This window comes from Erinaceus europaeus, chromosome 7 (assembly GCF_950295315.1).
Source record: "Erinaceus europaeus chromosome 7, mEriEur2.1, whole genome shotgun sequence".
NCBI lineage: Eukaryota > Metazoa > Chordata > Mammalia > Eulipotyphla > Erinaceidae > Erinaceus > Erinaceus europaeus.
In genome coordinates this window covers 76563112-76707290 of record NC_080168.1, presented here as the reverse complement: position 1 = coordinate 76707290, position 144179 = coordinate 76563112, and the positions used below count along the sequence as shown (strand labels likewise).

The 144179-nt window shown below is 39.5% G+C and overlaps 1 protein-coding gene across 10 annotated transcripts; it reads left to right on the top strand.

Moving 5' to 3' along the window:
* Window positions 1-33285: 33285 nt before the first annotated feature.
* Window positions 33286-121436, top strand: TSC22D1 (TSC22 domain family member 1). 10 transcript variants are annotated; one of them, XM_060194800.1, is made up of 4 exons: window positions 33286-33734; window positions 34185-37238; window positions 118904-118955; window positions 120049-121436. In XM_060194800.1, the coding sequence occupies exons 2-4, from the start codon at window positions 34378-34380 to the stop codon at window positions 120304-120306; spliced, it is 3171 nt and encodes a 1056-aa protein (XP_060050783.1). In that variant the 5' UTR covers window positions 33286-33734; window positions 34185-34377; the 3' UTR covers window positions 120307-121436. The 10 variants fall into 10 exon arrangements, 7 of the variants coding, with proteins under 7 accessions (XP_060050783.1, XP_060050782.1, XP_060050785.1 ...); XR_009550747.1 differs by lacking the exons at window positions 33286-33734; window positions 118904-118955; window positions 120049-121436 and adding exons at window positions 33741-33939; window positions 65334-65503; window positions 66373-67503; XR_009550749.1 differs by lacking the exons at window positions 33286-33734; window positions 118904-118955; window positions 120049-121436 and adding exons at window positions 33741-33939; window positions 64057-64215; window positions 65347-65468.
* Window positions 121437-144179: the final 22743 nt, after the last annotated feature.

Genomic DNA, 144179 nt, shown 5'->3' with positions numbered 1-144179 from the left:
TTTTTATCCAGTCATCTGTCAAAGGGCATTTTGGTTGTTTCCAAGTATTTTCTATTGTGAATAAAGCCACTATGAACATGGGGGTGCATATATCTCTTCGAATCAGTGTTATGCCTTTTCTCATATGGCAAATAACTTCTGAAGAGTTTGGCTTCATATGAGCTGTATTAATTTTCCAGATACCAAGAGTAAACTCAGAGAAGAGAGCATTTAATGAAAAACAGGACATTTAAAACCATTAGGCTAGGCTCTGAAAGCTCCTCTCCCCTTGGCTTTAAGGAGGAATAAACAGAAAGATATTTAGATGAACAATGGTCCTCTAAAACTGAGACTCTTGTTTCAGTTTCTCTGTCCTGTGCTTATGCTTTCCCTATCAAGCCAAATGTTATTGCTTAGGAAACTACAAGACTAATAAAATCACAGTTTAAACTCTGTTTTTAAATAATTCTGTGGACAAAGTTGAGAAATAAGAATAGGAGGCTGTATTGGTGGTACACCTGATTGAGCAGATGTTACAATGAACAAGGACCCGGGTTCTGGTGCTGCAGGTGTCTCTTTCTCTTTCCCTCTCTATCTCCCCCTACCCTATCAATTTCTGGCTGTCTCTATCCAATAAATAAATACAATTTTAAAATACACAGAGAGAGAGAGAAATAAGAACAGAAATGAGAGACACGAAGTAGACTGGGTTTGGTGTATTGCACCAATGTAAAGGAGGAGCGGGTGGGCTTTCAGATCCTGGGGTGTTATGGTGGAAGAGAACCTAGCCTGGGGGTGAGAGTGTTTTTTGCAGAAAATTGAGAAATGTTACACATGTATCAACAACTGTATTTACTGTAAAACATTACTCCCAATGAAAAAATACTACTCAATATCAAAACTTTCATAATGCTAACATCTCCCTTGGATTTAATACTAGTGACTTCAAATACAATGAATGCCAGCTATTAAATTAATAGATTAACTAATGTATTGAAAAATTGGGCAGTTGTCAAGTAGTAATACCACTAAATGAATATCATACTTAATAAATTAATTCTAGGTCAGAAGGTAGATAGCATAATGGTTATGCAAACAGACTGTCATGCTTAAGGCTCCAAAGTCCCAGGTTCAATCCCCTGCACCAGCATCAGCCAGAGCTGAAAAGTGTTCTGGTAAAATAAATAATATAATGTAATTAATTAATTAATTAATTGAGGCTTAATTTCTATGCTGAGTGGGGAACAATTCAAAAATCAAAGAGAAAAATGAAAGGGCAATAGCCCACAATACACATTTCAGATGACTTATAGCCTAAACAAAAAGAAATAAACATTTCTAGAAGCATAGCATATAAGAGAAAATGATTGGTTTGCCTCAAGTGTCTGAGTGGCACAGAATGGAAGGATACATACATATGAAATAAATGCTCAGTGCTTGCATGATGACTCCACTACTCCAGGCAGCCACTCCCCCCCTTTTTTTCTTTCTTTATGATAGAGACAGTGGGAAATAGAGAGGAAGAGAGGGGGAAAGAGAGACACATACAGCACTGCTCCACCATTCCTAAGACTTCCCTTGTGCAGATGATGCTTTTACACTTGTCTGTACAGGATGTGCTTGATTATATGTGATAATCAAGGGCCTAAAGGTGGTTGAGTGCATATGTTATGATGCATAGGAACTTGGGTTCAAGTCCTCAGTCCCAGCCTATGGAGGGAAGCTTCACAAGTGGTGAAGCAATGCTATACCTCTCCCTTTCTCTCCCTCTCTCTCTCTCTCTCTCTCTCTCTCTCTCTCTCCCTCCCTCCCTCCCTCTCTCTCCCTCTCCCTCCCTCACTCTCCTTCTCCCTCTCTCTCTCCCTCCCCCCTCTCCCTATATCTCTCCCTTCCACCCTCCCCTCTCAATTTCTGTCTCTATAGAAAAAACCTTATATATGTATATATGATCACCATTTTCCCATAGCAGCACCTATAATGATGTTTGATCATGTAGCCTAGGAAGTGGCACAGTGGATAAGTATTGGACTCCAACCATGAGGTCCTGAGTTTGATCCCTGGCATCACATGTGCCAGAGTGCTGCTCACTCTCTCTTTTTCTCTGTCTCTCTGAAATCAATCAATAAATAAATCTTAAAAAATGTTTGATTCCTAAAATAGACTTCCTAGCTTCTCTTCATCCTAGGATTCCTGTTATCACCTGCTCTATTACTACTTTATGGTTCCTGTTTATTCAACATTTTGTCCTGCTTTATTTTTGTACTGCCTTTCAGCCACCAGTGGCAGATGCTATTATGATTCCATCCTGACTTCCCTAGGCAGATGACCTCATCATTGTGTCCTGGGATATCACCTCTCTAGAGCCTTACCCCACTAGGGAAAGATAGAAACAGGCTAGGGATATGGATCAACCTGCCAACATCCATGTCCAAAGAAGCAATTACAGAAGCTAGAACTCCACCTTCTGTATCTCGTAAAGAATTCTGATCCAGGGTCTGGGTGGTAGTGCACCTGGTTGAGCATAATTTACAGTGCACAAAGACCCAGGTTCAAGTTCCTGGTCCTCACCTGCAGGGGGAAAGCTTTGCAAGTGGTAAAGCAGTGCTACAGGTGTTTCTCTGTCTCTCTCCTTCTCAGTCTCCCCCTTCCCTCTAAATTTAGAATAATTTCTTTTTAAACGTATTTTGTTTATTTTTGGATAGAGACAGAGCAAAATTGAGAGGGAAGTGGGAGAGAGAAAGAGTGGTCCAGGAGGTGGTGCAGTGAATAAAGCACTGGACTCTCAAGTATGAGGTCCTGAGTTCAATAACCGGCAGCACATGTACCAGGGTGATGCCTGGTTCTTTCTCTTTCTCTCTCTCCTCCTATTTTTCTAATTAATAAATAAATAAAATCTTAAAAGAGAGAGAGAGAGACCTGAAGCACTGTTCTACAACACATGAAAGTCCCCCCTGCAGGTAGAGATCATAGGGTGTTTTTTTTCTTTTCTTTTTTTTTTCTTTTTTTACCAGAGCACTGCTCAGCTCTGGCTGATGATGGTGCAGGGGACTAAACCTAGGACTTCGGAAACTCAGGCATGAGAGTCTGTTTGCATAACCATTATGCTATCTATCTACCCCTGCCCGAGACCAGTACAGGGGCCAAGCAGTGACACACTTGGTTAAGTGTGCACATTACAGTGCGCAAGGATCTAGGTTCTGGTCCCCAACTACAGGGGGAAAGCTTCAGGAGTGGTGAAGCAGGGCTGCAGGTGTCTCTCTGTCTTTCTCCCTCTCTATCTTCCCCTCTCAATTTCTCTCTGTCTCTATACAATAATAAATAAGTAAATAAACATTAAAAAAAAAGAAGACAAATACACACAGACACACACACACACACATATAAAAGAGAGAGAACCTAGTGGTTATGCAAAAAGACTTTCAGACATGAGGCACCAAAAGACCCAGGTTAAGTCCCCATCACCACCATTAGCCAGAGCTGAACAGTGCTCTGGTAAAATTAATTAATTAACTTCACAAAGGTCACTCATACAGAAAGAGGTTGCTCCAAGGTCATGCCTACAACTTCTGCTTCCATAGAAATTGCTTGTTTTTCTCTGTCACATTTATATTGTCCACATATTGGTTCCCTGACTTCTTCTAACAGGTTGACCGATTTCATGATAAAATCAAAAGGCCAAATAATTGCTTAATATCTTTCAGTGGCAAATTTCTGAATTCTCATTGCTTTGATTAAAGAAGTGTGATATAACAATTAAATTCTAAGCATAATGGCAGCCAGGTGAGTACATTGGTAGTTTAGAAGGGATGAATTCAGGAACATCTCTTCAAAAATCATGCCATGGGGAGCCGGTGGTAGCGCAGCAGTTAAGCGCATGTGGCACAAAGCGCAAGGACCAGCGGAAGGATCCCAGTTCAAGCCCTTGGCTCTCCACCTGCAGGGGAGTCTCTTCACAGGCGGTGAAGCAGGTCTGAGGGTGTCTATCTTTCTCTTCCCCTCTCTGTCTTCCCCTCCTCTCTCCATTTATCTCTGTCCTATCCAACAATGATGACACTAATAACAACAACAATAAAAACAAGGGCAACAAAAGGGAAAAATAAAAATAAATATAATAAAATTTTTTTTTAAATCATACCATGTATGGGCCAGTGAGATAGTTCACCTGATAGGATGCATGCCTTGCCAAGTGCAAGACCTAGACTTGAGGCTCAGGGTTTTGCTGGGGCTTTGTGTCTATACAATTCCATTGCCCCTGGTGGAACTCCTTAGTTCATAGAGGGTGAAAAATAGAGGAGTGTGGTCCAGGAGGTGGCGCAGTGATAAGGCTTTGGAGTCTCAAGCATGAGGTCCTGAGTTCTGTCCCTGGCAGCACATCTGCCAGAGTGATGTCTAGTTCTTTCTCTCCTCCTATCTTTGTCATTAATAAATAAAATATTTCAAAAAAAAAGAGGGAGCTGGGCAGTAGCACAGCGGGTTAAGCACACGTGGCGTGAAGCATAAGGACCCCGGTTCAAGCCCCTGGCTCCCTACCTGCGGTGTGAGGGGGGTCCCATCACAAGCAGTGAAGCGGGTCTGCAGATGTCTATCTTTCTCTCCCCCTTTCTGTCTACCCCAACTCTCTCCATTTCTCTCTATCCTATCCAACAACAAGGCTGTCAATAATAATAACCACAACAATGATAAAACAAGGTCAACAAAAGGGAAAAAAATAGCCTCCAGGAGCAGTGGATTCATGGTGCAGGCACTAAGCCCCAGAAATAACCCTGGAGGCAGAAAAAAAAAAAAAGGAAGAAAGAGAGAAAGAAAAGAAAAGAAAAGAAAAGAAAAACAGAGGAGGAGAGAGACAGAGAGAGAGGAAGAGACAGCACAACACTGCTTCACAGCTCATGAGGCTTTCTCTCTGTATGGTGCTCCTATGTAGTAAACCCTAGAACCCAGGTCCTTGCTCATGGTAAGTTATACACTCATTTGGATGAGCTATATCTTCCAGCCCCCAATATGTCATTTTTTAAGGATAAGGGAAAAACAAAGAAAACAGAAAAGATTAAAGAGAGGAGGAGAAATAGTGGTGTTCATTGGAGTTTGTTGATGCTTTGGCTTACTTATTTGAGTAGCCCAACTTTCAGTCCATGCTGTTTCGGTTCTTCTTCTAGCGTTTGCCCTTCTTCCGTAGCCAGTCAACAGCGTCAGGTTGAGCCTAATGTAAAGTTTCGAGACCTCCTTTGAATCTGGAGAGGTGGCAGTCGTTGACTATGTGGGTCATAGTCTGTCTGTAGCCGCAGGGGCAGTTCGGGAAACAGCCCCATTGACTTTTTGGTAACTACTGAATTGTTGGGAAAGTCATGACATCTTTTTGCATAGAAAATATGCCATAACTTTTCCCACAACCCAATACAGCCTCTCATTGGAGGACTTAGGTAGGATCAAAGCACATGTGATGCCAGGGATCAAATTCAGGACCTCAAGCTAGAGAGTCCAAAGCTTTATCTGCTGTGCCACCTCCCAGACTTTACCTCTTTTATTGTGTAAGATCTTTGTGTCTTTGACAGTTTTATATCTTTAGTGTGACTAAAAGAATTGGAAATTCCCATTGAACTCCTTCAACTAGGCTAGTTCCTAACCTCTCTGCACTGTAATTTTCCTTGTGGAACTCCTTCTTCTCACTGCCAAGGACTAAATTCTCTGTGAAAACCTTGAGAAGCAGTGGACAACTGTACTTGGGAATGAGACATAAAAGTGTCCAAACAGAGAGAAGCAGTCCCAAAAATGAGTTGAGAAAACAATTAAAGGGGCCAGGTGGTGGTGCACGTGGTTGAGTGCACATGTTACAGTGCACAAGGACCCAGGTTCAAGCCCCTGCTCCTCACCTGCAGGGGGAAAGCTTTTCAAGTGGTGTAGCAGGTCTGCAGGTGTCTATCTGTCTCTCTCCCTCTCTATCTCCCCTCCTCCTCTCAATTTCTGGCTGTCTCTATCCAATAAATAAATGAAGATAATAAAAAAATTGAAAATGGAAAGAAGTTCAACCTTAAAAAGAAAAAGAAAACAATTAAACACTTACTCATATTAGAAAAAAGATTTGGGAGTAGATAGCATAGACTCTCATGCCTGAGACTCCAAAGTACCAGGTTCAATCCCCTGCACCACCATAATAAGCCTGAGCTGAGTAAAAAAGAAAGAAAGAAAATAAAGGAAATATGGAAGAAAAGAAAAGGGAAAATGAAAAAAGAAAATAAAAAAGATCTTGTGTCAAATTATTTAAAATAATTCTGGTTAATAGAGTCATATTTAATATATTTTAAGCACCCTTTATTTATTTTCCCTTTTGTTGCCCTTGTTGTTTTTCATTATTGTAGTTAGTTATTATTGATGTCATCATTGTTGGAAAGGACAAAGAGAAATGGACAGAGGGGAAGACAGAGAGGGGGAGAGAAAGATAGACACCTGCAGACTTGCTTCAACGCCTGTGAAGCGACTTCCCTGCAGGTGGAGAGCTGAGGGCTCGAACTGGGATCCTTACGCTGGTCCTTGCGCTTTGCACCATGTGTGTTTAACTGACTGTGCTACTGCCCGACTCCCTTAAGCACCCTTTTGCCACAATTTCCCCAATCTTTCTTTTTTTTTTTTTTTCTCCCTCTCTCTTTCCAAAACACTGCTTAGCTGGCTTGTGGTGATGCTGGGGACTGAATTTGGGAACTGAGGGCCTCAGGAATGAAAGACTTGGGCAGGGTTGTGGCACCCTACATGAGCCCACATGAATCCCCTGGTTCCCACTTGCAGGGGGGAAGCTTCCTGAGTGGTGAAGCAGTGCTGCAGGTGTCTCTGTCCTTTTACCTATCCCCTCATTCCCTCTTGATTCCTCTGCTTCTATCAAACAAATAAAGGTTTAATAAAAAAAATGGAATGACTTGCAGAACCACTATGCTATCTCCTTGGTCCCTTCTGGTCCCATTTATTCAAGGAAACTGCTTACATTTGAGTAATGCATCTTACTTTGGAGAAACTCAGGTTAAGAAGTATGAGCTAAGCTACCATCTATATTTCACATATAATATCTATTATTTGATATACATATTTTTTTCTTTTCCTTTTTTTTATCAGAGCACTTATCAGCTCTGGCTTATGGTGGTGCAGGGAATTGAACCTGGGACTTCAAGTTCTGTCTCTTTGCATAACCATTATGCTATCTACCCCTGACCATTTTTTAAATATTTCTTTCTAACATTTATTTACTTATGAGAGAGAATCACTGCAGCATATGCCTGGGCTTGAACTCAGAACCTTACACATGCAAGTCCTGCCCTCTATCACTAAGTCATTTCCCGGGCTGCTTTTCAGAAAATTCTTGATGACTATTTTGATAGTGGTGTTGGTTTGTGTTTCACTTGAATGACATCATTTATGTAGTAGGAAAATTATAGAAAATAAGCCTTGACCTGGGAAGGTAGCACAGTGACCAGAATGCTGGACTTATAAACATGTAATCCTGGGAGTCGGGCTGTAGCACAGCGGGTTAAGCGCAGGTGGCGCAAAGCACAAGGACCGGCATAAGGATCCTAGTTTGAACCCCGGCTCCCCACCTGCAGGGGAGTCGCTTCACAGGCGGTGAAGCAGGTCTGCAGGTGTCTTTCTCTCCTCCTCTCTGTCTTCCCCTCCTCGCTCCATTTCTCTCTGTCCTATCCAACAATGACAACAACAATAATAACTACAACAATAAAACAACAAGGGCAACAAAAGGGAATAAATAAATAAAATAAATATTAAAAAAAAGAAAAAAAGAAAGAAAATTTAAAAATAAATAAATAAATAAATAAAATAAACATGTAATCCTGAGTTTGATCCCTAGCATCATAGATGCTAAAGTTCTCTATTTCTATCATTAAAAAATTTTTAATAAGCTTCTACTGTTAAAGGAAATAAATCTATAATATACACTGGATGCAGAATCTTCCTATTTCCAACTATGTCAGTCATTCAAATTTCTCAATAGCATACCAGGGTCATTGTCATTAGGAAGTCAACTTTGACCTTAGGATAGGACAGGGGTGATATAAATTTATGTTGTAGGGTTCAGGTTCTGTATGTATGGGCTTCCTTTTTGTCTGAAGAAGGCATGCTTGCTCTGCAAAAAATATATAAATAGGGAGTCGGGAGGTAGCGCTGTGGGTTAAGCGCAGGTGGTGCAAAGCACAAGGACTGGCTCAAGGATCCTGGTTCGAGCCCCCGGCTCTCCACCTGCAGGGGGGTCGCTTCACAGGCGGTGAAGCAGGTCTGCAGGTGTCTGTCTTTCTCTCTCCCTCTCCATCTTCCCCTCCTCTCTCCATTTCTCTCTGTCCTATCCAACAAGGACATCACTAACAACAATAATAACTGCAACAATAAAACAACAAGGGCAGCAAAAGGAAATAAGTAAGTAAATAAATTTTTGAAAAATATATATAAATAAAAACCAGAGAGCCAAGTCTGAAACAAAGTGGATTATTGTCAGGTGAACAAATAATGATTTGATAATTATATACAGTCATATATTACTGGATACCTGAAATGCATTCTGAGAAATAGGTTATTTCATTATTATGCAAATTTCAGTTACTTAATCAAACCTAGCTGGTAGATTCTATTGAAGACCTAGGCTATACAGTGGGGCCCATGTCTTGGAAATATTCAGATAAACAGTATAATAACATTAACTGTAGTCACATGTTATTTACATCCATGTCTTGGTTATTTTGTAACTTGGCCACTCATTTTTTTTCTTCCCTCTACTCCTGCCTTTGGCAATCACAAATCTGTTCTCTGTATCTATGAGTTTAGGTTATTTACCTATTTATTTATGCACTTAAGAGAGGGAAAAAGAATCAGAGTGTCACTCTGGCATAAGTGATGCCAAGGATCAAACTCCAGACATTATGTATGCAAGTCCTGTATTCTACCCACTGTGTAGCCTTTGAGATTTCTTTTTGTTTGATAATTAGATTCCACATATAAGTGACAACATGTGACATTTTTCTTTTTTTTTTTTTTTGCCTGACTTACTTCATTTGTGTTAACATACTGGGTCCATCTATATTGTCACAAATGACAAGATTTCATTATTTTTAAAAGACTCAGTAATATTTTATTGTGTACATACACGTACACATACACACATGCATGCATGCACATGCACACCACATCCATTAATCCATTGATAAACACCAAAGTTATTTCTCTCTCTTGGTTGTTAAAAATGATGCTGCAATGGATGTGGGGTCCATATAGCTTCTTGAGTTACCTTTTTTTTCCCAGATAAATACATGGAAGTGGGACTGCTAGGTCATATGATAATTCTATTTTTCTTTTTTATTTGAAGAATGTCCATACTGTTTTCTTAATGGTTGAACCAATTTACATTTCTACCAGACAGGGTGCCCTTTTTCATGTCCTTAACAATAATTTTTATTTCTTATCCTTTTTTGTTATTAGTCATTTTAACAGGTAGAGGTGACATTTTGTTATATTTTACTTTATATTTATTTTTCTATTTGATAGGACAGAGAAATTGTGGTGGGGGGGATATATGGAGGGAGGAAGAGAGACATCTATAGCACTGTTTCATCACTCATGAAACTTGCTCCCTACAGGTGGAGATGAGGTGCTTGAACTCAGGACGTTGTGCCTGGTAGGTAGCATGTGCACTCACAAAGTACACCACTGCCTGGCCCCAAATTTTCATTATATTAAATTTGTATTTCCCAGTAACTAGTGATACTGAGCATCTTTTCAAGTACTTGTAGTACTCTACTAACGTTCTCTGTCCTCAATTTAATCAAGGTATTTGGTTTTTTGCTACTAATTGTTTATATACTTTGGACATTAACCCCTTATCAGATAGATAATTTTGAAGTACTTTCTCCCATTCTGTAGGTTCCTTCTTAGGTTTGTTGATGATTTATTTATAGGGCAGGGACTTCTTTTTCTCACACACTGTTGAGTGTCTGCTTTTTCATTCAGCTAGAGACAAAGGGAGACAGAATAAGGGAGAAACACCACAGCACTGGAGCATCTTCCAGTTTTATAGCATCTCTTGTATGTTGCTGGAGGTCAAATCTGTGCCAACTGAATAACAACGTGTATGTCCTACCCACTGAGTTAACTCTCCACTCCATGGGAAAAAAAATTTTTTTTTTGGTTAGAGACAGAGAGACAATGAGCATGAAACATACCATAGCACAGAAGCATCTTAGTGTGCTTAGTGTGTGTGTGTGTGTGTGTGTGTGTGTGTGTGTTTGAACCTGGGCCTCACACAAGGCAAAGCAACACATTATCCAAGTGAGCTATTTTACCAGCCTTCCACAGGAACTTTTTTTCTCTCCAGGGTTATGGCTGGGGCTCAGTGCCTGTCCTACCAATCCAACTGCTCCTGGAGGCCATCTTTTTTTCTTTTTCTTTTTCTTTTTTTTTTTTTTCCCATTGTTGTTGTTGTTGCTGCTGCTATTGCTGTTGTTGGATAGGACAGAGAGAAATTGAGAGAGGAGGGGAAGACAGAGAGGGGGAGAGAAAGATGGACACCTGCAGACCTGCTTCACTGCTTGTGAAGTGACTCCCCTACAGGTGGGGAACCGGGGGCTGCAACCGGGATCCTTATGCCAGTCTTTGTGCTTTGGTCCACCTGCACTTAACCTGCTGCACTACCATCTGACTCCCATTCGCAGAACTTTATAATCAGATGTATTACACGTGTCTATTTTCACTTTTGTTGTCTTTGTTTTTGGTGTCAGATTATTTTGTATTAGGCCTTTGCCAAAACCTATGTCAGGTATTGACTGCCTACATTTTCTTCCATTTCTACAGTTTCAAATCTTACATTCAACTTAAATCCAATTTGAGTTAATGTTTTTGTGTATTATATAAGATAGTAGTATAGTTTCATTCTTTTTCATATGGCTACTCAGTTTTCCCATCACCATGTATTAATGAGACTGTCATTTCCTCATTGTACATTCTTGGCTCCTTTGCCATAAATTAACTGATTATTCATGAGTAGGTTTATTTTGGGGCTTTTTGTTCTGCTTTATTGACTCATGTGTCAGGCTTTAAGCCAACAGCATATTGGCAAATGGTTATTGGGGGGGGGTTTGAACCTGTGACTTTAGATCCTCAAGCATGAGTTTCTTTGCATAACCATTTTGGTATTTCCTCCCACCCCCAACAGCATAATGTTTTGATTACTATAGCTTTGTGATGTAGTTTGAAGCCAAAGTATACGACCAGCTTTGTTCTTTGTCCGAATGCTTTGGTTGCTAAGGCTTCTTTTCTTGTCTTTTCCTTTTTTTTTTTTCTTTCCTTTTATTAGATGGGACAGAGAGAAATTGAGAGGGGAGGGGAGATAGAGAAGAGGAGAGAAAGAAAGACATCTGCAGATCTGCTTCACTACTTGTGAAGTGAACCTCCTGCAGGTGGTGAGCAGGGGCTCAAACCCAGATTCTTGAGCTTGGTAATATGTGTGCTTAATGAGGTGTGCCACTGCTCAGTCCCTGGTTATTCAGGTTTCTTTGTGGTTCCATAGATAATGTAAGATTATTGGTTCTGTTTTTGTGAAAAATGCCATTGTAATTTTGAGTAGGGTTGCCCTTTTTGTTATCACCAGGGATTTATTGTTCCAGGATGATCTCAATATTCCCACACACACACACCTAATAGAAACAGAGAGAAAGAGGCAAAGAAAGATAATGAAGAGTACAACACAGACGCTACATACAGTATAGTGGGGGCTGGATTCAAACCCGGGCCACTCACAGGGCAAAGTAGAGCACTATCCAAGTGAGCTATTTTGCTGGCCCTATGATTCCATTTTAATATGTAAATTGCCTTGAGCCATATGGACATTTTCACATTCCTATTGCTTCCAACCGATGAGTGTAGACTATTCATTTGTATCTTTGTCTGTTTCTTTCATAAGTGTCTTACAGCTTTCAGTGTACAGGTTTTTCACTTTCCTGATTAAATTTATTTCTAGGCATTTAATTCATTTTAATGCAATAGTAACTGTTGATTTTAAATTCTATCACCATGCAGCATTTGAAGAATTCTGAATATTATACTAGTGTATTTAACTAAGTACCTGCTCTGACTCTATTGTCCTGTCTTCAGTGTTTATTCATTGATGACTCTATTATTGCACATTTCTAGAGGTTATATAAATGTAATACGGTCTACTGAATGTATAATTACAGTCATTCTAGAAGAATGTGTAATGAGGGATGCATGCACAATATGAGTTTTCTAATTCACAGTAAAAATAAGCTATAATTTAGACAAGTCCTTAGTAAATGCTATAGGCAAGAAGACCTTATTGAAATAAGAGCAATCATTCATTCTTTCGTTATCTTCACTACTAGAAAAGAGCAGTGACAGAAGTCTTCCAAAATAGTGGGTAAAGTATAAATAAACTGAATTAAAGGTAACAGATTCTTCCCCCCACCTCCCCCATGGACTTCCCTGCTTGAATTTTTTTTTTCTTTTAGTCTAGACTAAATTAAAGTGACTTAATATCCCTTATATACACACTTGTAGTATGGGAACAGGGAACTTAACTGTTGTTAACTGTGAGGTTCAAGGGGGGGATCTGGGGATGCAAGCTGCCTTGGGAAATCCACATGCCAGTAAGGGGAAGTGGCTGTACCTGAACAATTAAGATGCAATTCAGTCTGTACAACAGACTTCAGGCTCTACTCTTCTGGTCTCAAGATCACTAAAGCCAAGTCAATATAATGAGAGCCTTTCTTGAAAAGGACATACACATTTATAAGTATTATAAATGGTTCCTATTAATATGTTCCTTATTGAACATGGAACTCAAGCTTATGTTTTATTTTTAAGTTTTTTAATTAAATATTTACTTATTTAGTAATGAAAAGAGATTGCGATAGAAAATTAGAACATTATTCTGGCATATGCAATGCTAGAGATGCAACATGGAAGAATCCTCATGCTTGAGAGAGTTCGATGCTTAAGTTACCATGCCATCACAAGTTTATGTTTTTAAAAGCTTCACTTTAGGAGGCCCAACGGTGGCTCACAGGATTGAATGCATATAGAATGAAGTATAAGGGCCTATACAAGGATGCTGGTTCAAACCCCTGGTACCCCACCTCAGGGAAGTCACTTCACAAGCAGTGAAGCAGGTCTACAGGTGTCTTTCTCTCTCCCTCTCTATCTACCCTCTCAGTTTCTCTCCTACCCTCTCCTATCCTCTCAGTTTCTCTCTTTCCTATCCAAAAATAAAAATTAAAATTAGAAAAGATGGCCACCAGGAGCAGTGGATTAATAGTGTAGGCACTGAGTCCCAGTGATAACCGTGGAGGCAGAAAAAAATAAAAATAAAACTCCATTTTAGTACTTTTTTTTTCCCCTTCAGGGTTATTGCTGGACTCGGTGCCTGCACCATGAATCCACCGCTCCTGGAGGCCATTTTTCCCCCTTTTGTTGTAGCCTCGTTGTGGTTATTATTATTGCCATTGCTGACGCTATTCGTTGTTGGATAGGACAGAGAGAAATGGAGAGAGGAGGGGAAGACAGAGAGGGGGAGAGAAAGACACCTGCAGACCTGCTTCACCGCCTGTGACGCGACTCCCCTGCAGGTGGGGAGCCGGGGGCTCCAAGCGGGATCCTTACACGGTCCTTGCGCTTAATCCACTGCGCCACCGCCGGACCCCCCATTTTAGTACTTCTAAGATGGAACTAGTAATATATTCCAGTTATTTGTATTTAACTGTATAACCTAAGTTTTAGTCTAGTCTTTCTCTTCATAGAATATTTTATCACTAGGGGAGTCGGGTGGTAGCGCAGCGGATTAAGCCTAGGTGACACGAAGCACAAGGACCTGCATAAGGATCCCTGTTCGAGCCCCCAGCTCCCAACCTGCAGGGGGGTTGCTTCACAAGCAGTGAAGCAGGTCTGCAGGTGTCTATCTTTCTCTCCCCCTCTCTGTCTTCCCCTTCTCTCTCTATTTCTCACTGTCCTTATCCAACAACAAACAACATCAACAACAACAATAATAACCACAACAAGGCTATAACAACAAGGGCAACAAAAGGGGGGAAATAGCCTCCAGGAACAGTGGATTCATGGTGCAGGCACTGAGCCCCAGCAATAACCCTGGAGGCAAAAAAATAAATAAATAAAAATAAAAAATAAGAAGAAAAGGGGAAACACATAGTAGAACTCGACTGCAGGGGGCTTTCCCCCCAATTAAAAAACAAAATAATATTCTGTCACTATAGGGAGATAATTCTTCCCCCCCCCACACACACACACCACCAGCATTGTCACTGAAGCACAGAACCTGCACAATTCCATCACCCCCAGTGTCCACTTTTTTCCCCCTCTTCTTTCCTCTAGATAGAGGTTAAGAGACAGAGAGAGATTCAGAGAGATGGAGAGGCACTATATCACAGGCCCCCTTGTGGAGTTTCCCCTTCATAGATGCTTTTATGTGGTGGCCTGGAGCTCAAATCTGAGTCCTTGCACTTGGTAATGTCTGTGTGCCAGCAGGTGAGCTATCTGCCACCTGCAATGCAATTCTGTTTTATAATGCTATCATAAAGTCTTTCAGTGAACAAGTAGCCTTAAAAAGTCATTTCATGGGGGCTGGGTGGTGATGCGCCTGGTTGAACACACACGTTACAATGTACAAGGACCTGGGTTTGAGGCCCCAGTCCCCACCTGTAGGAGGAAAACTTTTTGAGTGGTGAAGGAGGGCTGCAGGTGACTCTCCATCTCTCTCCTTATCACCCCCTTCCTTCTTGATTTCTGGCTGTCTCTACTAAATAAATAAATAAATAAATAAAATTTTTAAGAGTCATTTCATGTATTTTTATTGCCTCTCTCTACAAAGGTTGGTGTATTGTCCTGGTCTTTCTAGATTTTGTTTTACAAGGAACACAGGATTTTCTCCTTCCAAATGTCTGCTATTAAAAAACAAACAAACAAACAAACAAAAAAGGCTGGGAAGATAACATAATAGTTATGCAAAAATACTTTCATGCCTGAGGAACCAAAAGTTTTAAGTTCAACTCCTAGCAATGCCATAAACCAGAGCTAAGCAGTATGCTGATAAAAAATAAGTAATAAAGCAGAACCCTAAGAACAACATTAGGACAAGAACAAAACTCAAACATTTATCCAGGAACAATTATTTTAGTAAGGAGTCATAATCATAATTTTTGCATCTGTACCAGGCACTCCCATATGCTCATTGCAGCAGATGTTTGTATCAATGAGGCAGCAAGGTCTTTAATGACAATGTTAAACAACAAGGGCAACAAAAGGGAAAATAAATAAATAAATAAATAAATATAAAAATGGTAATGTTGCCATTGTTTCATATTTTAATTATCCTTACCTAATTTCTAAAGGTCTACATTGTGCCTATATGTAAATGGTAAATTAGGAAATGCTTGCAAAGATTTGCAAATCTCTGGTTGCATGTATGTATATATGTATGCATGTATTTGAGAGAACCAGAACACTACTCTGGCTTCAAAGTCCAGTGCTTTATCTACTGAGCCGCCTCCCAGGCCACTTTTGCTGCCTTTAACCATAAGGAAAAATGCCCTTGGTGAAACCTAAATCGAAGTGTTTCCTGTTGTTTTCCATTTGTCTTTTATTTATAGTAACTTAAATATATCTCTAAGCTAGGGATGAAGCTCCGAGAAGGTTATCTCCCGTTGTGCCTTTGCTGGTATATGAAATTCTACTGCATAGCCAATTGTCTCCTATAAATCAAGCAGTAAATAAACAGTCAGTAACATCAAAGGTGGATCAAACTTACTTTTTCTCTTTCTAGTTTTTCTAGGAAGAACAAAATCTTGCATTTTCAATTTTTTTTCTGTCTCCAGGGTTATTTCTGGGGCTCAGTGCCGACACTACGAATCCACTGTTCCTGCTGGCCTTTTTTTTTTTTTTTTTTCCATTTTACTGGATAGGACAGAGAGAAACTGAGAGGAAATGGGAAGATAGACAGACTCCTGCAGACCTGCTTCACTGCTTGTGAAGTGACCCCCTGCAGGTGGGGAGCTGGCGCTCAAACAGGGATCCTTGAGGGAGTCCTTACCCTTAGTACTATGTGTGCTTAACCTGGTGCATTACTGCCCGATCCCCCATTTTCCAATCTTTTTATCTTTACCAGTACAACAACCTGAAAATTATTATATACTTTTGGCTAACTCTGCTTAAAGTAACTTGTCTATTTAAATTAATGAGGTGAAATTATCTGCACTAAATTTAGATAAGATCAACTGTGACTTAATATTTATTTGTGAAATAGTTATGTTTTTAGATTTTAGTCAATGTCTTTTTATTTGTTTTCATACTGTTTTTGGAGCAGTACTATTTATTAAATACAGCTCACCATATACTTTGAATGATGGAATAGTAAATAATATTATTAGTTGACAGCTGCTGAACAATTATCACAAAAAAGAAAATAAAATAACATTACTTGGTGGTTTTAACAAAACGATGGTTACAATTTCCGGTTTTGAAGTAAAATGAAGGGAATGAGAATGGAGGGGGAGTAGGGGGCTCAGTGATGAATGGAAAGGGGAGTGAAAGAAGGGTGGGTAATGATGTCCATTATAAAGCCTATTTGACATTTTAAATAGGTTTTGACTTGTAAATCAAAGTCAACTAAAGTGTGATAAGGCCTGAGTCTTTTTTCATACCTTTTTGTTGTTGTTGTTGTTGTAATTATTGTTGCTGTTATTGATGTCGTTGTTGCATAGGACAGAGAGAAATGGAGAAAGCAGGGGAAGAGAGAGAGGGGGAGAGAAAAATAAACACCTGCTGACCTACTTCTCCCTTGCAGGTGAGGAGCCTGGGACTCGAATCGGGATCCTTAGGATAGTCCTTGCGCTTTGCACCACCTGTGCTTAACCTGCTGTGCTACCACCCAACTCCCAAGGCCTGAGTCTTATATGAGTGACTCATTCAGTACTACTACTGATAAGATGAGTGTTAAGTTGATGTCTTATAACAGAGTCATAAGAAACAGAGCCAAGGACTATTCTTTTTGGACATGTTAATGATGCAGAGCTAGATGGAAATGGTGATTTGTATTCTGTAAACATCCTATAGAATTGAGAGGCTCTAAGATCAACATCTTGTTCTCCCAAAAAAGGACAACATATAAGGGACAAGGAACTCGCTCAACTGGTAGAATGTGGGACTTTCATGCCTAAGACTCCTAGTTAGAGCCCAGCATTGCATGAACCAGAGTGGTGCTTTGCATTCTCTTTCTCTCAAACTCTCTCTAACTATCTAAAATGAGATAAATAAAAATAAATCCTAAGAGAAAAAGAGGGCTGGGGAGACAGCATTAATGGTTATGCAAAGGACTTTCATGCCTGAGGCTCTGAGGTCCCAGGGTTAATCTCCAACACCATCATAAACCAGACCTGAGCCATGTTCTGGTATCCATCTATACAGTCTGTATTTTTCTCATCCTCTCTTTTTCATCAGTAAAGGAAGGAAGGAAAGAAGGCTGGAAGGAAGGGAAGCAGGCAGGTGAGAGAAGGCCTACTTTCAGCCAATCAATGTGTATTCATTGTAAATATAGTTTAGCTAAGAATCATTGTCAATAAAAAAGAATTTATTGGGGCTAGAGAGACAACATAATGGTTATGCTAAAGACTTTCATGCTTGCAGTTCTGTGGTCATGTTTTGGGGAGAATATGGACTGAGTTCATTCCCCAGGTGTTTAGAAGTTCATCACACATAAATGCCAAGAAACAAAGAATTAAGGAGAAAGCATTATTTTCAGGAATTTTAAAACTTTATTCAGGAAAAACGAGAACACCCACATATTGGAGTACATGTGGGACAAGAAAGAGAGAGAGAGCCTGAGATCCCTTTACTCACAAGATGGCAGACAGAGAGCCATGTCCTCACATCTAGTTTATAAACATCCAGGCCCCTCCTTCACCTCCTTTCTAAGACACACCCAGACCTATTACCATTCCCATTTCCTGTGCAACAATTTCCTTCTCCCATGTTCTGATGTGGTGCAGCAGTATCTGTTCCTCATGGTACTTCCTGTCATTTCAGACCTCAACAATCCCACACTCAATTCCCAGAACCACTATAAACCAGAGCTGAGAGCCATACTCTGGTCTTATTTTCCGTGTCTTTCTCTCTGTAGTCTCTCTCTCATTAAAATAAAATAATATATATAAAAATTAAAAAGAATGTAGACTTAACTTCATACAAAAAGACAAGAATGATACAATTTCTTTCTTTCTTTTATTTATTTATTTATTTAAAAAAGGAGACATTTACAAAACCATAGGATAGGAGGGGTACAGCTCCACACAATTCCCACCACCAGATCTCTATATCCCATCCCCTCACCCTGATACCAAAAGCAGATAGGAACACAGCAAAAAAGGAAAACTACAGACCAATATCTCTGATGAACATAGATGCCAAAATATTAAACAAGATCTTGGCCAACTGGATACAGCAGTATATCAAAAAGATTGTTCATCACGACCAAGTGGGATTTATCCCAGGAATGCAAGGCTGGTTCAACATATGTAAGTCAATCAATGTCATTCACCACATCAATAAAAGCAAAGCCAAAAACCACATGATTACCTCAATAGATGAAGAGAAAGCCTTTGACAAAATCCAACACCCATTCATGTTCGAAACTCTACAAAAAATTGGAATAGACGGGAAATTCCTCAAGATAGTGGAATCCATATATAGCAAAACTACAGCCTACATCATACTCAATGGACAGAAGCTGAAAGCATTCCCCCTCAGATCGGGGACTAGACAGGGCTGTCCACTATCACCATTACTTTTCAACATAGTATTGGAAGTTCTTGCCATAGCAATCAGGCAAGAGAAAGAAATCAAAGGAATACAGATTAGAAGGGGAGAAGTCAAGCTCTCACCATTTGCAGATGATATGATAGTATACATAGAAAAACCTAAAGAATCCAGCAGAAAACTACTGGAAGTTATTAGGCAATATAGCAAGGTGTCAGGCTACAAAATCAGTGTACAAAAATCAGTGGCATTTCTTTATGCAAACACTTTTTTAATATTTATTTTATTTATTCCCTTTTGTTGCCCTTGTTGTTTTATTGTTGTAGTTATTATTGCTGTTGTTATTGATGTCATCATTGTTGGATAAGACAGATAGAAATGAAGAGAGGAGGGGAGGACAGAGAGGGGGAGAGAAAGACACCTGCAGACCTGTTTTACCGCTTGTGAAGCAACTCCCCTACAGGTGAGGAGCCAGGGCTTGAACGGGATCCTTACGTTGGTCCTTGAGCTTAACCCGCTGTGCTACAGCCCAACTCCCTCAAACACTTATTTTTATTTTTTTAAAGACTTTGTTGAACCATTGTGCTAAATATTCTGTACTTAAAGAAACATCTATGTGGCCTGGGAGATAAAGAAGAGGATAAAGCACTGGACTTGCAAGCATGAGGCCCAGAATGGGATCCTCAGGATGGTGTTCTGTCTCTCTTTCTCTGTCATTAATAAAAAAAAAAAAAAAAAAAAAAAAGAGGTCATTTTTATTGTACTGTCAATTATAGGAATGAAAATTTAATTTCCTTCTACCTATATGAGTTCTTAGCTAAAAGACCTATGTAATAGAAATGAGATCAACAAGAAAATAGTTCAATAAAAATTTTCTCATATATACATGGCAGCTAACTAGGAATTGTAATTCTCAAGATGGCTTAGTATCCAGGACTAAGTGCCATCTTAAGAGAAAAAAACAGGAGAGGAAAGATACATAGGCCTCTTAGAGAAGAGTACATTTTTGTTAGGAAAGAGGAAGGGTTCTGGGAAAACAGATGGGAGATATGATAGTTTGTGACAAAGTTTGAGTAGGGCCTCTCCTGTGCCAAAATTCAATCTTCCCTGGTTGATGAAACTCCAAGAGAGGAACTTTATGACAAAGGAGTTCCTTTTGGAGTTTCTATTTTGAAGTTGGTGAGCAGACTTCCAAAAAAGCTTCTTTGAATTTTCTCTTCCTATAGCTTAAAATAATCAGTATACAACAGCAGCATATTTTGGGGTGACATATCATACATTGTCACCTTTTACAATCATAAATAAAATAATTTTCACATGAGGAGAAATCCAAATAATAGCAGAAGCTTCCCTTAACATTGATACTTCAAAATGGAAGTTGTGACCAATAAACAGTTAACTAATATATTTGACATTAATAAAGTTTTTAAAAATAGATAATTTTATCTGACATTACTCTGGTCCATGTAGGCTTTGTCTGAACTCTGTGACTAGTCATGCCAAATAGGTCTCTTAGATAATAGTTCTGAAGTTCATTTTGATTAGAAGTATAGGAATTCTCCATATCCTGAGGTCAGACTATAAGTAAGGTATGCTCAGAATCCATGAACGCTGTGGCTACATTTCTAATCAGTATTTAATTAATATAATGCTCTATCCCTAAGGGCATGCAAGGCTATCAGAAAAAAGTATATATAGATTCTATTTGTATCTGGTCATTTTTATTGAACTTTGCTTCTACACACACACACACACACACACACACACACACACACACACACACACACATGAAGTTCCTCATAAAAGAGTAGTCAGCATGGTGTTAGAAGTTTAAGTTGGGCAAGGAGAATTTTAACAGAGATCAAATAAAGGGCAGAGAAGGAAATGTAAAGCTGTTGGATATGGACCAAAAAATTTAATAGTTAGCTTGTTTTCTTTTTTTAATATTTATTTATTTATCCCCTTTTGTTGCCCTTTTTGTTTTATTGTTGTAGTTATTGTTATTATTGATGTCATCATTGTTGAATAGGACAGAGAGAAATGGAGAGAGGAGGGGAAGACAGAGGGTGGAGAGAAAGACAACTGAAGACCAGCTTCACCACCTGTGAAGGGAACTCTCCCCTGCAGGTGGGAAACTGGGGCTCAAACTGGGATCCTTGCACTGGTCCTTGTGCTTTGTGCCACCTGCGCTTAACCCACTGCGCTACTGCCTGACTCCCAGTTAGCTTGTTTTTTAATGTTATGATTTCTGAAGTTAACAGTTTTTTTTCAGAAACATTTTTTAAAAAATCTATTAGTAAAGTTCAAGTAACAAAGTATGGTGACAATATTATAACATAATGTGGGGGCTAGGAAATCCTTTACAAGTATTTGTTGCACTCCTATCGTATGCTTGGAAGAATAAAGAAAACTTATCTCCTTTCAATAAGAAACTTCTCATGAGAAGCTTTCCTGTAAAAACTCATGTTTTTTATCAAATAATTTGGGATCAACATCAGGGTAATGTAGGGTATCAGGTCATTTTACTAAAACTATATACTAGTAAAGGTATTTCATAAGCTGAATTTCTTCATTTGTAAAATGAGGTAGATGTAGTGCCTAAGAGTTTAGGACTGAATGTAATAAAACACTTAAAGCATTTGGGTAATGTTTAGTAAAGCACAAGTATTAATAAATATTAGTTATTATATAAGAAGATTTGGAGGACTATTCCATTAAATATTTGTTATTATCTACAGAGATTTGGAGGGCTGTTTCATTGTAGATCTCAAAAGGTTAAAGTTAACAAATTGTTCTTTTTTCAGTGTTACTTTACAATTCTATAGAAGTTAGAAATGATTTAAGTTGTGAGCAAGGACTATCAAATAAATAAAAATTATTTTAAAAATAAATTATTGGGGGCCAGGAGGTGGTACACCAGGGTGAGTGCACATAGTAGTAAGCATAAGGACTCCTGCAAGGATGCTCCTTTGAGACCCCAATTCCCCACCTGTGGGGAGGGTCTCTTCACAAATGGTGAAGCAGGTCTGTAGGTATCTTTCTCTCCCCCTCTCTATCTTCCCCTCCCCTCTCAATTTCTCTCTGTTCTATCAAAAAAAAAAAAAATCAAAAATGACCACAGGAGCAGTGGATTTGTAGTGCAGGCACCTAGCCCCAGCAATAACCCTAGAGGCAAAAAAAAAAAATTTAAGTTGTGAAAAAGTTCTTCAAATTAACACATACATACCTTAAAGAGGGCTGAATATATTTAGAAGAGCATGTAACATTTACATTCATTCAGACAGAGAAAATATCTTTTATCCTTTAAGAAAAAAAAACACTGACCTCTACTTAGGTCTATTTATTTATATATTTTTAGATAGAGACAGAGAGAAATTGAGAGGAAGAGGGAGATGGAGAGAGACAGAGAGACACCTGCAGTTCTACTTCACCACTCCTGAAGCTTTCCTTCTGGAGGAGGGGGCCTGGGACTCAAACCTGCATCTTTAGGCACTGTAATGTGTGCACCTAACCAGTTGTACCACCTCCTGACCTGTTTCCTTTTTCTCCAGAAGAAATCCTGTATGCAATTAGCATGTTTGCAATATGGGCATTGAAATACCTCACAGGACCACAGTGTTTTAAATAATACTACTCTGGGGGCCGGGTGGTGGTGCACCTGGTTGAGCTCACGTATTACAATATGCAAGGACCAGGGTTTGAGCCCCCAGTCCCCACCTGCAGGGGGAAGGCTTTGTGACTGGTGAAGCAGAGCTACAGGTGTCTCTCTGTCTTTCTCCCTCTCTATCACCCTCTTCCCTATTGATTTCTGACTGTCTCTATCCAATAAATAAAGATAATTAAAAAAAAATTAAAAATTACTCTGGTGTAGGGGAGATAGCATAATGGTTGTGCAAAAGGACTTTCATGCCTGAGGCAGAAGAGTCCCAGTTTCAATCTCCCACATCACCATAAGCCAGAGTTGAGCAGTGCTCTGGTAATAAATAAAGTAAAATAACATAAATAAAATAAAATAAAAATAAAGGGAGTCGGGCAGTAGCGCAGCGGGTTAAGCACATGTGGTGCAAAGTGCAAGGACTGGCATAAGAATCCCGGTTCGAGCCCCCGGCTCCCCACCTTCACAAGCAGTGAAGCAGGTCTGCAAGTGTATCTCCTTCTCTCCACTTCTCTGTCTCCCTCTCCTCTTTCCATTTCTCTCTGTCCTGTCCAACAATGTCGACAACAATAAAACAACAATGGCACAAAAAGGGAATAAATAAATATTTTTTTTAAATCAAGTTAAATGGGGGTCGGGTGGTGGCGCAGTGGGTTAAGCGCACGTGGCGCAAAGCGCAGAGACCGGCGTATGAATCCCGGTTCAAGCCCCCGGCTCCCCACCTGCAGGGGAGTCGCTTCATAGGCGGTGAAGCAGGTCTGCAGGTGTCTATCTTTCTCTCCCCTCTCTCTCTGTCTTCCCCTCCTCTCTCCATTTCTCTCTGTCCTATCCAACAACAAAGCAACGTCAACAATGGCAATAATAACCTCAACGAGGCTGCAACAACTAGGGCAACAAAAAGGGGGGGAAAATGGCCTCCAGGAGCAGTGGATTCTTGGTGCAGGCACCGAGCCCAGCAATAACCCTGGAGGAAAAAAAAAATCAAGTTAAATGAGAAAAAAAATAAAAAGAAAATTGCTAGCCAGTATGGCAGTGCTGAATATAGCTCTACCTATGGCTCATAAAAAATCAATTAAAAAATACTAGTCTGTAAAATTGACACTGCTTCTTCAGAAAAATCCATCATCACAGAGGAACAGAATTTGAAATCAAGAAAACCCAATGGTGGATGAATATGGGATGATCTCACTCATAGACTAGATTTGAAAAACAACATCAGGGAAACACTAAGATAACTCAGACTGGAGTTGGTGTGTTGCACGAAAGTAAAAGACTGTGGGCTGGAGGGAAGGTTCAGGTCCTGGAACATGATGGCAAAGGAGGACCAAGCAGGGTTGTATTGTTATGTGGAAATGTTATGCATGTACAAACTATTGTATTTTACTATAAATCATTAATCCCACAATACAGAAATTTAAGAGAGAGACCAATGGGCCAGGAGACATTATAATGGTTATCCAAAAAAGACTAATGACTGAGGCTCTGAAGTCCTAGGTTCAATCCAGTACCACTATAACCCAGAGCTGAGCAGTGCTCTGATCACTCTCTCTCTCTCTCTCTCTCTCTCTGACCCAGTGTCCTACATTTAGGCATAAATGCTGGACAGATTATTTAAAAACTCTGTGATGGGGCCAGGCAGTGGCACACTCAGTTGAGGAGACATATTACAATGTTTTAAAGACCTGGGTTCATGTCCCCCAGTCCCCATCTGCAAGAGGGAAGCTTCATAAGTAGTGGAGCAATATTACAGGTGTCTCCTCTTTTCTCATATCCCTCTCAATTTCTGTCTTTATCTAACAGACAATAATAGTAAAAATAAACAAAAAAACCTTTATGATAACTTATTTTCTAAATGAGAATGATAATGCCTCCTCCCTCAAAGGGTAGAATGAAATGATTTGATCTTTACTAGTGTTTATTATGAATCACAACTTCAAATTTCTGTAGTCGTTTCTTTTTGAATAAATAAAATTACACTGATCAGAAATATATTTATGTTGAAGAGTTAACATATGCTGCAAAAACCAGTCTACTTATAGACTGAATTGCATGCACTGAACAAAAGTTTAAATTTTGAAATGTCTTTTGTGTTATTTACAAAAATTGCAAAGCATAAACTACTCTTGGTTTCACTGTTTTGTTTTTTTTTCTATAAAGCAAATAAATTTACGGACATACTGCATATAAGGGCCTTCATATGTAAATCTGATTTTTTTCATGCTTATTACTTATTAAAATGTTGGCTTTCTCTGATGATATTTAAAAGTTACAGATAAGGAGCTGGACAGTAGCCCAGCAGGTTAAGTGCACATGGCACAAAGTTCAAGGACTGATGTAATGATCCCAGTTTGAGTTCCTGGCTCCCCACCTGCAGGGGGGTAGTTTCACAAGTGGTGAAGCAGGTCTGCAGGCGTCTTTCTCTCCCCCCCCCCCCCCCCCCCCCCGTCCCATTTCTCTCTGTCTTATCCAACAACAATGACAGCAATAACAACAACAGTAATAACAACAACAACAATAACAAGGATTAACAATAAGGGCAACAAAAGGAAAAAATAGCCTCCAGGACCAGTGCAGGCATGAGACCCAGGAATAACCCAGGAGGCAAAAAAAAAAAAAAGTTAGATAGGTAATGCTGCATGACTAGTCAGAGTAATTATTGGAGTGGAACAATAGCATATTTTCTGCACTCATTTCTTTTTAAAAAATCTATCTTTGACACTCACAGCAGTTATTCTTAGTGTTAAGTATTACTTTCCTGTTATTTCAGGGCATTTATTTTGGAGAGTTTTAAATACTGAACTAGTAGCGTGGAGGTAGCCCAGCAAGTAGAGCAATGAGCTTCCAGGTATGAGTAGATCCCTGGTATCACATGTGCCAGATCGATGTTCTAGCTTCTTTTCCTGTCTCTCTTTGATAAAACAGATAAAAATAAATCTTTCTTTTAAAAATATGATATTAAAATATTGGACTATTGCATATTTCTTTTAAAATTTTTGTTATGGTTCAGTCCCCTGTACCACCATAAACCAGAGCTGAGCAGTGGTCTGGTAAATAAATAAATAAATAAATAAATTTGTTATTAATAGTTTGTTAAAAGGCTATAAGGTTACAATGTATAGTTCCACACAATATCCACCACCAAAGTTCTGTGTTTCCACACTCCTACCTCCTAAAGACAAAGATAAACATCTCAAGTCTTATAGTTTGCTTGCTGCTGCTGCTTTTTTTTTTGAAGTTCATGTAAATCAGATCTCTAGATTCCACACGAGTGAAACCATCTGGTTTCATCTCTTATTTTGCTAAGTATAACCACCTCCAGTCCCATCCATTTTGTTCCAATGGACACAATATCTTTTTTTTTTTTGTCTCCCCGGTTATCGTTGGGGCTCAATGCCTGCGCTACCTATCCACTGCTCCTGACAGCCATCTTTAGTTCCATTGTTGTTACAGACAGAAATTGAGAGAGGAGCGGACGACGACAGAGGGGGAGCAAAAGACCTGCAGACCTGCTTCACCGCTTGTGAAGCGACACCCCTTTAGGTGGGGAGCCGGGGCTCGAACCAGGATCCTTGAACCGGTCCTTACCCTTGGCACTATGTGTACTTAACCCAGTGCACTACCACCCGGCCCCCAGTATCATCTATTTTTATTGCAGAATAGTATTCCAAAGAGCATATGTGGAATATTGCATATTTCTTACAAATATAGATGTTGTGTTATAATGTTCAGCAACTTTTTATCATTGAAAAAAAACTAAACACACCTAAATGAATATGGTAGTTGGTAGTGTTGCAGTAACTAGATTTAAGTGACCTACTACACAATAGATTAGGCTTTAGTCCAACAAATAAAAATTTACAGGTACACTCTTAGAATGTTTACAGGTGAAATGCAGTCTTTCGAAAGGCCAAGGATAACTAAGTTCTGGTTTCAAAGGATCTGATCACTTCATTACATATAGCACTACACATTTCAAGAATATTCAAGAATTTCAGAATATTCAATAATATTCAAGAAATTCAGACCTTTAAAATTAAAAGGCTGTAACATAATACTTAAGTGCTTCTTGCCTATCTTAATGTACTTGTGTTGATGTAGGCAAGGAGAGAAAGCATGAGAGAGCTAGAAAGGGCTTCTCCCCACCCCCACTCCCAAGTTTTTCTAATTGCAGAATTGCTCTTTATATCTTGGTGAGGCTTAGCCGCTGCCTGAACAGGAATTGAAAGTGTGACGGGAAATAAAAATTAATTATGTTTGAAAAGACTATTTTCCACTTCGTTTTATTTTGTTTTACCTGAGCATTGCTCAGCTCTGGTTTATGCTGGAGTAAGGATTGAAGCTGGAACCTTGGTACCTCAGGCATGAAAGTCATCTTCTTTTTTTTTTTTTTTAATTTCTTTATTGGGGAATTAATGTTTTATATTTGACAGTAAATACAATAGTTTGTACATGCATAACATTTCTCAGTTTCCCATATAAAAATACAACCCCCTTTAGATCCTCTGTCATCCTTCTTGAACCTATATTCTCTCCCCAACCCACCCCAGAGTCTTTTACTTTGGTGCAATATGTCAATTCCAGTTCAGGTTCTACTTGTGTTTTCTCTTCTGATCTTGTTTTTCAACTTCAGTCATGAAAGTCTTTTTGCATAACCATTATGTTCTCTCCCCTGCCTGAAAAGACCTTTTTTTAGTTTTTTTTTGAAAGAAATGGTCCTTTCAAAAGAAACATTCCCACTGTCTAACATCAGAACCAGTATTCTTCACTGCTGATTATTAGAACAATTGTCTTTGGTTAGCTTTTTAAGGGTTATTTTAACTACTCATTATCTTAGCTAAGACTTTAGCATATTAAACTTTTTGTTTGTTTGTTTGTATGTTTGTATCTTTATCCACGCAATCAGATTTCTTGTGGAGGGTATCTAGGTGGCCTAAGGGGTGTGGAACAGTTGTTTAGGGTATTTAAGACATTTACCCAAGGCAACATTTTGAGAGATCAAAGCATTTTTCTTTTATTATCTTTATTTATTTATTGGATAGAGACAGCCAGAAATGGAGAGGGAATGAGGAGGTAGAGAAGGAGAGAAACAGAGACACCTGCAGCACTGCTTAACCACTCACAAAGCTGATGGGGATGGGGGATTGAACCTGGACCCTTGTTTATTTGTAATGTGTGCTCAACCAGATGCCTGGCCCCAAGGGCAGTTTTCTTTTACACAGTGATCCAAAGGAAGAAGGTATTTCATCCATCTCCATTACATTAAAATTTCAGTTAGGGGTGCCAGGCGGTGGCGCACCTGGTTAAGTGCATACACAACAATGTGCAAGGCCTTGGGTTCAAGCCCCTGGTCCCCACCTGGAGGGGAAAAGCTTCACAAGTGGTAAAGTAGAGCTGCAGGTGTCTCTCTGTCTCTCTCCCTTTCTGACTCCCTCCCCTCTCAATTTCTCTGTCTCTATCCAATAATAATAAATAAAATAAAAAAATCTTAAAAAAATTTCAGTTAGGATAATTTCTATTTTCCATTCAAAAACTATTGAAAAAACATATAAAAAATAAACCATTAGCGGGGGTCGGGCGGTGGCGCAGTGGGTTACGTGGCGCAAAGCACAGGGACCGGCGTAAGGATCGAGCCCCCGGCTCCCCACCTGCAGGGGAGTCGCTTCACGGGCTGTGAAGCAGGTCTGCAGGTGTCTATCTTTCTCTACCCCTCTCTCTGTCTTCCCCTCCTTTCTCCATTTCTCTCTGTCCTATCCAACAACAAAGCAACGTCAACAATGGCAATAATAACCGCAAGGAGGCTGCAACAACTAGGGCACAAAAAGGGGGGGGGGGAAATGGCCTCCAGGAGCGGTGGATTCACCAAGTCCAGCAATAACCCTGGAGGAGAAAAAAAGAAAAAAAAAACATTAGCTAAGTTTAATATTGGCAACAAAACCTGTTGAGAGTACTAAAAAAAAAAAGTGAAGGAAAAAAGAAAATAAAAAGCAAATAGTCATACTTCCTAAAAAATAAAATAATTCGGAAAAAAAAATTAGAAAATAAAAAATAAAATAATTCAAATACTCATTATTGAATTAGTATCATAAAACATTTGATCTTAACAAAAGTATTTGGTGCTTTCATTATTATTATTTAAAAGTATTTAACATCGGCTTTAGAGTTTTTCAAGTATTTTATTTATTGGATGTAGAGAGACAGAGAGAAATTGATAGGGAAGGGAGAGGTAGAGAGAGAAAGACACACCTGCAGCACTGCTTCACCGCTCATGAATCATTCCCCCTGCAGATGGGAACCCCAGGCTTGAACCTGAGACTTTGCACATTATAACATGTGCGCTCTGCCAAGTGTGCCCCCTTATTTGGTGTTTTTAATTCTATTGCTTTGAATACTTCTGAATGTCTGTTCTGTACTTAGCACAGAGATTCACACTAGCATTTTCTTTTTTTTTTTTTTAAGATTTATTTTATTTACACATGTAAAAAACAACTTCACAAGACAGAGAAGCCAAAGCACCTCTTCAGGACATGTGGTCCCTGGGACTGGACTTGGAATCTTAGGCTTACAAGTCTAATGCTCTACCTGTTGAGTCATTTCCTCAGCCACTACATTAGCAGTTCTAAAAAGATGAAAGGGAAGGAGGTGGGGAGGAGTGAAATAGAACCCAGAGAACTTTAACATATGCAAGGCACCTTATGCATACAAGTCCTTTGATTTTCCTACTGCAGCACCACCTCCCCAGTGGTCATATTAGCAATTTAAAATAAAACAAAAAAAGGAATCTTGGGTCAAGGAGTTAACTCAGTATGCTAAAACACAGGATTGGCATAAGCAGGGTGCTAGAGGTCCCAGACTCAATCCCCCACACCACCATTAGCCAGTGCTGAGTAGTACTCTGGTCTCTTTCATAAAAGTAAATGAATTTAAAAAGTAGTCCTGCCTTTTGAGTTATATAGATTTGGTAATATAATGTACATACACACACATTATTGAGGGTGAATTTCTATTAAATAGTTGTAAGGATGGTGACCTATTTTTATGCTTTTTTTTTCTTTTTCTTTTTTTGAGGATGGGATGAAGGAAACAATTTAGGGAATCCTGAAAATAACATGTGGAATTGACAGCCAGACTTCTACCAATCTGCAAAGGGCTACAGCCTTTTCTGCTTTAACAAGCTCTTGAAACAGGTTTGTACACCTCTCATTGTAAGATTTCCTGAACCGAATGGCTAAACCATAAATGTTTGGCCTAACAAACTCGGTTAAAAAAAAATTAACTCGTGGCCCGGTAGATGGTACAGTAGATAAAGCATTGAATCCAATTCTCAGCCATGAGATCCTGAGTTCAGTCTCCAGAAGCACATGTACCAGAGTGATGTCTGGTTCTTTTTCTCTCTCTCCTGTCTCTCTCTGAATAAATTCTTAACAAAACAATAACTCTAGGGGCTAAATGGTGGTGCACCAGATTAAATGCACATAATACTCAGCACAAGGACCCCGCAAGGATACCGGGTTCGAGACCCCTGCTCCCCCACTTGCAGGGGGAAAGCTTCACAAGCAGCAAAGCAGGTCTGCAGATGTCTATCTTTCTCTCTATATTCCCTGCCTTTCTTAATTTCTCTGTCCTATCCAATAAAATGCAAAGATAACTGAGCCCCAGTGATAACACTGGAGGCAAAGATAAAATTTTTTTAAAAAAAAATATTTATTCCCTTTTGTTGGCCTTGTTTTATTGTAGTTATTATTGTTGTCATTGTTGGATAAGACAGAGAGAATTGGATAGAGGTGGGGAAGACAGAAAGGGGGAGAGAAAGATAGACACCTGCAGACCTGCTTCACCGCCTGTGAAGTGACTCTTCTGTAGGTGGGGAGCTGGGGGCTCGAACCCGGATCCTTACGCTGGTTCTTGTGCTTTGCACCACGTGTGCTTAACCCACTGCGCTACTGCCTGACTCCCATAAATAAAATTTTAAAAACTATTTCTAGGGGTTTCCATACAGTTTGCTGCTGTTACTTAATTCCCTGGGCAAGACTGTGATCTTGCTCAGTAGTAAATGTGCTCAGAGCTACAGTGGCTTGGAGGTGTAGTCAGGAATGCAGCTTCCAGTAGATTGCCTTAGATCAATAGTTTTGTAAAACTATGCTCAGACTTATTTTATTATTTTTTTCTACCAGAGCATTTTTCGGGTCTGGTGCATGGTGGTGTTGGGGACTGAACCCAACATCTTTAGTAGTTTAGACATGAAAGTGTTTTTGCATATCCATTATGCTACCTCCCCAGCCCTCACTCCCACTGTGCCCTTCTTAAGGATTTTTCTTTGCCTCTTCTTATTTAATGTTTTTATTGCCTCCAGGATTGTCACAGGCTGTATTGTCAACAATACAAATCCACCACACCTGGTGGCCATCCCTCTCGTCCTTTTTTTTTTTTTCTACTAATTTTTTTTTTTCAGTTGTATTTATTGGATAGAGACAGCCAGAAACCAAGATGCCTACAGCACTGCTTCATCACTCGCAAAGCTTTCCCCCTGCAGGTGGGGGACCAGGGATGGAACCTGGGTCCTTGTGCATTGTAACATGTGCTCTCAACCAGCTCTCAACCACCCAGTCTCTTAATTTTAAAAAATTTTGAGTATATATAGAGAAATTGAGGGAAGGGGGAGATAGGTCGAGATGGGTGGGGGTAGATAGCATAATGGTAGACAGCCTCATGCCTGAGGCTCCTAAATCCCAGATTCAATCCCCCTCACCACTATAATCCAGAGTTAAGCAGTGTTCTAGTAAAAAAAAAAGAGAGAGAGAGAGAGATAGACAGAGACAGACACCTGCAGCACTACTTCATGGCTCATGAAGTTTTTTATCCTGCAGGGGCTTGAATGCTGGGCTTTGCTCATCGTAATATGTGACCTTAACCAGGTGCGCCAACACCTGGCCCCCGTTCTTTCTATTTTTACTGGAAAGGACAGAGAAACTGAGATGGGAGTGGGAGAGGCTGGGTGGTGGCGCACCTGGTTGAGCGCACATACTTCTATGCACAATGACCCAGGCTCGAGCCCCCATTCCCCACCTGGAGGGGGAATGCTTTGCATGTGAAGCAGTGTTGCAGGTCTCTATCACTTCCCTCTGGATTCCCGGCTGTCTTTATCCAATAAATAAAGATAAAATATTTTTAAAAGAGGGGAGTGCCGATAGGAAGGGAGATAAGACATCTGCAGCAGCACTGCTTCACTGCTCATTAAGCCTCCCCCCTAAGGCGGGGAGAGGGTTCTGGAACCCGCATCCATGTGTGTGGTAACGTGTGTGCTTCACTGGGTACCTTTTATTTGTAACGAATGATGAAGAGAGACTAGAACACTGTTCAGCTCTGGTTTATAGTGGTGCTGGACATTGAACCTGGGGACCTCAGAGCCTCAAGCAGGAAAGCCTTTCGCATTACCATTATGGATATTCCCCAGTCTCTGTCCCCAACTCTCCCTTCCTCATTAGGAGAACGGGGTGGTGGTGGATGGGAGAGGTAACACCGAGTTCTCACTCTGGCACATGCAAAGCTGAGGATCAAACTTCAGACCTTATGCTTGCCTGTCCAGATCCCCAGCCCCACAACCTCCTTCCAGGGGCTCCTGCTGGTGGCTTTGTCCACCGCTGCTCCCCAATCCTAATGGCAGCGTTCATTTATCATTGCACTTGTGCTGTCACCATGACTTCTTGCACTGGTGAAGGCCACCTTGTCAAACCCGTGCGGGCTGTTGTCTGGACACTCAAATGCAAAGACGTCCCTGGTGGCGGTTCCCTCCACCTGTTGCTGTAGGTGGCCAGCAGGGCAGTTTCTTCCTTCTAGAGGATGGGCTGCAGGCAGCTTCTTCAGGAGGCAAAGGCCTACTATGGAGGCTGCGGAATGCAGGCAGCTGCGGGTCGGCCCTGCCCATAGCAGGCCAAGGGGACAACATGGCCAGGCGCCGGCCGGCCGGCTGCACAAAAGGAAGCACCCCCCGGGGCCTCCGCAGCCCTGCGTGTCGGGGCATCCTCCGCGGGGGCGCGCCCAGGTGCGGCGAGGGGGCGCCGGGGGAAGAAAGCCTGACTCATGTCGTGGCGGTGGCGTCGGCGACGGCGACGGCGACGCGGGGCTCCTGGGAACTGCAACTCGTGATGCTGTTGCTGCGGAGAAAAGCCGCCACAGACGCCCCGCAGGCGGGGGACGCCGCCCGGGGCGCGCACACCCGAGACCCGGCCCCGCCCCGCCCCGCCCCGCCGCGCCCCTCGCCCGCCTCGTGCCCGCGCGCGCGCCGGCCGCGTGTGAGAGCGGAGCGGACACGCCCAGCCCGCGCGCCCCGCGCCGCCCACCCTCACTGAGTCTCCTGCGACCCGGATTCGCTCCCGAGACCGAAATCCGCCCCCTCCCTCGCCCCGCGGCGTCCGCGCCCCCGCCAGCCTTCGTCAGTTTCCGTCAGCAGACCCGGCGCTCGGAAAAGCCCGAAGACCCACCGCCGCCTTCTCCGCCAGACCCGGCTTTATGTCGGCGGCGCCGGGACGCATGCGCAGACGCCATCTTCCCCGCTTCTCTTTCGCTCGCCCCTGCCCCCCGCCCCCCGCTGCCGCCGCCGCCTCCTCCCCCCGCCGGCGGTCGCCCCTCCTCCTCCTGCGCTCTGGAGCTAGTCCCTCCTCTCCCGATGCCGCGAGAGACTGGAGGATACGGCGGAGCGGGAGAAGAGCGCTAGTAACAACCACCACAGCCCCCTCCCCGCCCTCCCCCGGCACCCACCCACTCGCCCGCCCCGTTTGCCGACACCGACCCACCCCACCTTTCGTTCCTTTGAACGGCGTCGGCTGCAGTCGCTGCACCAGCCCAGTCGCCGCCGCCAGCGAGGAGCCGCTGCCGCTGCCGCCGCCCCGGCCCCGTGAGCGGCGGGTCGAGCCCCGGCCGCGGAGGGAGAGGACCCGAGCGGCCCGCGCACAGCCCGCCGCCCTCCGGGGAGGCTCGGGCGCCGGCCCCTTCCTCCCCGAGGACGTGAGCTGAGCCGCGGCGCCCGCCCCGAGGGAGGAAAATGCTCGGGCTCCATGGCTGCCAGTGATGGAGCGGTCCCTGGGCTCCCGCCGCCACCGCCATCGCCGCGCCCCGGCCGCGCTCCGCGAGGACCCGGCGTCTCTGCGCGCTCGCCCGCGCCTCGCCGCTGGGCTCCGCGTACCGGGCGCCCCGCCGCCGCCCCGCTCCGAGCCTCGCCGCCCCGGCCGCAGCCGCGGCCAGCGTTTCCTCCCGGAGCTGCAGCCGCCGCGAGCCCAGGGGGTTTGAAAGGGTCCGCGGGGTGTGGGGGGAGGGCCGAGCGGGGCTGGCGGGGCCGGGCGGGGAGACCTGAGCGGCGCTGAGCTCGGGGCCGGCCGGCGGCGGCCGGGGGGAGCGACACCCGCTCCGCGCCGTCTCGGTGCAGGGCGCCCCGGAGCGTTTTGCAGCGATCGCCGCGGGAGGAGGGGTGGAGGTGGCTCCTGAGTTGGCCGCAGAAGGTGGGCATTTCTCGCTTTTCCCACCCCCTCCCCTTCGCCTCCCTGCCTGCCTCCCTCCCTCGCTCCCTCCCTCTCCCTCCCTCCCTCCGCTTCTCCCCTCCCTCCCGCCCTGCACCCCACGTGAAGCGGAATATAAAGGGGGGTGTGAGACTAGACGAGAAAGTGAATGGCGAAGGGCTGAAGGGGGTGCCCCCCGCGGCTCCCCAGCCTCCCCGTTCACCCCGGTCCGTCCTCCCTTCCCGAAGCTCGCCCTCGAAGGCAGGATCGGCCGGCGCCTCCGGCTGAGGAGCAGCAGCAGCAGCAGCAGTAGCAGCAGGAGGAATCGCGCGGGGCGCTGCGAGCGTCAGGTCCCATTTCCCTCCCCGGCGTCTTCAATACAAAGATTACGGTGCAGAAGGAGACTGCACTCGCCTCCTCCGCCCCCCGGTACCCGGCACAATGCACCAGCCGCCCGAGTCCGCCGCGGCCGCTGCAGACATGAGTGCCAGGAAGATGGCGCACCCGGCGATGTTCCCTAGAAGGGGCAGCGGCAGCGCCTCTGCGCTCAATGCAGCAGGTACCGGCGTCGGGAGCAGCGCCCCATCTTCCGAGGATTTTCCGCCTCCGTCGCTGCTCCAGCCGCCAGCTCCTGCAGCATCTTCGGCATCGGGCCCACAGCCTCCGCCTCCACAAAGCCTGAACCTCCTCTCGCAGGCTCAGCTGCAGGCACAGCCTCTTGCACCAGGAGGAACTCAAATGAAAAAGAAAAGTGGCTTCCAGATAACCAGCGTCACCCCGGCGCAGATATCGGCCAGTATCAGCTCTAACAACAGCATAGCGGAAGATACCGAAAGCTATGATGACCTGGATGAGTCTCACACAGAAGATCTGTCTTCCTCCGAGATCCTTGACGTGTCCCTTTCCAGGGCTACTGACTTAGGGGAGCCGGAACGCAGCTCCTCTGAAGAGACACTAAATAACTTCCAGGAGGCTGAGACACCTGGGGCAGTCTCTCCCAACCAGCCCCACCTTCCTCAGCCTCATTTGCCTCACCTTCCGCAACAGAATGTTGTGATCAATGGGAATGCCCACCCACACCACCTCCATCACCACCACCATGTGCATCATGGGCACCACCTCCACCACGGGCACCACCATCCATCCCATGCTGGTGTGGCCAGTCCACCCATTCCTGGAGGACCACCCTCAAGCCCAGTATCCAGAAAACCCTCTACAACTGGAAGCTCTGACAGTGTTATATCAGCTGCACCAACTTCTGCTGTCTCATCGGGTGCCTCACCTGCATCTGTAATCACTAATATCCGTGCTCCGAGTACAACCGGCGGGATAGGTATAAATTCTGTTACTGGCACTAACACAATGAATAATGTGAACGTTACTGCTGTGGGTGGTCTTAATGCTAAGGTGACAGGCAGCATGCTCGGTAATGCTAATATAAATGCAAGTAATATTCTTAGTGCTGCTGGTGTGAGTGTCGGGCCTGGAGTTAGCAGCGGTGTTAATGTGAATATTTTGAGTGGCATGGGCAATGGTACTATTTCTTCCTCTGCTGCTGCTAACAATGTCCCTAATGCAGCTTCAGGAATGACTGCGGGGTCAATTTCGAGTCAGCAGCAACAACCAACAGTGAACACGTCGAGGTTCAGAGTCGTGAAGTTAGATTCTAGTTCTGAGCCCTTTAAAAAGGGTAGATGGACTTGCACTGAGTTTTATGAAAAGGAAAACGCTGTGCCTGCTGCAGAAGGCGTGGTAAATAAAGTGGTGGAGACTGTAAAACAAAACCCAACAGAAGTGACTTCTGAGAGGGAGAGCACTAGTGGGAGTTCAGTGAGCAGTAGTGTCAGCACATTGAGTCACTACACAGAGAGTGTGGGAAGTGGGGAGATGGGAGCCCCTACTGTGGTGGTGCAGCAGCAGCAACCAACCCTTCAAGGTGTGGCCCTTCAGCAGATGGATTTCAGTAGCACTGCTCCACAGAGTTTTTCAGCAGTTAGTATACCGCAGAGTATTTCTCAGTCACAGATCTCACAGGTACAATTGCAGTCTCAAGAACTGAGCTATCGGCAAAAGCAAGGCCTTCAACCAGTACCTCTGCAAGCCTCTATTAATGCTGCAACTGGTATCCAGCCATCACCTGTTAGTGTTGTTGGTGTAACTTCAACTTTAGGTCAGCAGCCTTCCATTTCCAGTTTGGCTCAGCCCCAACTGGCGTATCCTCAGCCAGCTCCTCCCGTGCAAACTCCCCTTCCAGGGGTACCACCCCAACAGTTACAATATGGACAACAGCAACCAGCAGTTTCAACGCAGATGACCCCAGGCCATATTAAAACAGTGACTCAGAATTCTACTCCAGAGTATGTGCAGCCGCAGCCAATCCTTCAAACAGCAGTGCCCTCGGGACAGCCCAGCTCTGCAGGAGTGGGAGCAGGAGCAACAGGGATCCCTATGGCTCAACCACAGAGTATCCAGCTGCCAGTGCAGCCGACAGCAGTCCAAGCACAACCTGCAGGGGTATCTGGCCAGCCTATTGGCCAGACTCAAACAGCAGTATCTGCTGTACCCACTGGAAGTCATATTGCAAATATTGGTCAGCAAACAAGCATACCTATTGCAGTACAGCAGTCCTCTACCCAAGTCACACCTTCAGTTATTCAGCAAGGTGCTCCTCCATCTTCACAAATAGTTCCACCTGCTCAAACTGCAATTATTCATCAGGGAGTTCCAACTAGTGCTTCAAGCCTTCAACAATTGGTCATTACACCCCAAAGTACCTTGTTAACTGTGCCTCCCCAGCCACAAGGAGCAGAATCAGTGGCTCAAGGAGTTGTTTCGCAGCAATTGCCTGCGGTTAGTCCTCTGCCCTCTGCTAGTAGTATTTCTGTTACCAATCAGGTTAGTTCAACTGGTCCTTCTGGAATGCCTTCTGCCCCAACAAACTTGGTTCCACCACCAAATATAGCACAAACACCTGCCACCCAAAATGGTAATTTGGTTCAAAGTGTTAGTCAGCCGCCATTGATAGCATCTAATATAAATTTGCCATTGGCACAGCAGATACCACTAAGCTCTACTCAGTTCTCAGCACAATCATTAGCTCAGGCAATTGGAAGCCAAAATGAAGATGCCAGGCGCCCAACGGAACCCTCATTAGTTGGCTTACCTCAGACTATCAGTGGTGACAGTGGAGGAATGTCAGCAGTTTCAGATGGGAGTAGCAGCAGCCTAGCAGCCTCTGCTTCTCTTTTCCCGTTGAAGGTGCTACCGCTGACGACACCCCTGGTGGATGGCGAGGATGAGAGGTAAGTTCCTACCCTGTTTCTGCAGACATTGAAGATTTAAAGTTGGTCTACTGAGTAGCGTCATAAATGTCACACATGCACAAGGTTACTCTAAAAATATGTTCATTTTTTTTTTGTATGCGTTTTTTTAAAGTTGTAGAGCAAGAGTTTCAAAACTAGTTTCAGAATGGGTAGGGGGTGGTGTAAGTAGCATGTCAATATTTGTCAGAATAGTTAGTGGGCACTAAATAGGGTTGGGGGGTGCCAAGTGATTTTTATTAGTTATACATGCTTTAAGAAAAATTATAAAAGAAACTTAATTTTTGTGACCCCATATAGTAATCTGTTCTTTTGAGTGGCTAGAACTCATATCATAGGGGTTGTGGGTCCCACGGTTACTACACTAGACAATCCTCTCCAGTTTCCATTGTGTTTGATTTTGATCTGTGTAAGATGTTCCCAGTTTCTCCTAGTCAGACCTTATAGGAGAGATGACCTAATCTGGGTTTTATATTTGTCCTCAGTGTAATTAATCAACTTCTGTGACTTAAACCTTTAAGTCTATTTTATCTAAATAGTAAGGAATGGGAATCTTAAATCTCTTAAACAGGTATTTGTGGGGAAGGAGAACTGCACTGTCTAAATAACCAGATTTATTTTTGATAGTAAGTAGTCTGCTATACTGTTTTTCTTTTGCATAGTAGATCAAGATGGTAGCCATTTAAAGAGTAGAGAGTCTTGGAGCAAGGATTGAAGCTATAGAGGCATGAAAATAAGCCTTATTCTTCTGTTAATCTACTCCACCTGTTTCCTACTTCCCTTAACCAGAAAAATACATAGATCTCCAAAGACATTAGTCAGCCAGCATTTTCTGAGTTGGATTGAAAACAATCCACTAGTTATATTTACTGAATAAAACTTGTCTTTGAAGCTGACTAGAAAAGTTGTGTGTGATCTCTCATGACTACATAATTTTAAACTAAAATATATATATATATTTTAAGGAGATACTGTTTACACAAATTTGCTAGTCTGTGACTAACCTTGATGAAAGTATCATAGGAGTTTCAACAAAGGTTATTTATTTTCATTGTGGAATAATGAATAAGCTGGGAAGATAATTTAATTATTTTAGTATTAATGGGAGATTTTTGTGATAGAATTTTAATCAAACCAATTGGGACATTTATACTTTAAATTTGTTCTTGTGGCTTTCACTTTGGAAAAAATAATGAGCCTATTTTAAAAGAGTTGCATTTTAGAAAAAAAAACATTTAAATGTTTTAGACAGGTTCTTTTTTTTTTTTTTTTTTAGTTTTTTGGAAGATACAGGTAAGGAAGTAATTTTAAATCTTGCTTTCAATATTTTTATTTCTCAAATAGCCACATAATTAAAATATTGTTACTTAACCAGGTGTGTTCTGTATCTCGCGTAGACTTTAAAAGGTAGACCTATACAAAGTAGTTTCTTTAATAGTCAGATTTACTGTTAAATCTTTAATTTCATCATATGCTAATACTCAATTTTCTGAGTGAAGCCCTTAAAAACAGTAACTATATAGTATGGATGCTCAATGTAGAGAAATAAAAGACAGTAAAACATACATTTTGAATTCAAATCTGCCATGATTTTTAATTACCATTTGTGGGCCTGGCATTTTTTTTTTTTTTTTTTTCTATATTTCCTCCTGGTGGTAGACCATTCTGGGGCTCTTCATAACTTGATATTACTGACAATTAAAGTCAGATATTGCTACTTGAAACTAGGCTTTTTAGGGCTAGAGTTACAGTTTAAGATACTAGTACAAAATTGATTTAGGGAAACTTATAGAAAGGTTAGGATTTAAAGGGACAAAAAGATATGATAAAATATTGGTTAAAAGAAGTTGTCACATTGAACCTGTTTTGAGTTTGCTATATAGCTGAGAATTGGCTAGTTAATCAAGTTATCGAAGCTGAAACATTTTGTTTTCTGAGCTATTCTTTAAGTTCTGAAAAATAAAATGTTTGGCCACTAAAATAACTGGTCGGGGGTCGGGAGTCGGGCTGTAGTGCAGCGGGTTAAGCGCAGGTGGCGCAAAGCACAAGGACCGGCATAAAGATCCCGGTTCCCCGGCTCCCCACCTGCAGGGGAGTCGCTTCACAGGCGGTGAAGCAGGTCTGCAGGTGTCTTTCTCTCCTCCTCTCTGTCTTCCCCTCCTCTCTCCATTTCTCTCTGTCCTATCCAACAACGACGACAACAACAATAATAACTACAACAATAAAACAACAAGGGCAACAAAAGGGAATAAATAAATAAAATAAATATTAAAAAATAATAATAAAATAACTGGTCGAGGACAGGAAGGATAAATTATATATATTTTCTTTACTGAATATTTATTGCAGACTATTTACCATATCACTTATGGTTTGAAATGCTTCTTTTAAATTTGTGCTTGGGATGGAAATACTTAAGGAGAAGAAAATGATAATGATTTAAAAAATTCTTTGTATCTTTCCTTCCTGAATTTGCCTTTGTGTAACTTGCATCTTCTGGACTTGGTCACTATTAGTCTCTATGGAGAGGGGGATGGAATACATTTTATAATTTCAGTATTATGATTAGTAGATTGTGACTTTTTGATGGTAGAACAAATTCTTTAGTTCTTTTGAAATAATACTCCATTCTTTAAATTCAAAAATATACATTAGATTTGTAGAAAATGTTTTCAGTTGACAGTAGGGAGAGAGTGTTACGTAGAAACATTAATATTTTGTGTAGTGTTTTTAAATTTTAAATTACTTTGATTTAAAAAGTCTTAGTCTTTAACATGAACTTACCTATATGCACAGGAAAGACAGATGCATTTCACAGTGATCTACATACTTGTGATTATTAGTACAGCTTCCAGTGTGAAATTGGCCAAACTTTGATACACGGTGTACAAGTTTTAGCTCAGATGTGGCCTCTGAAGTGTACTTTTCTTCCCAGGGAATGGTGTTTCCTCAGCATTTTTTACTGTTCCTCTATTAAAGGCACAGCACACATTCAATGTAATTGTTTACCCATCTTTTCCCCAGAAGACTTATAAGATCCTTCAGGGCAAGAACTATTTTTTGAATGAATCAATAATACAGGCCTTTATCTACCTTTGAAAGTAGTGATTTCAAATTTATGTTGTCTCTGACCTGGTTAGAAATGTGGGATCATGTAAATATACAGAAGAATGAAATGAATGGGAAGACTTTGCTTTGTTATTTCTTTTCCCTCATTCCTTGAGGTGAATTGATATCTTTATTTCCAGTGCACTGTTCTGTACTAGACCATTTAATATCTACTAGAGAAGAATAAGAGTTCTCTTATAAAATTTGAGCAGTACTCATTTTGCATATTTTTGAGAATGATAACACTGCTTCACCACTTGCAAAGCTTTCCCCCTGCGGATAGGGTCCTTGTAACATGTAATCAAATAAAATGATTTCATTGTAAAATGCTAAATTTTAACTTTTAGTTTTCATTAGTGTGTACATGAATGGTTTAAAAGGATTATATTATATCAAATAAAAGTCCCTTTCCTTTCCGTATTCATGCCATCTTTCCACTTTTCATCTTCCAGAAGCAATTACCTTTACCTCTTTTTAGTGATTATTATGATACTTCCTTTTCTCTAAATACTAGGTTTTCAGTCATGACACAACTAAAGTACATCATGATTTTACTGATAACCCAATAACAGGTTTGTTTGCTACTACATAGGTGACATAGCTAGATGGTTATCATGAACTCTGCAATTAAACTGCTTAGGTTTGATTCTCCCTGCCATTTACTAGTTTTATGTAACATTGAGCTACTTAGCCCCTCTATATGCCTCTTTGCCTGTGTTTAAAAATGGAGTAATAGAACCTACATTAATTTGGAAAGCTATTTACTGACCTATATGTATTACATAAAGTACTCCTTTGTTTTATTATTTTTGACTTCATTGACTTACTGGATAGAAAGTGACACTTCTACGTTGTTTTCATCCCCTACTCAGTTGGTTCTAGTACCCCTTCTCTTAGTGATTATGTCGCTATTGGCCATTCATTGTTCTGGTAGCATATTGCTACTTTTTCTTTCTTTCTTTCTTTCTTTCTTTTTTTTTTTTTTTTTTTTGCCTCCAGGGTTATTGCTGGGGCTCAGTGCTTGCACCATGAATCCACTCCTCCTGGAGATCATTTTTCCCCCTTTTGTTGCCCTTGTTGTAGCCTTGTTGTGGTCATTATTGTTGTTGTTCCGTTGTTGGATAGGACAGAGAGAAATTGAAAGGGGAGGGGAAAATGGGGAGAGAAAGATAGACACCTGCAGACCTGCCTCACCGCCTGTGAACCGACTTCCCTGCCGACTTCCCTGCCGGTGGGGAGCCGGGGGCTCGAACTGGGATCCTTATGCTTGTCCTTGCACTTTGCGCCAGGTTGCTTAACCCACTGCGCTACTGCCTGACCCTCATGGCTACTTTTTCTATCCTGTATCTGTGATACTTTTCCTTAGATGTCTAGTAATTATTGGTTGTCTTTTTGCAGTTAGGGATAGGGAACTAAAGAACTGATTGTCAGTGTGGTTTGTCAGTAGTTAACCCTTTATCATGGGACAATCTGAAGTTGGTCCCCCCCACCCCATTTTCTTCATTATTATCCCTAATTCAACAATTCATTAAATGACTAGATGGCCAGACAAAAGTAGGCATTGTTATCAAGCTTATTTTCCTAAGGAAATCTCTTATTAATATATCTATCTGAACTTCATTCTGTATTGGTTACCTTTTAGGCTTAGTTCATAACTGATATCCTCGGATTCTCCCTCTTTTTTTAATTTGTGTTTTATTTGCTTTATTTATTGGACAGAGACAGCCAGAAATCAAGGGAGGGAGGGAGGGGGGAAGGAGGAAGAGAGAGAGAGAGAGAGAGAGAGAGAGAGAAGACCTGCAACATTGCTTTACAACTTGCAAAGCTTTCCCCTTGCAAATGGATTCAGGGGCTCAAACCCCATTCCTTGCACATTGTAACGTGCACTCAGTCAGGTGTGCCACCACCTGTTCCCCTGGGATTCTCTTCATTTTTTCCTTTGGTTGGATTTGCATTTTCTAGTGGCCCATATCATAACCATTCTTGTTTCTACTTAATTTTTTGAGTATGTAATGAATACCAGGTGGGTAACTGTATTATTATAATTTTGCTCTGTTGCTTCATGGCTTCCATATTGCTTTTGAGAGATCTGAAGCCATTGTGATATCTCATATTATGACCTCTATACATGATCACATACTCCTGGTTCCTTTTTTTCCTTTTTCCTTTGTCCAGTCTTTAAGATTGTGATTTTGCTCTTGTCCAAATCTTTTTAAGATTGTGATTTTCAGTGTTCTGTGATTTTACACTGGGCTTTGTGTGGATCTCTTTTATCTTCATCCATGGCACAGCACTTGATGTGGCCTTGCAGTGTGGAAACAACTTTTAAAACTTTGGAACTTTTCCTTAAACAAGATTGCAGATTATTGCTTTTCATGCTTTCTTTTTTGTCTTCCCCAAATTCTTTGTATTTAGGGTTAAGTATGTTGACGGGTCTTCAGATTTTTCTCATATTTTCTTCTTTGCTCTTCTGTTATTATCTAATTTGTAAGAGCTTTTGGTCTTGCTTCTTTTAAATAATGTCCTGTTTTAATAACAGTAGTATTTAACTGTCTGGATATATGTTGGGTTTCTTACTCCTTTGTGATCTGTGTTCTCTAGTTTTCATTTTCCTACTTTCATTTGTCTTGGTCTTCCATATCAGGACCTTTCCCCAGTTGGTTGATGGCTGTAAAAAATAGCAGGGAAGTAAAATGCTGATTGATTAGAAATTCCTAGTGTCTTAGTAGCTTTACTGTGGTATAATAATCTGACAGGGACTGTTTGGTTGGAGGATTTTTTATGTCAGTGTCTTCAATTTCTTTCCACTTAGTTGATTAGATTTCCTTTAAAAAGATCTTAAGATTGTTTGCCTAAATGCTGAGGGAAACTAGAGGAGTTGGGTAAAAGGTCTTGGAGACTCTCAGTTTTCCTATCCAAGTGTCTTCAGTCAGTTGCACTGTTAGCACTATAATTTCCTCAATCCTGGAATATTATGTTTTATATTCTGTAGATGATATATTTTCTTTTTGTTGTTGTTGTTGGGGTTGAGAAGGGGCAGTTGGGATCTGTGGAGCTGGTTGCTTTTCAAACAGTGTTTTAAACAGTCTTCCTTATTTTAGCACCCTCTCTCCCCCTCATCCCACTTCAGATGTATGTTATCCTGCCAATTCCTAAGTCTTTTGGGGATTTTACAGTTTAAATTGGGTTTGTTCTTGGCTTTCTCCACTGTTTGCTAAAGAGTTGATTTTCTAGTGTTTGCTAAGTCATTTGTCACTCAACCATCTGCTTACCAGTTTCCAAGTTTTTTGTTGCTATTATCTTTTCACCCAGTCTTTCAATTTTATAGGTTTATATCATTATTTAAAAAAAAATAAAACTTTTCTGTCATCTTAGTGGGGCTTTTAGGAAAAGGATGAGAAAGAAAATATCCGTTACTACAGCTATCTCAACTGTGGAATACTACACTATTACATGTAAAGAATGATGTTAGTTTTAATCAAGTCATTGCTCTAAAACTTGATCTGCAGTGAACATTTAAATTTTGAGTAGTGCAGCCTGGGAGATGGCACAGTACATAACATCATTGGACTCTCAATCATGAGGTCCCTGGTTTGATCTTTGGCTTTCTGTGTGCCACGATGATGCTTTCATCTATTGAGTAGAATTGCTTGAATTACATCTAGTGGGGAAAAAGAATAGCTGTAACTCATCTTTTCTATTCATAGTTGTGACTTTAAGTGTTAGTGTTAGATTCTGTTAATATTTATCCAACTCAACATTATGAATTTCATTTTTTCAGTCTTTCTGTTGAACAAACTGAAACTAGAGAATCAAATGAGTTGCCCACATCCACCATGTATAGCAGTGTAGCTAGACTTAAAAGTCAATATTCCAATTAAAAAATTAGGGCTGTTTTTACTACACATAAGCTCTATATGAGATAGGGCTGGTGTCCATTAAGAGTATTGGAGTGGAGGGGAAATATCAAGAGCTGCCAGAGCACACTTCTGCTTTGAGCCCTGACACTGCATGAGGACACCATGGATAACACTGGGGGAGTTTTAGGGCCAGTGGAATAATTCTGTGATGTCTATCCTTTTTTTTTTTTTTTTTTTTTTCAATATCTTACTTATTATTATTTTTCAATTTTCCCTTTTGTTGCCTGTTTTTCATTGTTGTAGTTATTGTTGTTGTTACTGATGTCGTTGTTGTTGGATAGGACAGAGAGAAATGGTGAGAGGAGGGGAAGACAGGGTAGAAGAGAAAGATACCTGCAGACCTGTTTCACTGCTTGTGAAGTGACTCCCCTGCAGGTGGGTAGCTGGGAGCTCGAACTGGGATCCTTATGCTGGTCCTTGCGCTTTGCGCCACCTGTGCTTAGCCTGCTGCGCTACCACTCGACTCCCACTTATTTTATTTTTGAGAGAGATGCACAGAGAGAAACACCAGAGCACTGATCAGCTCTGGCTTATGGTGCTGTGCAGGATTGAACCTGGGACTTAGGAGCCTCAGGCATGAGAGTCTGTTTGCATAACCATTATGCTATTTACCCCACCCCCTTTTCTCTTTAGCTATGTGAAATGAGAATGAAACAAACATTGTTCTGGGAGCGATTTGATTATGCATGTGTGAGAGCATAGAGCCCCATACTCCCATTATTGGAGTGACTGAAAACTTGAAAAAAGGTCAACTTTATTGATTTGTATGTTTAAAAAATGGCATGAGAGAACATACTAACATTTACCTATTTTACCACCATTTTCCTTCAAGGAAGAAGTGGATAAAGTCATTGTAGTGATACACATGGAATGAAGTAGACATTCATATGTAAATTTTTGAAAAACTTTTATTTATTATTGGATAGAGACAGAGAAACTGAGAGAAAAGAGAGAGAAAGGGAAAGAGACAGAGAGACACTTGAAGCTCTACCTAACTACTCATGAAGCTTTCCCCCTACAGGTGGGGCCTGAGTGCTTGAACTTGAGTCCTTGCACAACTGTAGTGTGTGTATTTAAACAGGTGTGCCACTATGTGGCCCCTGCTAAATTTCCTTATTTATTTTTTTGAAAATTATCTTTAGGAAAACTGAATCATTGGCTTTAGAATTGCAAGAAAAATAGATTTTCTTATTTAGAAAGTTTAATTCAAAAATAAACTATTCAAAGCATGGCCTGTTCTGATGCTGCAATATTAGAATCATGCCTCAATATTAGAACCTCAGTGGCTGGATTTTGCTGTGTGGCTTTAGCAAGTGTTGAATATGTCATGGTGAGAACAAGCTTTTTTTCTTACTACTTTTTAATTTATTAGTGATCTAATAATGATTTACAAAACTACAGGATAATGGTATAATTCCACACCGTTCCCACCACCAGAGTTCTGTGTCTCCATTCCCTCCATTGGAAACTGCAGTAGTTCTCCCAAGACAACAGACATGAGTTGCTATTACTTCAGCTATCTATGTTTTTGCCCATTTTCTATGGCCCTACTTTCTCTTCCTTTCAAGGTAATGCCTATACCTATTGCTACTTCTGAATGTCCTTCCTTTTTTTCCTCTATTCTCTCCGGGTCCAGATGGAATTGGAGTTCAGAGCCCTCTGGTCATCTTGCTGTAACATTTACCCCTCTGGGAGTATGGACCAAAATTCTTTATGGGGTACAGAGGGTGGAAGTTTTGGCTTCTATAATTGCTTCTCCACTAGACTTGGACGTTGGTAGGTCGAGAGAACAAGCTTAAAAGGAATTGCAAGAGGAGAAATAAAAATGTTAAGCATTTACATCATTTTAAAGAACTATAATGAATTTTAGATTTTTGGTTGGCTTTTATAGTCTCATTTATATTTAGATGCCACCTCCTGTTTTTTTCCTATCAATCAGCTTATCCAGGAAATCTAACTAGATCTTTCAGTATCATTAGTCCTAGTTGACCTTTGTTTTCCCTCCTTGAAACACTCTTACTTTCAGTTATAGCTTTAATTTCTTCTTACCTTTTGGTATTCCTAGTTTTAGTCTTTTAGTCTTCTCTGTATTGGAGTTTCTTAGGATTTCTGAGTTTTTTGTTATAAAAGTCTTTACAATGTTTTCTTAGGTTAGGGTAAGGGCAAATATAGTCTATATTACTGTCAGTGCCTGAATACATATTAGCCCACTTGAAAAAAGGCCAACTTCATTGATTTGTATGCTAGTATAAATAATGGACTTAGAGAACATACTAACATTTACCTGTAACCCTTCAGAGAGGAAAATGTCTTCGCCTTAGGTTGAGTTATCAGCTGTCCTGTCATTTTAACTTGTTTAATAGACTGCAAAATCTGCAAAATCTCAACAGTCTAAACTCTAACCTCATTTTTTAAATTTGAAAGTATCTTTATTCTTTAGTTATCCTCATTTTAATAAATAACATTTCTTGCTAGGAATATATATATATATATATATATATATATATATATATATATATATATTTTTTATCAAGCACTGTTCAGCTTGGGTTTATGATGATGCAAGGGATTGAACCATTGAACCTGGGACCTTGGATCCTTAGGCATGAGTCTTTTTTTGCATAATCATTAAGCTTCCTCCCTCCCCTGCCCTGAGATTTATTTTTGAATAATTCATTTCTTGCCTTCTGTATTCTGCTACCTTCAAAAATTATCTTGAATTCATCTTTCTCCCCCAACTCTGTGTCAATAATCTTAGCCAATAAAACATTTTGCGTCACTTAAATTTAGTACAGCAACTTAAACACTAGACTCCTGCATATATTTCTGCCTTACTCTAATAGGTATATTTAAGATTTATTTAGTATTCACGAGGAAGAGTGAGAGAGCAAGTGTTTGCTAGATCACTCAGGCACATGTAATGTCAGGGATCGAATTCAGGACCCTAATTCACGAGTCTAGTCTTGTTGCAACATCACATCGTAGTCTGCTCTAATATGTCTTAAAGTAAGAACAATACTCTTAAAATATATATATATATATATTACTACTTATTTATTTGTTGGATAGAGACAGAAGTCGAGGGGCCCAGGTGGTGGTGCACCTGGTTAAGTGCACACTTTACAATAAGCAAGGGCCCGGGTTCAAGCCACCTGGTCCCCAACTGTAAGGGGAAAGCTTCACCAGTGATAAAGTAGGCCTGCAGGTGTCTCTCTGTCTCTTCCTCCTCTCTCTCTCTCTCTCTCTCCCCCTTCTCAATTACTGCCTATCCAATACAAAATAAGAGAGATAGAAATTGAGACAGAAGGGCAAGATAGGGAGAAAGAGATTTGTAGCACTGCTTCACTTGTGATGCTTCCCCCTGTAGGTAGGGACCGGAGGCTTGAACCTGGTCCTTGTGCATTATAACATGCACACTTGCCAGGGTGTGCTGCCACTGGCCCCCAGAGTAATATCTTCAAATGAACTTGCCTCAAGTCTCTTAAAGCAAGGATTGGAGGGCATTTTTTTTTTCTGTTAAGGGCCATTTGGACATTTATAACACAATTTGCAGACCATACAAAATTAGCAACTTAAAATTGGCACCCTGTGACCCGGTGGTGAAGAACCTGGGTTCAAGCCCTAATCCCCGCGCGCGCTCATGCGTGTGTGTGTGTGTGTGTGTGTGTGTGTGTGTGTTGGGGGTGGATGGATGGATGGATGAATGGGCTGGGGTGGGAGGGTGTCCCTGAGCAGTGAAGCAATGCTACAGATGTCTCTCCCTATCTTCCTCTTCCCTCTCAATTTCTCTCTATTAAAAAACAAACGAACAAACAATGTTGATATAAAAATACTCCTAGCTATATTGAATTCTAGTCCCAGGTTAGATTGCCTTAGCAGGGCCGGTGCAAAGAATTTCTTGAGCTGTATTTGGTCTGTGTATTGGACATTCCCCATCCCAGCCTAGCCTTCACATTGCTTTTAAGACTCTTAAATGGTTTTCCATTCAGAAATACATCCTGACGTTTCCTACAGTCCATTTATTTGTTTTTGTTTACTTCTAACCTCTTATTACTTCCTTCCTCACCTTTGTGATCCAACAGCCTGTCAGTTCCTTAACTTACTGTTTTTATTTTCCTCGCTAGAGCACTGCTCAGCTCTGGCTTTTAGTAGTGCAGAGTATTGGACCTGTGGCCTTACAGCCTCAGGCATGAGAATGTTTGCATAGCCTTTATGCTCTCACCCCTATCCTTGCTATCCATTCTTAGATTTTCCTCTAGGCTGACCATCCCTTGTGTCACCTCCCTTCCCTTCTTAGACCTTGACTGTAGTTTTATCAGAGGCCTTTTCTGGCTTGCCACTCTAATGTTCTTACTTAATACTGTTTAATAGCACCATGTTCTTTTATAGTGCTTATAGTTCAGTTTGTAATGCTTACTTTGAAACTTGTAATTTTGGGGGAGGTTATCTTCATAAATGTAGATATTTGATTTGTTTTACTATATGTGCAAAGTGTGTTTCTGTAACTAACAGACAGAAGGAAATCAATAAAAATCTCACTAATGATAAAGGAGCAAAATTTATTGTCAATAGTATAAGACAAGGAGAACCTGAATATTTAAAACATTGTTGCATTTGAAAGGCAAATGAGTTCTTTATAGTTGATCATGTGTTAACGTTTTATTCATTTTTATTTTTTCAGTCTTATTTTTAATAGAAATGGTTGAACTAATTGATTAGTTTTTGCTGTGTTAGCCAAAAGAAGCAGTACTTAGCTTTTAACAAGCATCTTGTTTTATATTGTCTCTTTTGTATTATTTACTGTTTATGCCAGTGAAAGATCTCCAACTTGAATAAAAGAAAATCTTTGTTTCTGAATTAGACCATCTGTCTACTTTTGACTGTTGAGCTATTTATTTAGCAAATAATGATTCTTTAATATCTTAAGTATTACTTTGGAAGTTGTTTTGCATAGTTTGAACTGGTGAAGATATAAGCATTTAACTTGTAAAGTGCCAGTTATTTGCATCAGGAGAGTTAAACAGGTTAGTAATCCTTGAGTTCAGTTCTTGTTTAAAATTCCTAATTGATCTACTTTACTTTTATATAGTTGTACCACATAAACCGGCAAATTAAAGATTACATAAAAGGGAGAAGTACCGTGAGAAAGGTTTGGCAATGATTAGAATAGCAATGAATTTAAGTATCTATGAGTATTAAATGGAAAAGCAAAACAGTACTAAAAGATGAAGCTTTCAGAGTCTGAGGTAGTGCATTGATCATCAGAGGCTACTTCTCAAAATCTCTGACGGTTTTCATGTTCTGTTTGTAGACATGTCAGTGTTGAAGTTGGTTGCTTGATTAAAACCGTATTTGTGTTGATTAGATGTAGAGAAACTTTCCTGTGGCTTGTTTTTCAGAATTAACTTTAGATTATTGTGAATAATATTGCCCTTCCTCATTCATGGAGCCATAGAGTAAAGCATTACTCTGAGCTTCTTGTGAACAAATAAGACAAATTAGAGAATGTCTTGTGGTGTCTGGGTGGTGGCACACCCAGTTAAGTGCATGGTACTAAGTACATGGAACCAGGTTTGAGCTAGGGGGATGCTTCACAAGCAGCAACGTAAGTTTGCAGGTGTCTTGCCTTTCTCCCTCTCTGCTCCCCCTCCTCTCAATTTTTCTCTGTCCTATCCCAATAAAAAGGAAAAAATGGCCACTAGGAGCAGTGGATTTATAGTGCCAGCACCATTCCCCAACAATAACACTCAAGGCAAAAAAGAGAGAATGTCTTTTTCCAGACCTCTAGACTTTTTCTAATATCAGATGACTACTCAGATGATAATCTCTGTTGTCTTTTTTTTTTTTGTATACTGTAGATGAATAGATTATAAAGTTATTGTTCATGAGAGTTCATTTTCTTCCAACGTACCTAGTTATTAAGTATCTTTAGTTAAACAGCTTTTAAAAATATTTTTATTTTGAATAGAGACAGAAAGAAATTGAGAGGGAAGGGGGAGATGGAGTGAGAGAGATGCCTGCAGCACTGCTTCATTGCTTGTGAAGCTTCCCCTCTTGCAGGTGGGGACCAGAGGTTTGAACCTGGGTCCTTGTCTGTGGTAATGTGTGCACTCAGCCAGGTGCACCATCATCCAGCCCCCTGGTTAAATTTTCTTAGTGTCTATCTTCATGCATGTTGACTAGTAAGAAAAAGACAAAACACTTGGAAATAAATTAGCTCTTCTTACATTCTATTTTGTCTTAAAACTGGTATGCTTTGGTTCAGTTCTCACAAAGGAAAAAATTTAAGTATCTGGTTAATTTTTCAGTGTCTAGTTGATTCTTACTATGAGTACTACTTTTGGTTTGTTCTTAGACTTTACAGTTTAATACTACTAGTAGTAATACAACTGTATGAGTGTTTGAAAATTATTTAGGTACAGGACTATCCTGAACATTTTATGTATGTCTCAAGTTATCTAATATTCAGAATGACCTTATTGTTTGTAAGGTCCATTATCACCCTCATTTTGTAAGTAAGAAAACTGATCGTGCCCCTCAGTCAAGATTCCATAACATGGAACAGATTCTTGTCAACCAAAGACATGGCTCCATGCTGGACTCTGAAGTCATAACCAACTACTGTCAATGAATTCTGAACACCTGATCAGAGGATAACACTATAGCCCAAACGAGCAATTTTCTGTTTACCTTATTACTTTCTACCTAAAGAAATGCAGTTGAAAAAACAAGTCAAACAAAAAGGGTGACTTGAAAAGCTACATTTCCTTCAAAATAAAATCACTAGTAATAAACTTTACTTTCATATTTAGTAATTTTTAGATCTATCTTCTTTTAGATTTATTTATGATAAAGTAGAGAGAGAACCAGAATAATAGTATAGCATATGAAATGCCAGGGATTGTACTCAGGAGCTTGTGCTTTTAAGTCCAGTGCTCTAGCCACTGCATCACCTCCTAGGTCAATAAAGTGATTTTTAAAACATTGAGCATTTGCTCAAGAGGAAGAAAAGTCACTGCCATTGATGAAAATACCTAAAGGATATATCCTAGAAAACAAAAGTAACATTAAGTGTAACTAAACAAACAAACAAAAAAGGGTGAGTCAGAACTTGGAAGGGGAAATAAATGATGTCATTACATAGTGTCAGATTTAAGCAAGGGTTCAAAGTGCTTGGAATAGTGTGACCCACCTGGAGGGCAAGTAATAGGATTAACTGTGGACTGGGGGAGTTGTTGACACCTTTGGGACATATGATATCTAGAGTCAGAAGTATAAACCTGAATTTCGAGAGAGGGAGTTTAGAGTTTAAGATGCACGTGTGAGTTTTCCCTGGTTAGGGAAGTGTGAACAAAAGAGAATCTCAGTATACAAAAAATAAAGGGGGGAGGGTTGGGAATTAACACAAGAGTTGCTCACTGGACTTAAATGCCTAAAGTTCCAGAAATCTTAGGTTCAGTCCCTGTGCCATGGCTAAGCAGTAGTTCTCTGATATACATGAACACACAAGTAGTTTTTTTTTTTTTTTTGGAAATACTGTGAGTTGGGTTGTCCATTTCTTTTAAAAAAATTTTTTTTTATTATCTTTATTTATTGGATAGACAGCCAGAAATTGAGAGGGAAGAGAGTGGTAGAGAGGGAGAGAGACAGAGAGACACCTGCAGCACTGCTTCGCCATTTGCAAAGTTTTCCCCCTGCAGGTGGGGACCGGGGACTTGAACTTAGGTCCTTGCACACTGTAATGTGCACTCAATCAGGTGTGCCACCACCCAACCTCTGTCCATTTCTTAAAAAGGGATTAAAGATAACTGAAATGATACTAACCCCTCTTCCTTGATATGATTATTAGTCTTACGAAAGGTAATAAATATTATTTCAACACCTCAAAGAAGGGGACAGGTGGTGGCATGTCTGTTTAAGTGCACACATTATGGTGTGCAAGGGCCCAGATTTAAGCCCCTGGTCCCCACCTGCAGGGGGAAGCTTCAAGAGTGGTGAAGCAGGTCTGCAGGTGTCTCTCTGTCTCTCTACCTCTCCCTTCTCTCTCAATTTCCGTCTCTATTCTCAATAAATAAATAAATAAATATTTCAAAGAAAAACTTTAGAATAATCTATCATAGCAAAATAAATATCTATGTAAAATGCCTTATGCAGATTAGGCAATTGATATGTCTTTTATTCACCAGTGATTTCACTAAAAACAAAGATCATTAATAATTATGTAAATCTTACTAAGGGCTTTGAATTTTATTACTGAAAATATTATCTATGTGCTGAAGGTCTGTTTTTATACTTAAGTGCAAATTTACTCTAGCAGGTACAATTCTTGCCTTAGTGAAGCCCAGAATGTTTTTCCTATTTCCTCCACAATTTTTATTATAGTTTGATGCTTGAAGCATCCATCCTCCGTCACCTTCAGGAAGTCGGGCCAAATAATTGTCTTCTGTCTGACCAAAGATCAGTTCTATTCCATATGAATCATTACTGCAATTACCTATGCCATACTAAAGGTCTTGGTAGAGTTAAAAACATGCTTTACCACTATGCTTCTTTCTTTGTTTATAATTTAATTTACTTTAATGAGAGAGACAAACATGAGCACTACTCAGCTCTGGCTCATGATGGTTCTGGGGATTGAATGTGGGACCTCAGAGCCTCTGGCATTTTGCACCAGTATTTTTGCATCACCATTATGGTATCTCCCCAGCCCCATTTAACATCACTAAACTTAATCCTCCATCTATAATGTGTCATTTTCTCCCCATCTATAACCTGCGGGCTGAATGAAATCTCAAAATTTCAAGCTCTAAATTTTTTTTTTTAGAAATTTTTCATTATTTAAATATTTATTTTATTTATTTATTCCCTTTTGTTGCCCTTGTTTTTTTATTATTGTAGTTATTATTGTTGTTGTCGTTGTTGGATAGGATAGAGAGAAATGGAGAGAGGAGGGGAAGACAGAGAGGAGGAAAGAAAGATAGACACCTGCAGACCTGCTTCACCGCCTGTGAAGTGACTCCGCTGCAGGTGGGGAGCCGGGGTTCGAACTGGGATCCTTATGCTGGTCCTTGTGCTTTGCGCCACCTGCGCTTAACCCGCTGCGCTACAGCCCGACTCCCCGCTCTAAAATTTTTATTCACTGATTCTTTATTACATGTTATTTAAAACTCTTGTTTACCTCTTGTATGGTCATAAAATTCCTCATATAGTGTGGGGAACAGGTTGTCATGGCCTGGGAGTGCAGTGAATAAAATTGTTGGACTCTCAAGCATGAGGTCCCAAGTGGGATGCCCTGCATTACATGTTATAGAAAGATGTGCTGGTTCTTTGTCTCAAATAAATATTTAAAAGGATGAGTTAAATTTCCCCATGAATATGTTAGATACACTCCTTGAGAGACATGAGGGCCATGACTGATGCCTGAGTTGTTCATCTTCATTGTATTATTTTCCTCTGTGGGAGTATCAGGCATATAATTTACCAACTATTGTCTGAAACTATAACAAAATTTATCCTTTAATTAGCGATTATATTATTAGAACTTTTTTTTTGACTTTTTAAAATTTATTTATAAAAAGGAGACACTGACAAAAACCATAGGATAAGAGGGGTACAATTCCACACAATTCCCACCACCAGAACTCTGTATCCCATCCCCTCCCCTGATAGCTTTCCTATTCTTTATCACTCTGGGAGTAGGGACCAAGGGACATTATGGGGTGCAGAAGGTGGAAGGTCTGGCTTCTGTAATTGCTTCCCCGCTGAACATGGGCATTGACAGGTCGATCTGTACTCCCAGCTTGTCTCTCTCTTTTCCCTAGTGAGGCAGGGCTCTGGGAAGGTGGGGCTCAGGTCACATTGGTAGGGTTGTCTGCCCAGCAAAGTCAGGTTGGCATCATGGTAGCATCTGGAACCTGGTGGCTGAAAAAGAGTTAAGATATAAAGCAGAACAAATTATTGACTAACCATGAGCCTAAAGACTAGAATATTGCAGATGAAGATTTGGGGTCTCCGTTTTGGAAAAAGCTGGTAGGTCTATTTTAGGTATATTCCAAGGGACCCATGATCCTATAGTTTTTGCCTGAGCTTGACATCTAACATGCAGGTGACGTAGTTATTGTCTTGGGGGGATGGTGTCATAGTTGAGAGGAGTTCAGATTTTTAACAGATGATTCTAGGGTCAGAGAGCTCAGTGCATCACAGCACAGACTTTACATGCTTGAGGCACCAGAGATCCTAAAATTAAGTTCTTGCCACCACTATTAGAGTTGAACAGTGCTGATCTTTCTCATAAAAAATGGGGAAAAATCCTAATCTAAATTTCTTTTACTATATTATTGACTGAAGAATAAATAAAAGTTTGACATAATTAAAAAAAAATTATTCCCTTTTGTTGCCCTCATTTTACTGTTGTTGTTATTGATGTCGTTGTTGGATAGGACAGAGAGAAATGGAGAGAGGAGGGGAAGACAGGGAGAGAAAGATAGACACTTGCAGACCTGCTTCACTGCTTGTGAAGTGACTCCCCTGCAGATGGGGAGCTGGGGCTCAAACCTGGATTCTTACACAGGTCCTTGCGCTTTGTGCCACCTGTGCTTAACCCACTGTGCTACCAGCCGACTCCCGTGACATACATTTTTATGAGTCAGATTGGCAATCTTCATTAATCTCAGTGGCTACCATGAGCTGTTGATACTTTTTCCTAATACATAATGTGACTGAAATACATTAAAACACTTAACTTTTCATTAAAATGTATTTTAAGAGCTGGGGAAATAGCATAATGGTTATTGAAAAGTCTTTCATACCTGAGATTCCAAAGTCTTGCCAAGTTCAATCCCCAGTACTACTATAAGCAAGAGTTGAGTGGTTCCCTTGTAAAAAAACACTTTTGAAGTAAAATTCACATTAATTTACTGAATCATAGTAGTACATAATTCTTACTAAAATCTTTAATATTAAGTGGTTATAGCCATTCAGTAAGTATGCATATGGCATACTTACTGCTTTTATATTAAGTTGATAAAACAAGACTTACCTTGTGTTTCTTACTCATTATTCCTAGAGTGGTGAGTTTTTTCTTTCTAATGCAATTACTTTAAGTCTTATTTATAATTTTAGCATTAAGCATTCATTTTTACTAATAAGTTTTTACAATAAAGTTACTTTTGTCATGTTACATTTTTCTCACTCAGCTTATAAACACTGCAGCTATGAAAAGCAGTTGAAATTCATTGAATTGTTGACAGTTAAGATCTACCTTAAAGGATATGTAGTAAGTTAATTTATCATTTAATAGTAACTGTAGTATAAATCTTACAGGTTTCCTAATCTCCACTTTGTACTAATGCAAACTTTCCAGAAGTTGCTGAAAGCTGGTAATTTTCACATCTTAACACCTAATTCTTAAAAGTCAATACAGGTTGATATCTAGGCATTTTCTTTACAGACACGCATTTTAGAAAAAAAAACGAGTGGGTGGAGAGAGATAATAAAAGAGAGTGTCACTTTGATATGTGCAGTACTAGTCATCAAACCTTGAAAACCTGAATGCTTGTAAAGTCCTATACTCCACCACTAATCTTCTCCCCTACCCTGATATGCTATTGATGATTTAGACTTACTGTTCTCATCGGTATGTTTTTAAAAGTGATGTAGCTTTTTGTGAAATGAATAGGCTGTAAGACTCCACTTTGGATGCTTTTTTTTTTTTTTTCTTTTACCAGAAAAAGGTAAAGGTCAGTTCTGGTTTATAGTGGTGTGGGGGATTGAGCCTGGGACTTTGGAGCCTCAAGCATGAGAACTATTCTATCTACCCCCACTTTTTTTTTCGTTATTTAAAGATTTAATTTTGCTCCTCATTGTACTTTAGATTTTTAACCTGAGAGGATCTACCAATAGTTTATTAATTTGGCTTATTAAAATTGATCCATTATGCAAGCTGTGCTGTATTTGAGCTTATGAATATGTGACCTAAGTGACAATAATAATGGTCTGAGTTTGAGCTCAATACGTGAATAATTTGAGGGAAAAACAGAAATGGGAATAAAGTCCATTAAGAGAGTTTAACTGGAAAAGATGCTAATTATTAAATTTATTAAACATTTTTTATTGGCTGTATCTGTACATCTAGCTATATAAGGTATTTTAGAAAAATTACTTAAGCTGATTTAAGCTGTTTGATAGCCTAGAAGAGTTTTTTTTTTTTTTTAAATGATATATCTGTTCTTTCTTGCTATTGTGACTATTAAATACTTATTGAGGGGTTGGGAAGATGCATCAGTGACAGAATTCATACCTTGGATGAATGTGACCTTGAGTTCAATACCACATAAAGTGTTATAGTAGTGCTCTGGGGTCTCTCTCACCAAAAAAAAAAAAAAAAAGTATTTATTGACTAAATGACTTTGAGATATAGATAGTAGCACTGAGCAAAACACACTTGATCTTCAGGAATTTTGTTTAATGTCCTGATGAAGCATTATAAGATCCTGATAAACATTCTGAATTACCCAAATGATTACATTGTAGTGGTATGCATGGCATTTTAAAGCTTGTATAAATTGATTTATTTCAGCTGTAGATTAGTGAGCATAGAATATAGTAGAGTGTTAATAAGCATTTGTCTTGGACCAGGTCTGTGTCTAATCTTATTTGTGCTACCTATTCACTGTATAGCCATCTTAAACAAGTTAACCTCTCTAAGTTATTTCCTTACTAGTTTGAGTAATAGCTACCATTGCACTGTTGTTGGGATGATTGAAGAAGATAAAGTATGGGGAGTCGGGCGGACTTGCAGCAGGTTAAGTGTACGTGGTGTAAAGGCAAGGACCAGCGTAAGGATCCTGGTTTGAGCCCCTGGCTCACCACCTGCAGGGACGTTGCTTCACAGGCGGTGAAGCAGGTTTGCAGGTGTCTTATCTTTCTCTCCCTCTCTCTGTCTTCGTCTCCTCTCTCCATTTCTCTTTGCCCTATTCAACAATGATGACATCAATAACAATAATCATAACTACAACAATAAAATGAGGGCAACAAAAGGGAATAAATAAATATATATAAAGAAGATAAAGTATGTAATGCACCTAGTTCAGTTTTTAAGAGTTTTGTAAATAGTAGCTGTTCTTGGTGTTGGGCCAAATGAAAAGTATTCCTTTAAGGACTGTAAATTAAAATAGAAATCTTCTTATATACATACTTAAAGACTTTCTGTATACTATACCCTTTTCTACCGGCAATTCTGTACCACTATGGCATTTTTGGAGTAGCCTTTTCTTATGTGGGACTTAACAGGAGAATTTGCCTTTCCAGAAAAATAGTGACCACCTCACTTCTAAGAATGGTGCATGCCTAGTATCATTTTAGATGCATAAGAGAAGAATGCATTTGTAACATGTAATGGAGGCATCAGATTAATTCTTTTGCTAAATTCTGTGATTCTAGGTCTGTCTGTATTTTACTTGACTATTCAAGAAGTGTTTTGAAACTTTTTAATTTACAGAAAGAAATCTATAATCACCTTACTGTTTCTTAGTAGGGACAGGGATACTTGAAGGAATGTAGTTATATGTTCTTAAATAGAACCATTATCCCAATCAAGTTATTCTTAAACTTTTTCAAAATTGTTTCAGATGGGTGCGATGTCCTGACCATCTGTTCCATGTTCAGTCCCATCTGTGACTGAAGACAGTTCTCCTTAAAATGAATGGAGTTAATCACTTTGTTTTTAATAGATAATGAATCAGTACCTGGCTTTTAAGTTTTAAAGATTCATTGAATTAGATCTTGAAATGTAGTATATTTTCAGAACTAGTGTTTTTTAGGATACTTAATCTTCAAATAAAGAAGAAATAGCTCTAATAACCCAGGAACTTGGGAATGCTTTTTGTTATTTCCATCTTGGAGGTGGCATTGCATTTCAGTTCATTAAAGATTGAAAAATTAGGGACCAGGCGGTGGCATATCCGGTTGAGTGCACAAGCTACATTGCACAAGGACCCAGATTCAGGCCCCTATTCCCTACCTGCAGAGGGAAAACTTCACAAACACTGAGTCAGTATTGCAGATGTCTCAGTCTTTACCCCTCCCATCTGTTCCCTCTGTCTGTATCCAATAAAATACAAATAATTGTATAGTTCTTTAAAAAGACTGAAAAATTATAATTGTGAGATAATTTTATTTCATTGATTTCTCTTCTAATTGAGTAACACTTAGTAATATTCTGTAGAGCCACTATTTCTTGGAACAGTTTGTGAAATATTTAACCTGCTTCATTTTACTTAGGAGGAATGCTCTGTCAAGTGTAGTTGCTCTCATGTAAGAAGATGTATGAAGTGGACCAGCTGGCAGAAGTTTAAGAGCATGTTTTGAGAAGTACAGCGCTGAAATATTTTCAGCTTGTAACTGGCCCTGTTGTAGCAAATGGTTTATAGCCCTTAGGGACATATTTCATATGATATATGTAATTTTGAGGGAAATATATAAATTACAGAAAGAACTGGCTAACTCAGTATACATTCAGTATAGGGATGATGATCACCATCTAATTACTTACCTGATATTACAGAGTGCTCCCCGCTATTATTCCCACTAGAGTTAATTCATTTTTTAATTTTATTTTACATAAAGAGAGGTGCAGAGACGGTGAAAGAGACCATAACACTGATGTTTCCTACAATGCAGTGGAGACCAGGCTCAAACCTGGGTCACCTGCATGGCAAAGCAGTACACTGCACTATTCAAGTAAGCTGTTGCATTGACTCTCGTTAGGGTTATTTATTTTTGCTTTTTATTGTATTTGATAGAAATTGAGAGGGGAAGAGAGAAGTAGAGAGATACCTGCAACAGTGCTTCACTATTCATGAAGCTTTACCCCTGCAGATGGTTACCGAGGACTTTTACCTGGGTCCTTGTACATGGTAACATATGTGCTTAACCAATAATACTGTAGATTTAGCAGCCTGGTGGTGGTTCAAGCTGGTAAAGCATATGAATTATATGCCTGAGTTTTCCAGTGTGGTCCCAGGCTCAGCATGTTGTAAGTGGTGCTCTGGTTTCTCTCATGTGCTCTCTCTTGTTACTCTTATTTTATTTGAAATCAATAAAATCTTTAAAAAATGTAGATTTATGTTTATTCTCAGTGAACATTCCATAGGTAGAATATCAAATGTGGAACTCATTTCAGAACCTTTTGTGATTTTTTTTTTTAATTTTTATTTTAAATTCCTCCCCTTGTTTTAGACTCACTAGAAAATTGAAAAGCATGTATATTCTCATGTTTTTGGATGTGGATAATGGTTATGCAAAGAGACTTGTGCCTGAGGCTCCAAAGTCCCAGGTTCAATTCCCTGCACCACTGTAGTCAGAGCTGAGCAGTGTTCTGGTTTAAAAAAAAAAAAATATATATATATATATATATATATATATATATATATATATATATATATAATCTCCAGACTTCCTCGTGTGTTATATAGCCATAGTACAAATACAGAATAAGCAACACTAGCAAATCTGATGGCCTGGGAGGTAACTCAGTGGATAAAGTGCTCTATTCTCAGGTGTGAGGTCCTGAGTTTAAGCCCTGGCTTTGCCTGTGCTTGGGGTAATTCTGTGGCTCTCTCTCCTCCTCCTGTCTCTCATATAAATAGATAATTAAATATTCCCTTTAAAAAATGAGTCAAGTTTTATATGGAATTTGGCCATTGTTCACTAGATGGCCTTCTCTGGTTCAGGTTCCAATCTTATTTTGGATTTAATTGCCATGCCTCCTTGTTTCCTTTATTCTGGGCTAGTTCTTTATTTTCTTTTGCCTTTCATGAACTTTGCACTTTGAAAATACTGACTGGTTAGAATGTCCCTCGTTTTGTGTCTGGTTTCTCACAATCATACTGACATTTTGCATTTTTTGCAGTGATAAAACACTGAATTTATGTCATGAGACCACAGTGCATTATATTAAATATATAATATCCACTTGTCCATATACTAGTGATGTGGTCTCCCCGGTTTTATTGAGACACAAGTGATACTGTTTTTTTTTTATTATTTTTAAGAATGTGTCTATTAGGTTTATACACTACACATATATTTTTCTTTTTTAAATAGAAATGGAAAGGGAAGGGAGAGATAGAGGTTGAGAAAGAGGTGCAGCACTGCTTCACTGTTGTGCAACTTCGTGAGGATACAGAACTTGAACCCAAATCAAGTATGATAATGTAGGAGCTCTACTGGGTACACTGACAAGTGGCCCTTCTTTTTTCCTTTTGTGATAAACAAGTGTCCAATAGGGAGATATTTTGAAGACATATAAATATCCTGTTTTCGATTAACACTTTTGCCTGTAAATTTTAACATCCAAGTAATAGCTCTTGATCAGAACCTTTTAAATTTAATCTCTTAACATCTTTTTATTGATGGGTACATCATTTTTCTTCACAGATGGGTGAAAATCCTAAATTAATTAATTTAAAGACAGTTCAATTCAGAAAATGTAAATGTCTTTCTATACTTTGTATTCATCTTTTTGAATATTCATTAAGAATGTTGCATAATACAGGATCATGGAATAAATTTTTGCTATAAGATAAAGTACACTTCTATCTACTTTAATGTAGGCAGACATAAGAACAAAGCCAAATGTTTTCATACTAGCAAAACTAACAGGTGAAAAAGATACTAGAGAAGTGAAAGCAGTAGGCTAGGTTATGGGAAGAACTTGGGCAGAATACTTCTGAGAGTTTTTTTAAAGTCATCCTTTTTTGGGTCAGATTTGGAAACTTTATTTAAAGGAAGGCAATAGCAAATTAAGTTGTATTTAAATTTAACTTAAAAATATTTAGATCTTACTTTACCTCCTAGCTTAGTGAAACATGAAGATACTGTTGGGTTAGTTCTGCTGTTTCTCTCTTTTAACAGATTCTTGACATTTAAACTTAGTAATTTGAATTACAGTAACATTTAAAAAATATTTCTTCCGAAAGGATGAAAAGAAAATTATATGGATAAATCTTGGGATTTGGTTAGTTGCTGAGTTCTTAAAGCATTCTGATAGTTTCTCATTCTTATAACTTCTCTTTTATGAAGTTTTCTTTCCATGATTGTGTATCTTCATAATGTTGTACAGCCCTTATAGTTGTTTTTTTAAAGCTGTGTCCCATTTGAGTAATACATGTAATATTTGTGGTTTAGAAATAAGTTTGTTTTAGCAGAGTCACTACAACACCTTGGCTAACTAATTAAAAGGAAACGATTTTTGTATTCTTTGGCAAGATCTCGAATTTCTTAAAAATATTCTGATATTCTGAAATGCCTTTCCTTTCTACTGACTTTAAATGTGGAAAAGAGCAATAGAGAGTCTGTTGTAATTTAGCTAGAGTTTGTGTTATTTCAGGAAAATAACCTTTAAAGTTTCTGTTGGCCGTACTAAAAACAAATTAATCGTGGAGCCGATGACTCCAAAAATTCCATGAGAAATGTGCTCCATGAAAGAATTATTTTTTGATAAAGTCCTTATTTTCAATAGGATCAATAAACTAAACTCTTTTAGTCTCTGCTTTAGAAATTAGCTACTTACAAAAAATTTCTTAATTTTTTGTTTGTCAGTAGACTTCATTTGTAAAACTTTTTTCTCAGCTCACTTAACTGTGTGTTAAGTGTGCCAAGGACTCCTCTAGGGACTAAGATACAGAGACTCACTGCGTCTGTTCTTAATGCCATCTGGGACTGTTGTGGAAACTGGGAGGGATTTGTAAAGAAATTCTTTTTCTCTGTAGAATGTGCTATAGAACCAGTAAGAATGAGTGATAAAGGATGAAAGAGAAAAATATTACGTCACGCTTCCAGCAGTGTGGAATGGCTTGTTTTATGAGTAATATGTAAATCTGAATTAGCAAGTTCAACTTCAGATCTATGAAATGTAAGCAAATAGAAATCATTTGTAGAAACATATTACCTTCCATTTTGTTGCTTAAAAATGATCAGGTATAATTTTCTGATACTTGAAATGCTTAAGCAACACATGCTTACCTAATAAGTATTGGGAATAATCAAGTAGTCTAGTTAATGTACATTTCAGGAGACTTAAAGTTACTGCTTTTGATAGGAATGTAAGTGGAATTTTTAATAAGAATCTTAGGATTTTATTGATAAACTGATTAGTAGACAGTATATAATACACATTTGAATTCTCTGTGGCATGTCAGCATGGCTGATTTTGTGAGCTTTGGCTTAGAATTTATTCTCCAGTAGTTGAAATTAAGTCCTTCAGGAGAGTGCTTATTTCCCCTCTCCTCTCTTAAAGCAACACATACAAGAGTACTGTGTAAAGTAAGATCCTAGAGTGTGTCTTTACATTTTTCTATAGAAAATGCATTATCAAATCAGTTTGTACAAATTATTAGCTCCTAGAGAAAACGTTGCCAGCTTTCCTCAGTGGTTCAAAATAACGTCTATCTTGGACAAATCTGCCTATGCATTTTTGCAACATGTTGAATATAATTTTCATAAATATGTTGAATCCACAAATTTTGGTACATTTGACAAAAGAAGTTACATTCTGGGAGTAAACTGACTTTGAAAAATTGCAAGTGAATTTACTTCTTCAGCATACTCTTGTATTTAATTTGTCTTATAATCTAACATAAGAACATTTGGTTTTTAAAATCTTGTTTGTTGTATTTTTAGTTAGTATATTCTTAGGGTATGATAAGTAAGTTAAGATTATGAGGTGTTTAACTTAGAATAACTTAGAATTCCTAAGGAGACATTGTAAATTTAATAAAGATAATCTGATCAAGATAACAATTTCTTGAGGTTTTTCATTTTCAAAGTGGACTTGTCTTATAAAATTACGAAATTTATTTCCTTTTTCAAAATGTTCCCCTTAGCTTCTGTTTTCAATAGCAATATTATACAAAATGAAGGAAATAATTACCAAGAAATGAAAGAAAACTGGGAAATTAAAAAATATTTTGGTTTATAGGTTCTGTTTACCTTGTCTTTAAGGTAATTAAGTTTTGCTTAAGTCTCATTAATTCAGAAATCCTTGTTAATTTTTACAACTTTTATAAAAATATTAGACACAAGATTTTTCATAGACCCTGATTAGAAAACATTAGAGGGTAATTGTTTTGTAAAGTTTTTTTAAAAGCATCTTTGTAGCACCTGTTTGTACCATAAAGGTACAAAGAGAACATGAATAGGGTAGTTAGGATGTGTGAATCTTAAGCTTTTTTTTTTATCAAGAGCTCCTGCTGTGGGATACTTTTTTGTCTTTTCTAGTCTGCTTTTGAACTTTGTGAAATACCTAATTAGGTTGCACTTCTTGAAGTATTCAGTATTCAGATCTTTTTAATAATTTAGACTCCCTTTCTCTTGTTATCCCTCATAAACCTCCATGTGATTATATTGTAAAATACTTTTTAAAAAACCTACTGCTATAATAGTCTCTTCCAAACTAAGACCTTAGGATAATAAAGACTACTAGAAACTGAAAAATATTAACTGCCACTTAGACTCATAAAATATTTTCATAGCTATTTGATGCCACGTGCTAGAGGCATCAAATCTCTTTTAGATTTCCTTTAATATTTGGGAATCAGATTTTGATGCTTAAGTTCATAGATTTTATTAGTTTAAACTGTTTTCATTCCTCATTTGTGCAGAACTGAATGTATTCCTAAAACAGAAGAGTTAGCTCTTTTCTTTCATCTTTAAACTTTAAGAAAACTTTGGTCTTAATGTTGTTAGGTAATGGAGTAACTGTTCCTTTTCAGCTATTGATATATTTCCAAACTGGCTGGCAGAGCCAGGAGGAAGCGAAGGCATTAAAAACACTAACTTTGGTTGGTTGCTACCTTCTTAGTGCTGAGACTATAACCTTTGTTGGTTGGTTGATAGAGAACCAGAGAGCACAATCCTCGTTCCACTAACAGGTAAGGAACCCTTGTGATAACTAGTTGGGGAGAGAGAGATTAACTGATAGCACTTTTTTTCATAATTATCACCCAATATAATATGTTGCTGAAGTAGGATAGTGTGACTGTGTTCAAGACAACAGGAACATACATAAACCTTTATTTAGAATAAAACCTGAAATTTAATAGGGAAATATTACTCTGTACCACAAAATATAATTGATCTGTTTTCTACTGTTAAAAATTAATTTGCAGTCCCTTTAACTTTAAATACATACCTACCTATATTATTTTCCTTTCAGCTTTTTCTTGACCAAATGCTATGTGCTTTAACTTCCTTCTTGTTTACCATGTTCCAATAATAAAACAATTTTTTTTCAGTATCTTTATCATCATCTGTTATTTGGGTATCTTAGTGCTTTAATTCCTGCATTGTAGCCATTAATGATTATTCCCTTGTCGTTCTTGACCCAAAATGAAGTGATTATAAATTTTAAAGATTTAAATCTGTATTGCCTATGTCCACTATTCTGCCCTCTCACTTTTAAAGATGAGTGCTTTAAGAATAAACTTTTTCCGGTGACATTAGTTACAGCTTGATAAAATTCAGGCTTAACTTTGCATCGCCATAATCATTGTAGTCTAATTCTTTAAATTACTTAAGACTTAAAACTGAATATGAATTCAGCTTCTTAGACAACTCCCAAGATTTATTCGCATTTCTGTTAAAATGTTTGGCTGTTCTTTTTCTACTTTTCAATCCGTCTTCTCTTATGGAAGAATTAACAGGGACTCCTCTGATAGATCTGAGGATGAGTTCCTTTCAGTGTCCCTTCAAGGGAACTGTGATCTTATTTCCAATCATAATTTACTGTTTCTTGATTTGATCTTCTGCTTGGACTTGAGTGGTTTGTCATTGAGTGTGTTACAGCTTAGACCAAAATAGATCCCTACTTATAGTTACTGAGAAGTTAATCATTTGTGGTGACAAGATTTCTAAAACTCAGATTAAAAAGGCAGTAAAGAAAGTATGTCCAAAGATAGCTGATTTTTATCCTGAGGATAAGTCATTACAAACTCAAATGATCAGAGAATGTAATTTCTTAATAAGAATTTTTTCTTAAATCTATATTCAGCTCTCTATTTCAGTGCTTCTCTCCTACCAGAGGTGCAAGGAATGATCCTAGAACCACAGATACAGCCAAGACCACGGAGAGCTTTTGACGTCAGGGGTCCACTTTCTCCACTGAACCCTTGGAGGCAGAATATCCAGCTTCTGGAGAGAGTGGGAAAGGATAATAAACAAGTGGGTGCTTTCCATTATTTACTTGGGTTTACTTATAGATTGGAGTGTCCTTCCATTGCCCATTATTCTGTTGGTAAACTCCTTGAGTTCTTCTATGAACCAAGTTGAGGCTGCAGTTGTTTTTTCTAAGAGACTTAACTAGTGCCCATTCAAAAAAAAAAAAAAAAAACAACTTATTGATTTAGTTTCCTCTCCAGATAATTAAAGCAGTGGATGGTTTGGGGGCACTTGATTTGGTGAATATCTGTGCAGTCCACAGGATTTAAAATAGGGTCTATGTGCCCAATTTAGTCTTTACTGGTATCGGGGACTATATGTGCTCCTTTATATTTGACTAAGAAATTTCTGTATTCTATTATTTGGACATCTGAACTCTACTAATGTTCATAGTCTGATGTCCAGCTATTGTTCTACCTACCCTGTTAGAACTTTTTGCTCTTTTCTTATCACAAACATTAGGACTTTACTATTAGATCTTTTAGAAGATGCGATGAGAGTATCATTGTGGCTTCACTTGTTAAGTGTAGGCTTCATTCTCTTAAGTATGAATGAATATGAATTTCAGGATATAACACCCCTGAAAGTTTTGTTAAATATACTCAAATATAGTTTTGTAACCCCTAGGAATAATGTTACTTGTGGCAAAGAGCCTTGTCCTAGTTTTTCCCCATGGCATTATTAAGATAGTTTCCTCTTAGTTTCTTTGATGCCAAAGGTAGGGTTTGATTCTAGTTCTTACCATCTGCAGTGGGTAGAACATGAACTTTTGGTGCCTTTGGCAAGTTTTCATTTTTCCTTGATGGATTCCTTCTGTGACTCAGGGTATTTTGATAATGGGAGACCGGTTTATTTGTTCTCTAATTGCCCAGATTTCTTTCAACTGGTAAACATCATACTTCTTCAGCAAAAGGAACTCTTCTAGCAGAGCCTTCATGGATGATATCTGTCACACATGCAGCACCTGCAGTTTGGAAGGCAGTGGTGAACGGAGGGAGCCATGCAATATATCTAGAAGACACCAGGATGAGAGAGCCACCTGATCTTGTCATTTACAAACTTTAAGATTACTCTGGTGTACTCTTGGTCTGGAAACGAAAAGGCTTAAATAACAATACTATTATTTTTTCCTGATTGGAAGTTACATGACCATGAACATATTCTTTTCTATTCAGAAGACTGAAATAGAGAAAGCATGAGCGACTCCTTTCTTTTAAGAGCAGCTCTCTATGTCTGTTTCATTTAAAAGATTTGTGGAAATGAAAGTCACCTTGATGAAGCAGGCAAACTTTTCTTATAGTTGAATAGGAAACCTAAAATGATGAAACTTTTTGTTGCCTGACACTGAAAGGAATTTGTAAATGTAGGATGTACTTCTTAATTATTCTCAAATTACTTTTAATACCGGGACTTAATCTTTTAGCTTATCTGTTTCTGTTCTTGAGCCTTACTCTAACTAGCAAATCAAGAGATTGCAATATGAAAGAAAATTCTTTTGAGATCGAATTAGTTTTTACAGATCTTTATAAGTAGTAAATACCTCTTAAACTTAAGATATTTTTCTGCACTGAAAGCAAATGAAGTTTGAATAGTACTGAAACAAAAAGCAATATTTTCTGGTGCAAAGTCAATATTAGAGTAAGCTTTTGAGCTGGGGATATAGTATTATGCAAAAGTCTTTCATGTCTGAGGCTCTTAAAATCCTAGGTTTAATCCCCAGCACCCTGTAAGACAAAATTGAGCAGTGCTTCTGTAAAAATAATAATAAACCTATGTATGAATAAGTATAAAATAGTTATCCAAATTATCAATTGATGGAGTAGTTATCCAAATAGCTCTTTTCCTCTTGCTATCTACCCAGTCAAAAACTGTTAAATATTTAAAAATTATTTGCTACTGCCAGTTTATTTGGTATATATTAAATATAGAAATCATAAAATAATATTGAAGCATCTTAAATGTAGGTGTCTTAAAGGTTTTAGAAGCTGCCATTAAAAATTTTTTTTTTAATTTTTTATCAGAGCACTGGTCAGCTTTGGTTTATGATGGTGGAGGATTGAACCTGGCATTTAGGAGCCTCAGGTGTGGGAGTCTCTTAGCATAACCATTATGTTATCTACTCCCATTGAAGCTGTCATTGTTAAGTCATAATTTGACTTCTAGGTTTTCTTCCTCATTAGTTGCAAAATTTTTTGTATGTACATTATTTAAAAGTTTAAAAGATTAGTTTGAACTAAGATTTTCCTAGAGCTCTGAATCCCCATAGACAATTACAATTTTTTATGCTCGATTTGTCTGTTAAATCGTTTGTAGATATATAAATAGAAAACTAACTACTCAGTATTTTAGAAAGAACTGAGGAAAACTAAAATTGAAATATGCTTGAAAATTTACTTTGAACTACACTATAAACTAGTTTGTGACCTGTGAGATTATTAGCACTTTGTTTCACTTTTGAAGATGAAAGATTAAATCTTTTTAACCTCACACTTTGATTATATTTTAGCTATTCCTTTAAGTGTACAAAAATACAAGTGCATTTCTAGTCATCTCATGCCACTAAAAGCTATTTTAAAGTGAAACTTTTTGTATATTGATGTGAACTGATTTGTTTATTTAAATCTTTATTTTGATCTATTTTCCTTTCAGACTTTTTAATATTTTGTCACAATATGCAATTTTATATTTTTCAGTGTTTATTTTATGAATAGTAATATTTTTTTCTAGAATGACTTAATTGTGTAATATTTGTATCATGTGATCATTTGAAAACTAATAAATATTTTCTCCATGAAAAAAAATGCACTTACTGATAAATGGTTTATTTCTGTTTCAGGAGTAGAAAATGAAAACTACAATATTTTAAAGTGTACTTCAAATTTGTGTCTTAGTATTTCTGAATATTCTTTATTTATGCTCGCTCATTTTTGACAATTTTTTTTTTTAACTCAGAGTAGTTCTTTGGGTCACCAAGTACCAAATATGTGAAAAAGTCATATTTTCCTGATTAGCTTTATCTTAGCTTTGTATTCAAAGTTAAATATTTTTTAGATCTCCTATCTAAATATTAGTTTCACAATTCAAACTCTGGACTTAACATTATTAGTATCAGGATTGTGAAATGCTCAAATCTTTTAAAGCAAGAGTGATCAATTTAACTCCTTATGAAAAAGCATACAAAGGACAATTCTTCTACCCAGAAATAGAACCTCATGACTGATTGGAAAACAAATTAATTTGTAAATACTATTAACAGAAAAAAAAAGTTTTGTTTTAGTAATTTGCTTAAATATAGAAGGAATCTTAAAAATCTCTTCTATTTCATCTCAAGATAGAGAAGAGGGTAAAATTCGGCTTTAATGTTTCTGTCTTTGTAACTGTAAACAGAAAGCCACTGGAAAAATTTACATTTTCTATTGAATCTACTAGATGAAAGAGGATTTCCTTTTTGGTTTGAAGAAAACATATACAAAAAGTGGACTCCAAAAACTAATAGTAAATATATATAATCGGGTCCTAAGCTAGAAATTAAAATTGAATTAATGATTTGTGGATTAAAATGACTCCCCCAAGAAATTATTCTGTGAGTAAATAATTATAAATGGGCTTATATTTTAGAGTAGCTGATTTAAGTGGGGAGTAGAAAAAGAACTTAAATGCCTTGGATTTACTAGTCTGGTAAGTTTGAAAAAGATGACCAAACATTTTGTGGACAAAGTTTTGGTTTTAGAACTAAAGTTATTAAAAGGTATACAGACATAACATTTCAATTGGAAAACCACTTGAGTATATAAAAAAAGACTTTATCAAAGGGTGGAATGTAGTGATTGTTAGATAAAAATATCACACTGGAAACTTCAATCATTTCGTAAAAGTAATGGTGAAATGAGTTTTAAATACTTTAATTTTTATGAAATGGATTTTCCCTTACATCATCACCATCTTCAAAATATATATATTACAGAATATTAAACTTGACACATCCTCTATACCTTCTAGCTAATTTAAGAGCAGAGATTTACTGTTTTACCTTCATTCATTGGGTTAACTGCAAATGCTATTTTGTCCTTTAGTGAGAAAACAAGCTATCTTTTATCATTTACTTTTTAAAAGGAAGTAAAGTGCCTCTTAGACAAAATGATCACCAAGCACTACTGTAGAGTTGTTTGATATGTGCACAGATCTCATTTACCTTTCTTCAAACATTGGGCAAAATATCAGTACTTACATGTCCTGAGCACCTTCCTGCTTTTTAATTCAGACATACTGCCCCACAAAAAGGTTTTATATTAAACTCATCATAAAATATAAAAGATTTATTACAGAAAATAAACGTATAGTCACCTTATTTCTTTTTTTACACTAATAAATACATCTAAGGTAATTAGATTGCTGCAGGTGATTAGGAAACTTCAAAGTATGCATCGGAGTTTTCAGGAATTATGATCAAAGGGATCTCTGCTCGAGGTAAGAAGGTACAATACAGATAGAAAAATGTTCAAATGTGTTGAATGTTTATAAGCTACAGCAGTTGTCCTTGTTTTCAGATAGATGTAAAATTAGGAAAATAATTTTTCATAAAAAGCTTGTCTGGAGAGTAGAAACAATTGTTTTCCTATGATTTTGACTATATTTATAAAAATCTACAGATACTGTGTCTTGTATATACCTAGCTAGACTCTTATATTCTAAGGTAACTCTTACCCTCGCTCCTTTTAAAATACTTTATTTTTATTGAGAGACAAGGGGAAAGAGAACCAGTCATCCCTCTGGCACATTTGCTGCGAGGAACCAAACTCAGAGCCTCATGCTTGAAAGTCCAACACTTTTTCTGCTATACCACCTCTCAGATTGCTACCCTTTTTTAGTCTTTAAATTTTTTCTGAAACCCTGAGCACTGCTAAAACATTGTACTTTGATTGGAAAGTTGAAATCATACTGAATTGCTTGACCTTATTTTTTCTTGTATATATCCAGGTATAATTCTACTGATACTTGGAATTTAAAATGATTCAGGAGTATCTGTTATGTTTGTGATTAAGTTATATTGTTGACTTGTATGTAAAAGCAAGAGATAAGTTAATACTGTTAATCTTTAAAAGTTTGAAGAGTCACGTGTTAGCATAATATTTGGTATATCTAGAAACCAAAGAGAAGGCAATATTCAGTACAGATGAGCTAGAATAATTATTAGTGTTTTTTTTTGTAACTAGCATAATCAGTGACAACATAGAAAGCAGTTACCTTTTATTATCATTTTATTGAGGAAATGTTGATTTATAGAATATTGTCACAGGGTACTTACCATTTCCACATCTCACCAAGATAGGTGTTCTCACATTTCTTTTTTAAAAAATTATTTATTTGCTCCCTTTTGTTGTCCTTGTTGTTTTATTGTAGCTATTGATGTTGTCATTGTTGGATAGGACAGAGAAAAATGGAGAGAGGAGGGGAAGACGGAGAGAAAGATAGACACATGTAGACATGCTTCACTTGTGAAGCGACCCCCCTGCAGGTGGGGAGCCGGAGGCTTGAACTGGTATCCTTATGCGGGTCCTTGCGCTTTGTGCTACCTGCGCTTAACCCGCTGAGCTACTGCCAGACTCCCCTCACATTTATTTTTATGAGTACCAATTCGTTGACAATAGATGTGTACATAAAATAATTTTTTTGTTCTTTTTGCCTGTATGCAGAACAAATGATAATATTGTGAGCTCACGACTTCGTGAACTGCTTCCACATTCCAGTTCCTAATGCTCTTAATGGTAAAGAGTTGATCCAGAATTTTCTTTGTTGTCCTTTTTTAATTGAATTACCTTAGAAATTGTCTAGTTTAGCACCTTCATTTTAATTACAAAGTAGTTATTAGAAATATAGGTAATATTCCTGAATAATATCACAATTGATAGACATGATAATCTGTCGGATTTAAGTCTACAAGTTCAGAGATCTGTACTTAATCTGCCCTTACTCCTTCAAGTTGATGGCAGTTCTGTATAACAGAGCAAATCTGAGTATTTAAAATATGAGTAAGGTAGCTATTAACACCCTATCAATTCTAAGCCTATGGGTTTTGTTTTTTCCACTACAAGTGCCTCCATTTTTTAAAGGCCTTATATATGTAGCATAATCTAGAGATAGACTGTAGATTTTTTCTGAATGTTTCATTTTAATATTTATTGAGTAGAAACAAATCATGAGGGAAGAGGAGATAGAGATGGAAAGACAACTACAATACTGTTTGACCATTCATGAAGCTTTCCCCCTATAAGGGGACCAGAGGCTTGAATCTAGGTCCTTGTGCATTGTAGCATGTCTGCCACCTGACTCCTCACTGTTTGCATTTATGTGACACTGAACCTATATAATACAAGTGTGCTCAACCTTGGAATATGGCTACCACTTTGTTTACCCTTACATATTTATCCAGTAAGGTGTGTATATACATATATACCTTGAAATCATAGTTTTAAGAAATTCAGTTATTTTTGGTTTTCTTAATCTGATTCAACTATAAATTCTTCATTAGGTTATTTGTGTAATGCAAAATCACATTTTTTCAGGTTGCCCTTCCTAATTTGAGGGTAACCAGGCCCAGTGAAATAAACTGTTAGTGACTAATACTGCAAAGAAAACACATTTTTAGATATGTAGTAAAACTTACACAAGAAAGGCAAATGGGAAGTAGCAGCTCTAGAGAAAACAACTAGAGTTCTAACACAAGCATAGCCTTGCACTAATAAGGTTTTAAATAAACTACTGTAGCAATACTTTTTTTTTTTTAGAACAACCCTTAAAATTGGCAGCTAAATATTTTTTCCCTTCTAAATTTTGTATTAAAATTCAGGAAGACAACATATAGGATATATTCCATCTTAATTGAACTATAATGAATTTGAGGGCAAATTAGGGAGAAAAAAAAACGCATTTACTTGCCTGTACTGTTTACTTTTTATTTTTTTGTCTCCAGGGTTATCGCTTGAGTTCAGTGGCTGCACTGTGAATCCACTGCTCCTGGAGGCCATTTTCCCATTTTTGTTGTCTTTATTATTGTTATTGCTGTTGCTGTATAGGACAGAGAAATTGAGGGGAAGACAGGAGGCGAGAAAAGTAAACACCTGCAGTCCTGCTTCACCATCTGTGAAGCAACCCCTCCCTGCAGATGGGGACCCGGGGGGTCAAACCTGGATCTTTACTGGGTCCTTGCACTTCATGCCATGTGCACTTAACCCGCTGCACTACCACCTGGGTCCTGATTTATCAATTTTTAATCCAGACTACCTGTGAGAGTTATTTTTTTCCTGTCTGCATAAGAAAATACAGAGGCTTAGATGTTACAATAAAACCTGTCTTAAAGCACAAAATTAGTAAGCAACCGAAAAGGTATTTGAAAAATCTGTCAAAGTCTGAAGACTTGTGTTGTATCAATGTGCATTTCCATCACAAATTTCCTACTTACTGCCTAGACATTAGGGATCTGTTAGTATGCATTGTAATCACCTTTTTAAAAAGATTTAGTTTTATATAAAAATTAACCAGAAAATAGAATACAACCTATCTTTTCCCCTTAAATTAATTTTTATGATATATTTGTTATGATTAACAAATATGTAATTATAATTTTTAAAAATTATTATTTTTTTCTTTACTGGCTAGAGACAGCCAGAAACCAAGAGGAAAGGGGGAGGTAGAGAGGAACAGAGACAGACACCTGCAGCCCTACTTCACCACTTGTAAAGCTTTGCCCCTTACGGGTGGGAATCGGGGCTTGGACCCAGGTCCTTGTGCACTACCACCTGGCCCCTGTAATTATAATTCATGATTAAAATTCACAGATCAAATTAGTTTAATCATCATATGGTTCTGTGAATTTTTCCTAATTCATGTTATGTATCAGAGACCCATCATATACAATTTCACCAACCTACAAATGACTTAAATTATTCATCATCCTTCCTGGGCCTGAATGACCACAGGACCATTCCTGTTTGTATAGTTTGCTTTTTAAAAAGTGTTGCATAGCCTTTTCTGACTGACTTCTCTAATTTGGCAACATACAGTTTCTTGGTAGCATTTATTTTTATCACTGAGCGATAGTGCAGTTTAGATTTACTGCAGTTAATTCTTCTTTGGAGACTACCATGTTTGCTTCTGATTTGGGGCACATACAAATAAAGGTGCTGTAAATACTCATGTGCAGGTGTCAACTTACTGGGGGAAAAGCTTGTGTTTTTGTTGGGTCTTATAAGCCTATACTTTATAATTGAGCCACAAAGCCACAGTGCCTACCATTTTGTAAAGAGGCCATGTTGCTAGACATCCTTGGTAGTATCTCATGTTTTTGGATACAGTGGTAAGGTCTGTGGTGATAAATCATTGTTTTGACTTACAATTCCATAATGACACTTAGCAGTGAGGCTCTTTTAGTGTGCTTATTTTCTATATCATCTCTGATGAGGTGTTTGTTCAGACCTTTTGCTCATTTTGAATTTCAATCTTGCTTTTGCTTTTAATAGCACTCTTGTTTTTGGCAAAATTATCCAGGCCCCACTCGTTGCCAGATCCACTGGATACTGGGCTGCCTGTCAATTTTATAAACAATTCAGTATAGTTGAATGCTGTTACCTTCTGAAATGGACTTTTCTTTGACTTCCATAACTGCATATATTTCTGATTTTCTTCATAGCACTTTTCAGTTACTAGTTTTATTTTTCATATCCAACTATTGGGTTATCAGAAAAGTGATGGCATATTTTTTGTTTTCCTATGCAAAAATGACTCCATTCAATATATAATGTAGCTTTGTGTTCAGTTCTTGAGCTCCTCCCCTTCCCCTTCCTTCACATTTAGGTGATCTTGTCCATCCTGATGATTTAATACTTGGAAAAAAAGGAATCTCTTTGTGGATTATTTCCCTGACCAGCCTCTTCTTCAAATCTCCAGTCTTATTATCCACTTGTGTAATTAGAAAAATATTGGTATTTTCAGCCCCAAACTGTTTTTTCCTCTTAATCTCTTCAACTCAGTATGGTATCACTGTTGTCTTTATGCCAAAGCTATGGGTACGTTTTTTTTTCCTCACACTCTACATATAATTTGTTGGTTGTTAGTCCGATTCTTTTTTTGGGAGGGGAAGTAAACATAGTTTTAAAATTATTATTGTGATACAGAGAGCATGACTCTGGCAAATGCTCCTGAGTCCAGCACTATGCACTTTGCTGCCTCCTAGTCCACTTTTTCACCTCTAGTATATGGGGGATTGAACTTGGAACCTCAGAGCCTCAGTCATGAGTCTTTTTGCTCAGCTACTGTGCTACCTTCCCCACACCCAAGTTTTCATTTCTTAGAATAGTTTCCTCTGTACTTTACCTATTAATTCCTCACAATCACTGGTCTTTTATACTGCTTCTCTAGTTTCGCCTTGCCAAGAATGAATATGCAGTTTTTCCCCTGCTGGTTTCTTTCACTTAATGATGCATAGTTAACAGCCCCTGTCTTTTGTCTTTTTGTAACTTGATAGCACATTTCCTTATTACTGTATAGGTCTACCACAGTTTATGTACCCATCTTTAAGACATTTTCTAGTTTTTGGCACTTCTGAATAAAGACACTTTACATATTTGTATGACTACGAGTTTTCAGTTAATTTGGAAAAATACCTCATAGTTGTGACTGCTGGTTACAGTCTGGTGCTTAACTTTGTAAACTGTTTTCCACCCTGTGGCTGTACCATCTTGCATTCCTGTCTGTTGTATTGTGCTGCATCCTTGCCAGCATTTAGTGTTGTGTATCTTGTATTGTGACCACCCAAGAGATGTATACCTTGTTTCAATTTTCAGTTCCATAATGACATACAGTGCTGATACTCTTTTCATATGCTTGCTTCTGTTTTATTGTTAACAAGGGTGTTTTTCCAGATCTTTTGCTCATTTAAAAATTTTGATGCTTTATTAAGTTTTAGCAGATCTTTATATGTTTTTGGATACCAGTTCTTTGCTGTGTGTTTCACAAATCTTTTCTCCTAATTCATGTCTTGCTATTTTCTTATTTTTTAAAAAGCTATATCAGAGATGCAACTGTGGGCTCATGCATGTGTCTTACCACTGAGGTACTTCTATAGGCCAGCTCTTGATCAGCTTTCAGGGAAATATATACAAGGGTATAGACAGAAGGAAAGAGCAAAGCATTGCTCTGCTGTTGGTGGAGTTCTTACTCTTCCTGTGCTACATCAGAGATGGAGCCCAGGCCTATTCACATGTGTGCTCTAACACTGAGTCGCCTCTTAGACTTTTGCCTTCATTTCATAACAGTTTTTATAGAGCAGACAATTTAAATTTTAATGAAGTTCAATCAGTTATTTAATGGGTTATGTTTTGGGTGTTTATCCCAAAACTCATCTCCAAAGCCATAACCACAGAGGTTTTCTATCTTCTGGAAGTTTTATAGTGTTGAGTTTTACATTTAGGCCTGAGATCTATTTTGAATTAACTTGTGAAAAGTGTAGGGTTTTCTTTCTGTCCCCTCTACCAATTATTTTCACAATTTAAAGTCCCCCTCCAATTGCATTTACTCTTTTTTTCAAAGATTTATCTCCCGAATCCCTCTTCTTTTCACAAGGCCTTATCGCCATCGACCAAGTTCCAATCTTCCACCATCTCTTGCCTATAATAGTCTGTTCTGGTCCCCATTGTTATTTTTTTCTTTCTCCTTTTGTTACCAGCATTATCACTGGAATCCTTGCATGATGCCTCTGCTTCTAGGCAGAGATGGGGAGAGAGGAGACACATTGGCATTGCTCTCCACTCATGAAGCTTCCCCACATGAAGGTGCTTCCATGTGGTAGCCAGGGACTTTAAGCAAGGTCTTCAGTCTTCAGTCTTGCTAAAGTGTACATGCTACTAGGTGAGCTGTCGCCTAGCTTCCGATTTATTTATTGATTTCTGTATTTTTCAAGTATGACTTACTAGAATTTTAAAGCATAAGGATCATGTTTTATGATTACTACTTGCTTTTCTTTGTAAGGACAGTAAAATCCATGTCCTATATGATGACATGCAAGAGACTCTAAGCAATTTTGTCCTGCATTTTCTACCAACTTAATCTTTAATATTCTTATTAATACTTATTATTAGTGATGATTATAAGTCACAGCACTGCTTAACTGGTGGTTCCAGGAATTGAACCTGAGGCCTCTGGAGCCTCAGGCATGTATATCTGTTCTCTTAACACTTTACCCTTAATGCTTACTCCATAGACAATCTTAGGCTTATTTCAGTTAATCTCCTAATTGTTTATCCACCATCACTGGGGATTCTCTGACTGGAATGCCCCTTTTTCTGCTATTAAGTCTCATCTTAGATGTATTAGAGACAGTTCCTCTGTTCACTATTTCATAAAGTAATTTTTACTGTAGCACCTAGCACAGTAGCTACAATATACTAGACACTGAATAGATTAATGAAGAAGACAGAGGCAGAGTTTGAAGTGTCCAAGCTAGTGAGGGGAAGTCATATGTAAATAGATAAATTGAAGTGTCACCATAGTGTTGCTGACACTTGTCCAAGGAAGTAAGTGGTGAAAACTACAAAAAAATCTTGGGAATTTTTTTCTCATTAACTATTCACTAGCAATAACATTTTATGAAATCTTACTGCCTAAGCTTCTAAGACTTTAGTAAGTTTATACTTTAGTTATTTAACATTGAGGCACCAACATCACTTTGATCTTAGCAGTTCCCTTTTTAGGGTCCTTTAGTTGTCCCAAGAATCTATCACTATGAAATGACAATACCCTCACTGTAGGGTCAGTTTCAAGTCCATCATGAGGCCATGCAGCATATTCACTGAGCTCTGGAAACAGTGCTTGCTTTGGAATATCCACTGGTGCTACTCAGCCTTGGGCAATCATCTCACCTCTGGGTCTCTCAAGTTTCCTGTGAGGCAGCTAGTAAATATCCTAGAGAGGATTGTTTTGAGGCTAATATGTATGCAGTGTATTTACACACACACACACACACACACACACACACACACACACACACACACGTTAGGTCCTGTAACAAACATTAACACTCATTAAGCTAAAACCTTACTTAAGCTAAAACCTTACTTAACTAAAATGTTATGTCACATTAAGTATTGGGTTGTTGGAAAGGTCATATATTTTATGCAAAAATGTGTCATGTCTTTTCTGACAACCCAGTAGCTTACCACTTCCCAACAGATGCCAGCATAGGCTAATTTCCAGAGAAGCTAATTTCCAGAGAAAAACCTTTGATATCAATTATAAATCATCACCCATTCTTTTCACCTGTGTTCTACATCATATCACCTTTCTTGGATGTCTTAGGCTCTTTTTTATATATTTCCTTTTATCTGGACATTTTAATTTAATTTTTACTTATAAAAAGGAAACATTGACTAAACCATAGGATTGGAGGGGTATAACTTCATACAGTTCCCACCACCAGAACTCTCTATCCCATCCCCTCCCCAGATAGCTTTCCTATTCTTTAACCCTCTGGGTGTATGGACCCAAGGTCATTGTGGGATGCAGAAGGTAGAAAGTCTGGCTTCTGTAATTGCTTCCCTGCTGAACATGGGCTTTGACAGGTCGATCCATACTCTCAGCCTGTCTTTCTCTTTCCCTAGTGGGGAAGGGCTCTGGGGAAGCAAAGCTCCAGGACACATTGATGGGGTTGTCTGTCCAGGGAAGTCTGGTCGGCTTCCTGCTAGCAGCTGGAACCTGGTGGCTGAAAAGAGTTAACATACAAAGCCAAACAAATTGTTCACCAGTCATGAACCTAAAGGCAGGAATAGTGCAGATGAAGTGTTGGGGGGCCCCTCTATTTTGTAGATAGCTAGTAGGTATATTTTAGTTATATTCCAAAGGGCCTGTGGCTGTACTAGTGTAATTTTTATTTATTTTGCCTGAGCTTGAAATCTGATATGCAGGTAGATCCTAATTATTGTCTGGGGAGGTGATGTCATGGCTGGCAGAAGGACCAGAAAGCTGGATCAGGGAAGAGAGTAGCTCCCAAATATGGGGAAGGTGTATAAATATTGTTGATTGTAAACCCCGTCGATTTGATGTAATCTGGGGCCCATATTCAGCTTAGGAGCCTATGTGACCTCTGCATCCCTGTAGATCTGAGCTTACATTCTGTGGTCATAAGCAGGAACATTCCAAGCTGCCCCAGTATCAGGACCCATCTTCCTCAGGTGTAGCATAGAGTATGTTGTCCAGCCTCCCTTCGGAGGATGGAACATTCTCTACAATTAGTGATTCAAGTTGAGGGCAAGGTCCTATGGGGACCCACAAAGGGGTCTATTGTGTTGTGCCTGCTAGGAATTGGGAAGAAACACCTGTGACGCTAGCCCGGCAAGGAATGACTGATAACAATGGAGAGAGGGATTTATTTGAGGTCTAGACCCATCATGTCTGCTTGGGAATTGCAGGACTACCCCAATAGGGCCCCAGCTGGTGGAATGGCTTATAGAGTCATCCATTAAAGTATGCCAGTCTCTTGCCCTTATTCAGCTTTTTCAGTCCTTGCTTTGATAAGGTTAGCTTTGGAGTGAGTGAGAGAACTGTAATAAGTAGGTGAGGAGGGTATCTAAGTCTAATTAGATACTGTTTCATTAGGAACTTCATATTAACTCACTGCAGACTATTGTGTATTTTTGCTTTCAGGTATATATTTTGCCCTAATTTATGGATACATATGAACATATGCTGTATCTTACAGGACCTGGTCTATACCTAGCTTTTGAGATTTTTTTGGGAAGTGAACCTCCTGGAATGGAATTAGAGAATACTATGAAAGGAAAGGTCTCAGCCAAGTAATGAGGGTGAAGGGCTGACATTCCATGCCTGACATCTCTGGACACAGTCTGAAGTGAAGCATGCTGAGGTGGTACTTGTTGCGATGATTAGGTAGGGATCAGCAGATGCAATATCATTTGGTAGGAATTGAGAGAAGCATGCAGGAAAGTGAGCCCCACCCTAGAGGTTCCAGGACTGGGGGAAATACAGGCTCTATAGAGGAAGCAGGAGGTTCCTGCTGTCTTAGGGTTTAAGAAGGCAATAGATAGTTATTGCTATAATCACATTATTTGGCAATTGGGTTAACTTTGAAAAATCCCTTTGTTAGGATTTGCTGTATCATATACAACATCACCATAATTTATGGTGGACCTTTTTTTAAATGTATATACAACCAAGGAAAAATATTTATAATTAAAAATCAGATTTATATAACTCCTGCCTCACTTCCTGTATGATTCAAAATCTAAAAAATGTCTGTATATCTTTATACATTTATTCTAGTATCATTCTCAGCCCACTTCATTCTTGTCCCTATCTTTTAATACTTACTGAAATAATAGTGATGTTACTTGGTGACCTCATCCCCAAGTGCACTGGGCAGTCTCACACCTTGCCATTAATGCACTCAGTAGCAGTTAGCTCCACTATTAATGCTCTTCTTTTGACATGCTGGGTTCTTGAGTCTTTGCTCATTGTCTAGACCTCTTTGTTGACTGGTTGTTAGTCTGATTCACTCTACCAGACTTAACACTAATGTAACTGATCTCTCAGTCCCTTGGGTGTCTCTGTCCATAACACAAACTCAACTTTTATCAATAGATCTAATAAGCTACTTGGCATCTCTTTTGATGTGTCCCAAGAGCACTTAGAAAATTTTATGAATCTATGATACTTGCACCTTCAAATCTGGGTTCCCTCACCACTTCTAATTGTAGTGAATATCACACCCATACTTTTAGGTGTGCATACCGAAAACCTAGGTATCCTCAGTATCTGGAGGTTTTTTTGTTTGTTTTAACTTTTCCCTCCAGGGTTATCACTGGGACTCAGTGCTGATACTATGATGGCCATTTTTTCCTTTTTTTGGACAGGACAGAGGGGAGTTGAGAGAGGAGGGAAAGACAGAGGGAGAGAGAAAAACACTTGCAGACCTGCTTCTGAAGCCACCCCTTGCAGGTGGGGAGTCAGAGGCTGGAACCGGGATCCTTGTGCGGGTTCTTGCAGTTCATATCATGTGTGCTTAACCTGGTGCCCAGCCTTCAATCTGATTTTTCTTTATGCCTCTACTCAGGCTATCATCCAGTTCTCTTGACCATTGTGTCTAAATATCTCAGCAACCTACTTCTCTGTTGTCACAGGCCTGCTTCAGTCCAATATTTCCTAACTGGGTTGCACATAAGGCAAAGCAGTGCACTATTCAAGTGATCTATTTTGCTAGCCTGACTTTTTTTTTTTCTTTAACTAGAGCACTGCTCAGTTCTGGTTTATGGTGGTGCTCGGGATTGAACCTAGGACTTTAAGAACCCAGGAACCTCAGACATGTAAATCTTTGGCATAATCATACTATCTCCCTGGCCCTCTAAGAGATGACTTTTAAGCTTATAAGAAAGGACTTGATAAGAGAACTACAGGCAAGAAAATGAACTAAGGTAATTTTTAGGATTTGGTTAAGACCTAACATAGGCTTTAATTAGGATACAGGCTTTAGGGATAGTAATGCATTTAGAGGTACAGTAATTGTATAAAACATTTATGAATTCTTGTTAAGTAATGTAGGTATCTAAAAGGATAAATTAAGAATGACTTGGTTTTCTTGGTGGGAAGTGGTTCTGTTTGACAGAAATGCGAGAGGAATAGGCTTATATCAAAATAATCTTTTAGCAAATTATGTTTGGAACCAAAATCCAAATAAAGATTTGACCAACAGACATCCAAATTTGAGCCTGAAGACTGGAATAAAATTCTGAAATGAAGATAATGACCCATTGGGAGCTCTCTCATAAAGTTGATAATTAAAAACTAGAAGAGAAAAATATGTACAATGAGAAGAGTACCTTCATTTTAGATTTTTATTCCAGTCTTCAGGCTGGAATGATGGGTTCATTAGTATACTACTGAAGGGACCAAATGCTATAGGGCCCTTCAGGAGGTAGTGCAGCTAGCTTCTTGTAGTCAGAACTCTGTCAGAGGGTTTTAAATGAAGTTGGAGTGGAGGGAGCAGCTTAGTCTAATAAGTATTTAACATCATTTGACTTCCAGATAGAGAAACAGACTATAAAGGAAAAAGTGGGTGCAAGGAGCTATGTTGGGAGGTTATTTTTGCTATCCAGATGACGGCATTCTACTGATTCATTTCCTCTTTCTTTTTGTTTAAACTAAATCCATACCATGACTGCAGCATAGCTGCATAGTTTAACTCCCTGGAAAAGTAAAATCTGTGTATAAACAGAATGTTGGTTCTTAAATATCAGATGAATCAAGCCAGTGGCCACAAGGGCGAATACAGTTTGCATCAAATTATCACTGTTAGCTCTCTTTGAGCATCACTGTGAAGCTAAAGGGATTTAATGAATTCAAAAAGATATATTCCAATTTTTATATACAGAGACTAGGATGTAGAAGTGTATTCACAAGTAGTACTGAAATAAAACAAATAGCATTGAAGCAAAAATATTTCTGTTTTTTCTGTCAGCAAACACCAATTTGTTGACATTATGCTTTTGGTTAATTTCCTTCCAAATCTATTATATCTTTAAGGTATATGTGAAATTTGAGGTTTTATGCACTCGTTTGACATGACTTATTTTGATGTTTCAAGTGAAAGGCTGTGTAATTCCTCTGATGTGCTGTCCCTGATTCCTCCAGGTTGGGAAGTTACTTTTTATGAACTATTTATAGCATCATATACCTTCCCTTACAGTAAACTGCTTTTATTTTATTTATTAATGAGAAAGATAGAATGAACCAGACATCACTTTGGTACATGCACTGCCAGGGATTGAACTCAGGACCTCATGCTTGAGAACCCAGTGCTTACAGTAAGCTTCTATCATGCTGAATTAGAAGGATCTTTGAGAACAGAGATAAAGTTCAGGAGGATGAATGTAAAATCATTAGGGAAGCCAACTGGAGTTGAGGCAAGTGTGGAAATACCTGTGAAGTCTTACAAGTCTTTCATTGAACTCCATAGTAATTTTGCTTTAAGATGGTTTAGTGTTTAAATTGACCTTTTGAGTAAAATTGGCAATGTAAGAAACTACTAGTTTATAGTTACTTCATCACTTTTCATTGTACTACTGTCTTCTCCAGTGTGAAATTATAATTCTGTAGTATTTTATATAGTTGAAGTTAGTTTCTATGTTGGTTATAGGAGATAATATCAATACCTGCATGATTAGAGCTGAAAATAAATTTAAAAATTAAGATATTTAGTTGGAATATAAAATTTTGAATGGATTTCAGGTCATCATTTCATTAGTATAATCTGTTACTTGACTTTTGCCATCATAATCCTAAATTTGGCCTTTCACTCTGTGTAAGCATTTGACACTTAAATCAAAATTATAGTTTTCTTATGGAATTACTTGTTGAAGTATAATTGACTTGTAACAGTATGAGTTGCAGGCGTTCTATACACACACACACACACATTACACACATATATGTGTAGTGAATATGTCTCTGTACATAGTTACAAATTTTTCCCTTGTGATGAAGACTTTTATAATAAACTTTTACTAACTACCAGATATGTAATATAGTATTTTAACTATAGTTACTATGTTGTCTGTTACATCCATAGGATTTAGTTTATAACTGCAAGTTTGTACTTGTGCTAACCCTCCATTTTCTCTTCTTTCTGTGAGCTACTTATAGGCATATAAATTTGGCCACAAGGGCAAATACAGTTTGCATCAAATGATCATCACTGTTAGCTGTCTAAGGGATTTAATGAATTAAAAAAGATGTTACATTCCTATTTTATATACAAAGAAAAGGATGTGGAAGTACATTTACAAATAGTACTGAAATAAAACAAATAGTACTGTATTCCTGAAGCATTTGTCACAGTTTTTTGAGTTTTAACTTAACAGATGATTGCAAATCATCACCAGTCTTGGGTCTCTTTCCTATTGCCCTGTTCTTTATACTTAAACTGCTTTCTATGAGTCCCCCCCCCCCCAATTATGTAGCTTCTACCATTGATTATCCTGTTGTTTTATCATCTGGGCTCAAAAGCTTAGTCACCTTTGACTGCACTTTCTAATTCCTACCACATACTGACAACTCAGAAGATACTGCATTACCCTGTTTTGTAATTTCTGATTCTGTAAACCTTGCTTTTTTGTTCTTTTTCACTCCCATTTCTATTACCACCACTACAGTTCAACCTTTTGTACTCCTTTGGCCCATCTGTGAGAAAAGCATTATGATCACACTGGATTCAAGCTTCCTCCATCTCCTTTTCAGTCTTAAAACTGATCTTACTATATATCCCTTCTCAATAACCGCCTCAGAGATCTTTAGTGGCTTCCTATTGGTCTCCTTAGCTGATTTCCTATATATCTTTTTAACTGTTATTTTAGCCTCTCTGAGCCTCATTTTCCACATCTATAAGTTAAAAGCAGCTATAGTATCTATTTCATAGGGCTATTGTGAGAAATAGATGAGTTGGTACACGTTTAAAATGCTGCCCAGTACCATGTAGATATTTACTATTATCACATGCAATTTTTTTCCCCTTGAGGCTAGAGAATATTTTCTTTGTATACCCCACTGCATTTTTCATAGTTATTTATATTTAGTTGACTTTCAGGACAATACAGCAGCTAAGGGAAAATGAAATTCATTGAAAAATACATTTGTCTAATAAACAGTTACTTTTGGTTTTGATGTAAAGTTGTAGAGAGCAGTTCTAGCAGGAATAAAGTGAAGTCAGAGTTTTCCTGGGATGATTTAATAGAGTATGTTGTTTTCTTATTTAGTTACATAGTTTGGGGGGGAAACTGTAGTTTTAATATGTGTATTTCATCACATGAAGAGGATGAAATAGTGGACCACTGTTAGGATCATATTGAACAATAAATTGTATAGAGAGAAACTAGCCAGTGATGACATGGGATTTTCTTCCCAAAATACAAATTTTAGGCATTCTGGAGTTCTGAACTTATGTGTACATAAGTACAGAATGTACCTTTTAAATGTACCTTTTCTAGTACATTTAATAAAGAATATTTTAATAACTCAACTGAAATTCTGAAGAACCAAGTATTTGTTGTTGGTCTGGTATGTTAAGCATGTGGTCAAATGGTGGTAATTGATGTTGCTAGCTTAAATATTTGATATACCAAGTAGTGGTTTCGTTTAAATGGTTTTAAAGATAGGTAAGCATTACCATTGGGGTGAACTTAAATCTAAATGACTTATCACTTGGTTTAAGACTTTTAAAGATTCAGTTATTTTAGTGAGAAAAATAGAGACTGCATCACAGCTCAGCTCTGGCATTTGCTAGAGATTGAACCTGGAACTTCTGGTGCCTCAGACATGAAAGATTTGTATGTTACCTTTACACTCTCCTCTCCAGACTTCAGACTTTAGTAGGGACTTGGCTGGAGTAGCTCTACATCTAGGCCACAGGAATACAGTGTAATGTTTGGTTTAGGTGGGAAGAATGGGAAAAATATTCATTAAACTTGGTCTTAATGTTCACCAGTAAACAGAAACCTGACAAAAGGCTCTAGGAAAGTGAAATTATTTTCTCATTTTGATACTTTATTTCATTTCATATCAAGTTAAATTATTTTTTCCCTTTGTAGACGTTATAGTGACTTAAAGCCTCTGACAAAGATTTACAATGTCAAGTTTTTCAGGAGTTCAAATTACCATTAAGTAATTATTATTTACAATAAAATCTAGGTATATTATCTTGAATGTTTACTAAAGAGTTAAGAACTAAATTTCTACCTTTGTTAATGTGCTCCAAGGATTATTTAACTTATGTCTCCTAATTTTGTCATGAATTTATTTGAATTTTTTTTAATGTTAAAGTGTTTTAGATATTTTTAGTCTAGGTAAAAATGCAGATTATTTAAGGATCTTTGAAATTGTTTCTAATGGACTGGAATTTAAGTAAAAGGAGGAGTGGTATCAAGTAAATGTGATGAAATATTCAACAGCTGTAGAATGACTTACACATCAGCTTGCCAAGTCTTACCTCTGATTCTGTTTCACCTGTCACAGCCTTTGTGTTGAAACAGAGTTTGTACTGTAAACATACTTATTCTCTGTGCTTTAGAGTTAGAAACAATGAAATACTATTATGATCTAGGCTATGCCTCCCTCTTCCTCCAAGACTAAAAGTTGAAGAAAACTCTTGGGACAAGTAGATGATTTACAAATCCATTAGCAATCGCAGTATGAAAATTTAAAGGTATTTATTTATATATGGCATTCTGGCGTTTCAGTGGAGATTATTTTCCTTTCTCTTCTGCCATGTTAACTTTAGCCTTGATTTATGTAATTCCCTAACAGGATGCCAACAGATATTTGAGACTTTCATGCTTAGTATCACTTCTTTCTCTTTTTTCCTGTGCACTTTAGAGCATCTGCATGAACTCTAAGAAGGAACTAGGAAGTAAACTTGCTGAAATAGCAGCCTACATATTAGTAATTATATGATGACTTCTTATTTATTTTTCAATAGTGGCTATTATCTGTGTCTTTATACTGTGCCTCTACTCGTATATATGTTATGTCTTTAATTCTGACTGTAGTTTGGCTCTTGTAAGGCATATATTGAGTAAGCTAGTGTGTTTATTAGAATCCACTGTTTTTTATTTCTTCTGGCTAGTGATTAATTACATTTTGAATATCTTTTGTGGGTGTAGCACTGTGAGAGTACAAGAAAACTTTGTTGAGGGACTTGTTTTAAAGAGCCTGTGGTTTTGTTGTGAAAAAATATATGCATGTAAGATAATTATAAAAATGTAAAGGAGTAACTCACTAAGGACTAGGTTATAATCTATAACCTATACATGGATTAAAAACTAAGTGAATTCGGGAGTCGGGCGGTGGCGCAGTGGGTTAAGCGCATGTGGCGCAAAGCGCAGGGACCGGCTTAAGGATCCCGGTTCGAGCCCCCGGCCTCACCTGCATGGGAGTCGCTTCACGGGCGGTGAAGCAGGTCTGCAGGTGTCTATCTTTATCTCCTCTCTCTCTCTGTCTTCCCCTCCTCTCTCCATTTCTCTCTGTCCTATCCAACAACAAAGCAACGTCAACAATGGCAATAATAACCACAACGAGGCTGCAACAACTAGGGCAACAAAAAGGGGGAAAATGGCCTCCAGGAGCGGTGGATTCATGGTGCAGGCACCGAGCCCAGCAATTAAAAAAAAAAACAAAAAAAAACTAGGTGAATTCAAAGTAACTGGGGGGCTCATTAAAGTAGCAAGAATTCTGGAGTTAGTTTGCCTAAATTTGAATCTTTATTCCACCACAATTACTAGCTCTGTGAACTTTGTTGGTTAACTCAATTTCTGCCTGAGTTTCCTTATCTGTCAAATGGGGTTCATAAAATACTTTCTGGGATTGTTGACCGATGGCTTTTCTTAACGAGGTTTCTTGAGGAAAATCCCTAATGATATAATGCATATGTTGTTTGCAATAAGTTGACGTTTCCCCTGTGCATCTGGAATGTGACTAGTTAGGAATCATCCTTGGGAGATTTAATAAAAGTCACTCAGATAATTTTCTATGTTCAGTGATTATAATGAGGAACTCTAGTTTAAGATTAAATGAGTTAACTTACAATAAATCAGATAGAAGAGGGCTTGAGAGTGTTAATTATTGTTGTCCTCTGCAGAAGGAAGAGTATTTAATTAATCAGGGTTACAGTTCTTTTTCAGGCTGAGAAGTTAAAGGTCACCTGAAAGTGTTTTCCATATCAAACGAGTATCCAATTACTTAGTCTGGGACCAAGATGGACACTGGAAATTCAGTTACTTAGACATCAATCAAAACCACACAGATCATTTTAAAGGATTATGCACAGAAAATAAAAACATTTGAATAAACATCTCACCTATATCAAAGTAATACAATTTATAAATACACTGAAACCGTGAAAGAACAATTTTTAGTGAGCATCAGATGGCAATGAAAGTTAGATACCCTGAGGTATGTAAACTGTCAGATTGTGTGTGGCTTCATGTGTTTTGTTGTGTATTAAAGGAAAGCTGGAGAGATGTTTGTTTCATTGTACCTGTGATGCATTGAGAAGCATAGTCTTAGATCAAGTACTAAACTTAGCTGCTGAATATAAAGATTGTTAGTGACATTGGGGTAGAGCTATTTCACTGGAGTACCACCCATGCATTAGTGCTTCCTTCCCTACGTCCACAAACAGTTTCAATATGATTATTTGTATATTTGTTTGGTTTTGGTGCAGGTAATAAGCTTATTAAGAAGTTTTTGTTGTGTTTCGACCAGAGCGCCCTGCTCAGCTCTGGTGGCACCAGCAATCATACTTGGGATCTCTTGTGTGCAAGTCCTGCATGCTACCATTGCACAGTCTCTTCAGTCTTGTTTTTTTTCCTCTCACAGTAGAATCCAGGCTTATACTACATTCAGAATTCTTCCTTGCAGTTAAATTTACCACTTCTATGATCATTTTCCTTGATCTGTCCCATTTGACCCTCAATTATATATATGCTCACTCTTGCTCCCTCTGGAGCTAGTCTGACTTTAGGAGGTGATTTAAAGAGTTGCAGTGTATTTCTGGGACTCTTCAGATATTGCTGCAAACTTGGCATATTTTTGTCAAATTTCATAACTGCTACACTGTTTCATTCCAGTGATCGGTTCCCTGTTTTCCACCCAAATTTAGGTGCCCAAACTACTTTTACTCTCTTTTCAAGATCTGTGCTTTGAAAGTCTGAACCTACTCATAGAACTCAGAGGCTGACTCTGTATCTGGGGATATCAACTCCATGCCTCATTATAACTCATTGCCTGTCAAGGTTTTATGTTTTCAGCCTACTTAATATTTGGTCACTGCTGCTGTTGGTTCACTCACTCCCAGCTTCTAATTCTAAACTACCCCTTTCAGTGTTGCCTTTAGTATGAGTTTGGCAGAGAGTGAAATACTGTTTATAAAATGTGACAAAGCAGGGAGTCAGCAGAGTGGATGCCATTAATATACGAGATAAAGTAGAATTATAGACAACGGAGTTTTGGCATTAGGGGCCCAGATAGAAGTGTCTTTATACTTGAGCTTGCCATTTAGAACTTTTGTTTTCAGTTAAGTGCTAGGGATCAAAGCCAGGACACACGGATTTCTACACATGTACTCTGGTGCTGAGCTACCTTCCTGGCCCAAGTTTATTATATATTTTTATGAGAGAAAAAGAGGGAGAGATGCCAAATGCTACATGATTCATGGAGTTATATCTTTTTGGTGCTTTTATACGTACCATGTGGTGCCAGGGAGTTGGACCCAAGCCACATGGGAAGGTATGTCTTCTGAGCCACGTTCCCAGAACATATAAGGTGGTGGAGGGAGAAGACTGAGTGAATAGTTGATTGACTGTCATCTCTAAAATATTGGTAGATGTTTTCTGTTAACAGTGAGATAAATTGCGATGACTGCAACAGAATGAATATGGAAGAGTGCATATATAGCCACCAAGAATGAATTAGACTTTTAAAATTAAGATTATAAGATTAGGAGTATGATTACACACCTATATATGGTCTAAGTCACTAAACCAAAAGTTTAGTCCCACCAAAGTTCTCTATGTCCCCTATATGGATAACCACCACAGTTCTCACAAAGTCTGAGAGACAGTCTACTTTCTCTTTTTCAAATTCATTTGCTCTGGTCACCTATATTACACATGAGTGAAACTATTAGTAGTTGTTAAGGATTGTTAACAGTTGCTGAATAAATTCTATTATTTCTAGTTTAAAAAAATTTGGGCACCTAGATGCTGACTGGCCAATACTCGTGCATGTATTCAATAATATAAGGTTTTTTAAGGATCGTATTCCAGAAGGGGTTGAAGATAGCTTATGAAAATGTATCCAATATGGCAAAAACTGTATACACATAAACGAAAAGTCAGAGTTGTTAAAAATAAGATGGAGCTCAGAATGAGACTAATACTCAAATTTGCATGTAGGAAAGTCTAGAATATTATGGGCTACAAATTAACTGAACTCTTTTTAGCAGCCAGTATAGGGTCTGAAATAATTACTGGTTCCCACAAGATGTAAAACAAATGAGTTAGGCAAAGCACAAGAATTATTGGCACTGAAAATACTGGCCAGTTCTGAAAATTTGTAAACTAATGATTAAATGGAGAACTTGCTTTGGGTCAGTAGAAGTAGACCTAGGAGAAATCAGTCTTGACTATATTCGAATAAGTCAATATCACTCCTTCATTTTTTTTAAGTGCTTGAAATCAACAGATGTAAAATAGACCAAATTAGAACATTTAAGGTAAAACTAGCTCTGTTAACAAGGAAGATAAGCATATTATTTTATAGGCAATATTTATAAATCTTAGATGTTTTAGAATACCATCAAGGAATTCTTGAAATAAATTATTCATCTGGGAGTTGGGCAGTGGCCCACCAGGTTAATCACACATGGTGTGAAGTTCAAGGACCTGTGCAAGAATCCAGGTTCCATCTCCTAGCTCCTCACCTGCAGGGTGCTGCCTCACAAGCAGTGAAGCAGGTCTGCAGGTGTCTATCTTCCTCTCCTCCCTTTCCCCTTTCCTCTCAACATTTCTCCTATTAAAAAAAAAGGAAGAGATGGCTTCCAGGAGCAGTGGATTCCTAGTGCCAGCACCGAGCCCCACCGATAACCCTGGAGGCAAATAAATAATTGTTCATCTTAGGTTTACTGGGCTTATTCAAATTTAGGTTGTTAGAACATTGTTACGAACCCTGGAGGCAAATAAATAATTGTTCATCTTAGGTTTACTGGGCTTATTCAAATTTAGGTTGTTAGAACATTGTTACGAACCCTGGAGGCAAATAAATAATTGTTCATCTTAGGTTTACTGGGCTTATTCAAATTTAGGTTGTTAGAACATTGTTACGAACCCTGGAGGCAAATAAATAATTGTTCATCTTAGGTTTACTGGGCTTATTCAAATTTAGGTTGTTAGAACATTGTTACGAACCCTGGAGGCAAATAAATAATTGTTCATCTTAGGTTTACTGGGCTTATTCAAATTTAGGTTGTTAGAACATTGTTACGAATGATGTGTTTTCAGCAGAAACAAAAGGAAAGAATAAAGGATACTTTGGAAAAATCTAAACAATTAAGTTTCTAGCATATTTTCTGATAACAACCAAATTATTTGAGTCAAAGAAAAGTGCACTGTACCTTGGGGTAGGTAACATAGCTATATAAGATTAAAGGCCAGAGTAGAATTTTATTTCCAGTGACAGAAAAAAAAAGGGGGGGAGAAAACAGTTAAATTTTTAGATTTAGGTTTTTCATTTCAAAGCAATTGAAGAGACTGTACCTTGACTGGAACTTAATTTAATAATAAATATACTACATTTCTTCAGGTTAAAACAATTCTTAAAATAAAATTTTCTTCCTGTATTAAATGTACTATTCAAGTCAGAATCTCTTGTTTTAATTAGTTTTGGAATGAAATACTAATTAGAACATTTCACAAGCAAATTGCAAATGATTCAGCTATTGGTCAGCTATGAAACCTAACTAATGATCAGTAGCAAAGTATGATCAGATCTGTGCATTATTTTGTTTGACTGGACAAATAAACTGAATGGGTAACATTTGCTGAGTGAGCTCAGAGTTTGTAGCAAAGTAAGGCAACTATACTACATTGTGATGAATAATAAATATATGCTTGGTATGCTGTGGAAATAGTTTGGAGACTAGGGAATAACTCTGCAAAGGATGAGATATGTCACTTCATTTTGAGGGAACTTAATTTCTTGGAAAAGGATTCTCTCAGTTGGAGGCACAGACTAGCTCTTTGATAAGGCAAATATACCTTGCAGATAGAGGGAGAAAGGTTGAGAATGCAGAAAATGAGGCCAGAGGGATTGAGTGAAGTAGAATGGGAAAGACCTTTTTGCTAGGACAAGGAACTTCACTTTATCCTAAAAGCAAGAGGGAAAGTTGCGAGAGTTTTTGAGCAGATTTGCGTTTTAGGAAGACAAGTCTAGAGGTAATTTAGAGATTATATATTGGGTGCTACCAGCAAGACCATCTAGTACGCTCACGGTGAGATCCAGTATGTGAGTGTCCCAGTTGCTCCTCACCCCATCTGTCAATTACATTGAAGCACACTTGCCAATCTCTAAATTTAGCTGTTTTCGTGGTATATAGTGTTACTCATTGTGGCTTGAAGTTGCATTTCCTTATTACTTGTGAGACTGAGCATAGATAATCCTTTGAATTTGGTTTACTGTACAGTGTGAGAAAGGGATCAGTAATTATTTTCTCTTTAAGGGGCAGCTAATTGGCTCAGGACTACTATTTGAAAAGATACATTTTTTCTAATGTCGTCTTTGTCATAAATCCTTATTTTTAGTATACTGTTGTCCTCTCCCCCAACTCACACTTTTAACAGAAATAATAGTGACTAATTGAATTTTCTTGTCTTCCAAGCATACTTTAACTTCCAACGTTCAGATGCATTATTTACACTGGCAAGAGAAGCACTATTATAATGGATGGACTAGTATGGCAGTTGGGGTGGGTGGGAAGGACTGTTTTCTTGCTTGCCAACAATAAATTAACATATTTTTCATAGTCTTAAGATTTTGTAGAAAGGAATCACGTTATTGTATATATTAGTAATTTTATGGGGGCATTTGAACTTTGCTATAATAGAATACTATAGAAGAATTCCCATGCTGTACAAATAACTTCAAATTCCCAAACTACTCTCACCTCAAAATTTGCAGGAACTATTTATTTTGACTGACTCTTGCCTTTTTTTTTAAACTTTGTCATAGTATGTCTGTCATATAAACAAATATTGTAACTTTAAATTCTGTATTAAATTTTAGTAACCCAGATTTGCATATAAGATAACCTTTGTGTTCATTTTTAAAAAATTAGATTGAACATTAAACGATATGGAATTGTGTAAGTATACACATGTAGTTTTACTTAACATAACCTGGATTGCATATGTAAAAATGTTCTAACAGTAGGGGCAGCTATTTTTAAATAGGTATTCTAGCGCCATCTACTGTTAAACAATAATAACTTTGGTGTATATTTGGTTTTTTTTTCCCTGTGTTATGTATACTCCAAGTTCTGTATTACTACTGTAGATATTCACACTGTAGAATCTGGTGTTTTATCCTATCAGTGTTTTAGAATGGCCAGTTTTTGGAGATGATTCAAAGAGGCGAGGGACAGGAAGAAGACCCCATAGCACTGAAACTTTTTCCTAGTGTGGTAGCACTCCCATGTGGTGTACCCAGTGTATAGCAAAACAGACACCCTCCCAGACGCACTTTCCCATCTGCCTCAGTTTTGCTCCATAAAGTAGCTATGGCTAACTTCCTACAAAATTCTTAATAGTTATAACCTAAAAATAAAGGTAGCTATCTGATAATACTAACTTCAAATACAACAGACTTGTTTTAAAATTTGCCAATTGACCAATGTTTTATATAAAGTAGTGGCTTAAAATTAGAATTTTAATTTAGCATCATGCTTAATGTTGAAATTCTAACCATGAAAAACTCTCAATGTGTAACTTTTTTTTTTCTTCAGATTTATCTATTTATTTTAGACAGACAGAAGTTGAGAGGGCAAGGGGAGGGAAGAAACACATTTTTTCACTTCTTATGAAGCTTCCCCTCAAGCAGGTGGGGATCAAGAGCTTTAACCAGGATTCTTTGTGCGTGGTAGTGTGTGCATTTAATCAACTATACCACCACCCAGCCCCCAAGTGTTTTCATTGATTTTTATTTAATTAATAGAATGTCTAAATCTCCATGGTATAAATACTCCATAGTATTCAGTGGACTAGTGACTTGGAAACTTGGAAACTTCTATGTAAGTAATACAGTCATTTTCTTAGAGTTTAATTTGTTGATGGAAAGGTCACTGGAAGAATTCATTCATGTAACATTCTGATGAAGAGTATAAGCTTTAAGGTTATATTTCCTGAGTGTAAGTACTTAGTTGTGCAACTTGTATACTTTGTAATCTTGAGATAACTAACCTTAACTTTTCCACACATCAATTTTTTTTTTTTTTACCAGAGCTCTGGCTGATAGTGGTGCAGGGGATTGAACCTGGGACTTCTGGAGGCTCAGGCACAAGAGTCTCCTTGTATAACCATTATGCTATCTGCCCACCGCCCCACATCTCAATTTTCTCAACTGTAAATGAGCATAGTAATATAGTAAAGACAGGAGGGTAGATAGCATAACAGTTATGCAAACAGACACTCATGCCTGAGGCTCCGAAAGTCCCAGGTTCAATCTCCTGCACTACTGTCAGCCAGAGCTGGTAATATGGTACAGACCTCTTGGGAAACATGAATAAAATATTTCTTCTAAAGTACTTAGCATAACTTCTGATAATTAGAAAACAGAATTGTTTTTGTTGTTGATGTTTTTGTTTATATATCCAGAATGACTATAGTGCTTTAATTTTTTGTATTAGTAACTAATAGCTTTTTATGAAACATATATGAATGAATTTTGTGATGGAAGAATATAAATGTTCAAAGTAGTTGCTGTTTGTTTCTGTGCATCATTAGAATAGAGAGTAGTATGATAATAGTATGATAGAGTAAAAGAATAAAGCCTGTAGGTCTTAAGCAACTAGCAGTGTAATTAACTTGCCTCAAGTGATTTTAACCTTTACAAATCTTCATCTAAAAAGAAAGGGTTGTCTTGAGACTCTAGTGATAAAGCCATTTTTTTCTAGGCACTAAGCTAACAAGCACAAATATTTGTTTTCTCAGTAACAATATATCATGCATAAATTTCTATAATTTTACTTAGAGTGAAATTAAAAAGGACATTTTATACACTGCATATGTGGGAGACTTGGAATTCAAAGTACATCGACATTTTGACTTTCTCAAGATGTATTATTAAAATGTATATTTTGAAATAGAGTATATGTCATATACTTCTTCATGAGAGCCCTTTCATCAGTCCAGATTTGTTCTTCATTCTTTGCATTTCTAGGCTGTAGTGAAGGTTAGGGTGATTGACTGTGAATCTCTAGATAAACTTCTCATTTATTTGTGGTTCATAGAGTTCTGGTGTTTTCTGGAATCAGTCCCATGTAATTTATTCCATTACATCTGCTCATTAGAGCTAGCTAAGACAGAGCGTGTGGGTTTAAACTTTTTTTTTTCATGAATATTGAGGTGGCTTTTAATCTGTGGTGCAGAATGGTCGAACTGAAAATCTCTGTCAATACATACAAATAGTGTTTGTACATACACATAAGTATATTCATGAATTTCACTCCTACAGTTTGCTCCCACCTAGGGACTTTGTAATGAATATGTCTGCGTGTACATACTGGGCTTTTTGCTGACTGCTCAGCACAGCAGAAAAGACTAGATAATGTGGCTGAATGTGGAAAAGAAATTAAGTGTGGGGTCTCCATAACTATTTTGATACTGACTTGTTTTAGAATATCTTGAAAATTTGCAAGAGTAGTCTTATTTAATTTTAGAAACAATGTTCACATTAGAAACATGAGAACAATCCATTATCCCATTATTTTACTCCCTCCCCAAATGTTGAGCTGTCATACTTTTTGTAGAGACAGTAGAGCATGGACAGTTGCATGTGGCTGCTGTTGTCAAATTTGACTTGAAAATTTATACCTTGGGCTGGGAAGACAGCATAATAGTTATGCAAAAGATTTTCATTCTTGATGTTCAGAGGTCTGAGGTCAATCCCCAGTCCCACCACAAGCCAGAGTTGAACAGTGCTGTTTTTTTCTTACTCTTTTCCTTTCTGAATCTTGTTTCTCAGTATTTATTGCATTAAAATATGTAAAATAATAGAAAAGAGAACATTTATCCCTTTATCTTTGTGTTTATTAGTCTTTCTATGCCAGTTTTTCCTGACTGTAAAATAGTAAAAATAGATTTACTCATATATATATACACACAGTTTTTATATATACAGTGCTTAGGATTGTATGGAGTTCAGTTGTTATAGTTTTGTTATTTTATGTATTCTTTTTTTCCCCTGGGGAAAGCATTTGAAATGGAGGTAAATTTCAGTATTAAAACAAATTTCTAGACTCTTCTGGTTATCTGGAAAGAGATGTTGTGATTTAACTAAGTTATTTAAAAGTAGTTGAAATTATAATTTCTGTTTGAGCTTTCACAGGGAATATGGAGAAAATATTTGAATTTTTCTTTACGGACTTTGTTTTTAAATAGGAATACTACTTGTCACATTCTCCAGGGAGACCCCTTTTCTTTCCTTCAAAGGCATTTGAGCTTCAGACTGTGTGTTTGCCAGTGGGGAAGTAACAGTGACAAAAGCACATGTGTTTTCTGTCCACTACCCATGAACATAATATGGGAATGAGACTGTCTTACTTTTAATCTTCCAGGTGGTTACATCCTGCTGAGCAGTGGCATTTACAGATAAAAGAGCATTTGACAGAGACAACACCTAGTTTAAGAGTTCAGGAAAGCTCTCTTCTGGAAGGAACCTAAATTGAAAGCCAAACTTGAACATGGCAGGGCATGAATATCAGGCAGAGATTAGTGTTTAAATACCTAGGGATGGAAGAGAGGCATTATTATATGTGGAGAATATGTATTTTAATATGGATTATTATTTTCTTGTAGTTGTACTTTACTGTTAAGTTTATTCAGCAGCAATTGGGATTGTCTATTATTACTATTTTACTAATTGATTTACCGTTGGTTTGCAAAGCTGTTTCAAGAGGCTAGCTTTACTCCTCAACGTATTATCACACCACAGCCATCACCCGATTTTTAGTACCAATTACTAGTAGCAGACTAACCCTTCCTATTCATTCCTCCTCTCTGGTAACTACTATTTTGACCTCAGAATCAAAGAATTACTTTTGATAGCTCATTGTCTTTATATATGCCATATAAATAACGAATCAATTTACTTTTCCTTTTATATCTGACTTATTTCTTAGTATAATTGTCTTCAGTTCCATGCATGTTGCTACAAAAGACAGTATTGATTATTTTTATGAGTTAGACACACTACATCTTCTTTAACTGGTTGTTGGCCCAGGGGCATTTAGGTCTCTGTCTTGGCTATTATGAATAGTAATGCAACAACATGATTTATCTATTCTTAACATTTTTAAAGAATTTTTAACAGAGTAATTTTAATATTATATACTAAATATAAAAAATAATGAAGTTGGCTCAGCTGACTGTGATTTTAAATGTAAAGATCGGCTTCAAGTAAAAGACAATCCTGATAATTACTGGGTGAGATCCTGTGGTTTTTAAATAATCTTCAACACTTTCTAAAAACAGCATATTGTCCCTATATTTTGTATTTTTACCATTAGTTAGTGGTGAATGAAAAATCAGCTTGCTAGTAAATTGTATTTTGACTGATTTAGAACTCTTTTGTTGTATAATTTTGATGCATTTATTCTACTTACATTTCTAGAGGTGAATTTACATAAGTTGTTCTGTAGATTGTCTGTTTATAAAACTAATTGGAAAACTTAGTAGACTTTGACTAATACTTCTGCTATGTATTCTGCCAGCAGTCACATTTGAACTAATTTTTAGAAGCTCAGACCCCATTTTTGTTAGTTTTCAGTGGTTGTGTATACCATTTTTACAGTGGTAGTTCTTCCAAGTACCTTGCAAGGTCCAAAAGCATCTCTCAGATGATTTCATTCACTGGTGTCATTAATGTGGTTTAGTTTGAGTTTTGCTTCTGGCCACTAGATGTCTGTCATGTTCACTGGGTAATGCCACTGTTGGTGGGTTTTATTGCTGATTCTCCACTTGACCATTGCAGACATTGACCTGACTATGTCATTGAATAATATCTAGGATCTGCTGGTGAAGCTGTCTAGTCTGGGAACTTTATTTGTGACAATATTTTCCACTCTCATTTTAATTTTACTTAACCATAGTATAAGACTTCAGCTTTCTATCTCTGTTTCACTAAGTTATATTTTTCTAATAACCTGTCCACTTAACCTATATTTTAGTTAAAAATTAGTTATATTCCTATTTCTTTCTTGATATTGCTTACTTTACCTTTTCTTTTTTCCTTGATTAATGCGAGGTCTAACAATTAGCTTATAATGTTTTTCATAGAGTCAATTTTTTACTTTGTTGGCCTTCTAAAATGTCTTCTATATTTTACATAATACATAGTCTTGTTGTTAATCTTTATTGTCTCCTTTCTCTTTTTCTTTGGGTTTATTTTGTTTGGGTTCCTTCCCATTTCCTACATAAAGCCTTATCTTTGCTAGATTAAGCTTGCTTTCAGCCTTTTCTAACGGTCAAGACTACTAAACATTACCTCCTTTACTTTAGCTATATCTTAAATAGTTTTGCTACATATTCATTATTTATCTTAATCTCATAATTTAAAAAATCCAATTATGTAATTATCTTGGACACAATGACAGGGAAGTAGCAAGAGACGTCTTGGGAATGGAGATGCCATTGGGCTACTAGGTTCTCCATTCCTCTAAGACCTTGTTATTTTCTTGCTTCTGTTTGCTTGTCTTTATTACTTTTCCTTCCTCCTCTCCTTTCTTCCCTTATTGGCTCTTGTTCTTCTTGCCTTCCCTCTCCCATCTTACCCTTAACTTAATTCTATCCCTTCCTTCATCCTGCTCGTCCTCGGTTTTCTTCCATTTTCAATCCCTAATGCTTACTGCCATGCTTTCTACTCATAAAGCACAATTCAGAGTTGGAGGAAACAACAAAAACAAACAACAAAAAAAGAAAAGCTCCACAAAACACTCCTGGATATTGAGAGAAAAATGATCAACAGGGGTATCACACATTAGCAGCTATCTCAGACACCCTTTTTTCAAAGCCTTGAAGCACAGCAGGTCATCATATTCATAGCATTTCTGTTCTGAGTGAGTCATATATAGTATATATATTAAAAACCATACAAACAATTAATAATTTGTTAATAATTAGGTCACTGCCCCTTTAACTAGAAACTGCCTTGAGGAACTGGTGGAACTTTGGGGCCTCTGCTTCCTCAAGCATTTGGTCCCCTCTGAGTGTCAGTTGGGCCCTTGTGGGAAGAGGGACCTCAGGAAAGCCACCGAGCTGTGTGACCATGGAGCTTGTTCTGTAGTGGAGTCACAGACCTGCTGTGAGTACTCAACTGAACCTCAAGTGACGGTGGGAACCTGCACCGAGGCTGCCCCGACTGCCCTCACAGTGCTTGTCACCTGGGAAGGCAGTTGGCTTCCAGATGTCCATCTTGGAGGGTGAAATTAAGTTCAGTTCAGCCATTTTTGTTCTGATTTTCCTATTTGGCACATCTTGGACACTGGTTTTAAAACTGGTTACTTGGAGGAGCAGTTGAAGATCACGAAGGGGGGGAATTTCCCCCCCCCTTATGTTAACAGATTAATTGTACACGTTTGTTTTTTAGTCGGAGATCTTTATAAATACAGTTGTGTAACAGTTTGTTTGACTTGGTCCCCTACTTGAAATCATTGTGAATTGATTTAAAATTGTAAATAATGTAGCGTTTTCTATTAAACAAATAGTCTTCAAGTTAAAGTTCATTTAGAATAATTTCAGTACCATTTTAGTTTTAAAATGAGCTAATAAACTGCCAGAAAATTAAAAAATAGTTACAAGAATCTTGTAGTTAACCTGATACAAAAATTATAGTCGTTATAATAAGTGAGTTCTAAGGATAATGGACCAGTAAGATGAGATCTTTTATAATCTGTAGATTCATGAATATTAACACATTTTAATTTTATATTTTTATTGCCCACCAGGGTTATTGCTGGGGCTCAGTGCCTCCAAAATGAATCCACTGCTCTCAGTGTCCTCTTTTTCTCTTTCTCTTTTTTCTTTTATAAAAAAATTTTTAATATTCATTTATATTTATTTATTTTCCCTTTTGTTGCCCTTGTTTTATTGTTGTAGTTATTATTGTTGTTATTGATGTCATTGTTGTTGATAGGACAGAGAGAAATGGAGAGAGGAGGGGAAGATAGAGGGGGGGAGAAAGACAGACACCTTCAGACCTGCTTCACCGCCTGTGAAGGGACTCCCCTGCAGGTGGGGAGCCGGGGGCTAGAACCGGGATCCTTGTGCTTTGCGACACGTGCGTTTAGCCTGCTGTGCTACCGCCCGACTCCCTCTTTCTTCCTTTTTTTTCTTTCTTTCTCTCTACACAGGCATTGAGAGCATGGGGGTTGAGGGTAGAGGTAGGGTAGAGAAAGACAACTGTAGCCTGCTTCATCACTCTAGAAACTTCCCCCTGTAGGTGGGGACCACCAGCTTGAACTCAGGTCCTTCCTCATGGTAGTGTGTGCCACCATTCAGTCCCCAGTATTATTAACTGAACGAAAGATAACCATTACAACCAAAAATTTCAAGGAAGGAATTAGATAAGTGAAAATACTTGAATTTTAAAGACAGATGAGCCTTTTTCTAGATTAAACAATACTTGCATATGATTGCAAAGTTTTAAAATTGTTTTTAATGAAAAGCTAAAAATTTTTTTTAAATTCAGGTTTATTTTGATGTTTGGGCTTCTGAAGTATTTGTAAAACTGCCTAATAAAATAGTCATAAAGATCATTTAACATTGGGATTATTAATGATCAAATATTTCTTTTTATAACAATATAGATAATTTTTTTAAAAGATCATTGCAATAATGTAGATTTTCATTATTGCTGATAGATAACCAGGGGAGGTGGTTTAAGATGGATTATGATGGTATTTTACTTATTACATTTTTTTCTTAATTTTATTGCCACCAGGGTTATTGCTGGAACTTGGTAGCTTCACAACAACTCCACTGCTTCCCCTGTCTGGCTGGCTTGTCCATTCTCCCTTCCTTCCTTTACTTTTGTTAAACCAAATAAGTTTAATGATTCATCAATACCCCAGTGAAATTAATGGTTAATATTGAACATAGAGGTTACATTTTGTAGCAATACAAACTATTATTTGTTCACTTGTTTTGTAGTATGACATGACTCTGGTTATTGACTCTAGAAGCAACTTAACATTTTTTGACTTTATACGTATTACTTTACTTAATTTGGGTTCTTAGCACAACTTATAAGGGAGATAAGGCCTTTTTTTTTGGACAGAGGCAGGGAGAGAGAATGAGAGAAATCACAGCGTTGCAGCTTTCTCTAATGTGGTGGGGGACAGTCTGGAACCTGAGTCATGCATGTGGCAAAGCACTAAGTGAGTTATTTTGCTCCCCTCTCCCCCTTGTTGCCACTTTCTGGACTTCACTGCTTCAGGCTGACTTTTTGACTTTTTTTAGTTAGCAGCAGAGACAGAAGGAAAGAATCCACAACACTGAAGCTTCCTTTAGTGCACTGGGGACTGGGCTCAAACTTGGATTGCATACATAGCAAAGCAGCATACTATCCAATTAAGCTATATCACCAGCACTGTTTAAGTTTTTTTTTTTTTTTTTAATAGTGATGAAATAGAAGTCAAGAGATCATACTTAACAGAAGCATAACTATTGAGAAAGACTAGGTCATGGTATTTTTGGCTTCTGATTTTGTACTGTTTATATATAGATATAAAAGTGGTCAGTAAGTATTTGTTGAATGAGTCAACGTTTCATTTCTAGACATATGTACTCATTAAATGTTTAATTAGAAGCTTCTTTAAAAAGAAATTTGGAAAATTTAAGAAATTAGAAAACCCTCTTAATCCATCTACATTGAAGGATAATCATCTTAGGCATCATATGCATGTAACTATGATTTATAAGTGTGTCTGCTTAAATATACAACAGGGCACATATGTGTGCATACATGTATGATACATGTATAGGATGCATATATGTATACAGTATATACATATACTACACACACACAAATGTGTGTATTTTAGCTGGCATCATTTATTGGTAACTAAAAGTCTAGTAGTACTGGTTCGAGCCCCTGACTCCCCACCTGCAGGGAAGTTGCTTCACAGGCGGTGAAGCAGGTCTGAAGGTGTCTTTCTCTCCCCCTCTCTGTCTTCCCCTCCTCTCTCCATTTCTCTCTGTCCTATCCAACAATGACGATATCAGTAACAACAATAATAACCACAACAAGGCTACAACAACAAAGGGCAACAAAAAGGGGGGGAAAAAGGCCTCCAGGAGCAGTGGGACACTGAGCCCCAGCAATAACCCTGGAGGCAAAAAAAAAAAAATCTAGTAAACCCAATATGAGTGGAGAAGACTCTATAGAAGAAGTTACGTAACGTCCAATCTTAGGGTCTTTTAGGGGAGAAAATTAAAAACTTTTAATTTTTTTTGGAAAGCTAAAAAGGCAAGCTGAGAAGAGGACTTTGACAGAGCTTTTAAAGGCAATACTTATTTAAAACAATAGAATTGAAAGTAAAGGAACTTGATTTAGATTCTTGAGTTTTCTCTAGTCTTTTCCTGAATTTACTTATAAAGCTATTAGCATTGATTTTTACTGTGGTTACTTAGATAATTTGGACATCTGCTTATGAGCAGATAAGAAAAAAAGTTGTAAAAATACTTTATAATAATTATTCTGTATTAAACCTTTTTTTTTCCCTATTAATCTCATTTCTTTGTAGTACATGAACTTACACTAAAAAAATAAACCCATAGCAAAGCAGCATAATTAAATTTTGTTAATGATTATAAAGAGGGTAGTAATGGACAAATAGATACTTCAAAAAAGAATTAACTGCCTTTCTTCCAAAATGTCATTATACTCAGTGTATAGTTGTCTGTAACTATAGTTGTATAGTTACAGTTTCTATGTGTCCTACAAAATTTTGAGGGCAAAAACTACACCTTTTCACATTTTTGTTGTCAGTACCTGGTACGTGAAGTAAGTTATCACGTACTTGCTGAGTGGAATGAAGGACATTAATATCTAATGGTTCTGAGTGCCTAAAGGGTGGCAACTCTGTAATAGGTATTTCACAACAAATAATTCTGTTTTGAGGTATCTATTTTTGTCCATGCAAAACAAAAAATTCTGATTTATGTGAACAAAGATTAGGGAAAGTTTCAGTGTTGTGAGATAGAAGAGATGATCAGAGTATGTTAAGTCAAAGAAATTCAGATGATGCCATAGAGCAAAAAGAAAGAAAGAAAAGCATAGAAAGACGCATAAATGCTATCAAAAGTCATTGTTAACAGAAAGATAAATCTAGCCAAAAGATAGAATCATCTTTTCAGAGACCTTTAAAGCAGATGTTTTTAATCTATATAACTAGGTGTTGTATTAGATATAGTGATCAAAATCATGAAGCCTGGGTGCAGTCTGTCACTTAGGTCAGGTTACTTGTCCTCTAAATCTCAGTGACTTTGGAAAGATGGTGATGATAATGGTACCTTGTTCACAGGTTTATGTGAGTATTATTAAACTAGGTTAGGCAGTACATAGCAGGAGATGTATACGGAGCTCAGAGTTATTACTGAACAATATATTAAGCTGTTTTTACTGATATAGATGTTTCACATTACTTAACCTAATAATTGCCTTTTTCATACTCTCTGTAATTGGTATTCAAATCTTCACTGAATAAATTTCCAATCTATTACATGTCAAGGAAGACTTAGACATTCAATACTTCTCATAAAAGGAATTGTTACAGATGATACTCTAAAAATGTCAATGTTCTTCTGTTTTATCCAAGATTTTATGTATTTTGTTGCACTTGTTTTTTTTATTGTTGTAGTTATTGTTGTTATTGATGTCTTTGTTGTTAGGACAGAGAAATGGTGAAAGGAGGGGAAGACAGAGAGAGGAAGAGATAGATACCTGCAGACCTGCTTCACCAACTGTGAAGCGACTCCCCTGCAGGTGGGGAGCTGGGGGCTTGAACTGGGATCCTTATGCGGGTCCCTGCACTTTGTGCCACCTGTGCTTAACCCGCTGCGCTACCGCCTGACTCCCTAGCCAAGATTTTATAATGAAACTTTTTAATGTCAACATGATATTAAGAAACTTCATAGGGTAGAGGAGATAACATAATGGTTATGCAAAAGACTTTCACATCTGAGGTTCTGAAACCCCAGGTTCAATCCCCAGCACCATTATACGTCAGAGCTGAGCGTTACTCTGGTTAACAAAACGAAGAAATAAGGTAAAAGAGGGGCTGGATGATGGCACTGGGGCCCATTTGAGTGCACATACTACCATAAATAAGGACCTGGGTTTGAGTCCCCACTTCCCACCTGAAAGGGAGAAGCTTCACGAGGGTGAAGCAAGTCCACAGGTGTCTTCCTCCCTCTTTGTCTACCCCCCCCCACTCAATTTCTCTCTAATCTAGTAAAAATAGAAAAGGGAATAAAGGGGGTAGGGTAATGACCTCTGGGAGCAGAGGACTCATAGTGTTGGCACTGAGCCCCAGCAATAATCCTGGTGGCAATTAGGGAAAAAAAGAAACCTCAAAATTCTGTGTGTGGGCTCATTGAAGAGTATGAAGTTTAAAATTAAACTAATTAAATGAAAATATATTTAGAAGAGGCATTATAGAGATTTTTCATACATAATAGTTTAAATTGACTAAACAATGATGTCTACTGACCATCAAATTTTTGCAGTTCCATTTAACATGGTGCTTATTTAACTACCAGATAGGAAATGTGATCCCCCCCCCTTTTGGAGAATTTTGAGTGCTCACAATTGCCTTTCTACATCTTCCGTTTGAAGAAATTCACTGTGATCTTACTTCCCTAAGTAACTGATGATTCAATACATTTATGATTTTATCTTAAATACCTTATTTTCCCTTTGTAAACAGTATTTCTTAGAAACAAATCCCAGAGCTTCACACAGATGCTCTGAGTGGCTTCTCCCACCCAGTTTTGTTGTTTTGTTAATAGTATGTTGCAACACTGTAAGATTACAGTGTCTAGTTCTACACTGCACCCACCACCAAAGCTCTATATCGCCACCTTCCCACCTCCCAAAGATAGCCATCACAGTTCCCACAAGTCTTAGAAACAGTTAGCTTGCTTTTTACTCTTTTTTTATTTTTTTACATCCAAGTGAGTGAAACCATCTGGTAGTTGTTTTTCATCTCTTTACTTAATTTGCTAAGCATAATTACCTCCAGTTCCAACCATTTTATCTTAAAGGACACAATGTCATCTGTTTGATTGCAGAGTAATTATGGAATATGTATGTCATAACTTCTTTAGACAGTTGCCTGTTGATGGGAATCTAGGCTGCTTCCAATCTTTGGCTATTGTCCCATCCAACTTTTTAAATTATTATTTTCAATGGTACTTACAAAATAACAGGCACAATTCCATAGCGTACCACTACTAGAGTTCTGTGTCTCCATTCCCTCCATTGGAAACTGGTGGTTCTCCCAAGGTCACAGCTATGGGTTGATAATATTTCTATAAATACCTGTCTAGATATCTAAATCTTATCTATATCTGTCTATTTCTGCCCATTTTGGTCCTGCCTTCTCTTAAGTCACACCTATACTTAGTACTTCCAAATGTCTTTTTCCCTCTTCCCTCTTTGGGTCCTGATGAAATCAAGTTTCAGGGCCTTCTGGTCATCCTCCCTAACATTTCTCCCCTTCTGGAAATATGGACCAAAATTTTTTTGGGGAGGAATTCAGGCTTCTGTAATCACTTCGCTACTGAATGTGGGCTTTGGTAGGTTTATCCAAACCCCCAGCCTGTTTCTGTCTTTCCCTAGTGGGGAAGGGCTCTGGAGAGGTGAGGGTCCGGGACACATCGGTGAAGTCATCTGACTAGGGAGGTCAAGATGGAATCATGGTAGCATCTGCAACTTGCTGTCTGAAAGGCAGTAAGTTATAAGACAGGACAAAATGTTTAATAAATAGGGACCGGGAAGTAGGAATAGAGCAGGTGAGAATAAGGATTTTAGGGTGTTCCACCTGGTTTTTGATTCTCTGTTTCAAGAGATACAGAGAAAGAGACTAAAATACCACTTCCCCACCTGTGGAGCTCCAGTTTTTCACCCATGGTAATCCCTAGTAGGGCCAGGGACAGAGCCCAGGGCCTCATGTAGAAGGCAATACTACTGCTACCTTCAGGCTTCTGTCATGTAAGGTTTTAAAATACTTGTTCAGTCACCTTGATTAATATATTGTATTTTAATTTTAGGCTTTATTTTGGATAGAGAAAGGGGAAGAAAAGAGGGAGAGGAGGAGGAGGAGGGAGAGACACATCTGCAGCACTGTTTCAATGCTTATGAAGATTTCCTCCCCCTCCAGGTGGGATCCAGGGCCTTGAACCCAATCCCTGTGCACTGTGTGTGTGTGCTCAACCGAGTGTGCCATCACCCAGCCCTGATTAATATACTTTTTAAAAATTTTCTTTATTGGGGGATGATTAATATACTTTCTAACTAAGCGTATTTGTAAAACTCAAATTTGTTTTAGTGTGCAGTGGTGATGTACTTTTGAGTAGGTACCACTAGGTGGCAGAATTGTATTATAGATTGCTTACTGTACAACAAATCTGTTATCTAAAATCATTCATCTATGTGGTTAGCATTTTGTATGGCAGAACTCTTAAATTTGAAACTTTTTTTTTTTGTCTCCAGGCTTATTGCTGGGTCTCCTTGCCTGCACCACGAATCCACTGCTCCTGGAGGCTATTTTTTTCCCCCTTTTGTTGCCCTTGTTTTATCGTTGTCGTGGTTATTGTTATTGATGTCATTGTTGTTGGATAGGACAGAGAAATGGAGACAGGTGGGGAGGACGGAGGGGGAGAGAAAGACACCTGCAGACCTGCTTCACCGCCTGTGAAGCGACTCCCCTGCAGGTGGGGAGCCGGAGGCTCGAACCGGGATCCTTATGCTGGTCCTTGCATTTCGCGCCATGTGCACTTAACCCACTTACCGCTTGACCCCCAATTTTAAATTTTTCTAATTAAGAATGTTCTAAATTGCAATTCATGATTTCCTAAATTCTTAAACAGTAGGACTTACTTTATCCTTTCTCAAGGAGTCATTTGAATAGCCGTTTGCGATTAAGATAAAGTGGTAGATAAGGGTGGTGTGGAGGGAATAAGGGCCAGCCCCAGCAGACTTTGGATGGACTCAGAGCGTCTAAAAGCTATGCCTGATATCAGTTTGCTTTTATATTTTCCCATCAATATGTACAGAATCAGGTCAAGAGACAACTTTCATTAAAATCTAGTGAAAGCAGATACTGCCTCTTCCTTGGGGGAGTTAGAAAACTGTATGGGGCCTTAAATTGTATTCTTTATAAGCCTCAGACCATAAGGAATAGGGTCCTAAAATGATGAGGAATTTCAGAAAGAAACCTAAAAAAGTAACTGCTTCTGGAACAACTGTAAGAGATCTATTATATATTTTTTATTTTCAGTGGTACATGATTTGTACGAATAAAATTATATTGATTATAAAACGTGCCCAACCACAAATATTTTCCCTGGTGATTGTGTGTTTCTTGACTGGAGGTTACTGCAGTGCTCTGTTCCAATGTCACTTCTGCTTTCTTTGTTCTGCATTAGGTGAAGTCTTCAGTGCTGAGATATCGCAACCTTTTTAATTTGTTGATGTTTGTTTTCTTTTTGCCAGAGATCTTTTTTCCTATATACTTCCAGGCCTATAGTTGTTCAGTGAGCCTATGGTGAAAGACTGGGCTATAGTTTTCTTCTAGATTAATTTCCCTTATTATATTTTTCCTACTTTTTAAAAAATTTATTATTGTATAGAGACAGAGAAATTGAGGGGGGAAGGGAAGATAGAAAGGGAGAGAGACAGAGAGACACCTGCAGACCTGCTTCACCACTCATGAAACTTTCCCCCTGCAGGTGGGGACCAGGGACTTGAACTCAGGTCCTTGAGCACCTGAGTTAAGTGTGTGCACTTAACCAGGTGAGCCACCACCTGGCCCCTTTTCCCTAGTTTCTTAAAAAGATATTATGAACATAATATTTATTAGACCAAATTTCAGAATGAGTCAGTTTAACCTTATAGAACAAAAGTTGAGCTCTGTTGTGAAGGGAAGGGGACATGGTTTCTAAGAATATTTCTGGTTTTAGAGCCTTGTGTTTATCTACCTGCTAGCTACTTTCCTGTGTCTGCAGGTCTTACACTATGCGTAAACCATCAATCAACTTATGAAGGATTTTCTTTTCTTTGTTACCTTTTAACATTTTTTATTTCATTCAGCCCTCTTGGAGTAATGTTGTTTTTTTTTTTTTGCCCCTAGTGTTATCGCTGGGCTCAGTGCCAGACCTGTTACACTGCTTGTGAAGCAATCCCCCAGCAGGTGGGGAGCCAGGGGCTCAAACTGGGATTCTTGCTTGGGTCCTTGCACTATGTGCGCTTAACCTGGTGTGCCACTGCCCAACCCCTGAGTAATGGATTTTTTTTTTTTTTTCTTATCTCCTGGGCTTTACTCTAGTCCAGGCTGGGCTTTTCAGATAGCACCAGAAAAGCAGAGAAGGAAAGATACATTAGCACCAAAGCTTCCTCCAGTGCATTGGGGACTGGTCTTGATGCTGGGCTGCAAGTGTGGTAAAGCAGATTAACTATTCAGGTGAGCTATTTGGTCAGCCGATGGAAAACTTTTATAAGCACTCCAGAGATGTTAGGGGAAGCGACTCCTAAATTAACTCCACCTGAAATAGATATCAAAGCACTGGCATTTGATCCTTCTCAGTCCTCCTTGGTAGTACAACTTTATGTAATTTGCAGTAGAAATGGAAGTTTCATGTGAATAAATCTCCCTAAATTGTAAGTTTAAGATGGGTGCATTTTCTTTCTGACAAGGCACTAATATGTTTATAAATGAAAATAATCTTTTTCAAGATTCCAAAAACGGAAATAGCCTAAAACTCTCCCTGTTGCCATGGGCCAGTTGTTGTGTAACTGATCACTCTGAAACTAAATTAACTTTGAGATCACCTGAAAGATAAGATTTGAGAGCGTAGCTGTGTTAACATCCTCCTATACTTTCTACCAGAAGTTAAAGAACCATTAACAGCTAGCTCTCAATTTTAAGTATTTTTCTCCTTTTAAATGTAGCCTGAAGATATATTTCTTATTTTTATGAAAAATTTTGGATAAAAAACACACTAGTTGAAATTTTCCATTTTCTTAAAATTAGTCATAGAACTTCAGGGCTATAATCACACACCCACACATGGTATATGCAAGTCATTACATCTTCCATCTTTAATGCAGTAATGTACACTGTGAAAAGGGACTAAACTGGGGCATAAATCCAAGAAGAATACACTCTAGAAGACTGATACTCTATATGTATTTATTTAAAATTTTTTTTATTTATTATTGAATAGAGACAGAAATTGAGAATGGAAGAGGAAAAAGGGAAAGTAAACATAAAGGACAAAAGTATAAATTGATTATAAAAATTATGCACAACTTCCTAAATTACAACATTTTAGCTAAAAAGTATATAGATATAATTGTGAAGTACAGTAATGACCTAACATCTATAAATCAAATTCAATTCAGCATTCACAAAATTCTCACCCATCTGCATTCATTTGTAGTCTATCCCAAGTCACAGAAACAGCAGCTGGAAGGCTGGGAGGTAGGACTCCTGGTTAAGTGCACAGGTAACCTGAATTTGACTTATAGATGTTAGGTCATTACTGTACTTCACAATTATATCTATAGATTTTTTTTAGCTAAAATGTCATAACTTATGAGCTGTGCATAATTTTTATAATCAACTTATGCTTTTGTTCTTATGTTTATTTTCCCTTTTATTCCTTATAGTGATATGTTTTTCTCACTTTTTCAAGTAATGTTACTTTTTATCTTCTTTTTGATTTTTATGTACTTTGGTGTCTTTCTAAAATTTAATTTATTTTTATGAGACCAGAGTACCACTCCGCTGTGGCATATGGTGGTGGCTGGGGATTAAATCTCAGACCTCAGGCATACAAGTACTGTGCTCTGATACACAGTGAGTTATCTCCTTGACCCCAACTTGAGTTTTTATTTCAGAACTAGGCTTAGTCGGGGGAAGGCTAAAGTTATTAAGTAGATCTCTTTTGCTGAAAGGAGTGGCATGATTTAAGTTATGTTTAAAAATCTCTCAAGCTCCTCAGTGCAGTTTGCATCTAAAATCTTACTTGGCAGTGGTATAACATGCTTTTCATACATTATATACTTTATTCAGAAGTTTGAATTTTCTTTTAAGATTTTCTTTATTCATGAAGAATAATAGGAGGACGGGGGGTGGGGGGAAGAACACTCTGGTACATGTGCTGCCAGGGATTGAACTCAGGATCTCATGCTTGAGAGTTCATTGCTTTATCCACTGCACCACTTTCCAGACCACAAGTTTTAATTTTCATTGAGGAAGAGTTTAAAGTGTTTCTGGGCACAAGTTATCATTTTTATGGAGCTAACATTACTTTGCATTAATTTCTTCCTTGTTCCTTATTTCTTCTACTTTAGTTTTATAATGTTGTTATTTATTTATTGGTAATTTAAAAAATTATTTATTTATTCCCTCTTGTTGCCCTTGTTTTATTGTTGTAGTTGTTGTTATTGATGTCGTCGTCGTTGGACAGGACAGAGAGAAAGGGAGAGAGGAGAGGAAGACGGGGAGAGAAAGACAGACACCTGCAGAACTGCTTCACTGCCTGTGAAGCGACTCCCCTGCAGGTGGGGAGCCAGGGGCTCTGACCGGGATCCTTATGCTGGTCCTTGCGCTTTGCGCTACCTACGCTTAACCCGCTGTACTACTGCCCGACTCCCATTATTATTTAATTTATTGAATAGAGACAGAGAGAAATCCAGAGGGAAGGGAAGATAGAGAGGGAGAGACACCTGCAGCCCTGCTTCACCACTCTTGAAGCTTTCCCTTTGCAGGTGGGGATGGGGGTTTGAAACTGAATCCTTGAACATGGTAATACGTGCACTCAGCCAGGTGCTCCACTCCCTGGCACCTAAGTTTTTCATTTTTATCACATTTTGGTTCTTTGTAAAGTCTGTGTATCTTCTTTTGATGTGCAAGTATATCGGGTACTTTAAATACCTGTAACAGCTGTATTAAAAAGTTCTGATTGGGAAGTAATTAAACTTCCAATTGTAGTAATCCGCAGTAGTGACTGGGTTCTGTACTTGAAACCTCGTGAATAAATGAATTTGCCAGTTACCTAGGAGCTTCTGCTTTTTGGCATAATGCACTGTTTCAGTACTGGGTATGCCAACCATATTTGTTTGATAGTTGCTCATGGTGGTGCAAAAGACGGAACCTGGGACTTGGGAGCCTCAGTCACAAGAGTCTCATTGCAAAACTATTATGTTATCTCCCTGGCCCTGTCAACCATCTTTAGATGATTAACTGTCACCTTTGCATCATTTGCAATGTTTTAAATGTCTGTTCAGCAGTGGACTAAATATTATACTGTGATTAAAAATAGAGGAATTAAATAAGCTTTAATATTGTACAATACAATAATGAGTCATCAGAGAGCTGGTCATAAGTCCAGGAAGTTGATAAGTAGGTCAACAAGCAAGGACAAGTTATCCATATCTGGACTTCAGTTACTAAAACATCATAGAGACATTTAAGGAGTCTTTGGAAGTGACACATTAGGTAATATTAAAAAAAGAAATCAGTATCATTTTGGCTTAGCTCTCTTAGGCCATATAGGATCTTGTTATGGAGAGAATGGGGAGAATTTTTGCTGACATTAGACCGTAGGAAGAAACATCAGGAAGATCAAATTTGATAGAAAATAGTGAGTTGTTGGGTGGTAGTGCACCTGGTTGAGCTCACATGTTACGGTGCACAAGGACCCAGGTTCGAGCTCCTGGTCTCCACCTGCAGGGGGAAAGCTTTGCAAGTGGTGAAGCAGGGTTGCAGGTCTCTGTCTCCTTACCTATCACTCCTTTCCCCTTGACTTCTGCCTGTCTCTATCCAACAAATAAAGATAATAAAAAAAATTTTTTTAAGAAAGAAAATTTACTTTAAAAAAAAAAAAAGGGAGCTGGGCAGTAGTGCAGTGGGTTAATCACACATGGCGCAAAGCGCAAGGGCCAGTGTAAGGATCCTGGTTCTAGCCCACAACTCCTCACCTACAGGAGGTCACTTCACAAGCAGTGAAGCAGATCTGCAGGTATCTATCTTTCTCTCCTCTTCTCTGTCTTCCCCTCCTCTCTCAATTTCTCTCTGTCCTATCCAACAACAACAGCTATGACAACAATAAATACAACAAGGGCAACAAAATGGGAAAAATGGCCTCCAGGAGCAAGTGGATTCGTAGTGCAGGCACTGAGCCCCAGCAATAACTCTGGAGGCAAAAAAAAAAAAAAATTAGAAAATAGTGAGTTGTCTTAAATGAACTGTTTTTAGTTGCCTGCGAGGTGGTTCACTGTGTATTAAGTGTTGGACTCTCAAGTCTGAGGTCCCAAGTTTGGTCCTCAGCATCACATGTGTCAGAGTGATACTCTGGTTCTTTCTCTTCCTTCCCTCCCTCTCTTTTTCAAATGAATAAATAATTTTTATGTGAATGCAAATAGATCATAAAGCTTTCTTTACTTTTCATAATGAGACCTTAAAATCTTTATTTTTTCATTATTTTTATATTACAGAATTACATGTTGACAGGTTTGAATCCATACCATTCCCACCATGAAATATTTATAATTTAGTAATTCAAGTCCTTCCAATAATTTAAAGCAGTGTCAATAGACTTAGATCAAACACCTTACATTTCATCAAAATTGAAAAAAAAATTGTAATGACCTATTTCCAGTTTCACCTCAGCAACTAAAGGTTTTCCTGCTTGTATGTTTGAATCAGACCTCTTTGGGAGGGATGTTTAGTTTGTATGGAATATCTAACTTTAATAGAGAAAAATTCACACTTGCAAAAGAATAGCAGTGACTTGTGCATGGTGGCTTGGTTGAGCTAGGTGCATTGTTCTGCATTCACCTACAATTTCTTGAAGACATGGCCATGAGCAAAATGTGAAATGCACATTATGCTCAGATTGTTCTCTAACATTTAAATTGTGTTAGAATACATTTGCATTTTAAACAAGTATTTAGCACAACAGATTGTACCAGATAGCTCTTTTAATTAATAAAGGCATTATCAGTAGTTCAAAGCATTATCAGTAGTTGTAGGAAATTTTCTTGAATTATTTCATGCTACTTTGCACCCCTCCATATTCTTTGTTCTGTTTCTGAAACATCACTCAGATGTCAGCCTACTATTTCCTAGTTTTTACTCCTCCCCCCATTAGAGATATTTCCTCCTAGTAACTGTTTACTTACTACTTATTCTAGTGATTTTTCTCTTGTGTTCTCATAATTTTTTCAGTGTTTCAATTGCCAAGAGCTCTTTTTGGAATTTTCATTTTACTGTTTTTCCCTGAATGTTTTTTTATTCCTTCTCCTGACTCTGTAATCTCTTAAGATCTCTATATAATAAAGTGTCATTTCCCTACAAAATCTGTTTCCTCCAGGCTTTTTTTTTAACTTCTCCCTGCTTGCTGATTATGTTACAAGATTATTGACCTTGCTCAGTTAATCAGCTTTATAAGATTGGGCTAGGGGTACGGTCTGTGCTTTATACATTCTCTCATCTTGCTTGAGCCTTGCATTTTGAAAAGGCTATTGTTGATAGTACTGGGCTCTTCAACAGATAGCAGCTTTCTTTCTTTTCTGCTTGCTTAAGTTTCAGTTTGGTTAACTATCGTCTTTTTTTTTTCTCCCCCAGTTTCCAAAACTGTTAATATTGACACAGCCCCTATGAACTCTACTCTTGTTTGTTTAAAGCTGGATTCTCTTATCTTTGTAGCAATTTATAGGTATAAATTGAGGTAGATTAGTGTGTTTAGCTCAGTTTATTTACACAGAGGTAAATGTAATCAGCTCTGTAGTGGAAGAAAATAAATCCTCTATGTGTGTAATCCTCATGACTTCATGAAATTACCCAAACCAAGACTCAGAAAAGAACTATCATGATATATCTAGTGCTTGCTCTTGGTTGGAAGATTCTAGAATAAGGTTGATCTCTCAACAATGTGCCACATCTGCATATCCTTCCTTTGTGCTTTAAGATGGCTTGATTTTGTTGGAATTCTTAATTTAGATGAGTATTTCTTTATTCTGTTCTTTTTTTGTCTGAGAAGCTGTTGCTTGTGGCCGGGTGGTGATGCACCTAGTTGAGTGCACATGTTACAATGCACAAGGGTCCAGGTTCGAGCCCCCAGTCCCCACCTACAGGGGGAAAGTTTCACGAGTGGTAGAGCACTGTTGCAGGTGTCTCTCTGTCTCTCTCCCTCTCTATATTCCCTTCCCTCTCAATTTCTATCTGTCTCTATTTAATTAATAAAGATAATTTTAAAAACTTTAAATGAAAAGCTATTTCTTGACTATATTTCTCAGGCCTTTCTTTACTCAAACCCTTCTTCAGAGAGGCCTTCCTTGACTATTTGATCTAAAATTTTAACTTTTCTAACACTGCACTCCCTGCTTCCATCTGCTAGTCTATCTCCTCAGTTCTGTTCGTTGTCTCACATATTATGTATGTGCTTGCTTGACCTTTTACATTTCTTACCCTGCTTGCATGTAGTTTTATAAGGGCAAGGACTTAGTTCAATACTGAGTACTCAGTACCATCAGAATCTCATAGTACACAGCTTGTTACTAAGAACTTGGCATGTCCACTTATGACAAGGCCTAGTAACTTGGGAATCAGGCTACCTTGTCCACTTGCCACATTAGTTTCTGGCTTTGTCCACAGTCTTTGAGTCAGTTTCTTTATCTATAAAAGGGGCCAATACATTTTTCATAGCTCTGCAAAAGTAAACTAGAAATAACATACAATTTTGATAAACTGAAATAAGGGGTCCTTGAAAAAGTAAATCGTAATCAGGAAACTATTTCAGATGAAGCAGGTCTGCAGGTGTCTATCTTGCTCTCCCCCTCTCTGTTTCCCCTCTCTTGATTTCTTTTTTTCTTTTTCTTTTTTTTAGTTTATTGGGGAATTAATGTTTTACATTTGACAGTAAATATAATAGTTTGTACATGCATAACATTTCCCAGTTTTCCATATAACAGTACAACCCCCACTAGGTCCTCTGTCATCCTTTTTGGACCCCCCCATCCCCCTGAGTCTTTTACTTTGGTGCAATACGCCAATTCCAGTTCAGGTTCCTCTCCTTATTTCTGTATGTCCTATTCAACAACAACAACGATAACAAGGGCAACAAAAGGGAATAAATAGCCTCCAGGAACAGTGCATTCGTAGTATCCCAGCAATAACCCTGGAGGCAAATAAATAAATAAATAAAAAGAAAATAAAAAATAAAACTACGCCTTATCTTAAATGTCTAAGCTATTTCCTGAGCTCGAGATTCTCCACTAGAGTGAAACTTCATCTCTGCCTTAAAATATACCTCGTCTCCTCAGGTCTTTGGTCTCTCCTGGAGTCATGATAGTGTTTCCCTTGTTTCATCAGCTAGTCTTTGCTGAGTGCTAGGGGAGAGACTCTTTATTTTGTCTTGCAAATAGAAGAACCTTTGAAAGCAGTCCTAATATTTGCATAATCAAGTTATTTCTGACCCACAGGCTTCTCCCTCAGGGTTTTCTCAGTTTTTGCCTTTATTTTCAAACAGGTTTCATATAAAAATTCTATCTTAAAGGAATTTGGACATTGATGTGAAAGATAGGAAAATGAGTGGATTCCTAGATATTCCTTTTAGTGGCATATTCAAATGTTGAAGGCTATATGTGTGAATATGTATTTTGCAGTTTTATTTAAGATAGCATATTGGTAAAGATGACCACAGTGTTCCTCTGTAGGGAAAATGGGGTTATACAGGCTATTATTTCTTATATTATTATTTCTTATATTATTATCTATAGCTTAGTACAGTGAATGATCATCTGAAGTATTTCTGCAGGTGTTCAAGTGCCATAAATAAACATAGAATTCAGTTAATGCAATTATCTTTTTAAACTGCAGCTGAAAATTTTAAGTTCACTTTAAAAATATGACATTAAATCTTTATTTAAGTTATTTTTCCAGCTTAAGGTGTTTTATTTTAGTGACTGTTTCTGTGCATCTGACATTCAGTTTAAGTGTGTAATGGTTTAATCTTACAGGTTGTGATAACTTTAGTTTTCAAAATACAGACTATATGGAAAAATAGTTCTGTCTAGCATTCATAGAGACATGATAGTTTCCAGAGTGTTTAAATTTTTTTCCAAAGTGATTTTTGATCTTCTGCTTTACTATTATTTTTTACTGAAAGTTGGAACTTATTCAAATTTGTATTTTGAGATAATGTATATTTAATTTTAATTATAAAAATGCTAGCATTTTGTTGTTGTTGTTTAAAAGCAAAACCTTAAAATTTGGACAGTAATATGAACCATACAATAGAAATGAGTTGATATAGTAGAATTGCCCTTTCATGATACACCAGATTAGCCAGATTTTAGTTCCTAACCTCTTTGGGCAGTTTAAAAAACCAAATGTTCCTGTAACAGCTTTGGGTCAATTTGAAAGATGCTCAAAGATCCAGTGGCAATTAAAATTTGCTAGACTGAAGGGTATTGCTTGAGAAAAGGTGTGTGTGTGTGTGTGTGTGTGTGTGTGTGTGTAGACTTGTGTGTGTGTAGACGTGTGTATGTAGACTTGTGTGCATATATACATGTATGTTCTTTTTCTCTTTTTAAAAAAATTTTTATTTATAAAAAGGAAACATTGACTAAACCATAGGATAACGGGTACAGCTTCGCACAGTTCCCACCACCAGACCTCTGTATACCAACCCCTCCCCTGATAGTTTTCCTACTCTTTAACCCTCTGGGAGTAGGACCCAAGATCATTGTGGGATGCAGAAGGTTGAAGGTCTGGCTTCTGTAATTGCTTCCCTGCTGAACATGGGCGTTGACAGGTTGATCCATACTCCCACCCTGTCATTCTTTCCCTAGTGGGGAATGGCTCTGGGGAAGCGGAGCTCCAAGGCACATTGATGGGGTTGTCTGTCCAGGGAAGTCTGGTCGCATCCTGCTAGCATCTGGAACCTGGTAATGTTTTTATGTTCTATGGTTAAACTTTATGCTGAAATTATTTTGAAGTAAAACTTCCCTGTGGGTTAGAGAAATCTCAACATCTGTCTTTTATTATAAGAGTATGCCATTAGAGGGCAGTATTGTAGAGGTTAAATTTGCCGCTTTATTAGAGTTGTATTTATAATCTTGCAAATTTTTAAGGTCTTAGGTTTTAATGTATTGCATTTTAACCTCAATTGATGCATCCTTGTATTTTTTTCATTAAGGATATTATGTGGGGGCTGGGGTAGATAGCATAATGGTTATGCAAGGAAACTCCTGTGCGTGGTGCCTGATACTTCCACGTTCGAGGTTCAATCCCCTGAACCATCATAAACCAGAGCTGAGCAGAGCTCTGGTAAAAGTTAAAGTTAAAAAGGAAAATATGTGGCAGGTTGTGTTTTATTCTCATTTGTTGATTTGGCTTTGGAGAAGGGATTTGCTTAGGATAAAAGCATGGTGAGGGGCCAATGGTGCACCTGGTTGAGCGTACATGTTACAATGCTCAAGGGTCTGGGTTTGAGCCCCCACCCCCAGTAGGGGGAAAGCTTTGGGAATGGTGAAGCAGTGCTGCAGGTGTCTCTCTGCATCTATCCCCCCTCCCTCTTTATTTCTGTCTCTATGCAATATACATAATAAATTTTTAAAAATTAATTAAAATATAAAATCATCATGGTGACATATCTGCATACTTTATAATATTCATCTTCACATTTCGGTCCATATAATATTTATAGAATTGGTTCTTAAATAATAATTTTTAAAATGCCTTAGGGTTACTGGAAACAGATTCAACTTGTGGGTTTAGTTTTGTAGTCATGAGAGATTTTAGTTTATGGCTGTAAGGGCATTTTAGGAAGCTCTGATTTCATCTGGTGGATTCCTGTTTACCTCAATTATATAAGCCTAGTTAAAAATAGGTAAGGGTGTTTTGTTTTTTGTTTAGGCTTGTTTTGTTATTTGCGGAGAGGTAGTATATCTCAAAAACAAATGCTATTTTTCTTTCTAAAACTCAAGTGGCTTTATCTTATTTTCTAAAAGCACTGTTCCATTACGACCACCCTTAGAGGAAAAAGCCCGCCTATAAAATCCTCCCATTTGTGCAGCCTGTAGGAGCTAGATAATTGAAATCGAGACTGGCGCGCTCGGCTCGCTCTCGGCTAGGGAGTGGAGGAACTGGGCATGCCCAGTAGCTCGGCCGGGTCCGGTTGCAAATAGGAAGCTTTCTGGGATCGGCGGCGGCAGGGACGAGCAGCTCCGGGTCCGGGCCTCACTCCCTGAACGTAAGCATGTGCGGTGCGGCCCGGCCCGCACCCCCGGGGGGCCCCGCTCGAGTTCTGCCGAAGGCCGAGGGCCTACTCTCCAGCCTGTGGAGGCCTTGCACACTCCACATGGCAGGCGGGGGGGAGCGCGGCCTGGACTAGCCCACTGGGAGAGGAGAGCGGGAGCGGGGTGGGGGCGGGCGGGAGCGGGCAGGAGGGGTGGGGCCGATCCGCGCTGCCGGCCAATGGCGTGGCTCCTCGCTGCTTATATTCCCGGCTCCCGGGGCTCCGGTGTCTAGTGGCGCCGGCTGGTAGTGAGCAGGACCACGCGCAGCGCCAAGCCCGAGTCGAGTCTCCCCAGGAGCTCAAGCCCCAGTAGCCAGTCTTTCAGTTGGGGTGCTGACTTCTCCTTTGCCCCGGTGCTGCAGAAAGCTCGATTTTTTTTTTCAATTCTAGCTTAAGCGAGGCCGCGGGTGCTCCCTCTTTTTCTGCGAGGGTTTTTTTTGGCTGCAGTTGCATGAAATCCCAATGGTGTAGACCAGTGGCGATGGATCTAGGAGTTTACCAACTGAGACATTTTTCAATTTCTTTCTTGTCATCTTTGCTGGGGACTGAGAACGCCTCTGTGAGACTTGACAATAGGTAAATGTCGAACGGGATAGTTTCTTTAAATGGACTCGGGAGATAGTTGTAATGCAGGTGAAAGCTAACCAGGCAAATTCCTTTGTCCATTGCCGAGAGAGAGACTACGTTGATGTGGATGTTGCTCTTTGAAATGTTCAGAATATCCTTCCTCTCGTGGGTCTGGACAGAGTACAGGCTCTAAGCCACCTTATGTAATTTGGCATTTTGTGGTTCACTGAAATAGGGAAATGCCTGGGATATTTGTTAGTAAGCAGTGTGTTCTAGATACAGTACTGATTTATTACAGAGCCTTAAGGGATAATATTCAATAATTGATGCTGGCGGCGTCACAGAATTAGAAAAATCCTTTTAAAAATATATATATTGGATATTTAAGATAAATTCCATTTATCGATTTTTCCCCCCTCTTTTACAGCTCCTCTGGTGCAAGTGTGGTAGCTATTGACAACAAAATCGAGCAAGCTATGGTATGTACGGACTAAAAATTATTTGTACTAGACGTGGGGGCCCTACAGAAGCCTGACATCTGGGGGTGGGCGCAGCGTTGCGCCCATGCTGCTCGCCGAGCTCCTGCATCTGGCAGCCAGCGCGGCGTGGCCTTCATTCGGCCAGCACGAAGCCATCGGGCCCCAGGATATTAGATGTTCGCCTTTCAGGGGCCCATGTCACTTCACCAGACGCGGCTTTTTTTTTTCCGCGGAGGTGACCTTTTTAGCTGTGATTATGGGTTGTCGGCGGCTTCACTGGGAACCCGCAGGTCTTCCAGGAGCCAGGAGGAGGGGGTCTGGAAGTGGGATTCCTGGTGGCAGCAGGCCTTCCCGACCGCACACACGGTCCCCGGCTTCACAGGCTGCAGCACAATGAGGTAGAAGGGGAGAAAAGTTTGGTCTTCTGTGCCTGCTGTGCCTGTGCCCGGTTTTCTCCGATTTTTTTGATTTCCGCCTTGGCCGTTCTTTGTTATTGGAGCAGCGCCTGTAGCTCTTCTCACGGGATCCTCTGCCGCTGTTGCTAGGCAAACTCCGAACCTTTAATTCGGAGCTATAAATAACTCGGGCTCTCATTGGCTGCCACAGCCGCCCAGGTTTCTGTGATGTCAGCTTAATCTGGAGAGTGAAGGGGGCGGCTGCAAGGAGGGAGGGAAATGCGGCAACACGTTCTGTAGGAACTGGCTGCAGCCGGTGCAGAGAGAGGCGGTCTGAGGGCGGAAGGAGGGGCTTGGGGCTGGGATGTCCAGTCTGGCCGCGGCCAGACTCCTGGCCAAGGCATCCAGAGCCCCAGTGCACTTAGCATCAGCACTGGGAAGCTCTGCTCCCTGCATTTCTGGCCAACATCTGCACAGGATGCCTAGACTCTGAAAGAGCTTGCCCACTTGCACATTAACATTAAATTTAAGTATTGTACAGTTGTGTTGTGATCAGCAAATCTCCCCGAGAGCCTCTTGATGCACACTACAGGCCAGACGCCTTAATGGTCAGGCTGCGCCCTGTAAGCTAAAGCTTTAGAAAATCAGATTCTGGGGAAATTTTAAGTCATACCGTTTTCTTTTCCTCTCCCTTTCAGGATCTGGTGAAAAGCCATTTGATGTATGCGGTTAGAGAGGAAGTGGAGGTCCTCAAAGAGCAAATCAAAGAACTCATAGAGAAAAATTCCCAGCTGGAGCAGGAAAACAATCTGCTGAAGACACTGGCCAGTCCTGAACAGCTTGCCCAGTTTCAGGCCCAGCTGCAGACTGGCTCCCCACCTGCCACCACACAGCCACAGGGGACCACACAGCCCCCGGCCCAGCCAGCATCCCAGGGCTCAGGACCAACCGCATAGCCTCCCATGCCACCGCAGAACTGGTTGCTGCTGTCTGAACTGAACACACCCGTGAAGATGTTCTAGGGGGAAATCCACCTCCACCATCACCCATTTCATTGCTCGCTGTGAAAGAGATGTGAGACTGACATATGCCATTATCTCTTTTTTTTTTTTCTTCCAGTATTAAAACACTCATATGCTTTTGGCTTGAAGAAATTTCCTAGTTGGGTGAATTAAAGGTTAATCAGAGAATAAGCATGGATGTACTGGGACCTCATACGGCTTGGCAGATGATGTGAGAAGTGGTTTAATTCATGCTGAGGAGCTGTGTGCCTTTCCACCCGTCTCTTCTCCCTGCCCTCACTTCCAAGCCTTCTCTCCTGCTTGCATGTATCATGCCCAATGGGGTTGTGAAGCAGTGGCCTACCACTGGACTTTCCTCTCTCCCCATGCGGAACTTGAAAGGGAGGTGAAAATAAAGACTGCTGCGTAGTTTCACCCAAAATGAGGGGAAAACGTAGTTCATCGTATAGATTGACGACTGTCACAAAATCCATAAAACAAACAATAGTCCCGTGCCTCTTTCTGAAACAGTGGATGACACAAAACTATTAGTCACTAAATGGTGACAGCTGGGACCTAGGCTATCTTACTATGAAGGTTGTTTTGCTTATTGTATATTTGTGTATGTAGTGTAACTATTTTGTACCATAGAGGACTGTAACTACTATTTAGGTTGTACAGATGAAATTCTTTAGTTGTTTCATTTGGCTGTCTGAAAAGGTGTTGGGATGTCTTTTATATAGTGATCTACAAAAAAAAAAAAATGTTACAAGAAGAAACCACACCTAAAGACATTTTAAGAATTTGGCACAGTTAGTCACTTTGTGTAATCGAAATCTAGCTGCTGAATATCTTGAAGTAAATCCCTGTTTACTGATGTCTTTCGATTGAGCTGGTTGAATACTCTTGAGACTTATCAGTTCTAGCTGATGAAATGGGTTTCCCAGTAGAAGTTTCTGCATATTACCTGTATAGTAGTTTATGCATTATGTTTCTGTGCATGTTCTCTACACAGTTGTAAGGTGTCACTGTATTTAACCGTTGCACTTGTCAACTTTCAATAAAGCATATAAAATGTTGATAAACAAGTGTTTCCTTATTAGTGTTAATAGTTATTCTCACAACCATTTCTGATAAAAGTTAAAAACCATCTGACTAGTGAAATCCTGAGGTGGGGAGCAAAAAGATTTGATGAAATAGGGGTATGAGAGGTTTGATTCTAGAAGCAAAAGGATATGGATGCCAGTATGGGAAGAGACATCACGAAGGAGAGAGTAACTTAATTCTAACTAACTTATTGTGTGGCCTGGACTAATTTTCCTTTCAGGGTTGTGGGACCTTGAAAGAGATAAATCTCTAAATTCTCCTAAAATTCTAGGATCCCCTCCCCAAGAGTCTTAAATCTTTTGGAGTTTGCCAGCAGAGTGGGACTTGCTTTATTTTGTGGGTAATCCCAATAAGCAGCTCTGGGATCAGAAGATGGAAATGGGTGAGAGAAGCCGATCTGCGCTTGAAAAGCTCTGTCACCCTGGGTTGGATTGTGTTACTGTGGACTGAATTGCCTGTTCTTGGGACATCAGAAAGCACTAGGAAGGAGGGAGGAGTTCCTCTGCTAGGTTTGAGGTGGGAGCACAAGGGCAAAGGGGATCCTTCTCAAATGGTTAAGATTATGAAATAGATGGATATTAATAAGTCTTAAACCAATCATGCCTAACAGATGAGCCTGCGAGGTCCTGCTCTCTTCCAGGAGCTGTGTCCAGGGCAAGTGGCAAGTGGATAGGGCTTAGGCTCTATCTGCTTTCCTCTGCCCACAACACTAGAGCAGTCCCTTCAACTCAGTGGAAAATCAGCTAAGCCCTTACAGGACAAAAGTGACTTTTGAAAGTTCTTTATTTCACTGGTACAGAGCTGATGGGAGAGTGGCTGGTGTATAGAACAAGAGATATCCCTGGAAATAACTGAACTGTGCAAGTGTGTCACAACACTCAAGCTGACTGGTCTGGTAAAACTAAATTTAAAGTCACAGGCTGGTGACAGTAGCCATACAAGGAGTTTGAAGAGAGGACTTTCAAAGTTCTTTTCCATCTTAGTTTGAAGATTATATAACTTTGACTTAAGTGAAGGGGTACTTGTGTAGTAATTGCATTTCCTTTGAAAACTATAGTGAATAGAAATCTCCAGCTCTGTTCAATTTTTTGTGACTTTTTAAAATGAAAGGTGCCAACTATGAAAAAATGAGAACATTCATATGAAAGTATTTTATTTTATTATTTTTTATTACCAGAACACTGCTCAGCTCTGGCTGTGGTGGTACAGGGACTGTGAAGCCTCAGGCATAAGAATCTGTTTGCGTAAGCATTATGCTATATACGCTTGCCCTGAAAGTATCATTAAGGTAACCGAGAACTCCCATTATTTATACAATTTAGGGCCTTTTAAAAATATTTTTAAAAAGACATTTTGGGAGTTGAATATTGTATGTGAATTAAAAGTAATTAATATGAGAGGCAAAAAACTGATGATATGTCTAGAACTTCTTAAAACACAGACTGAATCTTTTTAATACATAGGCTGTCTTTGATATGTTCTCTCCCCAAAGCCTAGACCAGGGAGAACAGAAGCAACCGACAGCACAGCTATATACAAGATGCTGGGTATTATACCCCAAACCCTATCAAAGGGACTTTCCAAAGTTAACCCTATCACCAAATAATGTGATGATTACAATAACTATTCATTGTCTTCTTGAACCCTAAGACAATAGGAACCTCACATTTCCACTATAGAGCCTATATTTCCCCCAGTCCTGGAACCTTAGGGTGGGACCCACTTTTCTGCATGCTGCTCTCAATTCAAATAAAATAATATTGCATCCGCAGATCGCAGCCTAATCAACACAACGAGTGCCACCTCAGCATGCTTCACTTCAGACTGTGACCAGAGACTTCAGGTGTGGAATGACAACCCTTCAGCTTCATCACTCGGGTGAGACCTTTCCTTTCATAGTATTCTCTAATTCCATTCCAGGTGTTCCACTCCCCAATAAAGTCCCCAAACCTAGATATAGTCCAGGTCCCCTGAGACAGAGCATAGGTTCACCCGTGCCCATAGACTAGGGAAAAATATATACCTGAAAGCAGAAGTACACAAGAGCATGCAGGGAATACCCCCAACACTTCACCTGCACTTTTCCAGCCTTTAGGTCCATGATTGTTCAACAATTTGTTTGGCTTTGTATGCTAACTCTCTTTTCAGCCACCAGGTTCCAGATGCTAGCATGATGCAGACCAGACTTCCCTGGATTGACAACCCCACTAATGTGTCCTGGAGCTCTGATTCCCCAGAACCCCACCCCAGTAGGGAAAGAAAGGGGCATGTTGGAAGTATAGATCAACCTGTCAATGCCCATGTTCAGTGGGGAAGCAATTACAGAAGCCAGACCTTCCACCCTCTGCAACCCACAACGACCCTGGATCCATACTTCCAGAGAGATAGAGAGTGGGAAGGCTATCAGGGGAGGGGGTGGGATGTGGAGATCGGGTTATGGGAATTGTGCGGAATTGTACCCCTCTTATTCTATGGTTTTGTTAGTCTCCTTTCTTAAATAAATAAAAATAAAATAAAATAAAATGAGAACAAAAAAGACATTTTGGGAGTTGAATATTGTATGTGAATTAAAAGTGAGTCAAGGGCCAACAAAGACATGTAGTAAAATGCCTTTTAAAATCATCTTGGATATCCATAAATATGTGCCATTTAAAACATGTTTGGTGATTGATCATTAAGAGGAAGAATATGTGTGAAAAACATCTTTTGATTTTAAAAGGCATTTTACTACATGTCTTTGTTGGCCCGTGAGTTATTATGTAATTGGCTTTATCACACTTATGCTCCTAGGAAAAAAAGTTTTGAAGAGAATGAGCTGTTCATGACATCACTCACTGCAGCAGGAGAGACCTCCTTTGAGTGTAGAAACGAGATTTTGCTTGACTTGACTGTCTGGGTTTTTTTTTTTTTTCAAACTAGTAGTGTTTATAACTTGGTAGTGTACTTTGGCGGAAGTGGGGGTCACAGTTTATATAAGTGACACTGGACAGTGATGTCAGCAGGCAGGACTCCGCCCTTTCCCTCTGGAAGGTGAGCAGCTGCAGTTCTGATGCCCAGGTGTCACCTGCATTCAGACAGCAGAGGCAATGAGGTCAGAAAGCGGGGCAGAGGACACGATGTTTCCTGCCTTTCAGATCACACCGCCTCTAAAGGGTTCTCCAGCAAAACAGCGTGACTGGATAGTGTGCCCGTCTGCCACAAATGCCTCTCAGGTTCGAGTCCAGCCTACCCACCCCACCACGCACTGGAAGGAGACTCTTCAGCGCTGTGATATTTTCCTCTCTGCATCTCTTTCTCTACCTCTGTTTCTCTATTTCTATCCTAAAAAGTCGACCTAGCAAAAAAAAAATCCTATTTGTTTAAATTATATATATATCGACCTGGAGCGGTGGAAGCCCCTCAGTGACCAAGAGATAAGTGAACTGGATAGATAGCATTGCTAGCTCCCTGAGCTTGTGTGTGCGTGCACTTACATACGTGTGTGCGCGCGTGCGTAAGTGCGTGCCAACGTGCGTGCGTGTGTACGTGTGTGCCTATGTGCGTGCGTATTTGAAGGACGCAGCTTTGAGCACAATACACGTGGCTGCTACACCTGTGTGGCTCCTTTTGGAGGAGGAATGGATACACTTAGCACTGCTTTCTCATGGGTAAACAAGGAGTTGGACCAGAAGTAAAGATTCTGTTACACCATGTGATGCTACAGTCTTTTGCTTTTTTTTTTTCTTTCCAGAAATGCAAATTATACTTACTTTAAAAAGTTATTGGGGGGGATTCATGGTTTACAGTAAATACAGTTGTTGGTACATGTGTAAAATTGTTCAGTTTTCTGCAAAACACTCTCAATCCCAGCCTAGGTCCTCCTTCACCATCATCCTGGGCCTGAAAGCCCCCATCTCCAACCAGAGTCCTTTACTTTAATGCAATACACCAAACCCAGCCCAAGTTGTTGTTTCCCCTTTTGTTTGTATTTCTCAACTGCTGCCCATGATTGAGATAATCCCATATTCATCTTTCTCTTTCTAGCTTATTTCACTTAACCTGATTTCTTCAAGCTCCATCCAAGATGAGATGAAAGTGAACTCAGAATTTTAAATAGCTGAGTAGTCTTTTGCTTTTTACAGAGACCATTTTCTTTTCTGTCAAGGAGACATGTTATTTTTCATCTTATAAAATGGATTCTGTTGTTGCTGCTCCTCCACCTGCTGACTCAGTGGCCCTGCCTCACTGTGCTAGTTTCCCTGGCAAGAAAGGTGTGTGTGTGTGTGTGTGTATGCATGCACATTTGCCAACACCCCATTCTCGTTCCCTGTCCCTATGGTTTGGGGGAGGGGAGCCTATTCCCCATCAATTAACAGGACTTGAGGATGAATAGTCACAAGGGTGTTGACCATTGCTTCTATTTTTTTATTACTTTTTTATTCATCTATTTTTCTTATTGGGATTAATGGTATACAGTTAACAGTTTGTACATTTTTCAGTTTTTCAACCGCCTCTAGGTCCTCCTCTGCCATTGTGTTCCAGGACCTGAACCCTCCACCCCCACCAGAGCCTTTTTTTTAAAATTATTAATTTCTTTATTGGGGGATTTATGCTTTACAGTTGACAGAAAAATACAGTAGTTTGTACATGCATAACATTTCTCAGTTTTCCACATAGTAATACAATCCTACCAGGTCCTCCTCTGCCATCATGCTCTAGGACCCAACCCCCCCACCCCGGAATCCTTTTACTTTGGTGCAATACACCAACTCCAGGTCAAGTTCTGCTTTGTGTTTTCCTTCTGTTCTCATTTTTCATCTTCTGCCTATATGTTTGATCATCCCATATTCATCCTTCTGTTTCTGACTTATCTCATTTAACATGATCCTTCAAGCTGTATCCAAGATGAGGTGAAGAAGGTGAAACCACCATTTTTAATAGCTGAGTAGTATTCCATTGTGTATATAGACCACAATTTGCTCAGCCACTCATCGGTTGTTGGACATCTGGGTTGCTTCCAGGTTTTGGCTATTACAAATTATGCTGCTAAGAACATACCTGTACACAAATCTTTTTGGATGGGTGTGTTAGGTTCCTTAGCATATATCCCCAGGAGAGGAATTGCAGGATCATAGGGTAGGTCCACTTCTAGCTTCCCGAGAGTTCTCCAGACTGCTCTCCACAGGGGTTGGATCAATTGACATTCCCACCAGCAGTGCAGGAGGGTTCCTACAACCTCTCCAGCATTTGGTGCTGTTACCTTTTCTGATGTATGACATTCTCAGGGGTGAAGTGGTATCTTGTTGTTGTCTTTATTTGCATTTCCATTGCTTTATTTTTGTTTTAGTCTTCTTTTGTAATTGGATTTGTATCTGAAGATACCTATAAAATTTAGATGGAAAAGAGTGTTGCAAATATTTTCTTCTAAGTATTTATAATGTTCTCACCCAGGTGCACCATCACCTGGGCCCTTTTCTTCTAAGTATTTGATAGTTTCTGGTCTGACATCCAAGTCCTTGATCCATCTGGAATTTACTTTTGTATTTGGTGAATCATGTTTCAACCCAGTTTTTCCAACACCACTTGCTGAGACTTTCCCCATTTAATAGTCTAGGCATGCTTCTGTCTTTGTTTTTCATTTTGGGAATAAAATTGTAAGTTTTATTTTCTGATAGCCTTTAAAATTTGATATTAGTGGATGTTAGAGTTTTATAATAAAAGTGCACACTTACATTTACTTACTCATAAAGGTATATGTCATACTGTAAGATATGTGTGCCCATAAAGATATGTTATAGCCCCCATACCTATGGACATATAATCTTTGATAGAGTTTCAGACTATTACCTGGGGGATAGAGAGTCTCTTCAACAAATAGTGTTGGAAAATAAAAAGGATATTGCATGTTTTATATTTACACATAATGACATGAACATTATGCATGTCAGGTGTTACCATGGGCAGTCCAAAGTCATTGAGATTGGTAATCAGTCTTTACCCATCAGCTACTGGAAGGTACAGTAGTTATTTTAAATGTGCATTATTATTGCTCCATTACAGTACCAATCTGGACTTTTATTCAGCTATTTTGGATACCTTAGATATGAAGGAAGCCCCTTAAGTAAGGGCCAAAAGCCCCTTAAGTAAGTGGTAGCCATTATGGCAACTGGAGAGAGTATACCATCTAGTGGGGACAGCTACCCCATTTGCTATGTCAGAATTTGAGCACTGTGTTGCCAGCTCTTCCAAGTTTTCAAGATCTAAAAATCCAGATTCTGTGTGAAAAATCCTGACTTTTAGACACTATAAACTAATCAGTGTTTTGGTTTATGGTGACTTGGTAACAATTTTTTATACCCCTGCCTTTGCCTTTGTTTGAAGAAAGTAGACATGAGCTCTCTGGGAAGAGGTGTGCTAATTCAGAAAAGTAGAACTTGCACTGAGTACATTCCATGTGTAAGAGAGTACAGTGAACACGCCGCAGTTCCTGCCTTCAAGAACAACAAGGAGTCAGCTATGAAAGGCAGTATGCATATAGGGGAGTCTTAATATACCTTAAAGAAATGCTATTGATTTAACAAGAGTTCATCAAAGAGTTACCAGAAATATTTTTACCAAAGGGTTAAAATTTTTTTATTACCTTTATTGGATATAGACAGCCAGAAATTCAGAGGAAGGAAGTGACAGAGTGGAAGAGCAACAGAGAGACACCTGCAGCCCTGCTTCACCACTTGTAAAACTTCCCCCTTGCGGGTGGGGGCTGAGGGGCTTGAACCTGGGTCCTTGCACATGATAACATGTGCACTCAACCAGATGTGCCACCACCTGGCCCCCCAAAGAGTTAAATTCCCTGGATAACGTGGTAGCATGGTATTGACCAAAAAGGCCATCATTAAAGTGAGCCAGTTTCTGAGGAAAGTAGCTTCTAGCACAGTCATCGTAAGTAAACCCATACCTTCACACTTGCCAGGATGGAAAGTTCCTCAAGAATTGGCCTGTAGCATGTGCGCAGGGGCAGTGAAGGTCAGAGATCATGATCTGGGGATCACATCAAATCTAATAAGCAGAACTGGATCTCCAGCATGATTTTTTTTTCCCTTTGGGAAAAAAAAGAATTAGTGACTTTCCTTTTGCAGCAAGGCAGTTACCCAGAGTTCTAGTAGAACGTGAGTCTCTCCTGCATGAAGATGATCATTCCCTGCTGAGTTTTCCCTGGGCTCGTGGTTTGACTCGGCCTGTCGCTGCCCACATTGCCATGTGCCCTTCCCTCACCTGACTGCTGGTGGAGCTCAGGGAGGCACTGGAGGCGATGCCCCAAAGTCATACCACAATACTTCATGCAGTTCTGTAGCCAAATTAATTTTTTTTCCAAATTGATTTTAACCATGTTTTTAAAATTCTTCATGATTTGGATCTTTATGGAGGAAGACAACTAGAGCTGAGCTTGTTCTGTTCTGCTAGTTTTTATTTTGCTTCCTAGATCCAAGCTCTTGGAACTGGCTAAGTTACACTTAGACCCCACACCCCCACCCCAAGGTGCAAAATGAGTGAGCTGGGTCTTAGCAATCTCCTGGACCTGCAATCTCCTTCTGGGGAAGGGAGGTGGAACCCACCGGTCAGTAACATATGCTATCAAGTACTTACTATGTGCTTGGAATCCAGCATTTCATTAATTTATTATTCACACCTGCTCTATGAATAAGGGATCTTCCCATAGTACACAACAAGAGAACTAGTTGGCAGATCAGGTGGAAAGAGCTGATGAGAGTGAGGTGAAGCAGGTGTCTGACAGCTAGGCACTCACTCTTAGCCAGGATTCTCTGTCCAAAGCCGGTTGTGCCAACCAAGTAGAGCACATCTGGAGCCCTGGCTGCTCCTGTTCTGGCACTCCAACCACCTGTATCCCAAAGGGGAAACTATGACTCTAGAAATATGGGTTCCTTTTGGCCCCCATATATGGCAGAGCCTAACTATTCTTTGCAGCTTAATTAAGGGGAGTCCTGGGATGAGTGTGCAGCACTGAGGGGAGGGACTATACGCTGGTATAGTGGCTGGTAGAAACCACACAGAGGTTGGGCTTCCAGAAGGATAGGGTTAATGGGATTGCCAGGGAAACAGCAATGGGGAGCCCAGGCAGGGCTGAGGCTCCCACAGAAATTGCATGTATGGAGCTGGTCAGTTAGAGATTGAGGGCATGCATTCTTTCTTCCTCTCTACGCAGGCACTTACCTCTTAAAGCCGTTTTTTCTCTTTCTTTCTTTTCCTTTCTTCCTTCCTTCCTTCCTTCCTTCTTTCCTTCCTTCCTTCCTTCCTTCCTTTTTTTTTTTTTGCCTCCAGGGTTATTGCTGGGGCTCAGTGTCTGCACTATGAATCCACTGCTCCTGGAGCAATTTTTCCCCCTTTTTTTGCCCTTGCTGTTTATCATTGTTGTTGTTGTTATTGCTGTCATTATTGTTGGATAGGACAGAGACAAATCAAGAGAGGATGGGAAGACAGAGGGGGAGAGACAGATAGACACCTGCAGACCTGCTTCACCACTTGTGAAGTGACCCCCACTCTGTAGTGGGGAGCAGGGGGCTTGCACTGGGATCCTTATGCTGGTCCTTGTGCTTCACCCCATGTGTGCTTAACTCGCTGTACTACTGCCAGGCCCCCTAAAGCTGTCTTTTCTGCAGAACTGCTGTAGACATGCACAGCAATGAGAACCTCAGAGAGCGCCTGCAGCCTGGGAGGAGATCAAATGGATCACTGCAATCCAGCCAAGGCTTGGGAGCAGAGGAGGACACAAGTGACTGGGAAGTGTTCTGGGAAGGGGAGGAGAGATGTGGTGAGGAGGGAGAGTGCCCCAACAGAGCAGAGGTGTGAGGAGCAAGAGGCCTGGCTGGGGAACCAGCCTTGCAGCCAGAGCCCAGATTGCTTATTCCAGAGGATGCCTGGGAATTCCTGGGGTACTTGGGAGCCCCAGGAGTATGGTGGGCCTGCTCTAGATATGTGGAGTGCAGATACAAGTGATAATGTACTCAGATTTTTTTTTTTTTTGCCTCCAGGGTTATCGCAGGGGCTCGGTGCCAGCACTACGAATCTACTGCTCCTGATGGCCATTCTTTCTTTTCTTTTCCCCCTCCCCCATTTCCCATTTTATTTGATAGGACAGAAAGAAATTGAGAGAGGGGGGACAGATAAGAGTGGGAAAGAGACAACTACAGGCTGCTTCACTGCTCATGAAGCATCCACATTTGGTTTGAACCCAGGCCCTATGCATGTGTGCTTAACCAGGTGCACCACCGCCCGGTCCCCTACTCAGATTCATCTTTAGAAGCCCTATGATGATACTGCTGAGGAGAGATTGGGGCGGAGCCTGGGAAGTTGCTGTGATCCAGAGGGAGGGAGTGTGAAAAGTTATCTAGGAATAAGTGGATGGGCAGCACTGGGTGGCACATAAGGAACCGGAGGAGACAGCCAGCATGACTCATGCTCTGCCCAGCAGCCCCTGTGTTTGGTGGGGGACGCTGTGTCTGTTTTTGGACAGGCTGGTGGGGAGCCCAGTAGACAGGTGTTAGTTGGGATGCTCCTGAGCTGGAGCCATGTCTTTTTTTTTTTTTTGTCTGCAGGGTTATTGCTGGGACTTGGTGCTGGCACTACAAAGCCACAGCTCCTGGCAGCCTTTTATTTTTATTTTTTTATTACATCTTATTGGATAGGACAGAGAGAAATTGAAAGGAGAGAGAGGTAGGGAGAGAGAAAGAGACACCCGCAGACTTGCTTACCACTTGTGAAACATCCTCTCTGCAGGTGGAGACTGGGGGCTCGAACCTGGTTCCTTGTACGGGTCCTTGCACTTTGTACTATTTGCACTTAACTGGATGTGCCACCACCTGGTCCCCTGGAGCCATGTTCCAGGGGACCTGCTGGGAGTCAGGCAGCTTGGCCACCAGTGTCCGCCAGCTTGGCCACCAGTGTCCGCCACCTGCAACCTTGGGAAGTTTTTTTTTTGTTTGTTTGTTTGTTACTTCCTGTCTTCCCCTGCCTCATGTGAAGTAGGCTATGATTAGGAATACGTGAGCTCACCTACACAGAGTGACTCCTGGAGCAGGGAAGGTTTCAGCCATGTGAGTGGCTGCTGTTAGTGATGGTTTAGTGTTTGTCACTGGAGGAGATGTCGAAGGAGAGTGGTGTGGGTGAGAGGCTACTGTGACTTTGAGCAAATAAGGATGCATTCTCTACTTCTGAATGTTGGAGACAGGACAGTGGCTAGAAGAATCCATGAGACTGTAACCTAAGTTATTTAAAAAATAAATTCTTGGGGGTTGAGTGGTGGCACACCTGGTTGAGCACACGTTACAATGCACAAGGACCTGGTTCAAGATCCCAGTTCCACCTGCAGGAAGAAAGCTTCATGAGTGGTAAAGCAGTGCTGCAGGTGTCTCTCTTTCTCTCCCTCTCTATTTCTATCTATCCTCTTGATTTCTGACTAAATACCTCTAAATAAAAAGATAGTAAAACGTTTTTAAAGAAATTATTAAAATAGAGGTCCTAGTGGGATTTGTATTGTTATATGGAAAACTGGGAAATGTTATGCATGTACAAACTACTGTATTTACTGTCGAATGTAAAACATTAATCCCCCAATAAATAAATTTAAAAAATATAATAATAATAATAATAAATTCTTATAGCCCAGGAGACGGTACACTGTATGATAAAGCATTGGAACCTCAAGTATAAGATCTTGAATTCGATCCCCAGCACTGCATGCACCAGAGTATTGCTCTGGTTCTCTCTCCCTCTCTCTCTTTTTCATAAATAAATCTAAAAAAAAATTTCTTACCATACTTTTAAATACATCAGGCAACTCAGTTTGATGCACAAACCTACTTAAGCCTTTACTCATTGGGTCTCTAAATTAACTAGATAGTATTGTGGATACTACACAGAACCTTTAAAAGGGGCCTGGGGAACCACTACGGAATCCACAACTCCTGTGTGACCATGGGGCAGCTGTGTGGATCTCTACTTTAGAATGAGTTTGCTGGACTAGAATAAGCGCTCGGGATTTGCCCTGTCCTGAAAGTGTCATTCTCAAGGCAATCACAAAGAGCTTGTTTTTAGTGCCTCAATGGATGTGCAAGTCAAAAAAGGGTGGGGCTTCTTGAAAAGCATAGATCTCTTGGTTGTGGTTGTGTTGGGGGGCAGGATGGGAGGTGGGGAGAGAGGTGGGGAGAGAGGGAGAGAGAACCAGAGCAATACTCTGGTGCATGCAGTGCTGGGGATCGAACTCAAGATCTTATACTTGAGGTTCCAATGCTTTATCATACAGTGTTCTGGGCAGAGGAGATGCCAGAGCAGGTGTGGCGAGAGGACAGAAACCTGAGGCCCAGCAGGGAGGGGTCTATGTCTTCCATCTTCTCAGCCTTCTCTAACCTTTTCTCAGGAGACAAGTGCTTCTTCCTGGGTGTCTCCAGAAATCCTAATACTGCTCTCTCAGCATGTCTGACCCCTCTGTGGGTTTGCTTTTTTCTTTTTTTTAATATTTATTTACTACCTTTTGTTGCCCTTGTTTCTATTGTTGTTATTGATGTCATTGTTGTTGGATAGGACAGAGAGAAATGGAGAGAGGAGGGGAAGACAGAGAGGGGGAGAGAAAGATAGACACCTGCAGACCTGCTTCACCACTTGTGAAGCGACTCCCCTGCAGGTGGGGAGCTGAGGGCTCAAACCAGGATCCTCACGCCGGTCCTTGCACTTTGCACCACATGCACTTAATACGCTGTGCTACCACCTGGCTCCCTGTGGGTTTACTTTTAATCACCTGCTTTTTTATCCATCAGATGCAGTTTCCTGGAGAGCAGGGGTTGTGTTTGTATTGGCTGCCTTCTGTCTCTACTCCTCCTCATTGCCCACATGGTCTGTGTCCCTGGGACCCTGGGCTTGCCCATACCGTGTGAGAGAAGGCGAGAGTGAAGCTTAGAGACTGACCTCCTCTGGCTCCTTGTTTTGCTACCCACAGCCTGGGGGTCTACACTAGCTATCTCTGCAGGTTTTGCTACACCCTGTCCTCGATGGATCAATAGCTCCTTTATGAAACCCTCCTCACATTACCCAATTAGAGCATGCCACCTGGCTCCTGCCTGGATGCTGTTAACACAGTGTTCTATTCATCTTTGTTTCCCTGGGACTCAGCACAGTGCCTTCCACACCATGGGCACTCAGTCAACTCAGGAATGAAAGCAATGATTAAGCATTGGCTGCATATAGGAGTGTGGAGACCCGTCTGGAAAATGAATCTGGAGAATCATTAAAAAATGTTTTTGACCAGGACTCAAATAATAAGAAATAAAGTTCATGTTTGTTTATTACAGTAAAGTAGGTAAGCACATACTTATCTGTAACCTAAGGAGTTTTACCCCCTTCCCCTTAAGCGGTACAACAGAATGAGATTTTTTTCCTTCCTGTTTTATTCTGCTTAATTTCGAGTTCAAATTATCCTTATAGCCCACTAAATTGATTTCATGACCCTGAAATTGGTTGTAATCTACATTTTAAGAGGCACTGGTCTTATGGCCCCTAAGTCCCCTCTCCTGGGGTGTTTGATTTCAGCTGTCAAATTCTAAGGGTCAACACATGAGAACTTAGTAATGTCATAGTGATAATCAACGCATTTCATGGAAGTTGACTCCACTGCCCTGATAAACCAAGCAGAATGGCCTTTTTTTTTTTTATTGTTCTTGTAGTTATTATTGTTGTTGTTGTTGATAGGACAGAGAGAAATGGAGAGAGGAGGGGAAGACAGAGAGGGGGAAGAGAAAGATAGACACCTGCAGACCTGCTTCACTGCTTGTGAAGTGATTCCCCTGCTGGTAGGGAGCCGGGAGCTCAAACTGGGATCCTTATGCTGGTTCTTGCACTTCACGCCATGTGCACTTAACCAGAATGGTCTTTTTATCTTGAGTGTTTCATAGTAGTCTTCAGCAAAACTGGTTTCTTTTCAGGTCTGGCCTGACTTGGAGATGGTGGAGTATTAGAACTCTAGAAAAAAATGCTGATATACATAACCATTCGAAAGCATTTGGTTCATGAGAGCTGGCATGGGATCTGATAGAGAGCTCCTGAACAGCCCTGAGGAATATTCCCCTTGGGTACCTGCCTCATGTTCTCTAGTCCTCTCTTCATGCCTTCATAGCTATCAGCAAAAGCATCTCCCAGTGCCTTGGTTCTGTGTGATGAGGACAACACTGGCCTGTTTCTGGGGTTGGTATCACCAGAGCCAGGCTGTCCATTTGCTGCTGAGTATTTCTGCTTCAAAATCAGTGCACGTCTGTGGTCCGTTCCACCTCCCAAAATATCTGATTCTATTTTTAAAATCAAGTTCTGTGTTCTCTAAAATTGACTATCCCCTCCGAAATCGCCATCTGTCATATGCTCCCGGTATCTAAAGTGACGCCAAGCTGAAGGGTAGAAGACGGTAATAAATATTATTTAGCTATGATGCTGGAACAGAACCTTAAAGCCCATCTTCAGCTGAACTCTGCCTCCAGGTAGGGGGTCTCCAAGGAGATAAGTGCACTGAAGACAGGCCTGGTGAGGTGGGCATGTGACCAAATGGAGCTTCTAAGAGAGCCTTGCTGGGCCAGACCAAGAGTTGTCGTTCCTTCAAGATGACTCTTTGTAATGCCTACAGTGTGCCTTTTGGGGGAAGAGAACTGCACAAAACAGAGTCCCCATCCTGATAAAGTTTATATTCTGGTGGTGGGGAGAGGGTATCAAGAGGAATAAAGAGTGAGTGGAAGAAATAGATTCCAACACAAGAGAGACAGAGGGCTGCACAAAAAGCCAGGCCGGCTGCCTGAGGGTTCTAGTGAGTGGTGGCCATGTAGACTCTGAGGAGGTGGCATTTGAGGGCAGAGCCTAGTATTGTTGGATTGAAGGAAATAACTGGGGGTGGAGGGAGAGCATCCGGTGAGAGGAGGAGCACACCCAAAGCCTGGAACCCCTGCCTAAGAGTCTTTATGCTGAGGGCAACAGCTTTGGCTAGCCTTTACCCTACTCCATCCCTGTGCCAAATTGTGGCCACATTTTTGGACACATATAAACTCAGTGATTTTTTTATAAAAATAATTTTAAATTGTGTGAAAACATATATAGTACAAAACTTATCATCTCAACCATTTGTAGGAGATTTATTTATTTTTGCCTCCAGGGTTATCACTGGGGCTTGGTGCCTGCACTATGAATCCACTGCTCCTGGAGACCATTTTTCCCATTTTGTTGCCCTTGTTGTTGCACTTGTTGCAGTTGTTATTGTTGTCATAGCTGTTATTGTTGTTATGTTGGACAGAGAGAAATGGAGAGAGGAGGGGAAGACAGAGAGGAGGAGAGAAAGATAGACACCTGCAGACCTGCTTCACCACTTGCGAAGCGCCCCCTGCAGGTGGGGAGCTGAGGACTTGAACCGGGATTCTTATGCCAGTCCTTGCGCTTTGCGCCACCTGCGCTTAACCCGCTGCGCTACCGCTTATCTCCCAAGATATTTATATAATGACAAGAGAGAACCAGAATATCACTGTGGCACATGTGATGCCAAGGATTCAACTCAGGACCTCATGCTTGTTGGTCCAGAACTCTATACTGTACCATCTCCTGGACTGCAGTTTTATTTATTGACACCAGAGTACTGCTCAGCTCCGGCTTATCATGATGTAAGGAATTAAACCTGGGAACCTCAGTTGTGTATTTTTTTATTTTTGGCATCACCACTAGGCTATCTCCCCCCTCTCCTTCCCCCTGACCCTTAAAAATTTTCAACTCAGGTCTGGTTGGTGGCATTAAATACAGTCATATTATACAATCACCACCACCATCCACTCCTTGAATACTTTTCATCTGGCAAGACTGAAACTCCATATTTATTATAGAACAAGTGTAACTCCCCACTCATTACCCTGCTAGCCTCTGCCAGTCACTCTTCTTTCTGCTCTGTGAATCCACCTGCACTAGCTGCCTTATATAAGTGGAATCACATCATATCTGTTCCCTGGTGACTGGCTTCCTTAGTATAGTAATGTTTTCAAAGAGCATCTACTTTGCCTTTCAGAATTCCATGGGTACTAGAATAATGGTGGGTTTTGCTTCTCGGCTCACCCACTGATGGCCACTTGAGTTGCTTCCATTACTCCTTTGCTATTGTGATAATGTTGCCAAGAACCTGGCTGGGTATCTGCAGAAGTGGATCAGCAGTGTTAGATCCCTTTTTCCAATGAGTTGACCCATTGCTCTTTGCACATGACCCCAACCACTCTGCAACTGTTACTGAGAGCCATTGCCGTGGTCTTCAGGTTCTCTCCCTCTGGGCTTCGCATTCCTGCACCCAGATTTCACACTCCTGAAAGCTTCACAAGATGGATCAATTTGAGAAGGACTGAAGCTGTGAGAGGGGTGGAAAGGTGTTCCATAGCTCTGTCATGTATTTTATTTTTTTAAATAGTGAGCTTCTCTGATTGTGTCTGAAAGGAGGACACCGATCATAAAGTAAAAAACTAGTACAATTGTAAAAAATAAAAACAATTTCATTTCTTGTGGGAAAACTAGAACTCCACAAAGCCACCAGCTGCAGTTAGTGAAGTGCAGGGGTCTCAATCCAGGCGTCTCCATACTTTGTCGAGCACTGTTGTCACTGGCATTTGCCAGAAAGGGTAGTAGTCTTCTGCTACTTGCTGCTTTGCCCTCTGCCTGTCTCTTCCCTCACCCCTAAGGACTAAGTGGTGCCTGGGACAGAGAAGATGGTAGGCACCACCAGGTACAGCCCTGGCTCCTGCTAAGTTGGATACCTTGATGTGAAGGCATTGTTGCTCTCATGGGAAGGAAATGTGCTTTCCTTCCCCTTGAGTGTCATTAGTCAGTGTGGGGTGTCTCATCAGAGGCACCTCAGGGTCCCTCTAGCCCAAAGCAGCTGGGCAGATCTCCAGATGGCTCAGAAGAGGGAAGCGCATGAAGTCCTTCAGCCTGTTTCTGAGGATTGATTTGGTGTGTGTGTAATATATGTGTATATATGAATACATCTATAGGTAGATGTATTCATATGTCAGGACAAAGTGATATTTATATACCAATTCACTTATTTTAACCAGTGAAACTGCTCAACTCTGGTTTATGGTGGTACCAGTGACTAAACCTGGAACCTCAGAGAAATCTTTAGCATAAACTCTGTGCTAATCTTCCTGGTCCTGATTGTGTGTGCTTCTTGTCCACTGTGAATTAGACCATGAATAGAGATGGTGGGAGAGAGGGAGGCTTTCCAAGGTGTGTGTGTGTGTGTGTGTGTGTGTGTGTGTGTGCTTGTGTATGTTAGGCAGCAGGAGCACAGGACAATGTGACACAGAAAATTAGAACCTTCTTCAGAGGTTTGGGGGTTAAATGGCTTTTAAAAGCACTTGTCCCTGTACCCTGTGAGGACTGAGACAGAGAGGAAGGGAAGGTGGGAGGAAGAGGAGACGTCAGCCTTGAAACCTCAGAGATTGAACAAAAGGGGGTGAGCATCTGGGCAGAGCTCTCTTGTCTGGTTGTTCTCCAGTCTTCCTCCCCCGATGTATTTTTTTTTTTTAATTTATATCACACAGTCTCCATTGCGTAAAGGAAAAATAATTGTCTGGATTCACCAAAGCACTTCAACGTGCTACTGTGTACAGAAAAATCTGCCTGGTGACAGTGACCAGGTCCCTGGGACTGGATAATGGGTGGAGGTAGCAGTTATACAGTCCTTGGCTGGGCGCAGCAGTTATACAGTCCTTGGCTGGGCAGACCAGTCCCCAGCGGGACTTGATGGCCTTCTTGCCCCCTTCCTGGTGACTCTAAAAAGACAGGCATGGAGAACCTCACTGTGCTTACAATCCAGGCCATCACAATGTGGGGACAGGGGTGGGGGGGGGCATCTTTTCATGCTCACATGTAAAGGCCTTGTTTCCTCATGGAAACTGACAAGAGGCCTCTGGAAGGTTCCTTCCCTGCAGGGTCAACTGCTAAGCTGGTGGGCTGGGGTACAACCCTGTTCTCAGAACTGCCCTGGTGTTTCATGCCAGGAGTAGCTACACTGACTCCACTGCTCCACCTTTCTTCCCCCACCCGACCACCCCAAATAAAATCAAGAAGTCCAACCACATAATTGCATTTGTCTAGTCTCCCCTCTGTGGAAAGGGAACAGATCAGCCTGAGGGGAGAGGGAGGAGGGAGTGGTCTGTCTGGGGGAGAAGTGGAGAGCCTGGGAGGGAGGACAGTGTAGCCAAACAAAGGAGTGAGGAGGCACACTGAGGGCCCAAGCCCAGCAGTCAGTGAAGCTAAGAGATGATGCTATGGAACACCCCTGAGACTTGGGGCTTGGTCTCAGGTGGGAGCAGAAACTGCTGCTTCTTAGTGAGGGAGACAGAGACAAAGGCCTCAGAGGCACTGAAACCCTGGGGAGATGCCATCAAGGGTGGCTTCCTAGGAAAAGCAGGAGCACTTGCACTGAGACTCAAGACCCAGGCCCTGACCTTCCTGCTCTCTGGGCCATGCTGGAAGATTCCAGCTCACTCTGCTTTCTCCCTCTATACCCGCCCCCCAAACCTAGATCCCAGGCTGGGCAATTACATCAACTTTTCCCTTCTGCAGCCCCTTGGGAGTCCAGCTAGTCAGAGTCAGGGAAAGCAGCAGGGACCTTTTCCAACACAAATAAACAATGATCTCAGGTAGCAGCCTTGCTGTTAGAGAATAGGGAGAGACATCTTGTGGGGTTCACTCAGACTGTGAGAGATGGGCACCAAGCCCAGTCCCTCTTGGGTCTGCAGGCCAGCCTGGGGGGTGGAGCTGGAGAGCTGTCTCTTGCAACATGGGTTAGGTGGCTTCTGATAGAGAGTGGCTTTGATTCATTGTGGGGAGGAGGGTAGGGGGGTGGGGACCCCTGTTGTTGTGCCAGCCTCTCCCTGTCTATAGCGTTTGCTGGAAAACAGAGGAAAAGGCCCAGTTAGAACCTCCAGCTGCTTTGGGATGGGGTGGGGTGGGGAGTAGGAATAGAACAAGAGGGGTGTTTTCCTTCTGTGTAAAAAGTCCATTTGTAGAGCCTGGAGTGAAGCCATCAACCTCCTCTTTGCCTTTAATTTTCTCAAAGAACTTTCCAGAAGAGAGTGCAAATGCCAAGTTTTGTGGATTCATGTCTGATGTACAGATACATCTTCTGTCATCACCCTAGTCAAAGTTCTGTGTTGTGGGGACCACCTTGGCTTCCTTGCACTGTAAACCAGTGGAGGTAGGGGTAGGGGTAGTGGGGGTTGAGAGGGAGACATCTGTACAGCCCACTGTTCTGTGTGTCAAAGACACTCCTGGAATTGAAGGTCCTTTTCTTAGAGTGTCTGTCACCCTGGCATTCCTGTTCACACCTTGTCACTAATACTGTGCCTTCATTCTGTTCCCACCAGCCCTTACCACCCCCAGCTGAACCAATCTGAAAGTGGCTGATCACTATGATAATTGGCTAAGATAGCAAAAAATGGGGGAAATATGCCAATTGCTCTTAAAGAAACAGCACAGGCCTTGGAACCAAACACATTTCTAGCACCCCTCCAACAACATTCATGTCCCTCTCAGATGTAGTTCTGAGTGGAGATTAAGAAGGTCCCCTCCCCCGCAACTAGCCCAGGGAAACACAGCTGGAGATTTCCTGTGAATTCTGAAAATGACAGTCAGTGCTCTATTTTCTCTTCTCTTCTCTCTCCCTCCTCCCTCTTCTCTTCTCTCTTTCTGAAGTCTCCACTTCCCTGTGTTTGTTTGCTTTTGACTCCAGGGTTATCACTGGGGCTTGGTGCCTGCATTGTGAATCCACTGCTCCTGTGGCCATTTTTTCATTTTTTTGGATAGGACAGAAATTGAGAGGGAAGAGGAAGATAGGGAGAATGATAGATACCTGCAGACCTGCTTCACTGCTTTGAAGCAATCCTCCTCCCCCCACAGAAAGGGAGCTGGGGGCTTGAACCGGGATCCTTATCTGGGTTCTTGTGCTTGGTACTATATATGCTTAACCTAGTATGCTATCACCCAGCTCCTTCCTCATCTGTTTTCAATTTCTCTTGCTATGTGGCCTGACTGCAAGTCCCTTTTCCATGGTCTTCAGGAGCAATGACTTAAGACATCTAGAGGCAGCAAACTTACCATCAGAAAGAAACTAGCCTTCAGTCAGCCTCAAACCAGACACCACTGGTCTTCCATATCCCAGACTATTTAAATGTCACCTTCAGGAATTTCTCCAAATAACAACAATATGTAAAAATCACAGCACTCACAATGTTACCGGAACTTTGCATTTTCCCCATTAGCAGGGGTAGATTGTGACCAGTGGGCTGGGCATTTTTGCTGTGGAGAGCATGCTCTAAGCTTGAGCCTTGGCAGAGGTAGGATTTTGAATGTGAATAGAAGTATCTGTAGTCCCCACCTGTCCTGAATAGCAATTATCATAATATTATTATATGACTGCCAACTATGATTGCATATACCATTGTTTATATGCATAATTATACATGTACATTGCATCGCATTTTATGGCTTTTTCAAAGCAAGGTCACACACATCTTATCATTTGCTGCCCACAGCAGCCCTGTGATATGGGAGGAAAGGGGTTCTCCAAGAGCAAATCTACATCCAGAGAACAAAGTGATATGCAGGAGCCAGGGCAAGGGCCCAGCGACCTGATTCTTGCTCCTGAGCTGTTTCTACAGCTCCATCTTGCCTCCTGTTAACTCCAGTCTTGCAGAGCCTGCTACTCACCTAAGACTGTTGACTCACTTGTTCATTAATGCCATGAATATTAGTGAGCTCTAGGCAGTGTTCTCTGAATTAGGTATGTAGCAGTGAAAAGCCAAAACAATTTTTTAAAATATTTATTTATTTATTTACTTATTTCACAGCCAGAAATTGAGAGAGAAGGGGGTGAGGGGGCCAAGCGGTGGTGCACTGGGTTCAGTGCACATAGTGTAAAGCACAAGGACCCACACAAGGATCCCTGTTCGAGCCTCTGACTCCCCACCTGCAGGGGGTTGCTGCTTCACAAGTGGTGAAGCAGGTCTGCAGGTGTCTTTCTCTTCCTCTCTATCTTCCCTTCCCCTCCCAATTTCTCTCTCTCCTATCCAAAAAATAAAATCGAGAAAAAAAATAGTGCAGGCACGGACCCCTAGTGATAACCCTAGATGAGAGAGAGAGAGAGAGAGAAGGGAAGGAGTGATAGGGAGAGAGACAGAGAGACATCTGCAACACTGCTTCACCACTTGCAAAGTTTTCTCCCAACAGGGGCTCAAACCCAGGTCCTTGTACATTGTAACATGTGCATCACCACACAGCCCCCAAAACAAAATCTTAAAAAAAATTTTTTTTGTCATCAGAAGCAGGCCCTTGAGAAGGAAGGAGTCCACACACACACACACACACACACACACACACACACACACACACACACACACACACACACCATTTGACTTTGAATCTCAGCTCCCCCAGTTCCTGACAGCATGTTTCTTCTTGAGTAAGAGGGCTAATTGGAGCACCTACCTGAGGGCATCTTGTGAGGATTAAGTAAGATACTCGTATGTGCCTGTATAACAGTTAGCACAAAGTAACCAAGATCACCATAAATTATTTGTGAGTCTAACCTATTTCAATGGGAGACTGGGGAAAGAATGTGTACAAAGATGACAAAAAAAGTTTGAGCATCTTCACAGTAACTTTTGAGCAATGGTTCTTTCTGGTCTTCTTTGCAATAACTTACCTTCTCTTTGAGCGCCTAATCTCCATATTTTTGTCACCAAGGAGTGGGTATATTATAGAAGTTTCATTTACTATGTTCATTTGGACACACTGTTGAGCACTCTAAGCAGCAGTGCCTTCTAGTATTGCATGAGGGATGCAGTAAGCCTTAAGATATGTGACACTTAAAGTTTGAATTTGTCAAAGTAAGATACTTTCGTGATTTGGGAACTTGGAAGATAAACCAGAGTAATGGTGGAGAGAACACAGAAGCCAAAGAGTCAGACTCCACCTGCAAGGTACTCAGTCTAATTGAGAGACAAATCACAAAGGCATGAAATGAGCAGAGGCAAATTCTGTGCAGAATACAATTAAGTCCTAAGTGGCTATGAGTCCTAAGAGGAGGCCCAGACAGGGGTGGGCTGGCCATGGACAACTCCCTGCAGCACACAGGGTTGGCAGGAAACTCTGAGCAGTGTTTCTCAAACTTGAGCTTGTATGAGCAGTTCCTGAAATGCTTTTCTAAAATCCAGTATGCTGGCAACCTCAGATTCTGGTTGAGTTGACCCAGGGTAGACAAAGCTACAAAGTTCTTGGGCCATGATGCAGGGGAAGGAGCCACAGTGTGAGAACTGTTTCTCCAAAGCAGTGCTGGCCACTTGTCTTTTCATTTATTTATATTTATTATTATTATTATTATTTTTGCTGCCAGGGTCTCATGCCTGTACAATTCCATTGCTCCCAGTGGACTTTTTTTTTCTTTCAATTTCAGTTAGAGACAGGAAGGTGAAGAGAGGCAGAGAGAGGAGAGACATCACAGCATTGCTCCACCGTTTGTGCTGCCCCTCCCAACACCATGCCTGCTGCTCCCATGTTGCTACAGGGGTTTGTGTCAGGATTCTCGCACATGGTGAGCTGTGCGTTCTACCAGGCGAGCTATCTCCAGGTCCCTCATTCGTTTTTATTTATTATTTATTTTTCTCAGATCAAACTTTGTTGGATTATAGCCCCTCGATTAATTTCTTTATCATTTATGGCTGCTTTCAGGCTACAGCAGCATGGCTGAATAGTCTTGCAAAGCCTAAAGTATTTATAGTCTGAGCCTCTGTCGAAAACATCTGAGTCCTGGAGAGTCAGTCAGACCCACAGCTAGCAGACAGAGTCTAGGGAGCAGAAGATTCAGAGAAGGGGCCTGTGGTGAGAGCTAGAGAAGGGTGTCACAATCTGCTGCTGACTTCCGAATGAGAAAGGGCATACCCAGTGATATCCTGCCTACTAGGCTTTGGGCATCAGAGGTATGGAAGAGCTGCAGGGACACATTTTTATGTCAGGGTGGATGAGAACTGTCCTAAAGTAAAGAGCTGTGTGCATGCTGGCACCCGGGAACAAGTTCCTGAAACTGGCCTTCCCAGATAGTGGGAGATCTGTAAGCGTGTCGTGGAGGGCAGGGGCGTAGGAAAGACCTGGGTCTCCCTACACACTCACTTTTCCCTCCCACAGAGCTTTGAGAGTCAGTTTACTAAGCAGCTCGGGCCTTACTTAGTTTGTAATTGACACAGGGCACAAAGATCTGCAAGACCTGGAGCAAAATAAAGACAGAGCATCTCATCATTGTGTTCTTAGTGGGCAAAACAGTTAAAGTGAGGGTGGCGGAATTCATGTGAGTAGAGGTGATGCCATGCTATGGCCTCTGGGTCCCTACTTTGACTTCAAGGAAGTCTGCAGGTGGGTGGGTTCCCGAAAGCCAGTTGGAAACAGTCAGCAGCAGAATCACCCCAACAGGAGTCAGTCTCTCAGCAGCAAATGGGAGTTCCTGTATAAAAATCACTCATCCCCAGCCTGAGTAGTCCGGACTCCCAGCAAGTAAACACTGTGGGTGCAGTCTGGTGCTTGTTTCACATTGCTTCAGAGGATACAATGGGGAGGGTTTTTTTTTTTTTTTTATCTTGTTTTGTTTTGATTTTCTGTAGGGGCTGCCAGTGCCT

Bases quoted from the DNA above. Each gene is read 5' to 3' on its own strand.
- TSC22D1 (XM_060194800.1), top strand. From the start codon at position 34,378: ATGCACCAGCCGCCCGAGTCCGCCGCGGCCGCTGCAGACATGAGTGCC. The intron at 37,239-118,903 runs GTAAGTTCCTAC...CCTCTTTTACAG, and splicing joins GTGGATGGCGAGGATGAGAG to CTCCTCTGGTGCAAGTGTGG. The intron at 118,956-120,048 runs GTATGTACGGAC...TCTCCCTTTCAG, and splicing joins ACAAAATCGAGCAAGCTATG to GATCTGGTGAAAAGCCATTT.